At 41.1% G+C, this 124,843-nt stretch overlaps 3 protein-coding genes, 1 long non-coding RNA gene and 3 pseudogenes across 9 annotated transcripts; 3 read left to right on the top strand and 4 right to left on the bottom strand.

Moving 5' to 3' along the window:
- Positions 1-3,408: 3,408 nt before the first annotated feature.
- Positions 3,409-3,665, bottom strand: LOC109434551 (small ribosomal subunit protein eS27; annotated as a pseudogene).
- Positions 3,666-19,424: 15,759 nt separating this feature from the next.
- On the bottom strand, positions 19,425-20,500 carry LOC109434523 (uncharacterized; annotated as a pseudogene).
- Positions 20,501-60,427: 39,927 nt separating this feature from the next.
- Positions 60,428-65,141, bottom strand: LOC141567613 (uncharacterized). The gene is made up of 2 exons (XR_012490414.1): positions 63,113-65,141; positions 60,428-60,890 (listed from the first exon to the last, which is right to left on the bottom strand). It is a non-coding gene; the product is annotated as an uncharacterized LOC141567613 (long non-coding RNA).
- Positions 65,142-70,334: 5,193 nt separating this feature from the next.
- VN1R1 (vomeronasal 1 receptor 1) lies at positions 70,335-71,258 on the bottom strand. Its single transcript, XM_019711635.2, is given in 1 exon segment — positions 70,335-71,258. A coding segment is annotated over 1 exon segment (924 nt).
- Positions 71,259-80,469: 9,211 nt separating this feature from the next.
- Positions 80,470-94,016, top strand: LOC141567661 (vomeronasal type-1 receptor 1-like; annotated as a pseudogene).
- LOC109439696 (uncharacterized) lies at positions 93,918-102,131 on the top strand. Of its 6 annotated transcripts, none has more exons than XM_019719968.2 (3): positions 93,918-94,188; positions 95,454-95,613; positions 100,081-102,131. In XM_019719968.2, the coding sequence occupies exons 1-3, from the start codon at positions 94,156-94,158 to the stop codon at positions 101,574-101,576; spliced, it is 1,689 nt and encodes a 562-aa protein (XP_019575527.2). In that variant the 5' UTR covers positions 93,918-94,155; the 3' UTR covers positions 101,577-102,131. The 6 variants fall into 6 exon arrangements, with proteins under 6 accessions (XP_019575527.2, XP_019575529.2, XP_019575528.2 ...); XM_019719970.2 differs by having other exon boundaries at positions 95,454-95,583; XM_019719969.2 differs by having other exon boundaries at positions 95,457-95,613.
- Positions 95,478-121,651, top strand: ZSCAN4 (zinc finger and SCAN domain containing 4). Its single transcript, XM_074315574.1, has 4 exons — positions 95,478-95,613; positions 118,431-118,553; positions 119,071-119,236; positions 119,328-121,651. The coding sequence occupies exons 2-4, from the start codon at positions 118,434-118,436 to the stop codon at positions 120,068-120,070; spliced, it is 1,029 nt and encodes a 342-aa protein (XP_074171675.1). The 5' UTR covers positions 95,478-95,613; positions 118,431-118,433; the 3' UTR covers positions 120,071-121,651.
- Positions 121,652-124,843: the final 3,192 nt, after the last annotated feature.

Genomic DNA, 124,843 nt, shown 5'->3' on the forward strand with positions numbered 1-124,843 from the left:
CAGACCTCCAGGAAGTCAACTTTGTGGAGTCCTGTGAGTCCTTCTAGGGAGTGAGGCATCAAACCCAAGGGTGGCCTGGAGGCCCCCACCCCTCGGGGCTGACAACACTTATACTAGTATTCATGAAAATTCCTGGACATGAGTACACTTAGAAGCCCTGTACCTCATGGTCCCAAACTGGAACAACATGGATGACCTCTAAGGAGCAAACGATTAAATAAACGGTTAGCCGGGTTGTCGTGAAAATGGAGAGAAGTGTTTGAAGATGCATATCAGAGGAAGAATGGACAGGACTGGGCAATGGATTGTCTATGACACGGGGAGACACACGATGGGGAAATGCTTCCAGAGTTTGCAGCGGGGTCACTGGGTGAACAGTAATACATGCCAGTCAGATGGGAAGTCTGGGTACAGCCAAGGTGAGGAAGATGAAGACCAAGATTTTAGGGTTGAGCCATTTTTAATACGTCATGTCTATGAGGCCGTGTATCTAATTCTGGATGGAAGTGGAATCGGGGGTTTATAAGCATAGAATTCATAATTAACGTGATATAAATGCACTAGATCACCCGGAGGTTATTTTTAAAGGAAAAAGATGGTAGCGATACTAGACTCTATAGGGCCCAGGTCAAGTAACAGGTGTACTTCACATTTTAACACCGAGGCAGAGGAGCCTCTGCTGGCCAACAGGGCCATGGAGGACCATAGGGAAAGGTAGGAATGAAAGACACTTCCGGTTGTTTGGAGCCAGAGATGCAAGCTCGTGAGGAACAAAGATAAATAGGCCACTTACCCAGAATGCTCCGAAGGAGGCACCCCAAAACGGTGCCTCTTTGGCCCATTATTTTGAATTCAAGGCACTTAAGACACAGCAGGTGCAAGGACACTGTGATCCCCTTCCTGACAACAGGAGATAAAACTCCCACGTGAAGGAGACTGTACCAGGAGGAAGGTTTTTTATCACCAGAGACGGGAGAGGGAGACAGAGTTGGGGGGTGAGTAATCCCTACCAAGAAATCTCGTTAAACTCGCCACTATCTTCCTAGTTACTTCTTCCCCATCGACTACACACAGCCAAGCCCCTTTGTCTTGTCAATCCTTCACAAATTGAAATATCTTATCAATTCTTTGCCTAAAAGGTATAAAAGCTTCCTGCTCTGGTCACTTGTTCGGGTCTCCATTCTCTTGCGAAGGCTCCCGCATACATGTAAACATTTAATAAAACTGGATGCTTGTCTCCTGTTCATCTGCCTTATGTCACTTTCTATCTTAGGCTCAGCCAGACACCCTCAGAGGGTAGAGGAGACTGTTTCCTCCCCTACAGCTTCTAGAGTGTCTCAATAAGATGGAAAATGCAAAGTGGATATTGCATGTTCACCACAAAAATCATCAGTGTCCGTGGTGAGAGAGAGCAGTTTTGGGAGCAATCTGGTGTATGACAAAAGCATAGTGAAATACAGAACGGATGTCAGGTGAAGATACTGAAAGGATGGATGTGTGTTGAAAGGACAAGTATTCACAGAAGTTCGGCTCTGATGTGGCCCAGACAAATTGGAGTCTCAAGGAGGACCAGCCATGGGATAGTACTGGATTTTAAAATATAGTTTTGTGTTTTTTTTAGAGCAGTTTTGTGTTCACAGCAAAACTGAGCTGAATTCCCATATGCCCCTGCTCTGCCATTGTTGCTCCCACACCCCAACACACATACACACACTCAGCCTCTCCTCCCCTACTACTCTGCCCCTGAGCAGTGTGTGGGTTGTAGTTAGTGAATCTACATTGTCCCATCATGATGACCCGAGGCCAGAGTTTACATTAAGGTTCACTCTTGGCCTTGCAGGTCTATGTGTTTGGACAAGTGTATCTCACTATTACAGTATCACACAGAATGGTTTCTGTGTTAAAAGTCCTGTGCTCTGCCTATTCACCACCCCATGCCCCCTGCAACCCACCGATCCAGAGTTTTTCCTTTTGGGGAATATCAGAGGTAGTTGGAACTATAAGTATGTAACCTATTCAGATTGGCTTCTTCCAGCTAATAATACACATTTAAGGTTCCCCACCAGTCTCCTCATGGCTCTGTAGCTCGCTCATTTCTTTTAAGCACCGAATAACCTTCATTGCCTGGATGTACCCGTCCATGTGTCCACTCACCTCCTGAAGGACATCTTGGTGGCCTCCAAGTTCTGGCAGTTATGAATAAAGTCGCAGTGAACATCTACGTGCAGGTTTCTATGTAGATGTAAGGTTTTGACTCATTTGGGTTAATCAATACCAAGGCGCATGATTGCTGGATTGTGTGGTAATAGTATGTTTAATTTTGAAAGATGCTGCCCATATTCATAGTTTCTACGATGGTAGCTGAGAGCTTGTCAGTATTCTGAACAATCATGCCAATGAAGGAGGTAGAATTCAGACACCGGAAAGGGAGATGTCACCGAGGCAAAACCTTATCTCCACCTTCTCAGGCTGTCCCTGAGAATTGAATAGATATGAAACATATTAACATGAGGCAATCATACAAATGTCTTTCCTGTAAGTTTTACATGACATACAGCCCTCTTAAGGAAATGAAGACCCAGAGGAGTAGCAAGACCTAAATGATTTTATGTTGGGTTTAACAAAAAGAGGCAATTGTGAAGAAGTAACTAAAGTATGTGGAGATGCTAAAGGAGGAACGTGATTTTTTCCCCCCACTTTATTTATTTATTTATTTATTTAATATATTTCTCCCCTTCTTCTTCCTCTCCCCCCACTCTGGTTCAAGCCATTGTTTCTCAGTCTAGTTGTGTAGGACACAGCTCCCTGGCCCATGATGGTGGTATTATGAGCCTTGCACTCCCCCGGCTGAGACAGTTGTCGCCAGTCATCTGTCGGTCACTCACAGCAGATCACAGCAGCTCTCACCAGCTGCCGGCCACTCACGACGGCTGCCGGCCACTTACGACAGCACACAGTAGCCCACGGCAGCACACGGCAGCCCGCAGCAGCCCATGGCAGCTCACACCAACCTCCTGCTGCTCATGCAGCCCAGCTCCAGGGATAGCCATAGTTCACAATCTCAGCTGTAGAGGGTGCAGCTCACTGGCCCATGTGGGAATCAAACCGGCCACCTCGGCGTTAGGAGCATGGTGCTCCAACCACCTTAGCCACCGGGCGGGCCCATCACTTTATTTATTTTGACATTCAATATTATTTTATATTAATTTAGGGTGTAGAGCATAGTGCTTACACATTTATATAATTTATCTCCCTGACTAGTCTAGTACCGACCTGGCACTATGCATAATTACCACCTTGTCTATATTCTCTATGCTGTACTGTAACTACAAATTCACACTTTTTTTTTTTTGTATCCAAAATGTGTTTATTGGGATGGTTCCTCACTCATCTTGACTCAGGGTCCTTTTAGTGCTGCTTCCTTCTGAAGGCGCTTCCTTCTGTAAGCCTTGCTTTTCCTCCTATAGGCTGACAGAAGACCATGGAGCAGCCAACACACAAAACTACTGTTTGTGCATGGCTAAAGACGGTGGTGATATTCTAGCGTCCTTGGCATTTCACATCCATTAAGTAGAAATTGGGGCTCTGCACCAGGTGCTTCTTCTTGTGAGTTTCCTCTTCTCCTCTTCTGGAGGGGGATGAAGGAGATCCTTAGCGAGAGGCATGTTCTTGTGGGGAGGTCATCACCGCAGGAAAGGCCCAATTTACACTTCTTAATCCCTTCACCTTTTTCACCCTGTCCCCCAAACCCCCTCCTATCTATCACCCTGATAAATCTAGTACTCAACAGACACCATACATAGCTATACAATACTATTGACTATACAATACTAGTGCTATACCCTACATCCCCATGAGTATTTTGTAACAATTTCTACTTCTTAATCCCCTCCCATTTTTCACTCACCCCCAGCCCTCTCCCACCTAGCAGCCATCAAAATGTTCTCTGTATCTATGTGTTTGTTTCTGTTTTGTTTGTTTGTTTTATTCTTTAGAGTGATAAGCGAAATCACATTGCATGTGTCTTTCTCTGTCTGACACTCTACATGCAGCACAATGCCCTCCAGGTCCATTCATGCTGCCACAGATGGCAAGAACCCTCTCCTATCCATGGCTGAGCAATATTCCATTGTATTTATGTACCACTACTTTTTATCCTTCATCCATCAATAGAAACCCGGCTGCCTCCACATCTTGGCCATTATAAACAATGCTGCAATGAACATATGGATGCATTTATCCCCTCAAAGTAGCATTTTGGGTTTCTTTGGATAAATACTCAGAAGTGGGATTTACTGGGTCCTTATTTGTCTCTTGTTATAGCCTTTGTTTTAAAGTCTGTTTTGTCTGGTATAAGTATTGCTACCTCAGAATTTTTTCTTTGTTTTCATTTTCATGAAATCTCTTTTCCCCATCCCTTTATTTTCAGCTTGTGTATGTCTTTCAATCTGAAGCGAGTCTCTTGTAGGCAGCATATGTAAAGGTCTTGTTTTCTTATTCATTCAGCCACCCTATCCTTTGATTGGAGCAGTTAATCTATTTACATTTAAAGTAATTGTTGACAGATGTGTAGTTATTGCCATTTTATTATACATATTTTTAATCTTCTTTTTCTTTTTTGTCTTAAAGCAGTCCCTCTAACATTCCTTGTAATCCTGGTTTGGTGGTGATGAACTCCTTTTGCTTTTACTTGTCTGGGAAGCTTTTTATCTTTCAATTCTAAATGACAGCTTTGCTGGGTAGAGTAATCTTGGTTCTAAGTCATTGCTTTTCATCACTTTGAATATTTCCTGCCAATCCCTTCGGGCCCGCAAAGTTTCTGTTAAAGAAATCAACCAACAGTCTTATGAACGCTCCATTGTAGGTAACTAACTGCTTTTTTCTTTCTGCTTTTAAGATACTTTGTTTGTCTTTAACCATTGTCATTTTAATTGTGATGTGTCTTGGCACTCTCTGAGATTCCTGAGCTTGAATATCCATTTCCTTCACCAGGTTAGGGAAGTTTTCCATCATTATTTCTTCAAATAGGTTTCCTTTTTTTAATTAAAGTTTACTGGGGTGACAATTGTTAGTAAAGTTACATAGATTTCAGGTGTACAATTCTGTATTACATCATCTATAAATCACATTGTGTGTTCACCATCCAGAGTCAGTTCTCCTTCCATCACCATATATTTGATTCCCTTTACCCTCGTCTACCCTTCCCCCCTTTCCCTCTGGTAACCACTGAACTGTTGTCTTTGTCTATGTGTTTTCATTTCTCATTTGTTTGTCTTGTTCTTTTGTTGTTTTTGGTTTATATACACCACATATCAGTGAAGTGGTTCTCTGCTTTTTCTGTCTGACTTATTTCACTTAGCATTATAATCTCAAGATCCATCCATGTTATCACAAATGGTCCTATTTCATCTTTTCTTACCACCGAATAGTATTCCATTGTGTATATATACAACAATATCTTTATCCATTCATCTATCTAAGGACATTTTGGTTGTTTCCATGTCTTGGCCACCATAAATAAAGCTGCAATGAACATTGGAGCACACGTGTCTTTATGGATAAATGTTTTCAGATTTTTGGGGTAGATACCCAGGAGAGGGATTACTGGGTCATATGAAATTCTATTCTTAATTTTTTGAGGAACCTCCACATGATCTTCCATAGCTGCTGCACCAGTCTGCATTTCCACCAACAGTGTATGGAGGGTTCCTTTTTCTCCACAGCCTCTTCAACACTTGTTACTATTTATCATGTTGATGATAGCCATTCTGACTGGGGTGAGGTGATATCTCATTGTGGTTTTTATTTGCATTTCTCTGATGATTAGTGATGTTGAGCATTTTTTCATATGTCTATTTGCCATTTGTATGTCCTCTTTGGAGAAATGTCTCTTCAGGTCCTCTGCCCATTTTTAAATTGGGTTGTTTTTTGTTGTTGGTATTGAGTTGCATGAGTTCCTTGTATATTTTGGATATTAGCCTCTTATCGGGGGTACATTTGCAAAAATCTTCTCCCATTCACTTGGTTGCCTCTTTATTTTGTCTATGGTTTCTTTTGCTGTGCAGAAGCTTTTAAGTTTGACATAGTCCCATTCATTTATTTTACCTTTTACTTCCCTTGCCTTTGGAGTCAAATTCATAAAATGTTCTTTGACCCCAAGGTGCATAAGTTTAGTACCTATGTTTTCTTCTATGCAGTTTATTGTGTCAGGTCTTATGCTTAATTCTTTGATCCATTTTGAATTAATTTTGGTACATGGTGACAGATAGCAGTCCAGTTTCATTCTTTTGCATGTGGCTTTCCAATTCTCCCAACACCATTTATTGAAGAGGCTGTCTTTTCTCCATTGTATGTTGTTTGCTTCTTTGTCAAAAATTATCTGTCCATATTTGTGGGGGTTTATTTCTGGGTTCTCAATTCTATTCCATTGGTCTACGTATCTGTTTTTCTGTCAGCACCCTGCTGTTTTGATTATTGTTGCCCTGTAGTACAAGCTAAAGTCAGGGAGTGTGATACCTCCAGCATTGTTCTTTTTTCTTAAGATTGCTTTGGCTATTCAGGGTTTTTTTGTGGTTCCAAACAAATCTGATGATTTTTTGTTCTATTTCTTTAAAACATGCCATTGGGATTTTGATGGGGATTGCATTAAATCCGTATATTGCTTTGGGTACTATGGCCATTTTAACTCTGTTGATTCTTCCAATCCATAAGCATGGAATGTCTTTCCATTTCTTTGTGTCTTCTTCAATTTCTTTTAAAAATGTCTTACAGTTTTCAGCATATAGGTCTTTCACATCCTTCGTTAAGTTTATTCCTACGTATTTTATTCTTTTTGCTGCAATTGCAAAAGGAATTGTCCTCTTTTTATTTCTTTTTCTGAGACTTCATTGTTAGTATACAGGAATGCAACAGACTTTTGTACGTTGATTTTGTAGCCGGCCACATTACTGTATTCGTTGATTGTTTCTAATAGCTTTTTGGTGGAGTCTTTAGGGTTTTCTATATATAGCATCATGTCATCTGCAAAGAGTGATAATTTAACTTCTTCATTCCCAATTTGGATGCCTTTTATTTCTTTCTCTTGCCTGATTGCTCTGACGAGGACTTCCAACACTATGTTGAAAAGCAGAGGTGATACAGGACAGCCCTGTCGTGCTCTTGAACATAGAGCAAAGGGCTTCAGTTTTTCACCATTAATTATGAGATTAGCTGAGGGTTTGTCATATATGGCCTTTGTATGTTAAGGTATTTTCCTTCTGTACCTATTTTATTAATTGTTTTAATCATAAATGGATGTTGTATCTTGTCAAATGCTTTTTCTGCATCAATTGATATAATCATGTGATTTTTTTCCTTTATTTTGTTTATGTGATGTATCACATTGATGGATTTGTGTATGTTGAACCATCCTTGTGCCCCTGGGATGAACTCCACTTGGTCATGATGAATAATCTTTTTAATGCATTGTTGCATTCGATTTGCTAGAATTTTGTTTAGGATTTTTGCATCTGTATTCATCAGATATTGGCCTGTAGTTCTCTTTTTTTGTGTTGTCCTTGCCAGGTTTTGGTATCAGGGTAATGTTGGTCTCATAAAATGAGTTAGGGAGTACTGTCTCTTCTTCAATTTTTTGGAAGAGTTTGAGCAGGATTGGTATTGGATCCTCTTTGAAGGTTTGGTAGAATTCACTAGTGAAGCCATCTGGTCCCAGACTTTTGCTTTTGGGAAGGTTTTGGATGACTGATTCAATTACTTTACTGGTGATCGGTCTGTTTAGATTTTCCAGTTCTTCATGGTTCAGCCTAGGCAGCCTATATGTTTCTAAGAACTTGTCCATTTCTTCTAGGTTATTGAATTTTGTGGCATATAGTCCATCATAGTATTCTTGGATGATCCTTTGTATTTTTGTATTTCTGTGGCATCCATGATAACTTCCCCTTTTTCATTTCTGATTTTGTTTATTAGTGTCTTTTCTCTTTTTTCTTAGTGCATCTAGCCAAGGGTTTGTCAACTTTGTTAATCTTTTCAAAGAACCAGCTCTTTGTCACATTAATTGTTTTCTATTGTCTTTTTGTTCTCTATTTCATTTAGTTCTGCTCTGATTTTTATTATTTCCTTTCTTCTGCTGACCTTGGGTTTCATTTGTTCTTCTTTTTCTAGTTTTTAAGGTGTAACGTGAGGTTATTTATTTGGGATTTTTCTTGTTTCTTGAGATAGGCCTGTAATGATATAAATTTCCCTCTTAAAACTGCTTTTGCTGCATCCCAAAACTTTTGGTAGGATGTATTTTCATTCTCATTTGTTTCTATGTGTCTTTTGATCTCTCCTCTTATTTCTTCTTTGACCCTGTCATTCTTTAGAAGTATGTTGTTTAATCACCACTTATTTGTGGTTTTTCCTGCTTTCTTTTTGCACTTGATATCCAATTTCAAAGTCTTGTGATCAGAGAATATGCTTGGTATGATTTCAACTTTCTTAAGTTTGCTGAGGCTAGTTTTATGTTCGATATATGGTCTATCCTGGAGAATGTTCCATGTACACCAGAAAAAAATGTATAGTCTGATGTTTTAGGATGAAGTGCTCTATAAATATCAATTATGTCCATTTCATCTAATGTGTCGTTTAGGGCTGCTGTTTATTTATTTTCTGTTTGGATGATCTATCCATAGCTGTCAATGATGTATTTAGGTCCCCTAGTATCATTATGTTTTGGTCAATTTCTCCCGTTAGTACTGTTAGTAGTTGCTTGGTATATCTTGGTGCTCCCTGATTCGGGGCATAAATATTGATGACTGTTATGTCTTCTTGTTGTATAGTCCCCTTTACCATTATGAAGTGTCCATCTTTGTCTTCTGTTACCTCTTTTATCCTGAAGTTGTTTCATCTGATATCAGTATAGGTACACCTGTTTTTCTCTGGATACCATTTGCTTGGAGTGTCAATTTCTACCCTTTCACTTGAGTCTATGTTTCTCTTGTAGCTGAGATGTGTCTTTGTTTTTTTTTTAAATTTATTGGGGTGACAATTGTTACTAAAATTACATAGATTTCAGGTGTACAATTCTGTATTACATCATCTATAAATCCCATTGTGTGTTCACCACCCAGAGTCAGTTCTCCTTCCATCACCATATATTTGATACCCCTTACCCTCATCCACTACCCCCCACTCCCCTTACCCTCTGGTAACCACTAAACTATTGTCTGTGTCTACGAGTTTTTGTTTCTCATTTGTCTTGTTCTTTTGTTGTTTTTGGTTTATATACCACATATCAGTGAAGCCATATGGTTCTCTGCTTTATCTGTCTGAGTTATTGTAGACAGCATATGGTTGGGTTCAGTTTTTTTATCTTACCTGCTACTTCGTGCCTTCCTTTTTTTAAAAAAAAAAAGATTTTATTAGGGAAGGGGAACAGGACTTTATTGGGGAACAGTGTGTGCTTCCAGGACTTTATTCCAAGTCAAGTTGTTGTCCTTTCAGTCTTAGCTGTGGAGGGCGGAGCTCAGCTCTAGGTCCAGTTGCCATTACTAGTTGCAGGGGGCGCTGCCCACCATCCCTTGCGGGAGTTGAACTGGCAACCTTGTGTTGAGAGGACGCACTCCAACCAACTGAGCCATCTGGGTGCTCAGTGGCAGCTCAGCTCAAGGTGCCGTGTTCAATCTTAGTTGCAGGGGGCGCTGCCCACCATCCCTTGCGGGACTCGAGGAATTGAACTGACAACTTTGCAGTTGAGAGCCCACTGGCCCATGAGGGAATTGAACCAGCAGGCTTCGGAGTTAGAGCATGGAGCTCTAACCACCTGAGCCACTGGGCCGGCCCTGTGCCTTCCTTTTTATTGGTGAGTTCAGTCCATTTACATTAGGGTGATTATTGATATGTGAGGATCTCCTATCTTTCTATCTTTACTTTTCTGGTAAGACTGTGTCTCCATTGTTTCTTTGCCTTTTTGTTGTTGTCTATTATTTCTCTGTGGTGGTATTCTATAATTTCTCCCTCTGTTTCTTCTTTTATTACAGTACATATTTCAGTTCTCGATTTTTATTGAATGGTTACCATTAAGTTTATGTAAAACAAAGTTTCATATATAGAGTATTCCATTTTCTTCAGCACGCTTACTTTCTCCATTACCATATTCCAGTTCAGGCCTTTACTCTCCCCATTTTTATGTTTTGGTTGCCACAAATTGTTCCTGTTGATGCTGGTTGAATAGCCTCCTTTAGTATTTTTTGTAGTGCAGATTGTGTGTTAGAAAATTCCCTCAGCTTCTCTATGTCTGGAAAGGTCTTTATTCCTCCTTTATGTCTAAAGGATACCTTTGTTGGGTGTATTGTTCTTGGCACATAATTTCTCTCTTTCAATACTTTGAATATTTGAATATTCTAGAGTTTCTGCTGAAAATTCTGATGATAATCTAATGGGCTTTCCTTTGTAGAACAATCAGGCAAGATGTAAGCCAAAAACAAGGAGAAAAAGTTAGAAGAATGTGGAGAAGATTGGTGATAGATGCCAGGGTTCCTGTGTTGTTTCACGCAGGTTGTGAAAGAATTCAAAAGGCATAGGGGGTAGAAGTCAGAAAATTTGTTTAAGAAGAGAAACACCCGCAGAGAAGTTGCCAGGGGTACAGTCTAGAGTAGAGAGCTGCAGTGGGTTTCTGTTTAGCTGGGGTTTTTTATTTTTCTATGCAGGATGTAGGGTGCTTGTCAGCTTGCAGGGGATTGCCATTACAGTTGGCTTCTTCTGGGAACCATTCTATTCCCACTGCTAGCCAGGGGGTTCAGAGCCGAGGTTAATTTTTAAGCTCATTCCTGTTAACTCACAAGCTTGTTCCTGTTAACTCTTTCTATTCCCACTGCTAGCCAGGGGACTCAGAGCCGAGGTTAATTTTTAAGCTCATTCCTGTTAACTCACAAGCTTGTTCCTGTTAACTCTTTACCTGTCTCATCATTCCCCCATCTCTGATCAGCAATGGAAAAAAATCTTTGGGGACTGGGATGAGGGTCTGTCTTCTGTCGCTACTTCAGAGCTTGGTAGGGATTACTGGTTGGTGTTGGCAGAGTGAGTGGGCCTCAGAAAATCCAGGCAGTTTCCTCTAGGGACTGGACTGAGCTGGGGGTTCCAGACTGGGAGTTGGAGCTTTGATCTAGAGGGCTGAGTATAGTTTCAGGGCCACTTGTGAAGTTGGGCTGGAAGCCATGTATGAGAACTGTCCATAATTTAATGGACTCAATTCTGGAATAGACAAATTTAACCAGAAGGTTAAAGAGGCTTGGTCCAAATAGAAGTAACTCAAGAATAATAAGGAGAGGAACCAGTAAAGGTGAGAGAAGGGACCATATCTAGGATCCCCAGGAATGAAAAGGGGATCTCAGGTGGGGTGCAAGTAGAGGAAAACAAGGACTCTTAAGAGAAAGGTAATAAAGAGCAGCTCCAGGAGTTTGGGGTTAGTTATTAGTACTTAACAGTGTTGGAAGATTGACTTGGTTTAAAGAGGAGCTTAAGATCTCCAATTGGTTCACAGAAACAGGTGCAACAGTCTTCCTTTCTGGGGGAGTCCTGTGGAGACCTAAACGAAACAGGTTTCATTGGAGGGGAGGAGACCCAGCTACTGACTCTTTGCAGCCTGACAGCAGTTGGGATGCTTGGGAGAACTGTATAAGGTCCCTACTATTTAGGAGTTAACTGGCCTGTTGGGAACCCTCTCTTTTCTAAGCTTTTAATAATTCTTGTTTCCTAGGTTTTACAGGGCGATAATAGGCAGAGGGGCTGTCCTGTAGGAGCTGCCGTTCCCTATACTTCCTGAGTGTTTGTTGAACCTCTCCTAAGTTAATAATATAGGAAGTAATAGAATTGAGGTTACAATCTAAAGTAATGGGTAGCAATTGGAGCCAGGACTTAGACGCCTACTGACAAAAATTTTTCTAGAGTCCTTTTTAAAGTCTGATTGTCTCATCTTACTTTTCCTCAAAGGTACAGGCCATTCGCAAGAAATAGGCTGAGTATGAGCCCAAATCTAGGTGCTCTGTTTATACCTACAACCAAACAGACTTCAGAGGAAATAGGTCCAGAGTGAGCAGTCAAAGTAGAGTAAGTGGCTCTTATATTAATCAGGAAATTAATAGTCTTACCTGCTATGTCAAGGGTCACCCAAAGTTTTACCCCTGTGATGATAACAGCCTCTTTCTTCTTGGGAGCCACTGGTAACCTCAGGCCCATCAGTCGATCACAGCCATTTGTGGGGAAGTATTTGTTCTCCACTCCCTTTGGAAATGATCCCTCTTCCAGTGCCCTTTTAGTTTGCATAGGGGTCACAGCTGCTTTGGAGGATTAAGACACTCCCTACTCTAGTGGTCTGGGCTTCTATATCTAAAGCAGGCTCCTTTACCTGGTGTTCCTCTTCTTGGGTTGTCAGGGTGGCCCTAAGGTAGCTCTGGCCCTGGGCTATCTATAACTGCAGCCAAAAGTCTGGTCTGTCTCTGGTCTCATTGTTCCTTCTTTCCTTGTTTTCTCTGTCATGATTGTTAAAGACATTTAAATGAATTTCCTGGCCTTCTCTAGCTTCTGAGCCTTCTTATCGGGGATGCAATAGTAATAAGTCAGAATCATTATAACACTTTGCTAGGTTAGGGAAAATATCAGGCCAAGTTTAGTGAATTTACCCTAAACTTATCCATATTTTTGGTAAAAACAGTCAAATTGTTCCTTACACTGGTTTACACCTGACATGAGAAGGACCATATTTAATGTTAATAACTTTAAAAGACATGTCTACTTAATCAAAAGTTAAAGTAGCCTTAGTATCAAATATTTTCTTAGATCACGTGATCCTGAAAAGTGCTTGGGTCAGTTTTCATTATTTAAATTTATATAAACACCTAAAATTTAATTTTAAGCCAATTAAACATTATAAACTGAATACCATTCAGAGGCGAAAACTTTATATAAAAAACACTGACAAGCACAGATATCAGAGATTATACATAGAAACAGAAATACCAACAATTGCAAAGAGGACCTAAGATCTTTTAATTGGCCCCAATAGGACTGTTTCAAAGAGGCTGGAATAAAAGGGTGGCGGTCTGGATTGAAAGACTAGCTGCTTATATTTTTTTAAAGTGCCTTCTTTATTTCTTTTCCCAGTCATCTCAGTCTCAAGCAGTAGTGGCTGTGTTTATACTTTAGGTTATCTGAAAGATCCTGAAAGTTACTGAGAGTCAGAAAAACCTTACAAGATTTTTACTTTTGCCAAGTTTCTAAACATAGAGTTGGTGTCCAATCTTTGAGTAATGTCAAACAAGCTTGCACATAAGGGACTTCGGCTAAATTTTCCTGACCTTTGACAAAACAATTTTAACTACAAAATAGTACAACAATTCAAAGACACATTGAGAGTTTACCTTTCCTCAGAATCTAGAGTGTACATGGGTCAAGCAGTGTTACAATAAAATACCATCTTTTCTTTGTCATTGGCTTATAACTATAAGTTGACCAGTTTGCCAACATATGACCCAGGGTGCTCTCAAGAGGTATAGACATGGACCCTCCCATTTTTAGCTTAAGACACAAATAGAACAGCAAAAGGGAGAAAGAAAAAGGAAGAGGGAAAGGACAGACTAGAGGTGAACAAAACAAAACAAATAAGTCACAAACTACAACCAAAACCAGATGAGTACTCACAGAACTAAATCCTCTAGAACTAGACCAACTGTTTTCTTTCCACCAGCTTAAGTGTTTATAGGTGGCCAATGTCAAATGCTGGAAGGAGAGAGCCAAGAAAAGTCCCCAAGACAAAAGAATTCTCAGCAGCTGCTGGAATGTCCCTGTAATCACCTCCCCAGGGTCAGACTGCCTCAAGCAACTGTGGCTTCGGACCGTCTACCTGTCACTTGAAAAAGTCAAAAATCAAGAGGTGAGGTTGGTGGAAAGAAAAGTAGGTTGATTCAGAATGCTGGCATTTTGGGAGGATGGCGGACTCCTGCCCAAAGGCCATCTCCCTTATAATGAGTCCCGCTGTGGGTTGTCCCTGCAGGACGTAGAACAGGACCAGCAGAGTAAGAGGGCGAGGTCACAGGAGACAGGGAAAGGGATGGGGAGAAAGAATCAAAGAGGGAGGAAAGAGGGAGTGCCTGGGGAAGGGGAAAGTCCAGAGGCTCTCTTGACCATGAGGGAACGTGGGATAAGAGAGGATCATCAAGGAGGTTGGGAGAGGTAGACTGAGGAAATTTAGCTAAGCATATGCAGCATTGTTTCCAGAGTTCTAGCTCTTGATTTAGGGCCATAAAGGCTTGGACCTAGGGAACCTTGCACTATCATTTTAGCTGCTGGCAGAAGAGGTCTAGTCGCATGATGGTGTTAAAGTTAAGAGTTCTGTTGGCTGGCTAGACCTCCTGATCATCTAGTTCATATTGCGGCCAGGCAATGTTACAGAAAAAGATTGTTTTGTTCTTTTTGAGAGAATAGAGTTTGAATTTTGTCCAATTCTTTAAAAAAAAATTTTTTTATTGGGGAATATTAGGGGACAGTGTGTCTTTCCAGGACCCATCAGCTCCAAGTCAAGTAGTTGTTTTCAATCTAGTTGTGGGGGGTGCAGCTCAGCTCCATGTCAATTCATTGCTTTCAATCTAGTTTTGGAGAGTGCAGCTCACTGGCCCATGTGGGAATTGAACCGATGACCTGGGTGTTTTGAGCACTGTTCTCTAACCAACTGAGCCAAACGGCCATCCCGAATTTTGTCCAATTCTTAAGACAGTCAAGAGGAGCATCAGGGAATAGAGAGGCCACCTCCCATGACTGCATGGAGTAGTGGTCTGTGATAGCTGGGTGGGAGATTGAGGGACCTCCCCCTGAGTCTCCAAACAGTGAGTTCCTGACTCTGGGTTTCGGGTTTAGCTGGCACCTAACAATGTACCCAAGAGAAAGAGCTAGCAAGTGAAGATATGAGGGTGTTCCCAGCACTACTAAGGTCAAAGGTTGTGGACCTGGCCCATGGAATTCCTGGCACCCCACGAACTTCTCCAGGCATATCCACTTACTGACGCCTTGGTGAGCCACTGAAGGTGCTATAGCAGCATATCCACGGAACACCAAAAAATATGAAGTGGAGGAGACAGAGAGAAAGACAGGAAAAGAGAGTCTTACACTGAGTTTGGCCGTGGGAGTCCCCCTTGGTGAATAGGGTGGGCTTTCAAGTCTTCTGGAGAGTAGCCCCAGCCAGGAAACGTCAGTTCCTGGCTAACCCACGGGGGATCCATGAGAGACTCATGGAAACAAGAGAGAGAAAGGAAATGTACTAGCATCTGTGGGTTCACCCTAGGTGAGCTGCCACTGCCAGCTGCACCACATGTTGGAGAGTAGGTCTTAGAGGGGATAGAGCCTCCAGGGAGGAACCCCGGTAGGAATAGGAGAGAGCCTCCCCATACAGATCACCAAACATGTGGTTGCTAATGGGTTGTGAAAGAATTCACGAGGCAAGAGAGGTATAAGTCAGAAAATTTAAGAAAAGAAGGAAGGCAGAGGAGTTGCCGGGGTCAGAGTCTAGAGTCGACAGCTGCCATAGGTTTCGATTTAGCTGGGGTTTTATATTTTTCCATATAGGATACAGGGTACTCGTCAGCTTGCAGGGTGTTGACATTATGGTTGGCTTTTCCTGGGAATTGTTCTGTTCACATCTATGATGGATGTAGGTGCTTGTCAGTTTGCAAGGGGTTGCCATTACAGTTTGCTTCTTCTGGGAACTATTCTGTTCCCACAGCTAGCCAGGGGATTCAGAGCCAAGAGGTTAATTTTTAAGTTCATTCCTGTTAACTCACAACCTTGTTCCTGTTAACTCTTTAGCTGTCCCATTATTCCATAGCCACACTACATCAGAAGCAAATGAACTTAAATGATTTCTGGATCCCATTTATGGCCAATTTGGTGTGTAGGTAATTTTCAATTTACTGTGCTACCATTTGGCCACTTTGGAATTTCATGTGCCACCTCCTCACCACTGAAAAAACGAAGATGGACAAACATGATCGAATCCCACAGATGGCACCTCTGAATGGGGCGGGGGCCCTCATTGGGCAAGTTATGACTCTAACATGTAAAGTCAGTGTTGTTGTCAAAATCCAAGTAAGAGTTAACACAACAAGGAGGATGTACTTAATGCCCAGTGAACTGTACCCTTATCAACAGCTAAAATGATAAATTGTATGTGATGTGTATTTTTACAATTTTTAAAAACTTAACAAAACATCCTATCCTTGACTTGGAGTAAGGGAGATCCTGGGTCTGTCAGAGAGGGTCATCAGCTGTGAGGAAAAAACAGGGTTCAGCAATTTTTGACTGCAGGATGGGTGGGAGGCAAAGGATGAAATAATTTTGGTGTGTGTGTGTGTGCTTTCAGCAGGTGAAGGGGAGGGAAAATGTTCCCTTAATTGCACTTTTGAGTTATTAGTTGATACCCCTGTATCAAAAAGACACAGCAAGAAAAGAACAATTCATTAATACCTAGAGCCCATCTCATGTGGGAGAAACTGGAAGCAGAAGTAACTAAAAAGGGCAGCTCAGGATTCCAGCTTCTATATAGCATGTTCAACAATGAACAAGAAAGTTGGAGAGAAATGGCAGGTGAAAGGAAAGCAGTTTTAGGCTTCCAAAGACGGCAAACTATGGGAAGGTGAATAAATATGTGGGAGGATAATAACGGAGTAAGGTTTTGTTTGCAGATTCCTCTGGTGTCCTCTTTAGGCAGATGTCTTCTTTCCTTCTACTTCAGAGAGGCTGCCAAACCCTTAGCAATGTGAGCAACTTGACAGTTACAGTGCCATGAGTCCAATTACTGCATTATATGAAACTATCATTAAGGCACCTGATCATAGCATTTTTCTTTCTGAACTGCCTATAAAATAATGGTCTGCTTTACAATTAGTGGCATCTTAGCTTTGGTTTAAAAAAGATAGTTTAACCAGCACACAACTCTTAAGCATACATCTATATAAATTATTACATCATTTAAATCACTGTAAATGCTAGGGGGTCAATTTTAATTGAATATGAGAAAATACAACCAGTGGACTCAACCTAATCTAAAGGCTCAAAATATTGCTTGACAATACATATTTTTGTGTTTGAAGTAAACATTCTGTAGTGTTTTACTACATGTTGAGTGTTGTGAAGAGTATTCCAAAAAGAGAAAAGTGCCTGTGAAGCCTTGGAGCTGAGAAGCTGTGTGGACATTCAGGAAAGACAGGGCTGAGACAGAATGAAGGATGCTTCCTGTCCAGACACTGACTGAAGAGATATAATAATTTGTGGAAATAACTTAGCTGCCCTACAAACCCAGTGTATGTAATTTATAATTTTTAAATTGTTACAAATGAAATCTTAGTCTTATATAAACTATAATACTGTGCTAACACTTTTCACAGGGTCGGGTAAGGGCCTTCTTTAGGGCTGCAGATTTCTTGCTGTGTCCTCACATGGAAGACGTTAGGGATCTCTCTGGAACCTCTTTTGTAAGGCACTGATCCCATTCATGAGGGCTCTATTCTCATGACAAGAATCCCCCCACAGGACCCACCTCCTAATATAATCATCTTTGTGGGTTAGGATTTCATTTTTCAAAGTCACAAAGGCAGCAAGTCATTCAGATCTCCCATGTGGTAAGACATAGTTCATTGAGCTTGCAGAAAGGGCTGAATAAGGTAGGTGAAGAAGTTGGCTCTTTTGCAACTACAATTTTTTTCCCCAGACTTCTCTGGAACAATCCTTTGGATCCACAGAGTATGTGGGTATAGGTGAGCTTTTACTTAAGTGTATAAAAAAGTTACTATAAGTCAAAACATGCAAGAGGTGGGAATACAAATGCATGATACCTGGAGTAATGGAACTAGGGACAACTTAGCTCAATGTGCCCATGTTAGTTGATGGATCCTAACACCAAGCATAGTGGGCAAGAGATGTGACAACCCTGGACAAATCCAGCCCAATGCCCATGGCAGGGTCTGTAAGAGTTCTTAGTGACAGATCCAGATTTCAGCCTCAGGAACTGTGGAGGTGCACTGTGGACACAGCAGAGAGTAAGATGGTGGAGGACAGAGGACAGGAGATGCCACCAAATGCTCGTGAGGATTTTAAGCATCAGGAATGCTCATCCATTGCTGGTGGGAATCGAAAATGGAAGACAGTTTGGCAGTTTCTTACATAACACCACATAGTTTACAAGAATTTGGCACTCAGAGAATTTTGTCATAATATACCCTCACAGGTAAGAGGCTCAACTTCTGTCCAATTGCTCTTGTGCAAATTCTACCCTCAAATGTATCATTATGTTTAAAAAGTAGATAGTACATTTCCCTGCCCTCTTAGAGAAGTTCACAGGGTGAATTTTCTTGTACTGAAATAGGTCACAACTTTGGCTAAAACCATTTGCTGCATTTGTAACATCCATTTTGGTTGTGAAATTTCTGATGCTGAATCAGAGCAGAGCATTCACTGACAGTGTTTCCATATTTGCTGCACTCATGATGTCATCCTCTGGTATGAAGTTTTTGGTGCTGAATAAGGTGGATACATTGACTAAAGAATTTCCCACATTCACTGGACTCATAAGGCTTTTATCCCGTGTGAACTCTCTGGTGTTGATTCAAGGTGGACATTTGACTGAAGAACTTCCCACATTTGCTGCACCCATATGGCTTTTCTCCAGTGTGAACCCCTGGTGTTGGATGAGGACAGAGTTTTGGCTAAAATATTTCCTGCTATCACACAGCAGCCTAGCCGACTGTCCCCCCATGTCTTTCCTTGAGGAAAGAAGAGTCTGTGAGACTGTGCCTTTCTGGGACTTTGTTCCATCCTTGTGTTTGCACCTCATGTCTCCCTGTTTGGCCCCAGAAAGATGGCTGGTCAGCCAATGACGAGTAAGATTCCCCACGGGGGGGACAACTCAAGCCAGACGCAGTCAAATGGGGACCAACAGGAGAACTCATGGGGTCGAGTTCTTCCCCCCACCTTCCCCTGGCTAAGGAGAGCTTCTGGCTATGTGACTACATTCCTTCCACAACCTGCTTGGGAAGTGAGCCAATGATATAATAACATTAGTTCTCCTTCCATTCTTAACAATAAGTTTTAGCATGAAGGATTTGTTCCTGGGGAGGCACATATCATAATTGTTAAGACATCATAGGACTTTCTGCTCTGGCTGTTAGCAGGCAAAGGTGATTGATTTGGTTCACTTTTGTGATATGATGTATGAGACTCACAGACCATGGAAAAAACAATGCTACTTCCTTGTATGATTATTAATAAAAGCCACCAGTTGGTCCAAGTAGGGGCTCTTGGTCCTTTGAGGCTGGGAGACCCTTGGCCCTCTGAGATTTAACTGCATTAAGTCTCTGTTTCTTTCTTTCTTAAAACTTAACCTAACACCACCCCCTCTCGTTCCCTCACTGCTCGTGTTGTGCTGGATGCAACAACTTCCCACATTCACTACACTCATAAGGCCTTTCATTAATGTGAACTCTCTTATGTCTAAAGAAGCTAGAATGTTGGACAAAGGACTTCCCACATTCACCACACTCATAAGGTCTTTCTCCAGTGTGAACTCTCTGGTGTTGATTTAAATTAAACATTTGACTAAAGGATTTCCCAGTCACTGCACTCATATGGCTTTTCTCCGGTGTGAGTTCTCTGGTGTTTACTGAGGTGAGCTCTTTGGCTGAAGGCTTTCCCACAATCAATGCACTCATAAAGCCTTTCTCCAGTGTGAGTTCTCTGGTGGTTATTGAGGATGGTGCGATTGCTGAAGGCTTTCCCACACTGATGGCACTCATATGGCTTTTCTCCAGTGTGAATTCTCTTGTGTTGGCTAAAAGATTTCCCACATTCACTGCACTCATAAGGCCTTTCACAAGTGTGACCTCACTTGTGTCTAAGGAACTTAGAATGTTGGGCAAGGGACTTCCCACATTCCCCCCACATATAAGGCCTTTCTTCTGTGTGAACTCTCTGGTGTTGATTTGAATTGAACATTTGACTAAAGAATTTCTCACATTCATTACTCTCATGCAACTTTCTTCCCAGTGTGAACTCTCTGGTGTTTAATAAGGTTAGCCCTTTGTCTGAAGGTTTTCACACATTCTCTGCACTCATAAAGCTGTTTTCAAGCATAGATTCCCTGGTACTGAAAAAGTTTGTATTTCAAGCTGAAGGTTTTTGCATACTTGCTGCACTTATGCCTTTGCCCAATGTGGAAGGCATCCCTGCACTCAGTTCTCCTGTGTGAATCACCCCAGGCCTGGTGATAGAGAAAGTCTGAGCTGGCCAACAATTCCCTGTCAATGTCCTGGCATGCGGAAAGCTTCTCTGACACATGGACTGTGCAGTTCTTCACAAACGAGGCCCTGTCTTCATACCTTCTGAAATATTTCTCTTTACTGTGCAGGTTCTGGCACTGGTTTGTGCTGAACTGGAATTGCTTCCCACATGCCCAGTAGGTGTGCAGTGTTTGTAGAGGATGCATAGCTTGGTAGTCAGCCAGGTGAAAAATGTCTTTCAAGGCCAGAACACTTATCTCAGAAAAGTAGGCATGTTGGGTGGACAGATCTGGCTTTGGAATCCTGACCTCTGATGCTTTTTGCACAGAAACACTCTGCTGAGAATGTGCCTCATCTGCCTCCACTCGATGCCAACATGGCTGCTGGGGATATGTGAGTGCTATGCATATGTGTGTGTCCAGACCTAGGAACATCCAGTGGCAACTGAGTAACTGGTGTGCAAAGACTAAGGACATCTTACTACACATTAAGTGGAAGCTAATTTGGAGAACACTGAAGATGGAGAGAAATAGGTGAGACAGGGAAACCAGAGAAGTAAGGGGACAGCTAGGTGTCAGAAGTCAAGAGTAGAAGCATTAAGTGGGCAGTGTTAAGTATGTGGAGAAAAGACAGAAATGAGGCATGGACACTGACCTTAGACCCAAAACAGTGGTGGGCACAGGATAGTAGGCTGGCATGGTTTGAACCCACCCCTAACGTCACACCTTCTCACTGCTCCTAATCACCATGACCAGGCACCTGTGAGCTCTGGCTGGAGATATGTCAGGTCAAGGCTCTGACCCCCGCTCAAGGTCAGTACCTTGTTTTCACTTTATTGCACTTCACAGATATTGTGTGTTGTTGTTTTTTTTTTACCAACTGAAGTTTAAGCCCCTCCACCAGCAAAAAGATTACAACTCGTTGAAAGTTCAGATGATGGTTAACAGTTTTTACCAATACACTATTTTTTAATTAAGGTAGTCTAATTTTTTTAGACATAATGCTGTTGCACTTAAGAGATTACACTACAGTGTAAACATAACTTTTGTATGTACTGGGAAACCAAAAATTTGTGACTCAATTGAGATAGTCCCTTAATATTGGTGGTCTTGAACTGAACCTGCAACATCTCCGAGGTATGCCTATAACTATGTGGGCCTCAAAGAAGAAGCCCTACGGGATGAACGAGGCAGGTGAACGGGCACTAGCCGAGTAACCCAACCCCAGCACAGGAAAGAAAACTATCACAAAAATAACCCAGGAAGAGGGTCTTGCTAGAATAGTGCAGTGGTCCCCAGAGAAAGTGATCACATCAGTGCATATAATTCTTGAGACAGGCAAATCCCCAGATGTCAGCTAGAGGAAATTTTGGGACAGAACCTGGGGCACTGACCTGTCACAGATCTGGATGGTCACCCTTGCAGGGAGTGGTGAAACTAAGTGGCATCTGTGGCAGATTACAAGATTCCTAGACCATAAACCTTCAGTGAAAATTTCAGGGAAGCAGGTCTGGGGGATGCACAAAGCCCAGGCCTGTGCCAGCAAACTGGGGACGGAATCAGTGCTCATGGTCTGGCTTTGGGAAGGATAGAGGGGCCCTTGGGAAAGGGAACAGCAGAGCCTCGCCTAGATTGGTGTGTGGGAGTGAGAAACTTTATTCAATGAGGCCATAAGTGAAGAGTTCTCCAGCATCACATCATGGTACAGGCGCCTCTGAGCATCATCAAGGAGGCCCCACTCCTTGATGTGGACACAGCCACATCTTCGAAGGTCACATGGTGCTGTAATGATGGGGACAGATGAGTTCATGAGCAGCTTCTCTCTGGACACACCACCTTACTCCTTCTACATCTTCCAACTCCTTCTTAGCTCCCCACTCAGAGGAAATACCAGGCATTGGTACCATTGCAACAGCCTCTCATGTCCCCCTAATGACTGTGTTCAGGCCTCAGCAACAACAAGGAGGTGAGCCACATAGAAAGATAGAAGTCATCTAAGTTGTGGATCTGGCCAGTATGGTCCCACCCCTCTCCCACCAGCCTACTCATCCCTCCCAGATGCAACCAAATGTTGGATTTCCCTTCAGCCTTAAACCCTGACTACAAGGACCATGGGCACATTTGTTCAGTCTCCTTCCCCATCTGCACATCGCTCTTGGGGCTACACATCCCTCACATTTCTATGACATGACCATTGTACCACCACCATCATTAACAATGCCCTGGTTCATGCCACAGGCATCTCCCAGGCCTTCTCACACGCTGTTCTGCACAGGGCACCAAGGCAGTGCTTGCCAAATATAGGCGGGATCCCTAGACCTCTGCTGGCCCCACTGCCACGGTGGTCCCAGAACTTCTTTATAGTCCTCCCCAACTGGCTCTGTCCCTTGTTTCAACCAGAGCCACTCAGACTCAAAAGTAGATCTCAGATACTCTTGGCCTTCTTCCAACACGTGCTACATGTGGTCTCATCTCATGCAGTCCCAACCTCCTTTTCTAGACCTAATCATTCAAAGCTCAGACTCACATGCTCCCACAGCAGATCTAGATAATACCCCAGCTGATCTAATTTTCCCGAGCTAATCTGTCTGGCTGACTGACACTCCTGAGGCTCCGTCAAAGGTTAGCACAAAAGCATGGTGGGCATAGAGTGGAAAAGCACCAGCACTGGCTACAGTCATCTTTATTATTACCAGTCATTATTGCTTTGCCACCATATCCATCAGATGTCCACTCCCTCCTAGAAACATTGCACACCAGCCAGATCCTCACCATTCCCCATGACCACTTTTCCTCATATCTTTTTGACACACACCACGCCCAACAAAGTGCCCAAACAAGGAATGTAGGTCTTGGTCCCCTCTCCTTTCTTGACTCCTCATATTACTGCTACCATGACCTGAAGAGTCCTTTTCCTAAATGTAACTTGGTCCACATGCACCCACAGCTTATGGGGGTCTCCAAACTGAACTCCTCTCCTGAACTCCAGATTTGTTTCCAGCTGTCCATTTGCCCCCTTCTTCTAGGGTATCCAAAACATGCCTGACTCAACATGGCCAAAAACTAATTCCTGACATTACCTCAGAAAAATTACTCTTATCGCTGCTTTTCTATCTCAGTTTGATGGCATTTTTCATATGTTCAAATGCTCATTCCTGATTCTTCCTTTTCTTTCTCTCACCTTCTAAAACAGATTATCCAGTAGACCTTAGATACAAAATAGATTGAGAAACTGACCTAGTCTAACTTCAGAACCAGTGCTGTGGTCCACCCATCATAAATAAACCTGGACTATTGCAGTTGCCTCTACCCTGGGCTCCCTGCCTCCACCCTCATCCCACCATCTGTCCTTCACTCTAGGTAAAGGAAGCCTGTGTAAACGTGAGTCAGATCATTTCCACCCTCTGCTCCAAATATTCCATGGCTTCTATTTTCTCAAATACAGGCCCAGCTCTTCAGGCAGCTATTGCAGTGCTGACTCTTGCCCCCATTTCCCACTTTCCAATAGATACAATGGAACCCTGCAGTTCCCAGAACACTCCCCACTCATTTTCATCGCCAGTTATTTATATGCGATACTTCCTATGCCCAGAAAACCTTTAATCACCTCATCCTATTGCTTGCAGAAATGGGAATACCTTGTTATAACTTCTGTCTTTGATTCAGGACCCTGGACATAAGGTAACCCCAGAACCCCAGATCCAAGAACAAAGAATTACAGGGTACACCATCTCCTAAATTCCTACATCCGTGTGCTGGGACTGTGGGGATAGGGGTTGGAGCCAGTGAGGTCCTGGGACACTCTCTACTTTTCTATGCAGAGCCATAAATACTTCTGTTACCTTGAGAACCCATGGGAAAAGGGAAGCTGTGAGATAAAGATGGTCATGGTGGAGTTTTATGAGCTGAGCTCTTCCCTCTTGGCTTTGCCCTGGAGCAGGGTGATCTCAGGCTAACACCTAACTCAGATCCTCAGATATTAGCGCTGGCTCCTGCCAGCTATGTGAGATTGGGCAAGGACTCAACTTTTCTGATATTCACTGTCCTCATCTATAAATTAGAACTGGATATTTATGGCATCCATCTTATATGGTTGCCTTAGGTTGTCAAATGCATTAATGCATTTCCAGGATTAAGAATCAGCTATACTGTAGTCAAAAGATATACAATGGTGGAATGAACTTTAAAAAAAGAAAAACATGATCCAAATATATGCTATCTACAAGATATTTTGGATCTAAGGAAATACATAGGTTGAAAGTGAAAGGATGGAAATGTATGTCCTTTGTGAATAGTAACCAAAAGAAAGCAGGACTAGCTATACTAATATCAGGCAAAATAGACTTTAAGTTAGGAGACAAAAGATGGACATTATATGTTGACAAAATGGTCAATTTACCAAGAAGTTATAACAATCATGAAGATACATTCACCAAACACCAGAACTACAAAATATATGAAGGAAACATTGACAGAACTAAGGGGGAAAATCAATAGCTTTACAAAAATAGTCGGAGACTTCAATACCCTACTTTCAATAATGGATAAAACAGAAGATAAATAAGGAAAGAGAGGACTTGAACAACACTATAGACTAAGTTGATCTAACACAAATATGAAACACTCCGCATTCACCTTTCCCCCCCCCCAAATGCACATGAAACATGCTCCAGGACACATAGGCCACATGTCAGGCCAGAAAACAAGTCTTAGTAAAAATTTTAAAGGTAGACATCATACAAAGTATCTTTTCTGATCACAATGGAATGGATCTATTATAGAAATCAACAGCAGAAAGAAACTGGAAAACTCAAAAAAGTGTGGAAATGAAATAACACACTTATAAACATCCAATGGATCAAAGAGGAAATCAAAAGGGAAATTAGAAAATATCTTGAGACCAATGAGAACAAAAACACCACATGCAAAAACGTTATAGGAGGCAGCAAATACAGTGCTAAGGATTCAGTGTAAGCTATAAATACTTACATTGAAAAGAAGATCTCAATTGTACACCGGAAATCTATGTAATTTCACTAACAATTGCCACCCTAATAAATTTGAAAAAAGAAGAAGAAGAAAGAAAAGAAGATCTCAAACCAGCAACCCAACTTTACATTTAAGAAAATACAAAAGGAAACTAAACCCAAATCCAGGGGAAGTAAGACAATAGTTTTAGAGAAGAAATTAATAAAACAGAAAAAAGTAGAGGAAATAAATGAAATCAGAAGTTGGTTCTTCAAAAAGAGCAACAAAATTGGCAAATCTTTAGCCTAAACTAAGAGAAAAAAGAGAAGATTTACATTACTAAAATCAGAAATGAAAGTGAGGACATTACTACTGGTTTTAAAGAACAATATCACAGAATGAATAGGCAATCTACCCCACAGATTGAAAGAAAATATTCGCAAAAGACACATCTGATAAAAGACTGTTATTCAATGTATATAAAGACCTCTTAAAATTTAACAATAAGAAAACAAACACCTCAATTAAAAAGTGGGCCAATGACCTTAGCAGACACCTCACCAAAGAAGATATACAGATGGTAAAAAAAAAAGCTTATTAAAAGATGCTCCACATCATAGGTCATCAGGACAATGCAAATTAAACAATGAAATACCACTACGCATCTATTAGACTGGCTGAAATCTGTAACACTGACAACACCAGATGCTGGCTAATCTTATTGCTTGCCACATCTTGAATCATTAACGCCTTAGAGTGAACACTGTGGGGTTATGTGTTTAGTCAGGGATAAGTGAGAGAAGATTTCAGAGATGGCTGTAACAGGGAGGAGGGAGAAATATTGGGCAGCCACAAACAAGTACACATGGTTGGACATACATCTTTGTTTTCCTGAAGAAACATCTGTCTGCTCTTGCTCTTTCTCCACTGTTCCCCCCACACCTCACTGCCACCATCTATCCAAACTTACTGTGTCCTAAGCTTAGAAAGCCAATTTAAAAAAGAAAATAGTGAGTGATGTCATAAAACATGGTGGCATTAGGCGAGCTTCTTGAACTCTCCCTGGAATTTACAACAAATCGAATAACTACAACTCCACAAAGGACTCCCTGTGCAGCAAACAGGTAAGACTAAGAGGCACACTACTGAATTCACCTAAAGGTGGGCAAATTGCATGAGGGTGGAAGGAGGGAAGGGAGGAGTGCGGAGACGGGGCCACACAGTCACAGGACGCAGACGTAGTTCACTGCTCCAAGCTCAAGCATTCCTCAGTTACTGCAACTGTGGGAGAGGGAAGAATTCGGACTGCAATGGCTCCACTTATGGCCCACAGGGTGGAGGGGACAGCATATAACATGGCTGAACCCAATGCTCATGGCAGAGACCTTGGAACAAAGACTGAGGGAAGAAGGCTGAAAACAGTGGTTTAAGCCCTCACTGCTGAGCAGACAACAGAAGCCTTAGGCACAGAGACTAGCTGCCCTCTCCCTACCTTCCCAGAGCTCGCTCAGTCCCCACCTTCCCAGTGCTAGATGAGGAAGAGTAGCGGTGTCAGATCAAAAGAACAGAATATTTGCAGTTCTGAGAACCATGGTGTGCAGACACAGACTCACAGCCCAATTAGTTCCGGCAAAGGGGAGGGAGCTGTGGAAGCAGGACTGGCTGTGGCGGTGGTCACCACCATTGCTCTGGGCCACCTCTCACAATCCACCCCACCCCTGTCCCCACCTATGTGGGTGGATCCCTGCAGGAGTAAACAGAGCTGCTGAAACACACGGGCTTTGAATCTGGTGCAAGAAGAGCTTTGGAACTTCAGAAGCTCTCCACATCCCCCCATGGAGGCGGCGCCATATGACCTAGGCAAACTGTTCACAGAGGAGAAGCCTACCTTCCAGAAAATGCCCCCATTGTGTGAGAAGCTGGGATAGTGCAGAGGAAACACAACATGATATTGTGAGAGAGAACAAAAGGCTGCAGTCAGAGAGAAAATAAAACATTCTACCGACACCTACTGGGAAACAAAAGAAAGACCTCTTTCTATCAACCTGTTGCAGAACCCACTCCTGAGATGTCTAAGAAGAAAAATAATAAATCATTAATTGCCATGAATAACCAAGGCAACAAGACAGATCAGAAAGAAAATGAAAAGTCTCCAGAAAAATGAACTTAAAGATTTGGAAATATGTCACTTAAATGACAGAGAATTCAAGATTGCAGTTCTTAAAAAACTCAACGAGATGCAAGAAAACACAAACAGGCAGTTTAATGAACTCAGAAAAACAATCAAAGAACAAAATTAACTTTTTACCAAAGAGACTGAAATTCTGAAGAAATAAAAACACCAAATATAATTTCTGGAGATTAAGAACTCAATAGAAGAAATCAAGAATGAAATAGCCAGCTTAGGTAGTAGAGTTGACCAGATGGAGGAAAGAATCACTGATATCGAAGATAGAACTCTGGAAATGACATGGATGGAAGAAGAAAGAGACTTGAGACTTAAAAGAAATGAAAGAACTCTACAAGAACTTTCTGACTGCATCAGAAAGAGCAATATAAGAATAATGGACATATCAGAAGAAGAAAGAGAGAAGGGAACAGAGAGTATATTCAAACAAATAGTCGATGAGAACATCCCAAACTTGTGGACAGAACTGGACCCTTGAATCCAAGAATCAAATAGAACACCTAATTACCTCAATCCCAACAGGCCTTCTCCAAGGCACATTGTATTGAAGCTGCCTAAAGTCAATGACAAAGAAAGAATCCTCAAGGCGGCCAGGGAAAAGAAGATGGTAACCTACAAAGGAAAGCCCATTAGAATACCATCAGATTTTCAGCAGAAACTCTACAAACCAGGAAGGAGTGGAACCAAATATTCAAACTATTGAAAGAGAGAAATTATGAGCCAAGAATAATATATCCAGCAAAGATGTCCGTTAGATGTGAAGGAGGAATAAAGACCTTTCCAGACATACAGAAGTTGAGGGATTTTCTAACACATGACCTGCACAACAAGAAATACTGAAGGAGACTATTCAACCAGCAACCAAAACATAAAAGGGGGGAGAGTAAAGGCCTGAACCGGAATATAGGAAAGGAGAAAGTAAGCATGCTGAAGAAAATGGGATACTCTAATATGAAACTTTCTTTAACGTAAACCTAATGGTAACCACTCAATAAAAATCCAGAAGTGAAATATATACTGTAATAAAAGAAGAAACAGAGGGAGAAATTATAGAATACCACCAAACAGAAATAAAAGACAACAACAAAAAGGCAAAGAAACAATAGAGACACAGTCTTAGCAGAAAACTAATGATAGAAAGATAGGAGATCCTCACATATCAATAATCACCCTAAATGTAAATGGACTGAACTCACCAATAAAAAGGAAGCCCTTTGCTCTATGTTCAGGAACACAACAGGGCTGCCCCTATCACCTCTGCTTTTCAACGTAGTGTTGGAAGTCCTTGCCAGAGCAAAACAGGCAAGACAAAAAAATAAGAGGCATATAAATTGGGAATGAAGAAGTTAAATTGTCACTCTTTGCAGATTACATGATGCTATATATAGAAAACCCTAAAGACTCCACCAAAAAGCTATTAGAAACAATCAACGATTACAGTAAAGATGCCAGCTATAAAATCAACATACAAAAGTCCATTGCATTCCTATATACTAACAATGAAATCTCAAAAAAAGAAGTAAAAAAAAACCAAAACAATTCCTTTTGCAATTGCAACAGAAAGAATAAAACACCTAGGAATAAACTCAACCAAGGATGTGAAAGACCTATTTGCTGAAAACTACAAGACATTTTTAAAAGAAATTGAAGAAGACACAGATAAATGGAAAGACATTCTGTGCTCATGGATTGGAAGAATCAACATAATTAAAATGGCCATATTACCCAAAGCAATATACAGATTTAATGCAATCCCCATCAAAATCCCAATGGCATTTTTTAAAGAAATAGAACAAAAAAAAAAAATCGGTAGATTTGTTTGGAACCACAAAAGACCCCAAATAGCCAAAGCAATCTTAAGAAAAAAGAACAATGCTGGAGCACTCCCTGACTTTAGCTTGTACTGCAGGGCAGCAATAATCAAAACAGCATGGTATTGGCAGAAAAACAGACACATAGATCAATGGAATAGAATTGAGAACTCAGAAATAAAACCACATAAATATGGACAGATAATTTTTGACAAAGAAGCTAAAAACATACAATGGAGCAAAGACAGCCTCTTCAATAAATGGTGCTGGGAAAATTGGAAAGCCACGTGCAAAAAAATGAAACTGGACTGCTATCTGTCACCATGTACCAAAATTAATTCAAAATGGATCAAAGACTTAAGCATAAGACCTGAAACAATAAACTGCATAAAAGAAAACATAGGTACTAAACTATGGACCTTGAGTTCAAAGAGCATTTCATGATTTGACTCCAAAGGCAAGGGAAGTAAAAACTAAAATATATGAATGGGACTATATGAAACTTAAAAGCTTCTGCACAGCAAAATAAACCATTGACAAAATAAAGAGGCAACCAACTGAATGGTAGAAGATTTTTTGCAAACAGTGCCTCCCGATAAGGTGCTAATATGAAAAATATGCAAGGAATTCATGAAACTCAACAACAACAACAACAAAAACAACCCAATTGAAAAATGGGCAGGGAACCTGAAGAGACATTTCTCCAAAGAGGACATACAAATGGCAAATAGACATAAGAAAAAATGCTCAACATCACTAATCATCAGAGAAATGCAAATAAAAACCACAATGAGATATCACCTCACCTCAGTCAGAATGGCCATCATCAACAAGACAAATAGCAACAAATGTTGAAGAGGCTGTGGAGGAAAAGGAACCCTCATACACTGTTGGTGGGAATGCAGGCTGGTGCAACCGCTATGGAAGGCGGTGTGGAAGTTCCTCAAAAAATTACGAATAAGGACCAGCCTAGTGGCTCAAGTGGTTGGAGCTCCGTGCTCCTAACTCCGAAGGCTGCTGGTTCGATTCCCACATGGGCCAGTGGGCTCTCAACCACAACATTGCTGTTCGACTCCTGCAAGGGATGGTGGGCTGTGCCCCCTGCAACTAGCAACAGCAATGGACCTGGAGCTGAGCTCCGCCCTCCACAACTAAGACTGAAAGGACAACAACTTGAAGATGAACAGCACCCTCCACAACTAAGATTGAAAGGACAATAACTTGAATTGGAAAAAAGTTGGAAGTACACACTGTTCCCCTTCCCCAATAAAATTTTTTTTTAAATTATGAATAGAATTACCGTATGACCCAGCAATCCCTCTCCTGGGTATCTACCAAAAAAATATGAAAACATTTATACATAAAGACACGTGTGCTCCCATGTTCATTGCAGCTTTATTTACGGTGGCCAAGACATTGAAACAACCAAAATTTCCTTTGGTAGATAATGGATAAACAAGTTATGGTATATATATACAATGGAATACTATTCGACGGTAAGAAAAGATGAAATAGGGCCATTTGTGACAAATGGATGGTTCTTGAGATTATAATGCTAAGCAAAATCAGTCAGACAGAAAAAGCAGAGAACCATATGATTTCACTGATATGTGGTATATAAGCCAAAAACAAGAAAAGAACAAGACAAACAAATGAGAAACAAAAACTCATAGACACAGACAATAGTTTATTGTTTACCAGAGGGAAAGAGGACCAGGGGGCTGGTAGACAAGGTAAAGGGGATCAAATATATGGTGATGGAAGGAGAACTGACTCTGGGTGGTAAACAAACAATGGGATTTATAGATAATGTAATACAGAATTGTACACCTGAAATCTATGTAATTTTACTAACAATTGCCACCCCAATAAACTTTAATTAAAAAAAATGAAGTACTGATAATGCTTACCACATGGATGAGTCTTCCTTGGGGGTCAGGAATCTCCCCTTAGAGGTTTTCATTCACGTTTCTCTGAAAACTAATATGTTTGTCTTTTCATAACAAAATATCATAAACTATGTGACTTAAATAACCGAAGCATATTTCTCCTCATTTCTGGAAATCCAAGCTGAAGGTGCCATTAAATCTGATGTCTAATGAGGGTCAAGTGAGAGGGGCCTGGTCACTGAGGTCTGCCCCTGAGAGCCTCAGTAGTAAGGTCCAGCCTGAGCAGAACCAGAAAATCCCCTCTGTCCAGACTCAAAATCTTCTGTCTGCACTGCAGTGGGTCTGTTATCTTTTCCAGCACCAACCTGGCAAATTCCAGTTGAGCCACAGCGTGTGTCACACTGGGATATCTGTGACATTGTCAGTCTTCTCTCCCAATGACTTCATTCACAGAAGGGTGTTGTCCCACTTTCTGCCCCAGAGCCATATGCCACTACAGTCCTTCCCTTTCTGCTCTGACGTCCAACTGTGCCATTTTCGGTTCACTGTATAACCAGATGCCCTAATCCAGATACACTAAGGGCACAGAAGCAATGAGTCGCCTAGCGTCACCTCGCCAGTTGGAAGACAAAAATGTCCCAAACACACTGTCTGTTGGAAATGATGTATCTCAGAGGTGTTTTAACCAAGAGGGCACAGGGAAACCATGTAGAAGGGGGCTTAGAGATTTTGGTGGAGATTAAAATATAATCCCCTTATTATAACTCAGAGATTTGGGGGTCAAGATTTGCTCATTTAATCTTCATGAATTGAGTGATGTCACAGGGTTATTGGCAAACAGAGAGGCAGTTCGCTCATACATCTTGCCATCTGCCAGGTCTGATAGGCAAGCAGGGCTCAGCAGGACTGACAAGCAGAAAACCCTAGGCTTGTGTTTTCTGCATGGTGATTTCAGAATGTTCAACTTTATAGTGCATGGGAGGTGTTCTTGCTAGTACTAAGTGTTGAGAAAGGAAGTGTCACTTTCTTTAGGTCTTGAATGAGAAGCTATCACAGTAGTTTATTCATGGGTGGACATCTTATATAAGTCAAAGCAGACTTCCCAGTGCACAGGGGAAAGCACTCACGCTACATTTTAAGGAAGATATACTGAAGAATTTGTATACATTATAGGAATGGTGGCAGCAAGGTGGGCTTTTTGTGTTTTCCTTCAGAACTTACCACAAATTCAACATCTCTAACCCATCAAAGATATCTCTCCTCAACACACAGAATAGCTGAGGGACTCGCATGAGGATTATTGAAGGTGGGCAAACTGGACAAGCAAGGGAAGTAAAAGGGAGTAGTGCAGAGTTGTGGTCTGCATCCACAGCTGCGGAGAAGCGGGCTGCCCAGGACACAGAGCAGCAATCACAAGAGCCAGGTGGTGTGCTTTTTTCCTGCTTCCCACAACTGAATTCTCCTGCCAAGCAGCATATCCAGGGTCTGAGGCAATAACCTCAGCTAAGATCTACACCTGGGCCCTTGATTGGACAAACAAGCAAACAAGCAAGTGCCATACCTGGGCACCTCCCCACACTCTCCCACAGCAATCCTACTCCTGCCCTTCCAGAGTCTCAAGCTGGTCCCAGAACTGAGGAGTAGTGTCAGATTACAGAGGAGCTGTAGTGCTCAGGACCTGGAAAAAGCAGATTGCAGCTCTGACCTAGGGAGGAGGCCAGTCCGGGAGAGGGAAGGCACTTCCCTTCCCAGACACCATCTTTTCTGGCCCGCATACAGCAGGGTGATTACAGCGGAGACACACCATTGGGTCAGCAGCAGGTGGCAGAGGCAGCTCTGCCCTTTCAGCAGCTCAGAAATCTCATGTGATCCACAGCCCCCAAGAGAAGAAGTGCTCTAAGACTCAGGAGACCTGGGCACAGGCAATAAGCCCACTTTCCAGTGGCTGGCTGTGGTGCTCTAAGTGCACGATTGTTCAGCTGAGTGAAGAAACTGCACTGACTTTATAAAAACTCCCAACAACATCCCATAGCTTCACTCACCTAGAACTGCAGTGCCAGGGTCACTCTAAACACCAGGTGGCTGGCTGTGCCACAACAAGGCACAGAGGAGTCTTTGTACAGCAGAGGACAACCTGGAGATAGTTTGGTGGTTTCAAGGCAATACTGGCACTGATTTTCCCCCCTATTACTATACATATGTGTATATATATATATATATATATATATATATATATATATACACACACACACACATATATATGTATATATATATACATATACATATACATATATATATATATATATATATATATATATATATATATATATATATATATATATACATTTTCCCATTTCTTTCTTTCTTCTTTTTCCTCTCCTCGTCTTACTTTTTCTCACTCTTTCCATTTTACTGTATTGATTATTTGGTTGTATTTTTGATATTTTTGCCAGTGTTGAGTGTTGGTTACCTATTGTTTTTACATGTGAGTGTATTCGTTTTTCTTTTCTGTTTTGTGCTGTTGTTGTTGTTGTGCTTGTTGATATGTTCTGTTCTGAAATTGCCCTACACCAGGGCCCAGCCCAAGAGGCACATGATTCAACATACTCAGAGGCCAACTCCAGACCTAACCAAAGAATTATCAGGTTTGACCTACAAGTGACACACCCAGATGGAATTCTCTACAGGCACAACAACCCATACGGGCCAAGCCTCATCTGAGTGGTCAACCCTCATGCCACAGCTCTACACACTGGGCATAGCCATTTCTGACAAATAGTCAGCCTACAAGTCAATCCCACTTACAAGCCAAAAGCAACTGAAGCTCAACTTTAACAGGAGAATACATGCAACACAAGGGTCACAATTTAAGCACACGCACAGGACAATAGGGAATTGGTACAAGTCAAATATGAAGGACACATACTACATAAGGTGACCCACAGCAAAGACTGAGAACCCAAAGGGATCTACCTAATACATCGAAGCAAATACAGTGAGTCAGCAAGAATAAGGGAACAAGAAACACATCCCAAATAAAAGAACGGAAGAAACCTATAGAATTGTAACCAAATGAAATAGAGGTAACCAGCTTATAAGAGACAGAGTTTAGAACACTGATGAAAAGAATTTTAAGGGGCTTAGTGACAGCATAAAGTAGGATGGAGAAATAATAAAGAACAGCCAGTTAGAACTAAATAATACAATAACTGAAATAAAGAACACACTTGAATGAATTACCAGCAGGTTAGATGAGGCAGAGGATCAAATCAGCAATTTAGAAGACAAGTTAGCAGAGATCACCCAAGCAGAAAAAGAAAAAGAAAAAAGAATAAAAAGCAATGCAAATATATTAAGAGACTTCTGGGATAGCATTAAGTGCAATAACATGCACATCATAAAAACACCAGAAGGTAAAGAGAGGGAGCAAGGGATTGAGAACATGTATGAAGTAATAATGACGGATAACTTCCCTAACCTGGTGAAGGAAATTGACATACAAGCCCAGGAAGTGCAGAGAGTTCTACTGAAGATGAACCCAAACAGGCCCACACCAAGACACATTCTAGTTAAAATGGCAACTATTAAAATAAGTTTAACTAAAGTTATTTTAACTATTTTGTCTAGTTAAAGACAAAGAGAGAGTCCTAAAAGCAGCAAGACAAAGACACAAGGAGTTACATACAAAGGAACTCCTATAAGACTATCAAATTACTTTTCTACAGAAACTTTGCCAGCCAGAAGGGAGTGGCAGGAGGTATTCAAAGAGATGAAAAATGGAGTGCTTCATCCAGCAAGGCTATCACTTAAAATTGAAGGAGAGATAAAGAGCTTTCCAGAAAAGAATAACTGAAAGGAATGCATTGCCACCACGCCAACAATGCAGGAAATGTTAAAAGTACTTCTGTAAACAGAAAAAAGGATGAAAACAATCTAACTAATGAGGAACAGAAATACAAACTTAAAAAATGGCAGTAACTATGTACCTATCAATAATCATTTTAAATATAAATGGGTTAAGCATTACAATGAAAAGACATAGAGTGGTTGAGTGGACAAAAAAACAAGACCCTTGCATATGCTGTGTACTAGAGACACCTCAGATGAAAAGACCTGCAGGTTGAAAGTGAAAGGCTGGAGTGAGATATTTCATGCAAGTGGAAATGAGAAAAAAGCTGAATTAGCAGCACTTATGTCTGACAAAATAGACTTTAAAATGAAGAACATATTAAAAGACAAAGATGAGCACTACATAATAATAAAGGGGTCAATCCAACAACAGGACATAACCCTAGTAAACATCTTCACACACAACACAGAGCACCTAAATATATAAAACAAATACTGACTGACATATAGATAGAGATCAACAGTAACACTATCATAATAGGAGATTTAACACACCACTGACAACAATGAACAGGTCCTCCAGATGGAAAATAAATATGGAAATGGTGACCTTGAATGACACATTGGATCAGTTGGATTTAATTGATATTTTCAGAGCATTTCACCTGAAAGCTACAGAATACACATTCTTCTCAAGCACACATGGAACGTTTTCCAAGATAGACCACATGTTAGGTTCAAAACAAGTCTCAATAAAATTAAGAAAATTGATATCATATCAAGTGTCTTCTCTGACCACAGTACTATGAAATCAGAAATCAACTATAGGAAAAGCTAAAAGACACACAAATACATAAAGGCTGAATAACATGTTACTAAATAATAAATAGGTCAAGAATAAGATCAAGTAAGAAATCAAAAGATACCTGAGACAAAGGAAAATGAAAGTACACCAACCCAAAATCTATTGGATGCAGCAAAAGCAGTCTTAAGAGGGAAATTCATAGCAATGAAAGCCTACCTAAGAAACCAAAAAAGCACAAATCAAGTTTATCCTCATACTTAAGGGATCTGGAAAATAACAGCAAAATAATCCCAAAGGTAGTACAAGGAAGGAGATAATAAAGATCACAGTGGAAAGAAATGAAATAGAGACCAAAAAAACAATACAAAAGATCAATGAATTCAAGAGCTGTTTTTTTGAGATGATAAACAAAATCAAAAAGCCTTTAGCCAAACTCATCGAGAGAGAGAGAGAGAGAGAGAGAGAAGCCAAATTAATAAAATCAGAAATGGAAGAGGAGAAGTGACAACAGACACCACAGAAAGGCAAAATTTTAAGAAATTACTGTGAGCAACTATATGCCAACAAATTAGACAATATGGAAGAAATGGACAATTTTCTAGAAGCATACAACCTTAAAAGGCTAACTAAAGAAGAAACAGAATGCCTGAATACAGTGATTACTACCAGCTAAATTGAATCAGTAATCAACAAGCTCCACACAAACAAAAGCCCTGGACCAGATGGCTTTACAGGTGAATTTTGCAAAACATTTAGAAAATAATTACCACCTATTTTCCTCAAACTATTCCAAAAAATCCAGAAGGAGGGACTCTCCCAAACACTTTTTATGAGGCCACTGTCACCCTGATCCCAAAATCAGACAAAGGCATTACAAATAATAAAATTACAGGCCAATATCGCTAATTAATATAGATGCAAAAATCCTCAACAAAATATTAGAAAACAGAATTCAGCAATGCATTAAAATGATCATACACCATGATCAAGTGGGACTCATTTCTGGTATGCAAGAATGGTACAACATCCGCAAATCAATTAATGTGACATACCACATTAACAAAATGAAAAATAAATTCATATTATCATATCAATAGATGCAGAAAAAACATTTGACAATGTCCAGCAGGAATTTCTGATAAAAACAATTAAGAGAGTGGGAATAGAGGGACAAGATGTCAACGTATTAAAGGCGATATATGATAAACCCACAAATAACATCACACTCATTGGGGAAAAACTAAAACCATTCCCCATAAAATCAGGAACAAGGCAAGGTGGCCTACTTTCTTCACTTTTATTCAACATAGTTCTGGAAGTTCTACCCACAGAAATCAGACAAGGAAAAGGAATAAAAGGCAACCAAATTGGTAAGGAGGTAGTAAAATTGTCATTATATGCAGATGACATGATACTATACATGGAGAACCCCAAATACTCCACTAAAAAATTACTAGAATTGCAAAATGAATTTAGTAAAGTAGAGGGTACAAAATTTATATTCAGAAATCAGTTGCATTTTTATATACCAATAATAAACTATTGTTTCAAAGTCTGTAACATACCTAGAAACAAATTTAATCAAAGAAGTAAAAGATCTGTACTCAGAAAATTATAAGACACTGAAGAGAGAAATTAAAGAAGATGTAAATAGATGGAAACACATACCATGTTCATGGATAGGGAGAATCAATAGAATTAAAGTGTCCATACTGCCTAATGCAATATACAGATTCAATGCAATTCCTATCAAACTACCAGGGACATTTTTCACAGAAAGAGAACATATAATCCTAAAATTTATGTGGAATCACAAAAGACCCTGCATAGCCTCGGCAATCTTGAAAAATAAAAACAAAGTGGGAGGTGTCATGATACCTCACATGAAATTATACTACAAGCCTATATTAATCAAAATAGCATGGTACTGGCATAAAAACAGACACATAGATGAATGGAACACAATACACAGCCCAGAAATAAATCCATGCCTATATGGTCATTTAACCTAAGACACTGGAAGGAAGAATTTACAATGGGGTAAAGACAGTCTATTCAAAAAAAGGTGCCGAGAAGCCTGGACAGACACATGCAAAAAAAAAAAAAAAAAAATGAAGCTGGACCACCACCTTACCCCATATATAAGAATAAATTCAAAATAGATTAAAAAATTAAACATAAGATTTGAAACCATAAAACTTCTAGAAGAAAATATAGGGAGAAAGTTTACAGACATGACTCGGAGCAATAGTTTTAGGGATATATCCACTCAGGCAAGGGAAGTAAGAGAAAAAATTAACATATGGTATTACATCAAACTAAAAAGTTTTTTCACAGCAAAGAAAACATCAAGAAAACAAAAAGGGATCCTACTGAATGGGAGACGATATTTACCAATGATATATCAGATAAGAGGTTAATATCCCAAAGTTATAAAAAACGCATTCAACTCAATACCAAAAAAACAAAAAACCCAATTGAAGATTAGGCTGAGGACATGAAAAGACAGTTTTCTAAAGAGGACATACAGATGGCAAACAGACATATGAAAAAATGCTCAACCTCACTAATAATTAGAGAAATGAAAATAAAAACCAAAATACGATACCACCTCAACCCAGTCAAACCAGTTATCATCAATAAATCAACAAACAACAAGTGCTGACGAGGATGTGGATAGAAGGGATCCCTCATGTACTACTGTTGGGATTGCAGTTTGGTGCAGCCACTATGGAGATCAGTATGGAAGTTTCTCAAAAAAACTGGAAAAGGAACTACTTTATGATCCAGCAGTTCCACTCCTAGTTGTCAATCCAGACAATTCCAAAACATTAATTTGAAAAAATTTATGCATCCCTATGTTTATTGCACAATAACCAAGACATGGAACCAATCGAAATGACTGGATTAAGAAACTGTGGTACACTTATATAATGGAATATTGCTCAGCCATAAAGAAGAACGAAATCTTACCATTTGCAACAATACGGATGTGCCTAGAGAACATTATGCTAACATTATGCTAAGTGAAATAAGTCAGATGGAGAAAGATACAATATGATCTCACTGATTTGCGGAATCTAAAGAATAGAAGAAATGAACAAACTAAATAGAAACAGTCTCAGAGATATAGAGGAAAAACTGAGGGTTGCTAGATGAAAGGGGGTTGAAGAGGAGGGGAAAGTGAGGGGATTAGAAAGCACAATCTGTAACTACAAAATTGCCAAGGGATAACTCAGAGATTAGGAAGTCAGGAATCAGGTTAGTTAATCAACATGAATTGACTGTGTTCACGGGGTTATTGGTCAACAGAGAGGCGGGTTCCTCATGTATCTGCCACTCTCCCAGTTCTGATGGGCAGACTGGGCTCAGCAGTACTGAAATGTAAAAAATCCTATGCTTGTGTTTTCTGCAGGGTGATTTCAGAGTGTTTGACATTCTACAGTGTATGTCAGGGATTTCAGCATGTACCAAGGTTTGAGAAATGAAGTGTCAGTTTCTTTAGATCTTGGCTCAGAATCTAGCAGGTTTATTGATGGGTCTACTTCTTCTACATGTCAAAGCAGACTGCCCATTGCAGAAGTGAAGGCAATCATGCCACCTCTATGGGAGATATACCAAAGAATTAACAGCCACAATGCATTCTGTGGCAACAAATTTTATTCCCACATGAAAAATATACAAACCCTCTTCCAAAAGAGTGAAAATGGGGAGTGGTTCTTGAAATCAGACAATCTGAGAATTGAAGGAACACGGACCCACATGCCCAAACTGAAAGAGGAAACAGATTGGTTTGAAGTCTACTCTAACTTCTAAAGGGTAGAGAGTGGGAGAAGAACAGGAGGCCCACGGTGCCTCGGTTCTGGGTTTGTCCAGACTTAAGTTCCTTCAGAATTCTCCAGACCTTCTCCTTTTTAAAGACAGTGCTTGAAGCTCTGTCCACTAACCAGTCGCTACGACCCACAAGGAAAAAATCATGCTTGCGCCAATGTAGAACCAGAGAAGCTTGGTGTATAGAGACCTTTTCCAATTTCTAATGTCTCCATCTCTTTCATTCAAATAAAATGAAATCTGGTAAAATTCTTTCCAAATGTTGTGGCCTCTCTATAACACTAGACAAATCCACCATGAGGTTTATTTCTGAAATACCCCATCTTCTCTTTAGCCCAAACAATGGGGTGCAGTGCTTAATGCCTTTAAAACTGAAAACCTTTCTCCTGCACTTGAACGGGTATAGGAGCCTAAGAATTAGGAATATGAGGACTTCTTATACATCAGAAAGGGTCTACTAGGAATAATTCTAATATACTTTGGAAAAATGTACATAAGGAAATATGCCATTTGTACCATGATAACGTATAATTCAGTCACATTTTGTATACCCACAGTGGTGAAATCATCAATCACCTCTTTCTACTAACCTCTATCTAATTTGAAACCATCAAATGGAAACCACATACCATGGAGCAGTTCCTTCCCATTTTCCCCTCCCTGTAGGTTCTGGCAAACACTCATCCACATTCTGTCTGTATGGATTTGCCTATTCTGGATGTGTCCTGTAAATACAGTCACACAATATGTGGCCATTTGTCGCTAGCTTCTCTCACTTACCATGGTTTCAAGACTCACCCATGTGGTGGGCAGTATCAGTACTTCATTCATTTTTGTGAGTGAATAATGTTTCATTTTAAGGATATACCATATTTGTTTATTCATTCTTCAGTTGATGAAATTTTGGTTTCCAATTTTCAGTGACCATGAATACCGCTGCTATACTTGCTTACAAGTTCTGGAACACCTGTATTCACTTCTTTCAGGTATGTCTCTAGTCACATGTAATTTCTATGATCAACTTACTGGAGAAATGCCAAAACTTTTCCACAGCAGTTATGCCATCTTACAGTCCCACCAGCTATATATGAGCATTCCACTTCTTCCACATCGAATCCTCATCAGTACTTTATATTTTCTGTTTTTGTTGATTATAGCCATGCTCATGGGTGTGACATAGCATCTCTTTCAGGTTTTCATTCACATATCCCTGACTACTATGAGTTAGTCTATTCATAACAAAATATCATAGGCTGTGTGGCTTAAATAACAGAAATGTAATTCTACATATTTCTGGAAATCCAAGATGAAGGGGCCACCAGAGTTCATTTTTAAGGAGGTTCATGTGAGAGGGAACTGGTCAATGAGGTCTGCCCCTGAGAGCTTCAGTAAAACAGCCCAGGGTGAGCAGAACAACAGAATCCCTTTTCCATTCAACTCACCATCTTGTGTGTGCAGGGAACTGTGCCTTTATCCTCCCCTGCCCAATCCAAGCTGAGCCACCGCATATGTCACAATAAGATATCTGTGACATCATCAGTCTCCTCTTCCAGTGGCTCTATCCACAGAAGGTCTTGGTCCACTTTCTGCCCCAGAGCCATATGCCACTACAGTCCTTCCCCCGCTGCTCTGACCTCCATCTGTGCCATTCTCGGTACTCTGTAGAACCACATGCCCCACTGTACAGAGACACATATGGGGCCCAGAAGCAATGAGTTTCCTAGGGTCACCTTGCCATTTTGAAGACAAGAAATATTCCAAACACACTGTCTGCTGCAGAAGCTTTATCTCAGAGATTTCATAACCAAGAAGGCGCAGGGATGAATGTGAGCACTGAAACCATGTAGAAAGGGGCTTTGAGATTTTGGTGTAGATTAAAATAAAATCAGAAAGATTTGGGTGTCAGTAATCGAGTCAGGTAACACACATGAATTGAGTGAGGTCATGGGGTCATTGGTGGACAGAGAGGCAGGTTCCTCATATATCTGGCCCTCTGCCAGGACTGATGGGCAGGCTGTGCTCATCAGAACTGACAAATAGAAAATATTAAGCTTGTGTTTTCCAAAGGGTAATTTCAGAGTTTTGGACTTTCTACAGTGTATCTCAGGAATTCCAGCCAGTACCAAGTGTTGAGAAAGGGAAGTGTCACTTTCTTTAGGTGGTGACTCAGAAGCTAACACTGTTTATTCATGGGTCGACATCTTCTACAGGTCAAAGTAGACTGCCAAGTGCAAATAGGAAGGTACTCATGCCACTCTCTCTGGGAGATATACCAAAGAATTTGGGTATACATTCTGTGTCAACAAATTATAGTCCTGTGTGCTAAATATATAGACCCTCTCCCAAAACTGTGAAAATTGGAAATGGTTCTTGAAATCAGACAATCTGTGAATTGAAAGAACACAGCCACCCATGCCCAAAATGTAACAGAGGAAACAGATAGGTTTGCTGGAAGTGACACTAAATTCTACAGTGTAGAGGGTAGATGAAGCAAAGGAAGCCCACAGCCCCTCAGGTCCAGCCTAGTCCAGACTCTAGTTTCTTCACTATTGCCCAGGCCTTCTCCAGGGTAAGGTCTATAGCTCATAGCTCTGCCCACTAATCTATCACTATGACATGCAAGGAAAGGATCATGCTTGCATCTGTGGAGGCCCAGAGAAGTTTGGGGTCTAGAGACCTCTTCCCAATTTCTAATGTCTCTGTCTCTTTCAATTCAAACTGAATGAGTCTGGTAAAATTCTTTACAAATGTTGTGGCCTTTCTATAACACTACAATGTACTCCATTAGAGAAATCCACCATCAGGTTTATTTCTGAATTGACCTCATCAACTCCTTAGGCCAAACAATGAGGTACATTGCTTAATTAATGCCTTTAAAATAGAAAATGGTTTCTATGTATTGGAAAGAATCTAGGATCTTGAGAATATTAAAGGACTTATTGTCTGTTACAGAGGGTGTCCTAGGATCAATTCTGGTCTTTTTTGGTAATATGCACATAAGCAAATATGCCATTTGTATCATGATAAAGTATAACTTAGTGACATTAGAATACCCACAGAAGTGTGCAATCATCAATCACCGCTATCTACTAACCTCTATCTGACTTGTAACCATCAAAGGGAAACCCCATACCATGGAGCAATTCCTTGTCTTAGGTTCTGGCATACACTGACCTGCATTCTGTATACGGATTTGCCTATTCTGGATGTGTCATGTAAGTGCAGTCACATGATATGTGGCCATTTGTCGCTAGATTCTCTTGCTTACCATGGTTTCAAGACTCATCCATGTGGTTGGCACTATCAGTACTTCATTCATTTTTATTAGTGAATAATATTTTATTTTAAGGATGTACCATTTTGTTTATTCATTCATAAGTTGATGGGGATTTTGGGTTCTGTATTTTGGCGATTGTGAATAGTGCTGCTATTGTTAAGTCCGGGAATCTTTTACCCCTCAGAAAGACAGAGACACACACGACAATGTAAGTCACATAGCGAGGTTTATTTTTAGCTAGCTGGGGTCCCCGTCTCTGCCCGACGCAGCGGGTTTTAACAAGGACCCCTAGCCTATAAAGCTAAGGGTTTTTATAGCAGTTTTAAGGTGTTTAGTAATCACTAAAGTCTTAGGGAGTACAGTATGGACTTTAATTTTTATATAACTAAGACATTTTGTAATTATGCTAACAGTCCCTTACACTATAAACCTTTGCTTACAAGTTTTTGAACACCTATTTCCAGTTCTTTTTGGTATATATCTCTGGTTACAAGCAATTTTTACATTGAACTTACTGGTGAAATGCCAAATCTATTCCACAGTAGCTATGCCATCTTACATTTCCACTAACGTTATATGATCATTCCCCTTTTTCCTTGTCACATCCTCATCAACACTCAATATTTTATGTGTTTGTTGATGATGGACATGCTAGTGGGTTTGTCCTAGTATCACATTCAGGTTTTCTTTCACATTTCCCTGACTACTAATGTGTTAGTCTATTCATAACAAAATGTCTTAGACTGTGTGGCTTAAATAACAGAAATGTATTTCTCCACATTTTTGGAAATCCAAGATGTAGGTGCCATCAGAAATGATTTCTAATGAGGATCATGTGAGAGGGACCTGGTCAGTGAGGTCTGCCCCTGAGGGCATCACTAAGAGAGCCCAGCCTGAGTAGAACAACAGAATCCTGTCTCCATCCAGACCCACCATCTTATGTCTGCATGTCACTGGGGCTATTATCCTCCCCAACACTTACCTGGCCAATCCCAGCCTAGCCATCTTATGTGTCACAATGTGATATCTGTGACATCATCAGTCTCCTTTCCCAGTGGCTTCATCAACAGTAGTCCCTCATGTCACTTTCTGCCCAAGAGCCATATGCCACTAACATCCTTCCCCTTTTGCTCTGACATTCATCTATGCCATTCTTGATACTCTGTAGAACTAGATTTCCCAATGTACAGAGATACATTTGGAACCCAGAAGTTATGCGTTGCCTACAGTCACCTTGCCAGTTGGAAGACAAGAAGTATCCCAAACACACTCTCTGCTGGAAATTAGAGGTTCTGTAAACAAGAGGGCACAGGGATTAATGTGACCACTGTAAACCATATAGGGTGGGCATGAAAATTTTCGTGGTGATTAAATCAAAATTTCTTTATTATAGCTCAGAAATATGGGGGTCAGGATTCGAGTCAGTTAATCCACATGAATTGAGTGAAGTCATGGGGTTATTGGAGGACAGAGAGGCAGGTCGCTCATATATCTCACAATTGCCAGGTCTGATGCACAGGTGGGCCAAGCGGGACTGACAAAGAGAAAATTCTATGCTGGTGTTTTCTGCAGGGTGATTTCAAAGTGTTGGACTTTGTATAGTGTATGTCAGGGATTCCTGGCGGTACAAAGTGTTGAGAAAGGGAAGAGTCACTTTCTTCATGTCTTGGCTAAGAATCTCACACAGTTTATCACATGGGTCAACTCTTTATACAGGTCAAAGCAGACTGCCCAGTGCAGAGGGGAAAGTACTCATGCCACCTTCTATGGGAGATATAACAAAGAATTTGCAGACATCATAGGAATTGCCACAGTGATGTGGGCTTATTGAGTTCTCCATTTAAACTTACCACAAATTGAACATCTATAACTCATCCAAGGATTCTCTGTTCATCACACAGAACAGCTAAGAGACTCACATGAGGATTAGTTGAAGGTGGGCTAACCAAGCTTGCTGTGGAAGAGGGAAAGGTATGGTGCAGAGATGCGGCTCGCATCCATGGCTGCAGGGACATGGGGGCACTACGCTACAGAACAGAAATCACAAGAGCCAGGCGATGTGCTCTTTCCCTGTGTTAGACAGCTAAAGTCTCATACAGAGAAAGCAGCATAACCAGTATTTGAGGCAGTAACCTCAGCTGAGATCCCCAGCTGGGTCCTAGGTAGGACAAGAAAGCAATCACCATACCTGAGCCCCTCCCTTCACATTCCCAAAGAAATCCTGCTCCCACTCTTCCAGTGTCTCAAGCTGGTCCCTGAACTGAGGAGTAATGTCAGATTATAGAGGAACTGCAGTGCTCTGGAAAAGCCAGTTTTAGCTGTGACCTAGGGAAGAGCCCGGGCCGGGAGATGGAAGTCACTTCCCTACCCAGCCCCCAATTTTTCTGGCATGCCTGCAGCAGAGCAATTAATGCTTTGCAGACATACCCAGGGGTGAGCATTAGGTGGCAGAGGCAGCACTGGGCTTTCAGCACCTCAGAAATCTCACATCTTCCATACCACCCAATGGAAAGAGTATCATAAGGTTCAGGAAACCTGGGCACAGGGCATAAGCCCACGTCCCAGTGGCTGGCTGTGGTGCTATAAGCACACATTTGTGCAGGGGAGTGCAAAAACTGCAGGGACATAGTAAAAACTACCAACTCATTCATCTAGAACTGCAGTGTAAGGGTCACTCTGGACACCAGGTGGCCGGCTCTGCCTCCACAAGGCACAGAGGAATTTTTGTACAGCAGACCTGGAGATAGCTTGGTGGGCTCAAACCAAGACTGGCACTGCTTTTATTTTTTCCAGAATCACACTCATTTTTAGAAGGAAAAAAAAAAAAATATATATATATATATATATATATATATATATATATATATATATATATATATATATATTTCCCCCTTCTCTCTTCTTTTTTTTCTCCCTGCCCTACTTTCCTCCATCTTTCCATTTTTCTGTATTGAGATTCTTTCTATTTTTTTGTTGTTGTTGTTTTGTTTTTGATACTTTTGCTGGTTATCGGTCATTTTTACACGTGTGTGTATTTGTTTTTTTTTCCTTGTTGTTGCACTTCTTGATTTGTTTTGTTTTGAAATTTCCCTACACCAGGACCCAGCCCAAGAGGCACAAGATTCAACACATCCAGAGGACAACTCCAGACCAAACCAGAGTATTACCTGGTTTGACCTATGAGTGACACAACAAGAGGGAATTCGCTACAAGCACAAGAACACATAGGATTCAAGTCTCATCTGAGCCGTCAACCCTCACGGAGCAGCTCATCCACTATAGGCATAGACAATTCTCACAACTAGTCAGCCCATGAGTAAACCTCACCACTTACTGACAAGGCAAAAACAATTAAAGCTCAACTTTAACAAGAGAATACAAACAACACAAGGGACACCTTTGGAGCACATGCACAGGAGACCAGGGAAGTGGTGCAAGTCCAATATAAAAAACATATAGTACATAAGATCACTCAGCAAAGACTGAGAACCCTAGCGGATCTACCAAATACATCAAAGAAAACACAGGGAGTCAGCCAGAATGGGGAACAAAGAAACATGTCCCAAATAAAAGAATAGAAGAAACCTCTAGAAATGAAACCAAATGAAATAGAGATAAAACCTATCAGAGACAGACTTTAGAACACTGATGATAAGAATGTGTAAGGAACTTAGTGAAAACATAAAGAAGGATAGAGAAATCATAAAGAACAACCAGTTAGAACTAAAGAATACAAACTGAAATAAAGAACACACTTGAAGTAATTACCAGTAGGTTAGATGAGGCAAAAGATCTAATCAGAGATTTAGAAGACAAGTTAGCAGAGACCACCCAAGTGGAACAACAAAAAGAAAAAAGAATAAAAAACAATGAAAATGATTTAAGAGACCTCTGGGTATATATCAAGTGCAACAACACGCGTATCTTAGGAATACCAGAAGGTGACGAGAGGGAGCAAGGGATCTTGAACATATTTGAAGTAACAATGACTAAAAACTTCCCTAAACTAGTGAAGGAAATTAACATACAAGTCCAGGAAGTGCAGCGAGTTCAAACCAAGATGAAATTAAACTGGCCCACTCCAAGACACATTATAGTGAAAATGGCAAAGCTTAACGACAAAGAGAGAATCCAAAAAGCAGCAAAATAAAGACAGTATGTTACATACAATGGAACTTTTAGAAGACTATCAAATGACTTTTCTGCAGAAAATTTGCAAGCAAGAAAGGAGTGGGAGGAGATATTCAAAATGATGAAAACACAAAGGCCTACAACTTAGATTGCTTTACCCAGCAAGACTATCACTTAAAATTGAAGGAGAAATGACGTCATAAAAATGACAACATGAGGTGAGCATTTTGAACTCTCCCCTGAAATTGACAACAAATTGAACAACTATAACCCAACAAAGGACTCCCTGAGCAGTAGACAGGCAAGACTAAGAGGCACACTACTGAAACCACCTAAAGGTGGGAAATTGCATGAGCAGGGGACAAGGGGAGGAAGAAGTATGAGGACCAGCCACGCGGGCGATCGACACAGACCTAGCTTTGTGCTCCGAGCCCACTGCATTCCAGAGCTATCTCAGCTGCGGGAGAGGGAAGAACTGGGTTTGCTAGGTCTCCACATAAAGCCCACAGGGCTGAGGGGACAGCACATAACATGGCAGAACCCAACGCACATGGTAGACACCTGGGAGCAAAGACTGAGGAGAGAAGGCTGAAAATGGTGGTTTAAGCCTTCACTGCAGAGCAGAGAACAGAAGCCTTAGGCACTGAGCCTAGCTGCCCCCTCCCTACACTACCATACTTCGCACTGCCCCCACCTACCCAGTGCTAAAAACGAACAGCAACAGTGTCAGATCAAAAGAACAGAATATATGCAGTTCAGAGAACTGTGGTCCACAGCCACGGACTCTCAGCCCAACTAGTTCCAAAGGGAAGGGAGCAATGGAAGCAGGACTGGCTGTGGTGGTGGTTGCTGCCAATGACAGCGGTTGGTTCTGGGCCACTTCTCACAACCAACCCGACCCCTGTCCACACCTATCTGAGTGGATCCCTACAGGAGTAATCAGAGCCGCTGAAACGTACGGGCTCTGAATCTGGTACAGGAAGACCTTTGGAACTTCAGAAGCTCTCTGCCTCCCCACACAGAGGTGACACAGTATGATCCAGGCAATCTGTTCACAGAGGAGAAGCCCACCTTCCAGACAATCCCCCCATTGTGTGAGAAGCCTGAATAGTGGAGAAAAACATAACACTACGTGAGAAAGAATAAAATGCTGCAGTTGAAGAGAAAATAAAATATTCTCCCAACACCTACTGGAAAACAAAAGAAAGATTTCGTTCTATCAACCTGTTGCAGAACCCACTCCTGCAGATGTCTAGGAAGAGAAATAATAAATCATTAATTGCCATGAATAACCAAGGCAACAAGACAGCTCAGAAAGAAAATGAAAAATCTCCAGAAAATAAACTTAAAGATATGGAAATATGTGACTTAAATGACAGAAAATTCAAGATTGGACTTCTTGAAAAACTCAACAAGATGCAAGAAAACACAGACAGGCAGTTTAATGACTCAGAAACACAATCAAAGAACAAAATGAACATTTTACCGAAGACATTGAATTACTTAAAAAGAACCAAATAAAATTCTGGAGTATAAGAACTCAAAAAAAAGAAATGAAGAAATAGACAGCTTAGGTAGTAAAGTTGACCAGATGGAGGAAAGAATCAGTGACATCGAAGATAGAAACCTAGAAATAACATGGATGGAAGAAGAAAGAGACTTGAGAAATTATGAGCAAGACTAATATATCCAGCAAAGATATCCTTTAGATATGAAAGAGGAATAAAGACCTTTCCAGACATACAGAAGCCGAGGGAATTTTCTAACACATGAGAACACTGAAGGAGGCTACTTGACCAGGATCAGTAGGGATAATTTGTGGCAACCAAAACATAAAAAGAGGGAGAGTAATGGCCTGAACCAGAATATGGGAATGGAGAAAGTAAACATGCTGAAGAAAATGGAATACTCCAAATTTTAAACTTTCTTTTACGGAAACTTCATGGTAACCACTCAAAAAAAAAAAAAAATCCTGAATTGCAATATATAACAAAATAAAAGAAGATACAGAAGGAAAAACTCATAGACTACCACCACACAGAAATAATAGACAATGGTAAAAAGGCAAAGAAACAACGGAGACACAGTCTTACCAGAAAACTAAAGATAGAATGATAGGAAATCCTCACATATCAATAACAACTCTAAATATAAATGGACTAACTCACCAATAAAAAGGCACAGAGTCGCATATTGGATCAAAAAACTAAACCCAACCTTATGTTGCCTCCAAGAGACACATCTCAGCTACAGGACAAACATAGACTCAACGTGAAGGGGTGTAAACTGACACGCCAAGCAAATGGTATTCAGAGAAAATCAGGTGTAGACATACTGATATCAGATGAAACAGACTTCAGGGTGAAAAAGGTAACAAGAGAATAAGATGGACATTTCATAATGGTAAAGGGGACTATACAACAAGAAGACATAACAGTCATCAACATTTATGCCCCCAAACAGGGAGCACCGAAATATACCACACATCTACTAACAGAACTAAAGGGAGAAATTGACCAAAACAAAATTATAGTTGGGAACCTAAATACATCATTGACAGCTATGGATAGATCATCCAAACAGAAAACAAATACAGAAATAACAGCCCTAAATGACACATTAGATGAAATGCACATAATTGACATTTATAGAGCACTTCATCCTGGAACATCAGACTATACTTTTTTTTTTCTAGTGTACATGGAACATTTTCAAGGATAGAGCATACATTGGGACACATAACTCGCCTCAGCAAATCTAAGAAGATTGAAATCATACAAAGCATATTCTGTGATCACAAGGCTTTGAAATTCGACATCAACTGCAAAAAGAAAGCAGGAAAAACCACAAATACATGGATATTAAACAACATAATCTTAAAGAACCACCGGGTCAAAGAAGAAATTAGAGGAGAGATCATAAGATATATAGAAACAACAACTTCCGGGAAAATGGTGGAGTGAGGTGAGCCTCTGTAAAGCTCCCCTGGAATTTACAAAGAATCGAACAACAAAAACTCCACAAAGGACTCCCTGCACAGCAGACAGGCAAGACGAAGAGGCCCACTACCGACTGAAATCACCTACAGGTGGGAGATTCGTGCGAGTGGAGGGAGGAGGAAAGGGAGAAGTGCGTGGAGACGGAGCCGCGCGGGCGCAGGATGCAGACCTTGCTCAGTGCACCGAGCTCGCTGCTTCCCGAAACTACTGCAGCTGCGAGTGAGGGAAGAACTCGGACTGCTAGGGCTCCGCAGGGCTCCACAGGGCTGAGGGGACAGCATATAACATGGCTGAACCCAACGCTCACGGCAGAGACCTCGGAGTAAAGACTGAGGGAAAAAGGCTGAAAACGGTGGTTTAAGCCCACACTGCCGAGCAGAGAACGGAGCCTTAGGCACTGAGACTAGCCACCCCCTCCCTCCCCTCCCAGAGCTCACCCCGCCCCCACCTGCCCGGTGCTAGAAGCAAAACAGTAGCAGTGTCAGATCAAAACAACAGAAAATTAGCTATTTTGAGAACTGTGGACCGCAGACACAAATTCACAGCCCAACTAGTTCCGGCAAAGGGGAGAGAGCTGTGGAAGCAGGAACGGCTGTGGTGGTGGTCGCCGCCATTGCTCTGGGCCACCTCTCACAACTCACCCCGCCCCTGACCCCACCTATCTGGGTAGATCACTGCAGGAGTAAACAGAACTGCTGAAACATACGGGCTCTGAATCAGGAGCTGGAAGAGCTTTGGAACTTCAAAAGCTCTCTGCATACCCACCAGGACACTGCGCCCTGTAACCTAGACGAACTATTAACAGAGGAGAAGCCCATCTCCCAGGGAATCCCCCCATTGTGTGAGAAGTTGGAATAGTGCAGAGAAAACATAGCACTACCGTGTGGGAGAAGAAAAATAAGGTGCAGTTGGAGAAATAATAAAATATTCTACCAACAAGTACTGAAAAAAGAAAGACCGCTTTCTATCAACCTGTTGCAGAAGTCACTCCTGTAGATGTCTAGGAAGAGAAATAGTAAACCAGTAATCGCCATGAATAACCAAGGCAACAAGATAGCTCAGAAAGAAAGTGAAAAGTCTCCAGAAAAGGGACTTAAAGATACAGAAATATGTGACTTAAATGACAGAGAATTCAAGATTACAGTTCTGAAAACACTCAACGAGATACAAGAAAACACAGATAGGCAGTTAAATGAACTCAGAAACTCAATCAAAGAACAGCATGAGCATTTTATGAAAGAGATTGAAATTTTAAAAAAGAACCAAATAGAATTTCTGGAGATTAAGAACTCAATAGAAGAAATTAAGAATGAAATAACCAGCTTAGGTAGTAGAGTTGACCAAATGGAGGAAAAATCAGTGACATCGAAGATAGAAACCTGGAAATGACACAGACAGAAGAAGAAAGAGACTTGAGACTTAAAAGAAATGAAAGAACTCTACAAGAACTTTCTGACTCCATCAGAAAGAGCAATATAAGAATATGGGCATACCAGAATGAGAAGAAAGAGAGAAGGGAACAGAGAATATATTCAAACAAATTGTCGATGAGAACTTCCCAAATTTGTGGACAGAACTGGACCCTCGAATCCAAGAAGCAAATAGAACACCTAGTTACCTCAATCCCAACAGGCCTTCTCCAAGGCACATTGTATTGAAGCTGTCTAAAATCAACGACAAAGAAAGAATCCTCAAGGCAGCCAGGGAAAAGAAGACGGTAACTTACAAAGGAAAGCCCATTAGATTATCATCAGATTTTTCAGCAGAAACTCTACAAGCCAGGAGCGAGTGGAACCAAATATTCAAACTATTGAAAGAGAGAAATCATGAGCCAAGAATAATATATCCAGCAAAGATATCCTTTAGATATGAAGGAGGAATAAAGACCTTTCCAGACATACAGAAGCTGAGGGAATTTTCTAATACACGACCTGCACTACAAGAAATACTAAAGGAGGCTATTCGACCACCATCAACAGGGACAATTTGTGGCAACCAAAACTCAAAAAGGGGACGAGTAAAGGCCTGAACCGGAATATGGGAATGGAGAAAGTAAGCGTGCTGAAGAAAATGGAATACTCTAAATATCAAACTTTCTTTTACATAAACTTAAGGGTAACCACTCAAAAAAAACCAGAACTGAAATATATACTGAAATAAAAGAAGAAACAGAGGAAACATCATAGAATACCACCACACAGAAATAATAGACAACAAAAAAAGGCAAAGAAACAATGGAGACACAGCCTTACCAGAAAACTAAAGATAGAATGACAGGAAATCCTCACATATCAATAATCACCCTAAATGTAAATGGACTGAACTCACCAATAAAAAGGCACAGAGTAGCAGATTGGATCAAAAAACTAAACCCAACCATATGCTGTCTCCAAGAGACGCATCTCAGCTACAAGGACAAGCATAGACTCAAAGTGAAAGGGTGGAAATTGGCACTCCAAGCAAACGGCACCCAGAGAAAATCAGGTGTAGCCATAACGATATCAGATGAAACAGACTTCAAGGTGAAAAAGATAACAAGAGACAAAGATGGACATTTCATAATGGTGAAGGGGACTGTACAACAAGAAGACATAACAGTCATCAATATTTATGCCCCCAAGCAGGGAGCACCGAAATACACCAAGCAACTACTAACAGAACTAAAGGGAGAAATTGACCAAAACACAATTATACTAGGGGACTTAAATACATCATTGACAGCTATGGATAGATCATCCAAACAGAAAATAAATAACGAAATAGTAGCCCTAAATGACACATTAGATGAAATGGACATAATTGACATTTATAGAGCACTTCATCCTAAAACATCAGACTATACATTCTTTTCTAGTGTACATGGAACATTCTCAAGGATAGACCATATATTGGGACATAAAATCAGTCTCAACAAATTTAAGAAGATTGAAATCATACCATGCATATTCTCTGATCACAAGGCTTTGAAATTGGATATCAACTGTAAAAAGAAAGCGGGAAAAACACAAATACATGGAGATTAAACAACATACTTTTAAAGAAGGACTGGGTCAAAGAAGAAATTAGAGGAGAGATCAAAAGATACATAGAAACAAATGACAATGAAAATACATCCTACCAAAATTTTTGGGATGCAGCAAAAGCAGTTTTAAGAGGAAATTTATCTCATTACAGGCCTATCTCAAGAAACAAGAAAACTCCCAAATAAATAACCTCATGTTACACCTTAAAGAACTAGAAAAAGAAGAACAAGTAAAACCCAAGGTCAGCAGAAGAAAGGAAATAACAAAAATTAGAGCAGAACTAAATGAAATAGAGAACAAAAGACAATAGAAAAAATTAATGTGACAAAGAGCTGGTTCTTTGAAAAGATTAACAAAATTGACAAACCCTTGGCTAGACTTACTAAGATAAAAGAGAAGACACTGATTAACAAAATCAGAAACGTAAAAGGGAAGTTATCACGGACACCACAGAAATACAAAGGATCATCCAAGAATACTATGAAGGACTATATGCCACCAAATTCAACAACCTAGAAGAAATGGACAAGTTCTTAGAAACATATAGCCTTCAAGGCTGAACCATGAAGAACTGGAAAATCTAAACAGACCGATCACCAATGTGAAATTGAATCAGTCATCCAAAACCTTCCCAAAAGCAAAAGTCCGGGACCAGATGGCTTCACTAGTGAATTCTACCAAACCTTCAAAGAGGATCTAATACCAATTCTGCACAAACTCTTCCAAAAATTGAAGAAGAGACAGTACTCCCTAACTCATTTTATGAGGCCAACATTACCCTGATACCAAAACCTGGTAAGGACAGCACAAAAAAGAAAACTACAGACCAATATCTCTGATGAATACCGATGCAAAAATCCTAAATAAAATTCTAGCAAATCGAATACAACAATGCATTAAAAGATTATTCATCACGACCAAGTGGGGTTCATCCCGGGGCACAAGGATGGTTCAACATCCAAATCCATCAATGTGATACATCACATAAACAAAATAAAGGACAAAAATCATATGATTATATCAATTGATGCAGAAAAAGCATTTGACAAGATACAACATCCATTTATGATTAAAACACTTAATAAAATGGGTATAGAAGGAAAATACCTTAACATAATAAAGGCCATATATGACAAGCCCTCTGCTAATCTCATAATTAATGGAGAAAAACTGAAGCCCTTTGCTCTACGTTCAGGAACACGACAGGGATGTCCCCTATCACCTCTGCTTTTCAACATAGTGTTGGAAGTCCTTGCCAGAGCAATCAGGCAAGAGAAAGAAATAAAAGGCATCCAAATTGGGAATGAAGAAGTTAAATTATCACTCTTTGCAGATGACATGATGCTATATATAGAAAACCCTAAAGACTCCACCAAAAAGCTATTAGAAACAATCAATGAATACAGTAAAGTTGCTGGCTACAAAATCAACGCACAAAAGTCCATTGCCTTCCTATATACTAACAATGAAATCTCAGAAAAAGAAATACAAAAAACAATTCCTTTTGCAATTGCAGCAAAAAATAAAATACCTAGGAATAAACTTAACCAAGGATGTGAAAGACCTATATGCTGAAAACTATAAGACTTTTTTGAAAGAAATTGAAGAAGACACAAAGAAATGGAAAGACATTCCGTGCTCATGGATTGGAAGAATCAACATAGTTAAAATGGCCATATTACCCAAAGCAATATACAGATTCAATGCAATCCCCATCAAAATCCCAATGGCATATTTTAAAGAAATAGGACAAAAAATCATCAGATTTGTTTGGAACCACAAAAGCCCCCGAATAGCCAAAGCAATCTTAAGAAAAAAGAACAATAATGGAGGTATCACACTTCCTGACTTTGGCTTGTACTACAGGGCTACAATAATCAAAACAGCATGGTATTGGCAGAAAAACAGACACATAGACCAATGGAATAGAATTGAGAACCCAGAAATAAAACCACATAAATATGGACAGATAATTTTTGACAAAGAAGCTAAAAACATACAATGGAGCAAAGACAGCCTCTTCAATAAATGGTGCTGGGAGAATTGGATAGCCACGTGCAAAGAATGAAACTGGACTGCTATTTGTCACCATGTACCAAAGTTAATTCAAAATGGATCAAAGACTTAAGCATAAGACCTGACACAATAAACTGCATAGAAGAAAACATAGGTACTAAACTTATGGACCTTGGGTTCAAAGAGCATTTTATGAACTTGACTCCAAAGGCAATGGAAGTAAAAGCTAAAATAAACGAATGGCACTATATGAAACTTAAAAGCTTCTGCACAGCAAAAGAAACCATTGACAAAATAAAGAGACCACCAACTGAATGGGAGAAGATTTTTGCAAAGAGTACCTCCGATAAGGGGCTAGTATCCAGAATATACAAGGAACTCATGCAACTCAACAACAAAAAAACAAACAACCCAATTGAAAAATGGGCAGAGGACCTGAAGAGACATTTCTCCAAAGAGGACATACAAATGGCAAATAGACATATGAAAAAATGCTCAACATCACTAATCATCAGAGAAATGCAAATCAAAACCACAATGAGATATCACCTCACCCCAGTCAGAATGGCTATCATCAACAAGACAAATAGTAACAAATGTTGGAGGCTGTGGAGAAAAAGGAACCCTCATACACTGTTGGTGGGAATGCAGACTGGTGCAGCCATTATGGAAGGCAGTGTGGAGGTTCCTCAAAGAATTACGAATAGAATTGCCATATGACCCAGCAATCCCTCTCCTGGGTATCTACCCAAAAAATCTGAAAACATTTAGAGATAAAGACACGTGTGCTCCAATGTTCATTGCAGCTTTATTTATGGTGGCCAAGACATGGAAACAACCAAAATGTCCTTCGATAGATGAATGGATAAAGAAGTTGTGGTATATATACACAATGGAATACTATTCGGCAGTAAGAAAAGATGATATAGGAACATTTGCGACAACATGGATGGATCTTGAGAGAGTAATGCTGAGTGAAACAAGTCAGACAGAAAAAGCAGAGAACCATGTGATTTCACTGATATGTGGTATATAAACCAAAAACAACAAAAGAACAAGATAAACAAATGAGAAACAGAAACTCATAGACACAGACAATAGTTTAGTGGTTGCCAGAGGGTAAAGGGGGCGGGGGGTGGGGGGTAGGAGATGAAGGTAAGGCGGACCGAATATATGGTGATGGAAGGAGAACTGACTCTGGGTGATGAACACACAATGAGATTTATAGATGATGTAATACAGAATTGTACACCTGAAATCTATGTAATTTTACTAACAATTGTCACCCCAATAAATTTAATTTAAAAAAAAAAAGATATATAGAAACAAATGAAAATGAAAATACATCCTACCAAAAGTTTTGGGATGCAGCAAAAGCAGTTTTAAGAGGGAAATTTATATCATTACAGGCCTATCTCAAGAAACAAGAAAAATCCCAAATAAATAACCTCACGTTATATTTTAAAGAACTAGAAAAATAAGAACAAATGAAACCCAAGGTCAGCAGAAGAAAGGAAATAATAAAAATCAGAGCAGAACTAAATGAAATAGAGAACAAAAAGACAATAGAAAAAATTAATGTGAAAAAGAGCTGATTCTTTGAAAAGATTAACAAACTTGACAAACCCTTGGCTAGCCTCACTAAGATAAAAACAGAGAAAACACTAATAAACAAAATCAGAAATCAAAAAGGGGAAGTTATCACGGATGCCACAGAAATACAAAGCATCATCAAAGAATACTATGAAGTACTATATGCCACCAAATTCAATAACCTAGAAGAAATGGACAAGTTCTTAGAAACATATAGCCTTCCTAGGCTGAACCATGAAGAACTGGAAAATCTAAACAGACCGATCACCTGTAATGAAATTGAATCAGTCATCTAAAACCTTTCCAAAAGCAAAAGTCTGGTACCAGATGGCTTCACTAGTGAATTCTACCAAACCTTCAAAGAGGATCCAATACCAATCCTGCTCAAACTCTTCCAAAAAATTGAAGAAGAGACAGTACTCCCTAACTCATTTTATGAGGCCAACATTACCATGATACCAAAACCTGGTAAGGACAACACAAAAAAAGAGAACTACAGACCAATATCTGATGAATACAGATGCAAGAATCCTAAACAAAATTCTAGCAATCGAATGCAACAATGCATTAAAAAGATTATTCATCATGACCAAGTGGGGTTCATCCCAGGGGCACAAGGATGGTTCAACATCCACAAATCCATCAATATGATACATCACATAAACAAAATAAAGAACAAAAAGCATATTATTATATAAATTGATGCAGGAAAAGCATTTGACAAGATACAACATCCATTTATGATTAAAACATTAAATAAAATAGGTATAGAAGGAAAATACCTTAATATAATAAAGGCCATATATGACAAGCCCTCAGCTAATCTCATAATTAACAGTGAAAAACTGAAGCCCTTTGCTCTACATTCAGGAACACGACAGGGCTGTCCCCTATCACCCCTGCTTTTCAACATAGTGTTGGAAGTCCTTGCCAGAGCAATCAGGCAAGAGAAATAAATAAAAGGAATCCAAATTGGGAATGAAGAAGTTAAATTATCACTCTTTGCAGATGACATGATGCTATATATAGAAAACCCTAAAGACTCCACCAAAAAGCTATTAGAAACAATCAATGAATACAGTAAAGTTGCCAGCTACAAAATCAATGTACAAAAGTCCATTGCCTTCCTATATACTAACAATGAAATCTCAGAAAAAGAAATACAAAAAACAATTCCTTTTGCAATTGCAGCAAAAAGAATAAAATACCTAGGAACAAACTTAACCAAGGATGTGAAGGACCTATATGCTGAAAACTATAAGACATTTTTGAAAGAAATTGAAGAAGACACAAAGAAATGGAAAGACATTCCGTGCTCATGGATTGGAAGAATCAACAGAGTTAAAGTGGCCATATTACCCAAAGCAATGTACAGATTTAATGTAATCCCCATGAAAATCCCTATGGCATTTTTAAAAGAAATAGAACAAAAAATCATAGATTTGTTTGGAACCACAAAAGACCCCGAATAGCCAAAGCAATCTTAAGAAAAAAGAACAATGTGGGAGATATCACACGCCCTGACTTTAGCTTGTACTGCAGGGCAACAATAATCAAAACAGCAGGGTATTGGCAGAAAAACAGACACATAGACTAATGGAATAGAATTGAGATCCCAGAAATAAAACCACATAAATATGGACAGATAATTTTTGACAAAGAAGCAAAAAACATACAATGGAGGAAAGACAGCCTCTTCAATAAATGGTGCTGGGAGAATTGGATAGCCATGTGCAAAAGAATGAAACTGGACTGCTATCTGTCACCATGTACCAAAATTAATTCAAAAATGGATCAAAGACTTAAGCATAAGACCTGAAACAATAAACTGCCTAGAAGAAAACATAGGTACTAAACTTATGGACCTTGGGTTCGAAGAGCATTTTATGAATTTGACTCAAAGGCAAGGGAAGTAAAAGCTGAAATAAATGAATTGGACTATACCAAACTTAAAAGCTTCTGCATAGTAAAAGAAACCATCGACAAAATAAAGAAGCAACCAACTGAATGGAAGAAGATTTTTGTAAACAGTGCCTCCAATAAGGGCCTAATATCCAAAATATATAAGGAACTCATACAATTCAACAAGAAAAAAACAAACAACCCAATTGAAAAATGGGCAGAGGACCTGAAGAGACATTTCTCCAAAGAGGACATACAAATGGCAAATAGACATATGAAAAATGCTCAACATCACTAATCATCAGAGAAATGCAAATCAAAACCACAATGAGATATCACCTCACCCCAGTCAGAATGGCTATCATCAACAAGACAAATAGTAGCAGGTGTTGGAGAGGCTGTGGAGAAAAAGGAACCCTCATACATTGTTGGTGGGAGTGCAGACTGATGCAGCTGCTATGTTAGGCAGTGTGGAGGTTCCTCAAAAAATTACGAATAGAATTACCATATGACCCAGCAATACCTCTCCTGGGTATCTACCCAAAAAATCTGAAAACATTTAGAGATAAAGACACGTGTGCTCCAATGTTCATTGCAGCTTTATTTATGGTGGCCAAGACATGGAAACAACCAAAATGTCCTTCGATAGATGAATGGATAAGGAAGTTGTGGTATATATACACAATGGAATACTATTCGGTGGTAAGAAAAGATGAAATAGGACCATTTGTGACAACATGGATGGATCTTGAGATTATAATGCTAAGCGAAATAAGTCAGACAGAAAAAGCAGAGAACCATGTGATTTCACTGATATGTGGTACATAAACCAAAAACAACCAAAGAACAAGACAAATTAGAAACAAAAACTCATAGACACACACAATAGTTTAATGGTTACCAGAGGGCAAGGGGGGAGGAGGGTGGTAGATGGGGGTAAAGGGGATCAAATATATGGTGATGGAAGGAGAACTGACTCTGGGTGGTGAACACACAATGGGATTTATAGATGATGTAATACAGAATTGTACGCCTAAAATCTATGTAACTTTACTAACAATTGTCACCCCAATAAACTTTAATTAAAAAAAAAAGAAAGATTAATTTTTCTAAGTGGTGAACTATAAGGATTGATTTTTGTAATTTTTTTGTTTTAATACAATTTCAGTTGTAAAATTGCAAGAATGGTACAAGGCACACATGTATACACTTCCCTACATTTGCTAATTGCTTACAATTTCCCCATTTATCATTCCCTCTCAACATATGTGCACATAGGTTTATGTGCATCTGAACTTTTATGAACATTAGCTTAAATCGGAAATATTTTGTCACTTTACTAAGAATTCCATGCATATTTCCAAAAAATAAGAGCATTTCCTCATATAGTATGATTATCACAATCAGAAAATTAAAAATTTATAAAACACTATTATGTAATTAATAATTTTAAAATTTCATCATCTACCCCAATACAGTTCCTTATCAGTATTTTCTGTCAATCTAGGACTAAATCCAAAATCACACATTTTATTTATTTGTCCTGTCTTTTTAGACTCCTTTATGCTGTAAATCTTCATTCTTCTTCATTATCTAGAGTCCAACCAGTTCATGTTTCTCTAATAAAACTCAATAATTCATCTTTTTCCCTGGATTTGATTTGCTATATATTTTGCTAAGGATTGTTTTATTTATGAATTAGGATTATGTTATGTATTAGTTTTTTCTTGTACTCATTAGATTTTGATATCAGAGTTATGTTACCTCATGTCGCGTCCAGCGCAACACAGGCTGTGGGGAGGTGAGAAGAGGCGGCTTTGGGTTAAGCTATAAGAAAGAAGCAGAGACTCAATGCAGTTAAATCTCAGAGGGCCAAATCAGACCGACTGACGGTATTTATTGATTACACACAAGGAAGTTACATTGTTTAAGACATGGTCTGTGAAACTCAACCACTACGTCAGAAAATGACTTCAAACTGAAATTATTTGTCCCAAAACAGCCGAAGCATATAGTCCCATGATGACTAAGGTGTGGTATGCACCTCCCTGGGGGACAAAGTCTCTCGTGGTAAAACAATTCCATGAGCTGAGCAGACAGAGATTGATCTTATCGCTCTAAAGACTTCTCTCACAATTAGGTGAGAGGGAGTAGCAAGAGTCAGCAGCAGCTTTTCTCAAGCATGGGAGAAGGGGAGGCAAGGCTCTTTCCCAGATGTTCCAAGGCAGCTCATGGGGGTCTCAATGGGGTTCCGTCTGGCTTGAGTTGTTCCCCCCGTGGGGAATCTTACTCGTCTTTGACTGCAAACCCTTCTTCTGGAGACCAAACAGAGAGACACAAGGTGTAACAAACTTAGTCCCAGAGAAGCACAGTCCCACAGACTCTTCTTTCCTTAAGGAAAGGTGCGGGGGGACAAACAACTAGGCTGTTGTGTGACCACAACCTCATAAAATGAACTAGGAAGAATTTGATCTCTATTTTCTAAAAGAATGTATTACTATGGTATTAGTCTTTAAATGTTTAGTAGAATTCGTTAGTGGAACCAATCTGGTCTTCAGTGTTTGGGTATTTGAGTAATTAATTTTTTAAATGAATTTGTTTCTTTCATACATATGAGTCTATTGAAATATTTTTCTTCCATGTGAGTTTTGTGAATTTCTTTTCAAGAAATGTGTGCATCTCACATATGTCACCATATTTGTTGGCATACAGTTATTTAATACCCCTAATTTGTATTGTCTCTTATTGCTGCTTCATTATCATGGTAATATGATTTTTCTTTTATTTACCTTGTCAGTCTTCCTAGGTGATTATCACTTTAAAAATCTATTTAAGAACAATATTTGGTTTGGTTAATGCACTTATGGTTATATCACATACCTATTAAATTTATTTTATAAATATTATTTACTCTAGAAAACTTTGAAAGCACATAATATAAGCATTTTTAAAATCAGCCCAAATCACAATAGCCAATTGAAAAAATACTGAATTCTGAATGAATAGATTTAAACCTATTGAAGTCATTTTATTAGTTATATAACATGCTTTTAAAACTCAGTTTTATATTATGAACATTTTAGCATATATTGAAAATATTATGCAAGAATAATATTTTTCTTACAGGTCATGTTTTTCTTTTCAACATGGATTTTGAATGTGAAAGTGCAACCATATTAAAGTAGACAGATGACAAAGTTACCTTGGAGTCAAATGAAACAGTTGATTGGGTTGTGTGATTTCTAAGTTCCTCTTCAGATTTATATCCTTAAATACAACCTCAGTGTTGACTTGGGTCTTGGGGTTTGTGGTTTGTTTAAAATCTCTAAACCTAAGAGCTGGAAAACTGGCAGTGAAAAGTCAAAGAACATCACAGTCCCAGAGGCCACATGTGTGGGTCAGGACCAGGGAGACTCAGGGATCTTTGAACCCATCTGTGTAAGGTCCCTAGGAAGTTGAGTAGTAGGGCATCTGTGGGAGGTAGGCAGTCCTTAGAGGCATGTGACTTTGGTGGGGCTTCCAGGGCTCAGGTTTCCCTGTACCCCTGCTCAGCTCTGGAGCCAGGTGACCTCAGATGACTGCGTTATCTCTAGGCCTCAGTCCTCAGTGCTGACTGTTACCATCTGTGTGACCCTGGGCAAGAAAACCTTCCTGTGCCTCATTATTATTACCCACCATTCAGTCTTTTCTTCCACTAAGCAGCTTTTGGGAAAGTTTTAAAACCCTAATTTAGACTGTGTCTGTCACAACCCTCCGTGGTTTCCCATCCTGAGAATTACGATACAACTTGTCAGCCTGCCAGTTCAGGCGTCACTCCTAACACTCTGTCAAATGTAAATGGAATCACACTCTGTCAAATGTAAATGGAATCACTGCGAGAGCAACTGTCTTGCATGTCTCATGCCTGAAACCTTTGGAATATTAAAATAGCGACACAGCCTTTCGACTGGGCCTAAGCAACCCTGCACTCACACAGAACTGTTTGTAAAGATAACAAGAAAGCAGATATTATGAATACTGGACTGATGATTACTAGACTGTAAATTAAAAATATTGTTCAGAATTGACATCACTGTCTTCTGTCATTTGCACCCATAGAAATGCCTTCCATTGATTGAATTGTTTCCTCCTCTCTTCATAAATACCCTTTGCCTTGGTCACCTAATGGGAACACTATTTGTGCTTCTGCCTAAAACAATGCTTCTAGAATACCTGTTCTTTTTTTTAAAATCTTAAATAAATGCTTCTTGTTGCTCACTTTGAAAGGCTTTTTATTCTTAGGTTAACAACACTATTCCCTGCAAACACAAGACAGATCCCAGGTTCCCAGATCATCCCGGCCCAGTCGTCCTTTCACATCTATACACGGCAAGCCCCTCTGCCTGTAACCCTCTCCCACATCGGATGTCACCCACGAGCGCCTCACCGTCCAGGACGCTGGGGCCTGGGCTGCAGGACATGAGCAGGCGCCCCGCACCCGGGGCTTTTGGGTTCGGATGGGGTGAGGACAGTGATGGCCCGGGGGAACCATATTCACCTGAGCCAGGACCCTCGGGGCGGGGCGGGGCGGCGGGGCAGGCAGGGCCTTCCCTGTCCCGGCCCTGGCCCGGGTCACCCTGGCGGTGTTGCTGAGCCTCAGAATGGACTGTTCAGAGGAAAAGTGTCCTCCTCTCAGCGCCTTCTCGGTACCCTCCTGCGGGTTCCGACCCAGAGCTCATCAGCCGAGATCGAATCAAAAGACCCGAAAACAATCAAAATGACCGTACGAGGAAGACGCCGGAAATACCACCACATTGAGACCCACAGGACTGGAAGTGCTGCTCTCCTGGGACCTCATGGTCTCCGCTATTTATGCCCGGCGCAGTGCCTTATGGGTAATGTAGTCCCCGCTGCTCACGGGCCGGGACTGGGGTATCAAGTACCTAAAGTACCTGAACACAGGCCCGGGTCCTGGCAGCCCGCTTTTTTCTCCTGCGCTGGGAGGGAGGGGCTTCATCCTTCCGCACCTGATTCGGGGTGTGGGCTGAGTGACCATCAGGGACGCTCGGATGCTCCCAGAGGATAAAGGAGTTATTTCAACTGCTCCCAGAGCTTCAGATCTACGTGGACTGTCACTCCAGAGTCACTCAGACACAAGGGCGTCCCTGAACCTGGAAGCGAGCAAATGTCATCTGACTGCTCCTAACGTGTCCATCGCCTGAAGCGTGCCTGAAGCGTTGGCGTCGGTCTCGGCGCTTCAGTGGCTGGGGTCAGGACAGGAGAGAACAGATTCCAGGCCGGTTCGGGTGGACCGGGTGCCACGCAGGGGTTTCGTCCGCGCGATGCCCGGAACCCAGGAGGCCGCGGCTAGGGCTGTAGAGTCCGGTCCACGTCCTGCCCTGCGGGCTCGTCTCCGTCCGGGGTCGCTCTGCATTCGGTCCCCACACGGGGACGCCAGCACCCTAGGAAGGCCTCCTTCAGGGCGGACACTCATTTATGGGTTCTGGGTGCTGGAAAGCTCTACTTCAAAATTTTCAGTCTCGGAGCTACTGTTCTCCGACCATCGGGCCACGAGCCGGTTCCACAAGGGACCCGGCTGGGAGGACCAGGGACTTGGCCTCTAGAAGACAAATGGGGATCCTACTTCTGAAATACAGCATTTGGGAGAGAAAATGAGCGGCGGGGAGCTTGGGAGGAGGAAAAGGATGGACACGAGAAAGACAAGGAACTCCCATGGGAAACTATATCTGTGAAAAGACCAGGGGGAAATTACATGTGAGATGAGGACACTGAGATCTGCAATATGACAGAAGGAAGCAGTGAACAAGAGTGGCTTGTGTTTCTTGTCAACCTTAGATTTTGCATCTCAAATATGGTTATTTTTCAGTTCTGAGAACCTTATGCAATGGCAGCCTGGAAAAGAGACGAAAAAAAAAAAAAAAGAAAACATAAAGAAAGAATGAGTTGCCCAAGTGTTAGAAATGAGCTTGTGTAAACTGGGGTAACTTATTTACTGCTTCAGTAAGCACGTGTTAAGCATGTATACAACACATTCTTTGTATATGAGATGCACAGGTGAAAGAACTGTCAAAGAAACTGCCTGCATGGAGCCAACGTTATAATCAAGAAATACAAACATTAGCCAATAACAAATAATGAATAAAATACAAAAAAATGTTGTAAAGTGATAAGTGCCTAGGGAGAAAAAAAAAAGGAGCCAGCTTAGAGGTGTGAGCAGGGAACAAGTGTAGGGCACAATGTAAACTGGGTGGTAATGGGAGAGCTCATTGACAAGTGGATATTTCAGGCAATGCTTGCAAAAAAGATGAAGGTACAAGCCATGTGGATATATTGCGTGTAATATTCAAGCACAGGAAATTGTCATATCCTAATTTTTCCTGCAACTTAGTGGTATATAAGGGGTTCCACCTCTGTTGTCCAGTGGCTAACTGTTTAATGATAAAGGGGAAAGAGAAGGAACATTTGGTTCTGACTTTCCCTAAATCACCCAAAGAATGGGTTCAATTAATATAAAAAAATTAAATACCTAATCTATGTGAATGGGCTCTCAGAAGTGCAGCTGCTTATCAGCACACAAAGGGTCTTGCACTTTTAATAAATCTTTTCAATAGTCAAGTATCTTTCAATATCTTACTTAAAAAATAATTCTAATTTTTCAAACTTTCTGTGACAGTCTTGTTTTCAGTGGTATGTTTTAAAAACATTTGATTAACATGGTCACAACAATTTTCGTATTTTCTTCTACAAGTTGCGTTGTTTGAGATTTCACTGTATCCATTTTGATTAAAATTTTGGACTTGGTAATGCATGTGATAAATAGTCACAGAAAAGATGATTCAAGTTTAGAAAATGGCTAAATTTTGGGCAAAAGCAACTGGGAACATGATGATTTTACTTATAGAGATGGAAAAGACTGAGAGGGGGCAAGGGCTGGAAAAACAGCTCAGTTTCAGATACACTAAGATGCCCACCAGTGAGTCAAATAGGCAGGTCAGGTAAAAGTTAGAAATAGGAGTCTAGTGAAGCCATATGCACTAAAACATGGAGATATGTCCAACATATATAATTTCAGGGACGAAAGATTTTAATGTTCAGTCAATATAATGTCAATAAAATATTAGGTATGGAAAGGAATAAATGAATGGGAGCTATTTTAAATACTACAGGGCCCAGTGTTAGTAATTGCACATGCTTCAAGGTTGGTATGAATTCTTCAAACTTTCTGATGATGGCATAAACCCATGCAAACGAGGATGCAGTATTGTTGGTATCATGGGATTCTTGAGGTAGCTTTTAAAATCTTTTTTTTAAAAGTATACACCTAATTTAAAGTTGTAAAGGTTTTTCTTGCAACCCAATTGACTGGAAGAGGTAGATTGGGACACCCTAGAAATCGAGGTATTGCTCACAGGAGAGGCCACTTAGGACCACGAGGAGTTTTCCATTAAAGACCCAAAAATAGAGGGAAAAAAAGGGGGAAAAGGTCATGGACAGAGAAGACAAAAAGAAAAAAAAAAGGAAGAAAAAATGAAAAAATAAAAAAAATTGACCTGCCTACATATACAGGCCAGTCCAAAAAAAAATTAAAAAGAAAATAAAGTGTGGGGCTACTGTTGGGGCCCTCCCAACGAGAGTCAGCTGCCCAGAGGCATCAGCCTTCTCCCCTCTCCCCTCTCTTCCTCTTTTCAGCCAGAGACAGAAACTAAAACTATAGCTTCCAGTGGCTAAATGTATAAAATAGAAAACAAAAAAGAAAGGAAAAAGGCTACGACTTTAGGCAACTACAAATTGAAGGATAAAAAAGGGGGAACTTTTAATTTTTCATAACCAGCAAATGCCATATTTAGAAAACATAATACTGGTCCTCAGTTGCTTTTTGATGTAGAAAAGACAACAATGTATACAAACAAACAAAAAGCCCCTAGATACAGGGGAAATATTTAAAATACAATATATATGTTATTGGTTATCCATCCGGTACCTCAACAATTTTTCTATCACACCCAATCATTGAAGACAAGATCTCAACTGGCTCCACCTTTCTCCAGGAGCACAGTTATGACAGTACATGGATGACATCCTATAGTTCTGTTTGGGTTCTTATGGCAACATATTCCTCATTTACCAATTTTTAAAAATCTCATTGATGCTGCTACTTACACATCAGCCCACCTCAAATGGGGCTCCCTCCAACAAAAATCTATCCATACGAAAATTAACAAGCACTCCTGTTAATGCATCTGAGTCTCCTTCACTGTAGAGGCTTTGACAACCTCTTCTCATGACTTCTGGAACCTCTGGACAACGTCTGAGGTTTTGGTTACTCAAGAGCTTCTCATGAAAGAAACTGTCCCTCTCAACCTCTTGCTACACACCATTAAAATAGCAATTACTGCCTACAATACTTGGTTCCCCTAAAAATAGATGCTCTCACAGACCTGAGCCTGTGACTCTCCATTCCGGCTGCCCATAATGTTTCTCTGGTCAGGGAAACAGCACCCTATAAGCTCGGCATAGCTACCAAGGCCTCCTTAAGACAGAACAGAGCTTAATCTGGGCATTCTGGCATGTTTCACTTGCAGGAGAATGTGACATCTTCTATTCTTAGTCCTTCGCCGTATGCCATGGTGCTGGAGGAGGTCACCTCTCCCTTAAAACCCCTTGGCTACCTGGAAAACCCCTTGAGATTAACTGAGTGAAGAGCAATGACAATTTGTGGACTATACAAATGGCACTGCTAACCATCATACATGATGGAACTTGATAGAATGGAACCATGTTCCATCCCTTAACCAGGATGTCCCAAATAATAAACAGGTCCTAAACAACACACTTTAGCAAACATCAGGCACTCATCAGACTGGAGGCCCTGGCCAAAAAATAGACCCATCTTCACATTTATTATAAACAGATGGGCAATTGCCTAAAAATTGTCTTCTTCAAGGTAAAGGACTCTAGGAATGTTGTCCCACAGATATCCAAAGTATAAACCAAAATCAAAATACATACAATAAGAGCACAATACAGGACACTCCTATTCCCTTTGGCCTTGTAGACATTACTAGTAATAACAAAGATACACATTTTACTTTCAGAACACACAATACTGGATCCCTGAAAAGAACATTAAACAGAACTTTCATATCCCTAAATGGTCTCCAATCGCTGGTTTAACTGAGAAAAATAACGGTCACCTCGTACAACTCTTTTCAAAATTCCAGTCCATCAAATAGACCCCTAAATGGGTCTCTATTTTGCTCCAGATCTTAACTTATCTTAATAAATTTTCAATCATGCCCCAATTGTATAAGGGATGGAAGCTAGGACAAGGGAGGTTATTATCTTGGGACCAAAAACCATACAGTGTACCCCTGGCCAAGAAGCCACTCATCTGATATGGAACCCATTTAAGCTAAAATTCCATAAAAAAATAAAAGCTGTCAAGTGCATCTTCACACCATCCTGTTGATTGTTGGTCCAATTGCTATACCACTGGATGCATGATTACAATATGGAGGCCCAAATTCCCAGGGAAGACATTGTGTCAATCAAACATACCAAATGCTGTGACCCACATGAACCCAGGTGTGTATCCACTTGGAATGGATACCCTAGTCCCACAGCACAGATGACATTACCGCAATCCAAAACGTCACTGGACACAGCTTCATCCTGGACACTAAAACCACCACAGTGACACCCAAGGTCTACGTCTCTTAAGGCATAAATTGGACACAGGTCATTTCTTTATTTTTTCCTTTACTACTAGGCATTCTATTGTGTTTCTGAGCTTGCTGGGTGATCCATGGAGCTTGCCTGTGATCCTTCTATATTCCTCATCACTCTCTACCGAAACACATACTCCTACACTCCCAAGCCCAATGTGGAATCTGATAGTGTTTACTATGATCTAGGCCATTCTAATGATAAATGGAGATTAGTGATTTCCCCAGGAGGCACATGACTCATATCAGTCAACCCATCCACCTCTTGGCAAGAGGATCCCTCCCTCCCCAGAGCCTTCTACTATCCACCTCTACATATGCCCTACTCCTTCCCCTTAGATATACACAAAATTATACTTCTATTTCAGGGACTAAAGTCATACTTTAATGTTCAGTCTGTGACATGCCAATACAATATTACAGGATGGAAAAGACCAAACAAACAGAAAGATGAGGAGTATTTAAAATATTGCAGGGCACATTATTAGTAATTGTATAAGTACCAACGATGGTATGAATTCTTCAAACTTTATAATTGCATAAACCCATGCAAAGAAGGATAGAGTATGTGGGTGTCATAGGATTCCTGAGGTGGTAACTTTTAAAATAGTCTCTTAAAATATATGCCTAAGTTAAGGTGGTGAAGATTTCTGTTGCAAGCCAATTGACCATGAGAGGTAGAATGTCTTCTGAGTTGCAACACAAGCTTCAAGAAATTTGCATTAAAAATAAATGTCAAAAGACAAGTCAATATCAATGTGTGTGGTTTTTTTAAAGATTTTATTGGCGAAGGGGAACAGGAATTTATTGGGGAACAGTGTGTACTTCCAGGACTTTTTTCCAAGTCAAGTTGTTGTCCTTTCAATCTTAGTTGTGGAAGGTGCCGTTCAGCGTCAAGTTGTCCTTTCAGTTTTAGTTTTGGAGGGCGGAGCTCAGCTCCAGGTCCAGTTGCCGTTGCTAGTTGCAGGGGGCGCAGCCCACCATCTCTTGCAGGACTCAAGGAGTTGAACCGGCAACCTTGTTGTTGAGAGCCCACTGGCCCATGTGGGAATCGAACCAGCAGCTTTCAGAGTTAGGAGCACGGAGCTCCAACCACATGAGCCACCAAGCCGGCCCTCAACATTTTACCAACATATTTTTTCAATGATTATGATCCATAGTTTGCATCTACACAGAAAAATTGAAGTATAAAATAGAGAATGACTCAAAATGTATAAGGTCATTGATACTTTCAATGAATATATTATATCCTCATATTAGTCAGATCTTGTTTTTTATCATTCAGTTTTACATCATTATTTCTGTAATAGACAGAGTGCTCATTATTCATTTTCTTTTTTAAATTCAAATTATAACAATAAAGTGCTATAGTGTTATTAGTAAAAATAAGTAAAATTTTTAATTAAATATTTTTAAATTAAAATATTTTATAAATAATTTGTCATAAGGAGTACTGCTATTTTCACTCACCTGATTGAATCCGTTCACTGTCCTTTCATTTTTCTCAAACAACAGTTCAGATTTCTTGGCTGTACTAAGCGTTTATCCAGAACACTATTTTCTGCTTTGTTCCCAACTCTCAGTACTCCCAACATTCAGGATTCATCCCCATCCCATTGGACTGCACATGTTTTCCCTACATAAGTCTTTCCAAGTGATTTTTCTCCAGTCAAAAAGATGAACTCAGAAGTACTTTGAGAATATATTTAAATAAAACTAAACAAACTAACAAAAACCGTTCCTGGAATCTTTATTAAGGCCAAAGTACTAGACTTCCCTGAGGCCATATACTGAGGAATTTCCCTTCATTACACTATTTTTAAATGTCCTGATGTTTTCCGTGGAATAGTTGGAATGAGGAATCTTTTTTCATTATATACATGATGTTCATTTTTAGCTTCATAGTAAGATGGATGCAAGCGGGGACGTTACTGCCCTTATTTATAACATATTCCTGACTGTAAGATGCCCTGGACATTAACAAATGTTGAATTGAATATCTGAATGACACAGACTCCTGGGCCTACAACCAGATTAGGAAACTGATTTGCTTGCCCTGCAGGCAAAGCAGAGCTGAGACATATGGGTGTCACTGATGATGAGCACAAAGGGGAAGAAGACTGGAAAGGATGATGCCAGAAACACAGAGATGTTCACCATCCACAGGCCTCAGTTTGTAGCTAGAATCATCCAAATTATCAAAATGACGTAGGCTGAATAAAAGGTAACAAAAGAGCTCATCAGGACCAGGATGGTGTGTGTGGCTCTGGCCTCATGGGATGGTCTGGGGGAGAGTCAGTTGCTGCAAATGTATTGGACTTGCTGCTTGTGTCTGTGCAGGACAAGGACTAGGGAGCCACTGGCTGAGACCGTGAAGCCTAAACTCAAAAAGTGAGGGAAAATATATGTGACTGCAGTTAACAAATCTAAAACACCCCCTTTCATATGTGAAGAACAGTATCCATAATTGTTGTTCACACTGAAGTTCTTCCCCTTCAAAGAACCTTGTACTACTATAGGGACACATGAATTTATCAAGAGATGCAGGATCCAGCAAAGGGAGCAGCAGAAGGCAATGCACGTTAGGGATCTAATCTTGAGGTCCATCCACCTCCAAATGCTGGGGTTCAGCTTAATGATCTGGAAGCCATTTAAGAGGCAGATGGTGTTGAAGGAAACTCCTATGGCCACACTGTGAAAATAGAAGACAAGTTTACATCCAGTATCATCTAGGAAATATCGCCATCCAAAAGCTGCCGTTGTCTGAGGGACACCTTTAGAGAAAAGAGCCAGGAAGTTGGCTGAGACCAGTTGCATGAAAATCAGGTCTGTGTGTCTCAAATTACATCCAGTGAGCAAAGCAAAATTATAAAGACAAAGGAAGTAGAGATTTCCCAGGAGGCCAATTCCTGTCTGAGTGAAGAACATAATCCCCATTTTCAAGATGACAGAATGCATCGTGTCAGTACCTACAGGGCACAGGTTTTAGTTGAAGTCAGAGGACTGAATTGTTAAACAAATAGAAGTAAATGTGTCACCATCAGCACATCCTTCAGTGTTTGAAACTTAGCCTCTCCCATATATTTTCACTTTCAGTGGGCTGTTAGAATTTTTGCTCATGTGTGCAAAGGCAATTCAATGAGGACCTGGATTTTAAACAGTCTTGGTTCACATCTCCAGGGTGAGTGGAGGGGCACAACGGCCCACCAGGGTTTTTACAGCTGTAGAGATGAGTGAGGGAGATTCCTGTGTACAGACACAGATTTTTCTCCATGATACAGTCTACATGAAAAAGGCAAGATACAGAACATGTGTAAAGGTATTTCTTAAGAATATAAATATTTAAATATAGGGGAAGTGATTGAATGGAACTAAAGGATACAGATGTAAACTAAGCTTTATAACGTAGTCTAAGTTCCATTTTTGACATGTAGAAATATAAATATATCACATAATTATTGAAAACCATCAATAAAAATCATATATCAAAATCCATAAAATACAAAGTTAAATGAAAAAAATTAACCTGAGGGTCTATCAGCATGGTATTCTATGTGCACTTGTAAGAAAAATGTCAAGTTCCTAATAAACAGAGGCATAGATGAAGGCAGAAATGCCTGAAAAGAAATAGGAAACTGTTGCACATATCCACTTTTTGCAAATTATACTGGCATTAATAATTTGAAACATATTAAAAAGACTATTAACATAATTGGTAAATAAAACTTTCAGTATAAGACAAAAGATTATATATGCATAAAATAAAATTTTAAATAAAGTCTACAATCATATATTTGGGAAGAAATAATGCATGTAATATATAATTTAAAAATACAGAAGGAGCGGAATGGAGACGCGGCCCGCATCTGCGGAGGTGGAAACGCGGCCAGCATGTGGCATCCGCAGCTGCAGAGACGCAGGGGATCCCAGGACGGAACAGAGAACACAAAAGCTAGGAGGTGGGCTCTTTCCCTGCATCCCACAGCTGATCTCTCCCGCTGAGAGGGGAAATATCCAGCATTTGAGGCAATAACCTCAGTGAGACCTCCAGTTGGGGCCCTAGGCAGGACAAATGATACAAACTCCATACCTGGGCCCCTCCCCCCCACCGCTCTTCCAATCCTACCCCCGCCCTTCCAGAGACTTAAACTGGCCCCTGAACTGAGGAGTAGTGTCGGATTACAGAGGAGCCTTAGTGCTCAGGTTCTAGGGAAGACAGCCATGCAGCTCTGACCCAGGGAAGAGGCTGGGAAGAGTGTGATTTTTGCTGGGCTAGGAGAGAAGAGACTCCTCCACCCCCAGCCACCAACTTTTCTGGCCTTTGGGAAGAGTGTGACACGGCTGGGCTGGTAGAGAGAAGACCCCTCCATCCCCAGCCTCCACCCTTTCTGGCCTGCCTAGGGCGGGGCAATTACAACTGCAGAGGCACTCCCAGGGATCAGCAGTAAGTGGCAGACGCAGCTCTGGGCTTTCAGCAGCTTAGAAACCTCCCGCCGCCCCCCCCCCCCCCACACACACACACAGAAGAAGTGCCCTAAGACTCAGGAGAACTGGACACAGGAAACTACCATCCAGACCCCTCAGCCCCACACATCTAAATCTTCAGTTCCAACGTCACTCTGGGCACCAGCTGACTGGCTCTACCTGCACAATACGCAGAGGACTCTTTGGCACAGCAGAGGACAATCTGGAGATTACTTGGTGGGCTTAAGCCAAGACTGGTGCTGCTTTTTGTTTTGTTTCGTTTTGTTTTGTCTTTATTTCTTTGATATCTTTGCCTGTGTTGAGTGGGGGTTGTCAATTGTTTTTACATGTGAAGGTATTTGATTTTTTCTTTGTTGTTGTTGTTGTTATTGTTGCTGTGCTTGGTGATTTGCTTTGTTCTGAAATTGCCCTACCAGGGCCCAGCTTAAGAGGCACAAGATTCAACACACCCAGAGGTCAACTCCAGACCAAACCAGAGTACTACCGGGTTTGACCTACAAGTGACACACCAGAGGGAATTCTCCACAGGCACAAGAGCCCATAGAGGCCAAACCACATTTAAGTGGTCAGCCCTCATGCAGCAGAACACCCTGAGGTGGGCAGAGCCAAGTCTCACAACTAGTCAGCCTAGGAGTTAACCCCACCTACTCACAAGCAAAAAGCAATTAAAGATCTTCTTTATCAGGACAATATATACAACACAAGAGTCACCTTTGGAGCACATGCAGAGGAGAAGAACGAAGTAGTGCAAGTCAAATATAAAGGACACATTATACATAAGATAACCCAGCAAGAACTAAGAACTCAAGGGGATCTACCTAATACATCGAAGCAAACACAGAGAGTCAGCCAGAATGAAAAAACAAAGAAACATATCCCAAATAAAAGAACAGAAGAAATCTCCAGAATTGGAACAAAATAAAACAGAGGTAACCAACCTATCAGAGATAGAGTTCAGAACACTGATGATAAGAATGTTTAAGGAGCTTAGAGAGGACATCAAGAAGGATGTAGAAATCATAACGAACAACCAGTTAGAACTAAAGAACACAATTACTGAAATAAAGAACTCACTTGAACGAATTAACAGCAGGTTACATGAAGCAGAGGATCGAATCAGCGCCTTAGAAGACAAGTTAGCAGAGATCACCCAAACAGAACAACAGAAAGAAAAAAGAATAAAAAACAATGAAGATGGTTTAAGAGACCTCTGGGATAACATCAAGTGCAACAACATGCTCATCATAGGAATACCAGAAGGTGAAGAGAGGAAGCAAGGGATTGAGAACATATTTGAAGTAATAATGTCAAAAACTTCCCTAACCTGATGAAGGAAACCAACATACAAGCCCAGGAAGTGCAGAGAGTTCCAACCAGGATAAACCCAAACAGGTCCACACCAAGACACATTATAGTTAAAATGGCAAAGGTTAAAGACAAAGAGAGAATCCTAAAAGCAGCAAGAGAAAGACAGAGGGTTACATACAAAGGAACACCCATAAGACTATCAAATGACTTTTCTACAGAAATATTGAAGGCCAGGAGGGAGTGGCAGGAGATACTCAAAGTGATGGAAAACAAAGGCCTACAACCTAGATTGCTTTATCCAGCAAGGCTATCATTTAAAGTTGATGGAGAGATAAAAAGCTTCCCAGAAAAGAATAAGCTAAAAGAATTTATTACCACCAAGCCAGCACTGCAAGAATTCTAAAAGGACTTCTGTAAATAGAAGAAAGATGAAAAAAATCTAACTACAAATTTAAAAATGGCAATAACTATGTACCTATCAATAATCACTTTAAATGTAAACAGATTAAATGTTCCAATCAAGAGACATAGAGTGGCTGGGTGGATAAGAAAACAAGACCCTTGTATATGCTGTATACAAGAGACTCACCTCAGATCAAAAGACACACACAGGCTGAAAGTGAAGGGTTGGAGTAAGAGATTTCATGCAAATGGAAATGAGAATAAAGCTGGAGTTGCAATACTTATATCTGACAAAATAGACTTTAAAATGAAGAACATATTAAAAGGCAAAGATGGGCACTATATAATAATAAAGGGATCAAACCAACAAGAGGACATAACCCTAGTAAACATCTATGCACCCAACATAGGAGCACCTAAATATATAAAACAGATATCAACAGTAGCACTATCATGGTAGGGGACTTCAACACACCTCTGGCAACAAGGGACAGGTCTTCCAGACAGAAAATCAATATGGAAACAACAGACTTAAATGACACATTGGACCACTTGGATTTAATCAATATTTTCAGAGCATTTCACCCCAAAGCTGCAGAATACACGTTCTTCTCAAGCGCACGTGGAACATTTTCCAAGATAGACCATATGTTAGGCAACAAAACAAGTATTGATAAATTTAAGAAAATTGAAATCATACCAATTGTCTTCTCTGACCACAGTGCTATGAAATTAGAAATGAACTACAGGAAAAAAACTGGAAGACACACCAATTCATGGAGGCTGAATAACATGTTACTAAATAATGAATGGGTCAACCAGGAGATCAAGGAAGAAATCAAAAGATACCTCGAGACAAACACAAATGAAAACACGACGACCCAAAATCTATGGGATGCTGCGAAAGCAGTCCTAAGAGGGAAATTCATAGCATTGCAGGCCTACCTAAAGAAACAAGAAACATTGCTAATCAACAGTTTAACTTCACACTTCAGGAATCTGGGAAAAAAACAGCAAAATAAGCCCAAAAGGAGTGCAAGGAAGGAGATAAAAAAGATCAGAGCAGAAATAAATGAAATAGAAACCAGAAAAACAATACAAAAGATCAATGAATCCAAGAGTAGGTTCTTAGAGAAGATAAACAAAATTGACAAACCTTTAGCCAGACTCATTAAAAAAAAGAGAGAGAGGACCCAAATTAATAAAATCCAAAATGAAAGAGGAGAAGTGACAACCGACACTGCAGAAATACAAAAAAATTTAAGAAATTACTATGAGCAACTATATGCCAACAAGTTTGACAATCTGGAAGAAATGGACAATTTTCTAGAGGTGTACAACCTTCCAAGGCTAACTCAAGAAGAAACAGAAAACCTGAGTAGACTGATTACCACCAGGGAAATGGAATCAGTAATCAACAATCTCCCAATAAACAAAAGCCGTGGACCAGATGGCTTTACAGGTGAATTTTACAGAACGTTCAAAAAAGAATTGTCACCTATTCTCCTCAAACTCTTCCAAAAAATCCAGAGGGAGGGAAGACTCCCAAACACTTTTTACGAAGCCACTATCACCCTGATCCCAAAATCAGACAAAGACACCACAAAAAAGAAAACTACAGGCCGATATCACTAATGAACATAGATGCAAAAATCCTCAACAAAATATTAGCGAACAGAATTCAGCAATACATTAAAAAGATCATACACCATGATCAAGTGGGATTCATCCCTGGTATGCAAGGGTGGTTCAACATCCGCAAATCAATTAATGTGATACACCACATTAACAAAATGAAAAATAAAAATCACATGATCATATCAATAGATGCAGAAAAAGCATTTGATAAAATCCAGCAGCCATTTATGATAAAAACCCTTAAGAAAGTGGGAATAGAGGGAACATATCTCAACATAATAAAGGCCATATATGATAAACCCACAGCTAACACCATACTCAATGGGGAAAAGCTAAAACCATTCCCCTTAAGATCAGGAACAAGGCAAGTTGCCCACTTTCTCCACTTCTATTCAACATAGTGCTGGAAGTTCTAGCCACAGCAATCAGACAAGAGAAAGAAATAAAAGGCATCCAAATCGGTAAGGAGGAAGTAAAATTGTCATTATATGCAGATGACATGATACTATATAGAGGGAACACTAAAGACTCCACCAAGAAACTATTAGAGCTGATACATGAATTTAATAAAGTAGCAGGATACAAAATTAATATTCAAGAATCAGTTGCATTTGTATATGCCAATAATAAAACATCAGAAGGAGAAATAAAAAAAAAAAATCCCATTTACAATTGCTCCAAAGACTATAAAATACCTGGGAATAAGTTTAACCAAAGAAGTAAAAGATCTGTACTCAGAAAATTTTAAGACACTGAAGAAAGAAATGAAAGAAGATACAAATAGATGGAAACACATACCATGTTCATGGATAGGAAGAATTAATATAGTTAATATAGCCCATACTGCCTAAGGCAATATACATATTCAATGCAATTCCTATCAGACTACCAACAACGTTTTTCACAGAAATAGAACATATAATCCTAAAATTTAGTAGGGCCCATAAAAGACCCCAGATAGCCTCAGCAATCTTAAGAAATGAGAACAAAGTGGGAAGTATAACAATACTTGACATCAACTTATACTACAAGGCTACAGTAATCAAAACAGCATGGTACTGGCATAAAAACAGACACATAGATCAATGGAAAAGAATAGAGAGTCCAGAAATAAATCCATGCCTATATGGCCATTTAATCTATGACAATGGAAGCAAGAATGTACGGTGGGATAAAGACAGTCTATTCAATAAATGGTGCTGGGAAACCTGGACAGACACATGCAAAAAAATGAAGCTGGACCACCTCCTTACACCATATACAAAAATAAATTCAAAATGGCTTAAAGACTTAAATGTAAGATCTGAAACCATAAAATTCCTAGAAGAAAATATAGGAAGAAACTTCACAGACATTACCCAGAGTAAGATTTTTACTGATATATCCCCTCTAGCGAGGGAAGTAAGAGAAAAAATAAACATGTGGGATTACATCAAACTAAAAAGTTTTTTCACAGCAAAGGAAACCATCAATAAAACAAAAAGGGATCCTACTGAATGGGAAAAGATATTTGCCAATGATATATCTGATAAGGGGTTAATATCACAAATTTATAAAAAACTCACTCAACTCAACTCCAAAAACACAAACAACCCAATTAAAAAATGGGCAGAGGACATGAAGAGACATTTTTCTAAAAAGGACATACAGATGGCAAACAGACATATGAAGAAATGCTCAACCTCACTAACCATCAGAGAAATGCAAATAAAAACCACAATGAGATACCACCTCACCCTAGTCAAAATGTTATCATCAATAAATCAACAAACAAGTGCTGGCGCGGATGTGGAGAAAAGGGTATGCTTGTGCACTGTTGGTGGGCTTGCAGATTGGTGCAGCCACTATGGAAAATAGTATGGAGGTATCTCAAAAATCTGAAAATGGAACTACCTTATGAGCCAGCAATTCCACTCCTGGGTATCTATCCGGAGAAATCCAAAACTCTAATTCAAAAATCTTTACACACTCCTATGTTTATTGCAGTACTATACACAATAGCCAAGACATGGAAACAACCTAAATGCCCATTGGTAGATGACTAGATTAAGAAACTGTGGTACATTTATATAATGGAGTATTACGCAGCCATAAAGAAGAAAGAAATCTTACCATTTGCAACAACATGGATGGACCTAGAGAACATTATGTTAAGTGAAATAAGTCAGAAAGAGAAAGACAAATACCATATGATCTCACTTATATGTGGAATCTAAAGAAAAGAATAAGTAAATGAACTAATCAGAAACAGTTTTGGAGACATAGAGGAAAAACTGAGGGTTGCTAGATGGGCGGGGGGGTGGGGATAAGGGGGAAGGTGAGGGGATTAGAAAATAGTTGGTAACCACAAGATGGCCACGGGGTTTTGAAAATTAAGTTGGGGAATGTAGTCAATAATGTTGTGAATGTAGTCAATAATGTTGTAAAGACTTTGTAGGGTATCCGATGGGCACTTGTCCCATTTGGGAGATCACCTCAGGGATGATGTAGATGCCTGATCACTGCACTGTACACCTGAAGCTGAACAATTATGAATGCCAACTGTAATTTTATATATATATATATATATATATATATATATATATATATATATATATATATATATATATGTATGTATATACTTACAAGAAGCAGAGTACAGCATTAGGAATAGAGACAGTGGAAATGTAATGGCTCTGTGCGATGTCAGAGGGATAGTGGATGGGGGGTGGGGGGTTCACACAGTGTGAGGGATATAAATGCTAAACATCTAAGTATTACTTTGTCTTGTGTACCTGAAACTAATTTTAAAAAATTGATATACAAACATACAAAGTGACAGATACTCCAAAGAAACAGATGCAGACACAAAAGACCAATATCTCATGGCAATTTGAATATCATCTTAATAGACATCCTACAACTTTACAAACTTCAAAATGAATTGGGATTTCCACAGTTCTTTATCACAAATTATATTAGACAATGTAGCGACTTTTCTAGACTATTTCAATTTCCCATTCTACACAGAAATCCCTCACATTACTGTTCTGATAGGTAGCACCAGAGACATTGCTTTAACATTTCTACAGACAGGAGTTTCTTCCATCTCAAAACAACCTATTCTATGTCTCCCACCCATATATGCTTCCCTTCCCCTCCTCTCTCTTCCCCTCCTTCGCTTTCCTCCACTCCTTCCTCCTTCTCTCTCTTCCTCCTTCTCTCCCTCCTCCTTCTCTCTTCCTTCTTCCCACCATCACTTATATATCTTTCTCTCCAACTAGAGGTTTTCACTTGAATGTCTTACTGACCCAATATGACAAAGATATTGCACTTTGTTGAGAGGTGAACAGAGAGAAAGAGCAGGTAAACAGGTAGATGTGGTAGGTAAAGATGAGAGAGAATTATGTGCAGGAACTTACATGAAAAGAAAACCTAATGTGGGAGAGGAGAAATAAAAAATTGGTTTCACTTGATAGTCAAGAAGCAACATTGGAGAAGGGCCATGAAGATTTGGGTAGAAAAGAAAATCTACAGTAATTCCTCCCCTATGCATCTATCTCCATGAAACAACATTCCACTGTAAGATGGTAGAAAAGCATGGCTCTTATATAAGAAAACATAGCAATGTGGACAGAATCTCTTAGAATGTTCAGATGAGTTTGCTGTGTGATCATTTTAGGTGAAGAGAGAAAGTGTTCAGCTGTGGTCCTGGATTAAGCATTGGCTTTAGTGTTATAGGGACCATGAACTTTTCTTTCCCTGTAAAAATGACTACACATGTTGCTTTAGGAGATGACAGCATAAGCCATTTGCCTAAGATTTCATCTAAAGTAATCAATTTGTTTGACATTTGGATTTACTAAAAAAAAAAAAAAAAACATATGTATTTCCTACTTAGTTTCATTGAAAGAGTCTAGATATCATAAGCATGTCCATAGTAATGACCACCTAAAGTAATTAATTGTGATGCCTAAATGCCATTTCTCATGAATGCAAAGCAAAACTTGAAGACAAAGTGACATTACTGGGGGTGGGACAGAAAATATCCACAAGTCCCTAAAGCTTGTCAAACATAATAGTTAGCCACAGGTTTCCTTAAAGAAGCGTTGGTTTTTCCCCTGACATGGGAGATGGAATGAGTCTTGCCATTCTCTAAATGAATGTTAACATTCTTCTAGTAGGGACAGAAACTTTACAGACATATTACAGAATCCACTTTGTCCAACATATTCTTTCCCCCAAACAACAAAGCAAAAACAATTGCACATACAGCAATTGTCACTCAGACACCGGACATCGGCTCAGCAGCTGGGTGCCACCTTCTCTATATTACTGCTCGTCACTTGCCTGCAGCATGAGCCTGGACAATGCAAATGTGAGAATCCCTGTGTCTAATCAGGGACACAGGAGAGATGACTTCAGAGACGGCTGTAACAGGAAGGAGAGAAAATAAGATAAAATCTTTCCTAAGACAAAAATCTGTCCTGAATATGTACACATGTGTGTGTCTGTATGTGTGTCGTAGTTTTATGTTCCGATCCCAAGAAACAGAATTCTTTTCCATATGTATCAGTGAATTTTCTAATGAAGTCCATCTCAGAACCTGATACTTACCTCAACTGCAGAGCTACTTACCTGGTTGGCATTTGCTCTTGGGGCAGTGTGTACCCAGGCATCACCTGTGCAGGTGTAGAAAGGGGCAGCTCAATCCTGAGATGAAGGTTTGGGTTTCCATGATCTCATTTGCTTGTTGGGAAGTGATTATCATTTCACCCATAATTGCAGTGACGATATGTACAAGGGGAGTGGAGCGTACCTGTCAAAAACATTTGTTAATTGTGCAAATTACCGAAAGCTATACTAGTGAATAGCAAAAATATCCAAGGAAGTGACAGAGACAGATGGGGGAGACCACAAATTTAAATCAACAATAATCCCAATAGAGGTGCAGTAGAGGACACTGAGATCTATGTGAAAGACATCAAGCATGAACTCTGCTGGGTTTTTAATCACCTTGGTGGTTTCTCTTCAAAATATGATTCTTTTTTCATTCCTGAGTCTCTGAGGGAACACAAACTGAAGGGAGGACAGTAAATGAATTGTCAAAAGGAGTACCTAGAGTGGTTCAAATAGACAGGAATATTGCAGTGACATATTTTTCAGTGTTTCAAGAAAGATTAATTTTATAGCTTATGTGGGTAACACAAAACATTAAACGCAAAACATTAAAATAATTTTTCCCTCATGGAACTTTTATTCTGGTTGAGGAAAACAGACCATAAGTGATACGTCCAAGTTATTAAGTTACACACTGCATTATTAGGAACTGATGGGTTCTATGGAAAAGAGAGAACAGGACTTAGGTGTTGTAAAACATTGGGGAAGGGATGGTTACAAAATTGAACAGGATGTTTATTGAAGGACTCACACTGATGATACTTTATTAGAAATACTCTAAGAAAAGGAGGAAAAACGGTTTTTCTTCCTTTCCAATCTATTACATGTATATTTTTTCTTGTCATTATCTATTAAGTAGTCCTTAGAGCCTCGATGCATTGTTTATTCAAACAGCTCCCTTTATATGGACATTTAGATTGATTCCATCATAAGATTCTTTTTTTTAAGATTTTATTGGGAAAGGGGAACAGGGCTTTATTGAGGAACAGTGTGTACTTCCGGGTCTTTTCCAAGTCAAGTTGTTGTCCTTTCAATCTTAGTTGTGGAGGGCGCAGCTCAGGTCCATGTCCAGTTCCTGTTGTTAGTTGCAGGGGCGCAGCCCACCAACCCTTGCTGGAGTCAAGGAGTGGAACCTACAATCTTGTGGTTGAGAGCTCATGTTCCAACCAACTGAGCCACCTGGCCACCTGGGAGCTGAGCGGCAACTCATTGACTTCATTCTAGTTGCGGAGGGCTCACTGGCCCATGTGGGAATCAAACTGGCAGCCCCATTGCCCAAAGCTCATGATCTAACCAACTGAGCCATCCATCCGTCCAATAAAATTTTAATTAATAAGCACTGCATCCATATGCACTTACTCTTCAAATCCATTTAAGAAAGAAAATGTGTTACCGAAAGAGGGGAAATGTGTGTTAACTGAGCAAGTAGACACAGCTGAGAAGGTAGCACGTCTATGTTTTTTTATCTTTCTATCATTTCTTTCCACCTCATATTAACATCAATACCTTCTAGATATGAAAGTGATGGGCATGCCGACTTGACAATGGGGATTGTCTTCCTCAGCCTGGAGCTGGGATCCTGGGAAACTCCTCCCTCCTTTGTCTTTATAACTTCTCTTTGCTCAGTGCACAGATTAAGACCCCAAGATTAGATTGTCAACCAACTGGTCTTAGCCAACAACTTGGTTCTTTTATCCAAAGGGATCCCACAGACAATGGCAACTTTTGGATTGAAATATTTCCTGGATGATGTGGGATGTGAACTTGTCTTCTATTTACACAGTGGTCAGAGGGGTTTCTCTCAGCATTACTTGACTTCTGAGTGGCTTCCAGGCCATTATGTTTTGCCCCAGAACCTCTTGGTAGATGGAGTTCAGAAATAGATCCCCCAAATGCATTGGCTTCTATAATTTCCCTTTCTGGATCCTTCAACTCTTGGTAAATGTCTATATTCCTGTGAAACTGATTGGTCCAAGAAACTTCAATAATTTAAGTATGAAAAACAATTATGGGTATTGTTCTTCTGTCATGCCAGACAGATCTATCAGCTTATTTCATGCAGCCCTGTTTTCCTTCATTGATGTTATGTGTTTGGACTTCATGATATGAACTAGTGGGTACATGGTCCTTGTTCTGCACAGGCACAAGCAGAGAGTACATCACATTTATAGCAGTAGACTCTCCCCCAGGTGTTCCCATGAGGACAGAGCCACATGCACCATCCTGATCCTGATAGGTGTATTTGTCTACTTTTACTGTCTCTCTTCCATTTTGACTGTGTTGCTCTAATTATGAATCCAAACCAATGGCTGGTGTTAATCTCTGAGTTAATGTCTTCATGTTTCCTGGCATTCAACGCCTTCGTGCTTATCAGCAGTGACACCCATGTGTCTACTCTTTTTTTATTCCTGCATCAGGAATTTTCCCCCCAATCTGGTTCAATAGGTGTAACTCTGATTTCTGCAGCTGGATCATTTATTAATTTGTTTTTAATTATTTTTATTAGATGATTAATCAGGTACAAAATACTCTGCTAGACTCTGTGATATAATGGTAAATAGAATGATTCTGCCTTTCTAGAGTTAATAGTGTAACCAGAAAATGAAAAATTTTACACAGTTGTATTGAACTTACTTAATCTAATTATGCTTCATTACTTAATGGGGATTTCTGAGTAAGTTTTGAATAAATATAATAAAAAGACACATCAAATTTGGGGAAAAGTGTTGGCTCACTATGTACTTGTTTTTCATGTGGCTGCCTGAATAAGTTATGAGTTTTTAAGACATATTTGAGCCCAGCAGTTTCAAGTAGAGAAAAAAAATCACCTGGAAAGACCACTGCATGTGAATTCACACACAGTTTTCAGTGGTCTGAAGAAATCCATCATTTTTGGAATGTAGAGAATTTGGAGACATATGGCTGCAGGGGGAGCAATAAATATATGTAATAACCGGTTCTAAAATATATTATAGGACCAGTCAAGAATTCTAACTTTTGTCCTAAGAATAGTGACAGGTCTATTATGATGAGCAACATCAGAAGCTCTCTAAATTATTTAGTAAATGTTCAATGGAAAAATGGGTAAAGAAGGTACAGTGTATATACACAATAAAATATTACTCAACCATGAGGAAGATGGAAGTCCTGCCACTTGCAACAACATGGATGAACCTGGAGGGCATTATGCTAAGCAAAGTAAGTCGTCAGAGAAAGACAAATTCTACATGATATCACTTACATATGCAATCTGAAAAAGCTGAACTCATAGAAACAGAGAGTAACGTGGTGGTTACCAGGGACTGGGCGATGGGGGAATTGGGGAGATGTTGATGAAAGGTAAAAACTTGCAGTTAGAAGATGAATGAGTTCTGAGGGTGTAATGTACAGCATGGTGATTATAGTCAACAGTACTGTATTATATATTTCAAAGTTGCTAAGAGGCAAGATCTTAAATATTCTCACCACAAAAATAAATGATAACTATGTGATATGATGGAGGTGTTAGCTAATGCTGTGGTGGTCATCATATGGTAATATATAAGTATGTCAAATCAACACATTTTGCTCCTTAAACTTACACAATGTTATATGTCAATTATATCTCAATTTTTAAAAATATTATGTATTTGATTAAAAATTTACATTTTTACATTTAACTTTAGGTTTTTTAATGGTATTAATTGGTCTGAAAAGATAAATAATTTTCATTTTGGAGGTTCAAATTCTGTTCAACATTCAAATATAAATGTTTTTGCTCAGTCATTGCTAATAAATGCAAATATTTTGAAATAACTCAAGTTGTATTTTCCATTTTCTATTATTCACCATAGAAAAAAGTAGTTTCTTTTCAACAATTTGATATTATCTACTTTCATTTAGTCTTCTTATGTTTTCTAAAAGATTTTTAATATACCAATCTAATTTTCATTATAAATCAGGTTTTTTATGCAATTTTCATTGCTTATTTATATAATGCCTTTAATTGCATTTCATTTTCTGGAAGTGAACAGTCTTTAATTTACTGCACCAAAACTATGAGCTTAAACAATTTTCCTAGTCCAGAACTCTTACATTAATGTTGGCTTGTCTATCCCAGTCACTTTCAAAATGGAGTATGCCATAGAATCACTGTAAAGTCTGTTAAATCCTGATTTCTGGGCCCCATCTCCAGAGTTTCTGATTAAGTTAGAGTCCAGAGTTTCTGATTAAGTTAGAGTTAGAATGCCTAAATTTGTATTGCTAACAATTTCCAAGGGATGCTGAGTCTCCTGGTCTGGGAACTACAATTGTGAAATACTGAATCTATCCCAATTTATCAGAGCTCACAAAATTTATGAACATTTTGTGCCCATGTTTATGCTGTATTTTGAGAAGTTTCTCTTCATTCTATTAACTTGATTGGTCCAAGATTTTAAACCAGGAAATTGTTTTATATGTGTATGTTTCATATCTAACTGATTTTAAAACCTCACAATTAACCAACAAAAGTCATGAACAGATAATTCCAAATTGTAGTCATTTGGTCGTTTTTTTTTAACCCAATACCTACCAATTAGTCATACTTAACCTGAGTAAATTCAGATTTTAATGGAAAACATGTAGGACTATGTAGGCCGTTATTGTTTCATTCTGAAAACTTCACAGAGCTCTATGTTGTCTTATACATGGAATTGGGGGTTTTCTATTTAGTCACTGTTCTTTAGAGTCAAATCCAAAAGAATGGGTTGTATTGTGCATGGTGCTGTACTGTGTTAGGTTTTTAAACTCTTAGAATCACTTTTAGTTTTTTCCCCCAAATATTCTAAAGAGATTTATCAGGAATACAGCAGATCAAGATACACTTAGAAACTCTGACACTATCAGCAAATGATCTGTTTAAAGTGAGAAAATCTTGATTAAACTCAGGAAGTAAAACTCAAGTTAGGTGACATATAAAGTGTTCTGCTTGATTTCCTCTTCTTACGTAATGCTTTGTTAGAGTTTCTGATGCTTGTTGTGAATGCGGTATGTGGGGACAGAGCCCCAGAGAGTAGTTTACAGGCTCTCGGCCTCACGTAAAGGGGTACTGGCTCGGGTGGTGAATGGCCGTCGGCTGTGGCTGATTGGCCGTGGGCTGTGGCCGGTTAGCCAATTGGCTGCTGGTATAACTGCTGCGACTACGGAGGACTGCCGAGGAGAGCCGAGGATTGCCGAGGAGCCGAGCCGAGCAGAGCCGAGCAGAGCCGAAGAGAGCTGAAGAGGAGAGCCGAAGAGAGCGGAAGAGGAGAGCTGAGGAGAGCGGAAGAGGAGAGCCGAGAGAGAGGAACAGAGTCGAGAGAGTGGAGGAGAGTCGTCGGTCGGTCGGTTGGCGGAAAAGCGGACGGCAGGTCACGTGTCCGGTGGGCCCAGCCTCCAGTGAGATCATAGTGGTATGACTCCCCTACCTATGGCTCCGTGGGTGTTCCTTTTCGGCCTCACCATATCCTGCGTTCTTGTGTGGGGAGCGGGAGCAGAGACCCCGCAGGCCGCCCCGCCTGAAAGATGGCGTGGCGAGAAGGCCTCCGCGCACGACAAATGGCGCAGCGAGCAGGGTCGCCCGCACGACAAATGGCGCAGTGAGCAGGGTCTCCCGCACGACAAATGGCGCAGCGAGCAGGGTATGGTACCGGCCGAAACTCACCGAAGGATGGTCGAGCAGTTTATGCGTACAAAAGTTCAGCTTCGGGAGGCCCGCGAGGAGCTAAGCCGGGAGTGGGAGGCACGATGTGCCTGGGAGACTCGAGCCTCCAGATGGCACACCTCCCTCTTGGCCATGGACGGCATTGCCTTCATTTTGGTGATCTGCTGCAGCCTTAAGCTCCGAGGGTGGTGGACATCTTACACCGAGGCCTCCACCCACTCAGACACCTGGCACGGTGAGCAAGATTCTGCCCAGGTAGGAATGGCATCTGACTCTGGGCAGGAGGATGTATGGCCCCCACACAGTATATGGTGTTCGGTGGCCACTGTTCTCAGGAGTTGGACCCCCAACGAGGGGAGGGAGGACATGGACGGCTCTCCAGCCAGTGTGGAGAGGGCCCTGCAGGCTCTGGCTGAGCGGTTGCCAGAGGAGGAGAAGGCTACAGCCGGCCGCGTGGGCTGGATGTTCCTCAAGGCCTTGAGTCTCAACACGGAAAATGGGCTTAATGAAATGGCCCGGGTGCCGAATCAGGTGTCTCGGTTGGAAGCGCTGGAAGCCCGGGTCCGCCTGTTAGAACAGGGGCCCCAAGGTGGAGACTCTGAGGCAGAGGCGGAGGAAGCAAGTGGAGGCAATGTAGCTCCCAACCCCCAAGCCCGGCCAATCTTAAAGCAAAGGGTAAAACGTGAGCAACGTTTGGGCCCTGGGGGCATTGCTGCCGGCAATCCAGCTGTGACTGAGTTCACAACCTACACCCCATACACTCCCACTGAGTTGCAGGAGCTAGGGAGGCAGTACAGACAGCACCCTGGAGAGCCAGTCTCGGCTTGGCTATTACGTTTATGGGATGAGGGAGCAGACAGCGTTCTCTGCTCCCCAGGAGAGATGGAAAAGCTAGCCTTCGTGACAGTGCATCCGTCCCTGCGACAAAGGTTACAAAACTGCCATAGATTGGCCAACAACCAGGGCAACCATTCTCTAATGGCGTGGCTCACTGCTGCGGTACGCACCATATGGGAACAGGCTGGCGAGCTGCCAGACAATGTGAGTCAATGGCAGTCATATACAGAACTTACGCAAATAATCCGTGAAATGGGTATGAGACATGCTATTTTTAACCTCAACATGCAGGGCCCAGATGACGAGCTTTTTACTGCCAGCATGAGAGATCTGGTTTTGGATACTGCACCTGCGAGTGCTTTTGGATCCTTGGTTGCTATTCTTACACCGTATGTAGGGCGGCGGATCCATGAAGTTACAACTGTCATGGCCACCCTAGGAGATGTTGAAAGCCGGAGGCGAAGGAAGTTAAGACAGGAGGTCCGCACAGTTGAGACCTGGAAGCCCAAACCAAAGGTAAAGGGGCAAGGTCACGGGCCTCAGAGAGTAACACGCACGCAGATGTGGCGTGATCTCCTGGCAGCAGGGGTAGATAGGAAGAAAATAGACCAACAACCCAATGCACTCCTGCTTGAACTTTGGAAACAGTTGTGTCCGGAACAACAATTCCGGAGAAGCATAAAGGAGGAGTCTGGGAAAGCGCAACCTGTGTCCCTCCAGGACTTCATGCAGCCGCTTGAGGCTGACCCCTTGCAGCTTGATTAGGGGTGGGGCCAAGGTATCCGGTCAGAGGGGATGAGCAGGGACCGGAGGCCCCACGTGGAACTGTCCATACATTGGTCCCCTTCGAATGTACAGAGGGTTTTGGCTCTAGTTTACACTGGCGCCGACTGCAGTCTTGTTTATGGGAACCCAGAACTGTTCCCTGGACCAGCAGTCTGCATTGATGGCTACGGGGGAAAAACTGTGACTGTGAAAGCCGTTTCCTTACCACTGGGTATAGGAAGGCTTCCTCCTCATAGCTACAAGGTTTATGTCTCCCCCGTTCCGGAATATATTCTAGGGGTGGACGTGCTACATGGCCTCAGCTTACAGACGTCGGTAGGAGAGTTCCGTCTCCGGATCCGGGCGGTGAAAGCGGTGACACGCGGGCATGCTCACCACCCTCCTCAAGTGTTGCCACAGCCCTGGCGCGTGGTTACAGTGTGACAGTACCGCCTGCCAGGAGGACAGGAGGAGATTGGTCGTACAATATTGGAATTGGAAAAGGCACATATTGTGAGGCCAACGCACAGTCCCTTTAACTCCCCAGTATGGCCTGTCAAGAAGCCAGATGGGACCTGGCGAATGACTGTGGACTATAGGGAGTTAAATAAGGTGACGCCACCCTTGCACACTGCAGTGCCTTCAATTCATGATATAATGGATCATCTGACTGTCCGCCTGGGGACATATCACTATGTAGTGGACTTGGCCAATGCTTTTTTCTCCATTGACATTGCACCCGAGTGTCAAGAGCAGTTTGCTTTTACGTGGGATGGGCGTCAGTGGACTTTTCAAGTCCTTCCGCAAGGATACTTGCACAGCCCCACTATCTGCCACGGGCTTGTGGCCCAGGATTTGGCACAGTGGGATCACCCATTCTCTGTGGCCTTGTTTCATTATGTTGATGACATTCTGTTAACCTCAGATTCTCTTTCTGACTTAGAGCAAGCAGCTCCCTCTCTTCTCTGCCACCTGAAGTCACGTGGCTGGGTGGTGAACGCGAAAAAGGTCCAAGGCCCTGGCTTATCCGTCAAGTTTTTGGGTGTCGTGTGGTCGGGTAAGACAAAGGTTATACCTGAGGCAATCATTGATAAGATACAAGCCTTTCCCCGGCCGACCAAGGTCTCTCAACTGCAGACGTATTTGGGTCTGCTAGGATATTGGCGGGCGTTTGAACTCCATTTAGCACAAATGTCAAGGCCCTTGTACAATATGATAAAAAAGGGGGCCTCATGGGATTGGACTGAGGCTATAGAGCAAGCCTTCGTTGCCACGAACCGGGCAGTGCAACAGGCACAGGCTCTGCAAGTAGTGGACCCCGGCCGCCCATTTGAACTTGATGTTCACGTAAACCAAGAGGGGTACGGATGGGGCCTCTGACAATGGCAGGAGCGTCTCCGGTTGCCAGTGGGATTTTGGTCCCAATTACGGAAAGGAGCGGAGGTCCGCTACTCTCTAATAGAGAAACAGTTGGCTGCTGTGTATGCAGCCCTAGTGGCCACAGAAGCCATCACAGGAACGGCACGCCTGTTGGTTCGAACAACCTATCCTGTCCAGGGGTGGGTCCATACGTGGACCCAGGGACCCAAAACGGGTGTGGCACAGACCACCACCCTCGCCAAGTGGGGTGCCTACTTGGAGCAACGTAGCACCCTTAGTTCAAGCCCTTTGAGCACAGAGCTACAACAGGTCCTGGGGCCTGTGGAGCTTATAGCCCAGGCTGAGCCAAGTACTCTGCCTAGAGGGGAGGACTTGGAGCCCTCGCCCTACAAAGAAGGACAGTCCCCAGTACCTGAGGATGCCTGGTTTACCGATGGTCCTAGCCGAGGGGCTGCAGCTGTTTGGACGGCTATTGGTGTGCAGCCCAAAACAGACACCATTTGGTTTGATACTGGGACGGGCCAGAATAGCCAGTGGGCTGAATTACGGGCTGTGTGGATGATAATCAGCCACGAGCCTGGGCCCCTAGTTATTTGCACTGACAGCTGGGTGGTGTTCCGGGGCCTAACACTGTGGCTGCCTACCATGGAAACAGCAAAACTGGTTGGTGGGACACCGTCCACTGTGGGGTCAAGCCATGTGGCAGGACCTCTGGGACCTAGGGCAAAGAAAGGAGGTGACCTTAATGCATGTCACAGGTCACTCCCCCTTAGTGTCCCCAGGTAATGATGAAGCAGACACCCTAGCACGGGTACGATGGTTAGAGTGGGCTCCTGCCACTGATGTGGCCCATTGGCTGCATAGGAAATTGCAGCACGCTGGAAGCCGAACCATGTGGCAGGTGAGCAGATGCTGGGGCCTGCCTTTGAAATGGCAGGAGATAGCAGATGCCTGCTATGACTGTGCCGTCTGTGCCCAGGACAGCCCCCAAAGGCGGAGGCTCCCCTGGGAGACACAGCAGATTACGCGAGGGAGAGTGCCCCTCACTCGCTGGCAAGTGGATTACATTGGACCCCTGCCTAAGGCCCGCAATGCGATATATGCATTTACAGCAGTGGACACTGCTACGGGGTTGATGTTTGCTTGGCCCTGTCCGTCTGCGGATCAGCGGCATACAGTGGTCGCCCTTACATGGCTGTGCGCCCTCTATGGGCGCCCCCAAGTCATTGAAAGTGACAGGGGTACCCATTTTACAGGGCAAGAAGTGCAGCGCTGGGCTGCCAGGATGGATGTGCAATGGTTGTTTCACACCCCGTACAATCCACAAGCAGCTGGCATGATTGAACGCTATAATGGCCTTTTGAAGCAAGGCCTCCGGGTGTCAAAACACCCTCCCACGATGCGTGACTGGGCCGCTCGTCTATGGGATGTCTTGAGAGTCCTGAATGAGAGACCACGGAAGGGAGGGCCCGCACCAGTAGAAGCTCTGCTACATCGAATGGCCGCTCCCATTCAATTACAAGTTACCACCAGGGAGACTCTGTTAAAGCCAGGATATGGCAGAAATGGGAACATTTTGCTGCCAGCACCCACGTGCTTGAAAGCAGGGGAACGGCAGCAATGGACTTGGCCCTGGCAGGTCAAAAGCCCCCACTGTCGGTGGTTGGGTCTGATAGCCCCATGGGGGGCCGGTTTGACTCATGGTTTGCAAGTGACGCCAGGGGTGGTGGCTGAGTGGCCACCCCAAGTGACTGTAGTGTACAGAGGTCCCGATAACGGGATGATTTTGCGAGGAAACTATGTGTTCTCACTATGGCCTATTATGGTGTCCCCTGTTCTGTTAAATGTTGAAACTATACAAGGGACCCCAAGTATTGCCATAAAGGTCTGGTACCACAAACCGGGAAAGGTGCCAGTGGCAGCGACCCTCCTTTCCCAGGACAAAAAGCTAGCATGTATCCTCCCAGATGGAAGGGATTTGCCATTGTTGGTTCCTAAGACTACCGTTTCTTTTCGTCCGTAGGTGTCAGTAGGCTAATACGGCACAGGGACCCTCGTGGAAGACGCTTGTTGTGTAGATTATGAGGCGAGACCCTGTAGGGGTGGAGTGTGGGGACAGAGCCCCAGAGAGTAGTTTACAGGCTCTCGGCCTCACGTAAAGGGGTACTGGCTCGGGTGGTGAATGGCCGTCGGCTGTGGCTGATTGGCTGTCGGCTGTGGCCGGTTAGCCAATTGGCCGCTGGTATAACTGCTGCGACTAGGAGGACTGCCGAGGAGAGCCGAGGATTGCCGAGGAGCCGAGCAGAGCCGAGCAGAGCCGAGCAGAGCCGAAGAGAGCTGAAGAGGAGAGCCGAAGAGAGCGGAAGAGGAGAGCTGAGGAGAGCGGAAGAGGAGAGCCGAGAGAGAGGAACAGAGTCGAGAGAGTGGAGGAGAGTCGTCGGTCGGTCGGTTGGCGGAAAAGTGGACGGCAGGTCACGCGTCCGGTGGGCCCAGCCTCCAGTGAGACCATAGTGGTATGACTCCCCTACCTATGGCTCCGTGGGTGTTCCTTTTCGGCCTCACCATATCCTGCGTTCTTGTGTGGGGAGCGGGAGCAGAGACCCCGCAGGCCGCCCCGCCTAAAAGATGGCGTGGCGAGAAGGCCTCCGCGCACGACAAATGGCGCAGCGAGCAGGGTCTCCCGCCCGACATGGTAAAAATTCTTATGATTTTTAGTTTTGAATGCATGTACTAATCTTCCCTTCTAAAATAACATTCTGGCTACATAACAAAGATCTTGGTTTAAAGGTCATCGTTTCTTCAATTATTTAAAATTCTGACTACTTTCTAGTTTTGCACCTCCTTATACTGTTGAAAAGTTTGAACTCGATTTCATTATTTTTCATTGGTAATCCATTTTTTCATGAGTTTGTATAACATTATCATTACCTTTAAAGTTTTTTCAAATTTTGTAATAATTTTATCTAGGCATGGGTCTTCCCTTTTAAACTTTTTCTTCCTCTTTTATTTGTGTTATTACAAAGATAACTTGCATACACCAGATGGTGGGAAACATGATTAAACCATGGCAATGGAAAAGGATGGTATATGAAGAGCTAAATCAATAATGAACTAAAACAAATTTTGACAGACAGACAGGGTACATGAGGGAGCATTATACAAGATGTATGCTGCTTTTGAAATCAATGGTGGAGTGTGCAATGGTTAGTACTCTGTGTTAATGTTCCCTAGAATGTTCCCATTGAGCTGCCCTCAACGTTTCCCATCTGGCAGAAAACCACAGTGTCAGTCCACTCCTGACTCACTGCTACAGATTCACTGGCTTCTCGATGCTTCTGAGAAATAAAAAAACACAATCCTGTTTTAGAAGTTTTACCCTCATTATTTCCACTTTATAAAGCCATTTCTCCCATCCCTGTTGTGTCATATTCCTGGTGATGACTTCCTTGGACCTTCCTGCTTTGCATGGACCAAAAGTTTCCATTATGAATACATATAGAACTAGTACACTATCATAATCCCCATAGTTTGTTTTATCATCTGAATAAAACCTAATGTGTTTGAGCTGTTTGCACAGAATAAAGTTTCCTTCTTCACTGCACCCCAAACTGGGGATTTCTGTTGGTGTTGAATTGGTGCCAATGACGATCAGTTGACAAAAGATACTGTACTGCCAACATGGTTTTTCTCCAGGAGGAAGACTTATCAGACTTTTTACTCTCTATTTTATAAATGTATATAGAGTAATACTCCTTAATAAACAATAGTTAATTTAATGTTTTCCACCTTAAAAACTTTATGTGTATATTAGGGAAACGTATATGCATATATAAAACAGTTTTATGTTTTGTAGATAAAACAATTTTAAGTTTTACGGATAGCACAGTGTTTCTCACTGCGCTGGGCACAATCACTGAACATACAGACGGAAGAGACTTTTTCTGTGGGGACCAGAGGCTCTGATCCCACCTTGCCCATGCTTCAGGGCTGCCCAATATCCCTCCTCTATTTTCTCCACCATGGCCCTGAATGGTGTATTTTTTGGTCCCAGATGGAACCTACTGAAGCTCACAAAAATGACGTTAACGCTTCACAGCGTGCATTTGAACAGCAATAAGATAACGTTTATTCCCTTCCAGCTACCAGTGGGTGTCAAATTGAATCGGCTTCATTGAGTCTGAAATGTCTTAACACTTCAGTGATCAGTAGCACTTAAGACTCCCCAAAAATCGGCCTGCTGGCCATTTATGAAAGAGTGAAGCCCCTTTCCCATCCTACAAGGGTAGTGAAGTTATTTCCCAGCGGTCTCTTGACCATTCTCTAGGAGATTCTGTGGTGCATTGTCCAGATCTGGGCAGCTGTGGAAACTACATTACCCAGAAAGCTACGCGTTGAGCGGCAGCAGAGTCAATCCAATGAAAGCCCAAGCAGGGGGTATTTCCATAAGGGCAAACCGTATTGGGGCGGGACTTCCTGCCTGTTCGTGGTGGTCATTTTAACGACTTTCAGGTCTGTTCACCGTGTTGGAAGCTCTGGTTCCCGCTATCCAGGTCGGGGCCGAGGTGACGGACAGGGCGTGAGAGGAGGCTTTGTTCTATTGCACAGAGACGGGTTTAGGGTCGGGGACATCGCCTCCTGGAAGGCCGGCCTCGGGAAGTCGGTGTCCCGGTCCCCGCCGGTCGCTCGGCTGTCACCACTTCACTCGGCCCAGGGCCTTCGATGGCGGCGGCCGCGCTGAGGGGCCCGGCTCAAGTGAGTGCGCGTTCCCCGGGCTCTCACCGCCCTCACCCCACCCTAACCCTAAAGCCCCGGGAGCGGGATGCCTGCTCACGTCCTGCAGCCCAGGCTTGGGCGTCCAGGACGGTGAGGCGCTCGTGGGTGACATCCGATGTGACGGGGTGTGGGAGAGGATTACAGGCAGAGGGGCCGGCTGTGTAAAGACATGAAGAGATGACTGAGCCGGTAGGATTTGGGAACCTGGTGTCCTTCTTGCTTCTGCAGGAAACAAAGTTTGGGTAGAGTCGTACAGCAGTAGCAGACTGAGGAGTTAATACCGTCCTTCTTAGGTCACTGGGAGCGGTAGAGAATTTTGAGGAAAAGAGATAACGTTTAATATAATAGGGTTCGAAAAATCCCCCAAAGTTTGTTCAGTAGAAGAATAGACTGTAGGGGTGAGGAGGACATTGAAGCAGAGGGAGGTTTAGTCCTTTTCCAAGGACAGAAATGGTGAGAGGCAGCACAGAGGGTAGACAGTTCGCCAGGGCTACCTGGCTCTGGTGCCTCCCAGTGGCACAGGGAAGGCCAGAGTCCCTGGAACCCCACCATGGTAACATCCCTCTAAGATCTGACTCTTCCCACGGGTTCCCAGGCCTGCAGAAGTGCTTTTGGAACCTACACAGATAAGTGGAGGTGTCCCAAAGCCTCACTGGTTCCAACCCACATTTTCCCTGGTTTTGTGGTGTCATCAGACTCTTTACTTGCCATTCTCCCAGGCCTTGGGTGTGGGGACCCTGGAGAATCCCCAGCCAAGCTCAGGGTCTTGAGTGTAGGCTGGGGGGTTATGTGGAGGGACCATTTAGGACCATCAGTGCAGAGAGACGTGGAAGCTTATCACAAAAACAGGTAACAGTATGTCAAACTGCTTGGAGGTGAGGCTAAGCTGGTTCAGGCAATCGAAGGTCACCTTTCTGGTGAGAACAAAAGAAGAAGGGGGCAGGAGTCAGGCTTGGAATGACTTGACTGCCTTTGAAGTTAGGCATCTGTTCTGGAGCCAGTGGGAGGTCTGGATCAGAGGATGGAGGTTATCTTACCTAGGTCTTAATAGTCTCCCTATGGCTACAGAGCAGAAAAAAAGTAAACACAGTGATTAATGGGAGTATGAGGAGAGAGAAGACACCAGTGGCACCAGGATCTGGTATCTCCTCTGATTTGGGAATCTTGGGAGGAGGATGGACATGGGGTAGATGTGTGGGTCTTCAGGGTAAGGCATTTCATGGTTTCATCTGTCTCTATCCTAGCAGGGATGTGTGACCTTTGAGGACGTGGCCCTGTATTTCTCCTGGGAGGAATGGGATCTCCTTGACGAGGCTCAGAGGTGCCTATACCACGATGTGATGCTGGAGAACTTTGTACTTATATCTTCGCTGAGTAAGACTCACATCCACCCCTGTGCCCTGGGTGAGGCTCTGCCTTTCTCTTCGCCAGGGGCAGCTTTGTCTTTCTCATATTTGAACCATGATACTGCTTCTTTCCCCAGTTTCTTGGGTGTGTGCAGTGCTAGGCTGCAGTCCTAAGGCTAGGCTGAGCACATGCCTACTTCTCTTCCTTTACCACCCCAACACTTGCTTCCTCCCCAGAGCCTCTCGGAAGGATTTGGGGATCAATAATTTTGAGGTCAACCTAATGGATCCCACCTGTCTCGCCTTCTCCCTTGCAGTGTGACTGTCTAGATCTATGGCACCCTAGTATTGCTCCCTTCCTGGACCTGACATTTATTCATGCCTCACTATGCCAGGAATTGTAGTCATTTACATGGTTACTACTTTCACTGACTGTTCTTGTGAGACCCTCCTGCAGAGTTCTTTTTCTTTTTTACTTGTGGTAAAATACACATTACAACAACAACAAAAAATACCATTTCTAAGTGGCATTTGATACAGTCTCATTGTTATGCAACCATCACATTCATGCGTCCACAGAACATTTTCATCTTGCAAACTAAAACTCTACCCATTAAACAGTACCTCTCTCCCTTCACTGGCAACCACCATTCTACTTTCTATATCTATGAATTTGACTACTCACGTATCTCACATGCATAGAATCATATAGTAATTGTCCTTTTGTGTCTGGCTTATTTTACTTAGCATAATATCTTCAAGGTTCATCTGTGTTGTAGCATGTGTCAGAATTTCCTTCCTTTTTAAGATTGAATAATGCTCCATTGTATGTAGGTACCACATTTTGTTTATCCATTCATCCATTGATGGACACTTTGCTCTTGTGAATAATGCTACTATGAACATAGGTGTACAAATATCTTTAGTGTCCCTGCTTCAATTCTGGGGGGTATATACCCAGAACTGGAATTGCTGTATCATATGATAAATCTATTTTTAATTCTTTGAGGAATTGCCATACTGTTTCCATATCCATAGTTCCATGCACCATTTTATATTTCCACCAGCAGTGCACAAAGGTTCTAATTTCTCCATCCTTGCGAACACTTGGTTTCTGTTTTTTGATAGTAGCCATCCCAGTGGATAAGTTGTAGCTCAATGGTTTTAATTTACATTTCCCTAAGAATTAGTGATGTTGAGCATTTTTTCATGTGCTTATTGGCCATTTGTATATAATAGACATGTCTGTTCAAGTCTTTTGCCCATTTTTGAATCAAGTTGTTTGGTATTTTTGTTGTTGAGTTTTAGGAGTTCTCTGGATATTGTTCTGGATATTAATCCATTATCAGATATGTGATTTGCAAATATTTTCTCCAGTTCTGTGGGTTGCTGTTTTACTATTTTCATAATGTTCTTTGATGCACAAAAGTTTTTCAGTTATATGAAGTCTAGTTTGTCTATTGTTCTTGTGCTGTTGTGCCTGTGATGTCATATCTAAAGAATCATTACCTAATGCAATGTCAAGCTTTTCCTCTGTTTGCTTTTAAGAATTCTATAGTTGTAGCTCTTAAGTTTAGATCTTTGATCCATTTTGAGTTAATTTTTATATATGATGTTAGGTAGGAGTACATATCCGGTTTTCCCCCGCATCATGTCTTTAGATGTCTGTCCTTTCCCCATTGAATAGTCTTCGTCTCCTTTTTGCAAATCATTTGATTATATATGCAAGAGTTTATTTCTGGGTTCTTTTTCCCTCCTCCCCTCCAACCCCTCCAATTCAAGCCGTTGTTCTCAATCTAGTTGTGTAGGATGCAGCTCCCTGGCCCATGCTGGTATTAGGAGCCTTGTGTTCCCCCACCCCCACCCCACTGAGGCAGTCGGTCGCCATTCATCGGTTGGCCGCTCACAACAGCTCATGGCAGCTCATGGCAGCCCATGCCAACCTCTGGCTGCTCATGGCAGCCCAGCTCCAGGTCCGGCTGTTCTTCACAATCTTAGCTATAGAGGGCGCAATTCACTGGCCCATATGGGAATCAAACTGGTGACTTTGGCGTTAGAAGCACAGCGCTCCAACCACCTGAGCCGCCGGGCCACCCCTATTTCTGGGTTCTTTATTCTATTCCCCCAGACTCTTTCTAGTTGTTCATACATTTAAATCATTTTTGAGCTAACTCAATGGAAGAATAAGTGGATGACAACTGCTTCTTGCAGTCCAACTTCTTGAAATCATAGCAACAAAATTCTGGCACTAGAGGATTGAAATGAATTTTTTAAAACACCATTTCTGAATGGTATTTAGTATCATTGTTGTGTAACCGTAACAGTCATGCATCCACAGACATACATTCAGCTGTAATTACATCAAATAAGCTCTCTGCCCTTTTCACTCTCTCTTCTTCTTCTCTCCCACATTGCATATGTTGATTCACCTGATGGTATCCCACAGGTCCTTATGCTCTGTTCACTTTTGTTTAGTTTATTTTCTTTCTGTTCCTCAAATTTGATATCTTCAAGTTTACTGATTATTTCTTCTGCCTGCTCAAATCTGCTTTTGAATCCCAGCTCAAATCTGCTTTTGAATCTTTCTAGTGATTTTTTTCATTTAGTTATTGTACATTTCAGCTTCAAAATTTCTTTTTAATTCTTTGTTTCCCATCTCTTTATGAATATTTCTATTTTGCTCATGCAACATTTTCGTGACTTTGTCCTCATTGTCTTTTACTTTGAGAATCTTTTAGACTGTTGTTTTAAAGTCTTTGTCTAATAAGTGTACCATCTGGTCTTTCTCAAGGTCAGTCTCTCTTGATTTTTTTTTTCTTAGACTGTGCCGTATTTTTCTGTGGCTTTGTATGTTCTTTGATTTTCTTTTTGTTGAAAACTAGACATTTGTGTCTTAATGATATGGTAACTCAAGAAATCTGATCCCCCCGTCCCTAGAATTTCCTCGGTTTGGGGGGGTTGTTGTTGTTTGTTTAATGGTTGTAGGGAATCTCTGTGCTGAACAATAGTCTGACATGTAAACTTAAGGTCTTCTCAGGTTATCTCTAAGCCTATGCCTTTCCCTGTGCATGAGTAATGACTTTCTGAATTCCTCTATATATATCATTGATTTTCAACATCCTACTTGAATTTCTGCCTCCCAAAGGGGGAATGAGAGAAAAAATGAAGGAAGAGCGAATGGAGGGAATGGATGCTTGCCATTTAAATCCCCTATGAAGTCACTTAAACCAGTGAGGTAGGGGCTTTGCAACAATGGTGGTGTGGTTTGTAACAATGGCTACCCTCCTCTCTGTAGTACCTCTACCATCAGAAGCAGAAGTCAGAGTACATATATCACTGATATTTAGAGGACAGGGTCCTTGTTGCCACCCTGGCTTCTGCAAGCTTCTCCAGTTACATGTGAATGGCTGCTTGCCCCTGCGTTCATAGTTGGGGGATTGGCAAAGTTGGGGAATGGATAACTGACACCATGCTAAGAACTGAAATGGACTTAAATGAAATCAATTTTAGTGTGTTGCAAGCCTTCAGTAGGCTCTAGAGTTACAAACTAGTTATGTCAGATTGATTCTACCAGTGTAGTTATTGTCTAAGTAGGGAAACAGAATCCCAAAGCTCTGCCATCTTCCCTCTAGCTGTACCCAAAGGCACTTTTTATAGTATTTACATATCTTTCCTTTGATCTGTTATGCACTGAGCTGTTCTGGGCCAGTACAGGCCACTGATCTCTCCCGTTTTTCCCTTAGGATTTGGATCATCTACGTCCTGTGTAGTTGCTCATTTGGGTCTAGGGGAGGAGTCCTTCTGCTTCACAGGATGGACTTGGCCCCTGTCATAACAATAGGGGCTTAAAAGGTGAATGGCAATTGGAGGATGTGACATCAAGGCTTTGTTCACATCATACCAGGAACCGACCCTGTTTGACTTATGTTTTGGTGCTATTACCAGTGGCCACACTTTACTTCTACCTTTCCTTCCCCATTCTTGACATTGTGCCAACTTGTCATTTCTACTAGTCTTTTTAATTCTTACTCCAGCCCAGGGCTAATCCCGACCCTCTGGACTGCTTATCTCACTCATTCCTCACATTTTCCCCTCTATAATGCTTTCCAGCATTGGTGTGTCCTGAAGTGTACATATGTATTTTAATAATCTTTGAAAACCAGTTACTATGTTCTGATCAGATTTTCATGGGCCTGGACATACACTTCTGCATAGCATCACATGTCACCAGTAGATACAATCCTGCTAAAAGCCATTGACAGAAGAATGACTTGTAGAACATGCCTTTCACCACTGGGCCACACCCTTTCATTATGTCCTGTGCCTGATGAGGCCTGCCCAATTCTGTGACCTAAGGGACCCAGTAGTACAAGCAGTGGCTTCCTCAGTCTGACCCCAACTCTTTTTTCCTAAAAACAGTCCGTCCCATGGACTGGTTCTTTAATTTGTCAGATGTACATTTATGGTGGTTTCACCTACTCCCAAAAAGTCAACATATATTTCATCGTCACTTCTTTGTTTTCAGGTTGTTGGAGTGAAATAGAAGGTGAGGAAACACTTTCTGAACAGAGCATTTCTGTAGAACAAGCATCACAGATCAGGACTCTTAAGGCAGGTTTGTCTCCCCAGAAGGCACAGCCCTTTGAGATGTGTGGACCAATCTTGAGAGACATTTCATGCTTGGCTGATCACCAGGGAACATACCTTAGGCAGAAAATGTACACATGTGAGAAACGATTCTATTTCATGGCCAACCTTCAACACTACCAGGGGCAGCACATTAGAGAGATTCCCTTCAGAAGTTCTGTGGACAGGGCCTTGCTTACAAAGAGCTGCATAGTCTATGTGTCAGGGAAGCCCTTTGCCTGTGGGGAGATTGGGAAGAACTTTTTAGCCAGCCTGGGATTTCTCCATCAACAGGTCACTCATACTGGGGAGAAACCAAACAACAGATCACTCATACTGGGGAGAAACCAGACTGAGGCTATCTTTCACAGTGAAAAAAGTCATCACAACTGGGGAGAGTTCAAGAAAGCCTTCAGCTCCACAGATGTACATGCTCAGAACCAGAGAGTCGTCACTCAAGAAGGGCTTTATGAATGTAGCAAATGTGGAAAAGCCTGCACCCGAAGATGTAACCTCATTCAGCACCAGAAAGTTCACACTGGAGAAAGGCCTTTTGAATGCAGTGAATGTGGAAAATTCTTTACCTACTACTCCAGTTTCATTATACATCGGAGAATTCACACTGGAGAAAGGCCTTATGAGTGCAATGAATGTGGGAAATCCTTTAGCCAAAGCTACAGCCTCAATAGCCATAGGAAAGTTCACACTGGAGAAAAGCCCTATGAGTGCAGAGAATGTGGAAAGTCTTTTAGCCAAAGGTCCAATCTCATTCAACATCAGAGAGTTCACACTGGAGAAAGGCCTTATGAGTGCAGTGATTGTGGGAAGTCCTTTAGCCAAAACTTTAGCCTGATTTACCACCGGAGAGTTCACACTGGAGAAAGGCCTCATCAGTGCAGTGAATGTGGAAAATCCTTTAGCCGAAGCTCCAGCCTTATTCATCACAAAAGACTACACACTGGAGAAAGGCCTTATGAGTGCAGTAAATGTGGGAAATCTTTTAAGCAAAGCTCTAGCTTCAGTTCACATCGGAAAGTCCACACAGGAGAAAGGCCTTATGAGTGTGGGGAATGTGGAAAATCCTTTAGCCATAGCTCCAACCTCAAGAACCACTGGAGAGTTCACACTGGAGAAAGGCCTATTGAGTGCAGTGAATGTGGGAAATCCTTTAGCTGCAAATCTAACCTTGTTAAACACCTGCGAGTTCACACTGGAGAAAAGCCCTATGAGTGTGGGGAATGTGGGAAATCCTTTAGCCAAAGCTCAAGCCTCATTCAACACCGAAGAGTTCACACTGGAAAAAGGGCTTATGAGTGCAGTAAATGCGGCAAATCCTTTAGCTGCAAATCTGACCTCATTCAACACCAGAGACTTCACAATGGAGAAAGATTGTAAATGTACGAGGGGTGTGCAGTTTCCTTTTAGTATAATTACACTGAAGGAAAGAACTTGTGAGGGAGTCATTTACCTGAATTAAAACCCATACATCTGAAAATCCACTGTGGGGAGATTCTCCTTAAGTTCCAGATATGTGGGAATCTAAGGATCTGTGTTACACTTGTAACCTGCCCAGGGCCCTTATCAGTTTCTATGGCACCTCTCTCACCTGGCAGGTCCACACAATGTATCAGTCACCACCCTAACCAGCTCAGGGAAGGTGACCTCTGGCCCCTCATTTGCTGGAGGAAATCCTGAGTAGTCTTAGGCCTTCTGGGGTCGTCATTCCTTTATTTTTTACAAGTTAGGGTGTGGACCTGACTGAGTTTTGGCCCAGTGTACCCAATCTGAGTTCTGCTGATGACTTGTCAAGAGGGCTACATTTTTAAGGACATGTTAGATTCATGTGACATATTTGGGATATTCTCAGCCCTCAAGTCACCAACCTGAGAACTGCCTGCCATGTATTGCTTTGGATTTTGCAAGAATAAAGGCATTAATGTTTAAGCCACATTTCATCTTGGGTTCTGTTCACTGTATGAGATGATCTGAAAACAATTTGGCTCTGCCAGCATTAAGGAGTGAACAGTGTTTGTGGGAATCCAATGCTCTGTGTGCCTCAGATGATAGGGTAGTGGAAGAATATACCTCTCTTTCCAGTTTTGGCCTTATATACATGGTTATCCAAGGTTTCCTAGGAAAGACTGCAGGGTTTTGTAGTCCTTATTTGTGGACTAGGTGTCAGGATTTTTTGGTGGGCTCAGGGAACACCCCAAGGAGTCAGGGAGTTGTGACAACCTCAAGTGCTTCTGGGAACAATGTCAATTGTTTTTCTTGTCACAGTGTTTATCACAAAATGCTCAGCAATGTTGAGGGGAATTTGTACCCCAGGTCCTGCAAAGGAGCCATTTGTCCTGATACCCAGGATTCACTAGGCTAGTTTCACTGTAAAGTACAGAGCCCTGGGCAACCATATTTGGTATTTAACACTGGAGTAGAGGAGACTACAGAAAAATAAATGGATACCACTGCTAAAATTGCACAAAAAATGTTCCAGTCACTGTGACTCTGAAGGATCAGTATGCACACAAATTCTCAGGACCTCAAGGCATGTATGTCTTTTGTAGCCAAGGTCATTTTCAGAGAAAATACGCTATTGGTTGTGTGGATTCCCATAGCCTTTCTTGGATGTTCACGAAAAGGCCATTGCTACACAGGCAGAGAGACAAGCATAGATTGAAATGAGATCTCTTAGTCCAGCGGTGTGGCTCTGTGACCTAGCCAGCACTCCTATTGACTCAGGCAGAGACAGATTTCATTGCTTATCAATATTTGTTATCCCTGAATCAAGGCTACTCCTCTAAGGTCATCAGGAAAGAGTCAATATAGGCTTGCCAAACCTGGTTTTCTAAAAAGAGTGGGAGATTTAGATTTTTCTTTTGAACCATTTTGTAAAGCTTTATTCAGATATAGTTGACATGCAATATCCTGCAACTATTTGAAGTGTACAATTAGTTAAATCTTGACATGCATACAAACTCATGAAACCTGATCATAATCAGAATGATGTCCATCACCCTTTATTTACTTCATGTCATCTTATAATCTGTCCTTCCCCTCCCCAGGTCTTTAGGCAATCGTTGATTTACATTTCAAATAGATTAGTTTATATGTCCTAGAATTTTATATGATTTGATTCATAAAATGTCTTATTTTTTCCGGTTTCATTCATGGTTCTTCCATGATGCTTATGTGAGTAGTTATTCTTTTATTTGCCGAGTAATATCTTTTCTATGGATAAACCATTTGTTTATCCATTCATCTGTTTATGGTCATTTGGGTTACTTCCAGTTTGGGCTACTGCAAGTAAAGCTACTACAGCATTTGTGTATAATACTTTATACAAGGTCTGACAAGTTTGTGAACTTGTTGCAACAATGTTGCTAACCTTTTTTGATATCAGTGGGATTATTCATTATGAATTTGTACCAACTGGACAAACAGTTAACCAAGTTTACTATTTGGAAATGCTGAAAAGGCTGTGTGAAAAAGTTAGATGACCTGAACCTTTCGCCAACAATTCATGGCTTTTGCATCACAACAATGTACCAGCTCACACAGCACTGTCTGTGAGGGAGTTTTTAGCCAGTAAACAAATAACTGTATTGGAACACTCTCCCTATTTACCTGATCTGGCCCGCAATGATATTTCTTTACCCGAAGGTAAAAGAAATACTGAAAGGAAGACATTTTGATGATATTCAGGACATCAAGGGTAATACAATGAGAGCTCTGATGGCCATTGGAGAAAGTTCCAAAATTGCTTTGAAGGGTGGACTAGGCACTAGCATTAGTGCATAGCTTCCCACGGGGAGTATTTTGAAGGTGACCATAGTGATATTCAGCAATAAGGTATGTAGCACTTGTTCTAGGATGTGTTCGCGAACTTAATTGTCAGACCTCGTATGTACTTGTATGTATTTATGTTTTACTTCTCTTGTGTTAATAACTTGAAGTATAATGCCTGAGTCATAGGACAACTGAATGTTTATTTTGGAAACTGCTAAACTGATCTGAAATGGTTGTTCGCTTTTGGTACCCACCAGTAGTGTGTGAGAGTTCCAATTCTTCCACATCCTTGCCAATACTTGGTGTGGTCAGTTGTTTGAATTTATCCTTTTAATAAGCAAGCAGTAGTTTTAATAGTGTTTCCATGATGTTAAGCAATTTTTTCATGTGTTTATTTACCATTTTTGTATCTTCTTTGGTAAAATGTACATTCATATCTTTTGCCTATTTTCTTTTTTTTATGAATTGTGGCTGTTTCCCTTTTCATTAACAAACAGCTCATTTTTGTTCCTCAGTTTGTTTGTGCTATGCACAATGTAATGAACATATATATACATCATGCACTTTAAGTTTAATTTGTATTATTCACATATTCTCTTATCATGTTCTTAAGTCTAGACTTTCAGTAATATAATTAATACTGGTTTGTAGTGTTTTCTAGTTTCCCTGGTGTAAATACTCCCACCATGGCCAATTTCAAATTGCTGACATGATATCACTGAACATGGAGACACACCATTTTATTTCCACCATACTAATCTAGTTGCTATAAATAACTTCTAGAACATAGATGATAATAAAATGCTAAAATGAATAGGAAGTGACACTTTTCCACAGATTCTCATGCCATTGCCAATTCTAGTATTTTGGAGCTGGCAGTGCCAACAATTTCTCATTCAAGACTTCCCCCTTTGGGGTGAAGAACTTTATCCCAGAGACTAATCAAGATCATCTATGTCTTTGCCTACACCAAAGTTTGGACTGCTGAGGCTCAATTTAATTCCCAAGCGGATAGAAAAATTTTAAAAGCTCAGGTGAAAACTTCGTCAGATGACCCTCCAGATCCCATTCCTCTATCTTTGGCCCAGTGGACCCACTAAACGTCAGTCATAGAGGAACCTATGCCATTGAAGCTTGGGTTGATCACAAAGGGCTTCCTCACTTTTCTGTCATGGCTCACATGGTGACAGGTCAATGCACTCTGTGAGAACACCTGTCACTGGCCATACAAATGGAATCTCACTCCTGTATTTGCTAGCAAGTCAACTTTTTCGAGCTATGTCCCCTTTTGCCAGTGCTACTTGTTATTCCTTGACAGTGGTGGATACCTACCCAGACGTATTTGTCCACCCCTCTAGACATGCTGAAGCTTCAATATAAGGCCTCATAAAAACACTCCTCATTCCCTTTGGAGTTCTAGACATTGTCTACATGGAACAAATCTCTCACTTTAGAATAAGACATTCAATAAATGTTTCACTTTCCCTATCAGTCCCAGGCTGCTGGGCTTAACAAACTGCCACAATAGCTTACTTAAACCTTACAGAAATTATATAATAACATAATCTTATAAATCGGTCTCTTACCTACCATTGGACCTCATTATACTAAATTCCTGGCCTTTGGGGCCCTCTACTCCATGTCAAAATGCACTGAAAAACAATTAACCTTTCCTTGCCCTCTGCAGTGACACTTCACATTTCAGGGTTGACAAAGATCATATTGATGGAAGCATTCCTCCTTGTTCCTCCTCTTTCATCTACGCTTTTTTTTTCTTACACCATGACTGGGATTGTAGCCAGACCAAGGCTTGAATTACTGAGAATTATGATCCTCTCACGATCAAATGCCCCTTTGGCTATCTGCCAGAATTATCTGATAATGTTTATTTGTCTGGCCTAAACCACAAATATTCCTGGCTATAGAGGATACTTAATAATTTCTAATGCACATAATAATCCTACTTAGGAAGTAGAGATCATGGCTCTGGGAGCCACAGCCACAACAGTGTGAATAGCAGAGGCCAATAGATTAAAACTGAACTCATTAAAACATCTTCCACTAAGGAGTGCAGGTTGCCCCCACCAGCCACATAGACCTGAAACATCTCCCGCTCCACACTATGCCCATGTGTTCAGGGGGCCCTTGGTGCCTCAAGTTGTAGCACTCACACAGAACAAATGCTATTGCTTGGCCTTCTGGCTTTTTGTAGCCTGGCTATACCTATTTTGGGTGGGTAGATAATAGCCTAGACCTGGGACACCGCAGGACCCCACCTGGCAATGCAACAGCTGCTTGGCTGTATTTTGACACACTGACACCATACTTAAATGGCCTCTTAAACACCACTGCCACAGCTAACCACTACTTGGCACCATAATTTTGTTCCCATCTCGCTGGCAAAATTTTGTACAGTTGAATATGTCATAAGGTTCCCTTTCAACTGCTCTTGTTGTAGCCCATTCAGCTGATCTAAAAGAAACTTTGACCATCACATTATCCACACTCTATCGATCAATTTGAAGAGCCACATTTCCAAACCTAAACCTCAATTGTTCTCCTGGCCTTTCCTTTAAAATACCAACTCCAAGTGTTCAGGAATGTCACTGTAATGTCCTGACCAAAATCCTTCCTGGCAACATGTTAATTCTTGGTTGCTCATACCAAACACTGAGTCCAAGAGTTTAGCTCCTTAGGGTGATTGGTTTTATTTCTCTAAATACCCCTCACTTTTGCAGGTATATATCCCTCTACCTTAAACTTCTCTTAATTTGACTTGTAATATCTGCATTTGGGGACTAAATATAACCTCTGCCAAAAAGTTTGGTGTTTTCATTGTGATGGTTACAAGAATCTACACATGGGATAAAATTGCACACACACACGTACATGTAGAATGGTGAACTCTGAAAAAAGTCTGAGGATTGAACCAATGTCAAATTCCTGGTTTTGATATTAAGGTTACATAAGATGTTACCCTAGGGAAAACTAAGTGAAAGTTACTTTGTACTATATTTGCAATTTTTTGTGAATCTATATTTATTTCAAAATAAGACATTAAAAAAAGATAATGTGTTTGTCTTACTAAATTCCCACAGCTTCCCAGTGCAGTTAGAATAAATCCAAGTTTCTCATCATAACCTACAAAACCATGTGCATCAGCTCCTACCCCCTCATCCCTCCAACCACCTCTCCAGCCCCACTGGCCTTCATTTGATTCCATCAACAAGCCGAGTTCTCACTAGCCTTGGTGTCTTGCTACATGTTTCCTCACCTTTGCACCAGGATGGGGTCTTCAGTGGACTGCATTATATATCTCTTATTTACTGTCTGCTTCCCTTTCTGTGCTGTACAATTTAATGTCCATGTTTCCATTTCTCCAGACATGAATCTGAGGCCTGTGGAGAATGGGCATGACCAAAGTCAGCCAGTTGGTAATGGGCCCAGATGAGTTAGAACTCCAAAGTGTCCCCCGATTTCAAGCTCTTAGCTACCAGCCCACACTGCCCCCTTCACATGTGAAATGGGAGGAGATAAGAAAAAGCCAAGAGATCCAGTTCTAAGCTTCATCTTTTGCTTTATTATGAAGACAATAAAATCTTGAGGTTCACTTCAAAAAATATATAAAATAAAATGTATTTGGAAATGCAAAAGACCTATAATAGTCCAAACAGTTTCTTTAAAATAAAACAAATTTGGACTTTAAAGATCTGATTTAAAACTTACTATAAAGCTAAAGTAATGAGAGAGTGTGGCATTGATGAAAGGATAGACAATAGAGCCACATGCTTATCATTAATTTATTTTCAACAAAGTTGCCAAAATAACTCAAAGGTGAAAGAATATTTTCAACACATTTTCTGAAAAATGTATCTTCATGCATAAAAAAGTACCTCAACCCTTCCCTCAAAACATTCACAAATTTGTTCAAAAAAGATCATGGACCTTAATATAAAAGATAAAAATATATATCATCTTAGAGATAACATAGGAGGAATGCTCTTTTTCCTTGCTTTAAGCCAAGATTTCTTACATAGGAAAAAACAAACAAACCATGAAAGAAAAATATGATAAACTAGAGTTTACTAAAATTCATTGCAGTTCAAAGATACTGTTAAGAAAATGAAAACTCTGATTATAGCCTAAAAAAAATATTTACAAAATCTATAGCTGATAAATAGTGGATAACCAGAATATATAATAAGATAAACACTATTAAACAACACTATTAAAAATGGACAAAGTATTTGAACACATATTTCACAAAAGATGATATATGAATGGTAAATAAGTACATGAAAATTAGCTCAGCATTATTGATATTTAAAGGCAAAGAAATTAAAACCACAATGAGATACCACTACACACTCATTTCAATGGGAAGTATTAAAAGTAAAAATACCTCGTTGGTGAAAATATGAAAAAAAGCTGGACCTTTCATACATTGCTGGTGGGAACGCAAAATAGTAAAAATAAATTTGGAAAATGCTGGCACTTAATAAAGTTAATCATCCACTCATCATTTGACAAGATCTTATTCGTAATTATAATCACAAGAGAAATAGGGACTTATATCCCCAGAAATACTTGTAAATACACATTCCCAGCAACTTTATTCTTCAAAGCCAAATACTAGGTAATAAAAACAAATATTCATCCATCCATGAATGGGTAAGAAATTATTGAACTTATAAATGGAATACTCTTAATATAAAGGAATAAACTAATACAAGAAAAAATATGAGTCTTAAAAAATTATAGTCAGTATGGATGTATGCATCATCTAGGATGAACAACTGCCTTAGATCAAAAGCCTCCTACTGAGATTGGATGGTAACATCTAACAAGAAGACAATATAAAGCCTGGGGTATGACCCTGGGTGCCTGGTTCTGATGGGCCAGTTGAGGTGAAGGAAACAGATTTGCTCCTCTCCTCTGTGTTAAATTGCTAAATATTGAGGACCCTTGGGAAATGGGAGAGAGCTCTGCAGTTCACACCGGGGTCTCCTCCACCAAAGTATCATCCTCCTTTGCCCTCCTGTCCTGTCCCAGACCCTACCCCACCCACCTTGCTTTAAACCAGCTGCACCATTTCTTGGTTAGAACCCTTGCCTTCTTACTTTCTGGCCTTTCTTTGCCGCTCCTACCAACCTCTATACATCTGACCTCCAGTGACATCCTCATGGTGCTTCCAACTGTGGTCACCTGTCCCCTGAGTCACCCATATGTGTCTTCCTGCCTCATTCCTGAACTTCTGCCACATGCTTCAGAGTCCAGCAACTTTAGGACCAAGTGTCCATGCCTAGCTTACGCCACTGAATCCCCCGCTCATGTGTCTCCTGCTGAGTCGTCACGTATTTTCCCCCTCTTTTGGAGACTGCTTGTATCCAGATCTTGGTACCTCTACTTCGATTTTGTTTGCGTATTTCACAACTATTATTTTATAGTAATGAGTGATATGACAATTAACTTATAGAACTGATCCTAGAAAAAGTGCTACATACCTCATTGCTGAATATCACTATGGTCATCTTCGAAGTACTCCCCTTGGGAAGCGATGCACCAATGCCAGTGCCTAGTCCACCTTTCAAAGCAATTTTAGAACTCTTTTTCTGGAATAACCATCAGAGCTGTCATTGTATTACGCTTGCTGTCCTGAATGTCATCAAAATGTCTTCCTTCCAATATTTACTTTATCTTTGGGTAAAGAAAGAGGTCACTGGGGGCCAGACCAGGTGAGTAGGGAGGATGTTCCAATAAAGGTATTTGTTTACTGGCTAAAAACTCCCTCACAGACAGTGCCGTGTGAGCTGGTACATTGTTGTGATGCAAAAGCCATGAATTGTTGGTGAAAAGTTCAGGTCAACTAACTTTTTCATGCAACCTTTTCAGCATTTCCAAATAGTAAACTTGGTTAACTGTCCAGTTGGTACAAATTATGAATTTGTATAATTCCTCTGATATCAAAAAAGGTTAGCAACATTGTTGCAACAAGTTCGCAAACTTAATTGTCAGAACTTATATGTGTTAGCCACTGTTTTGGAGGCATAAGGCAAGAAAAATCCCTTCCCATTGGTGTATCACAACCTTTGCACTTTTATGTTTTCTATTTCATTCCTATGAGCTCTGGCTGAATTACTCTGGAAATGTTAAGGAGCTTCTAGCAAAGGACAGATGTGGTCACCCTTGGTTCTAAAAGGTCCCTATGACAGCTGCTTTGAGAATAGACTGAAGACTGGTGGGAGGAGGGGAGGCCAGTCTCTTGCTGACCTCAATAATCCAGGGGAAAGAGAGGGGGTAATGGGCTGAGGGTCCTGGCTGTGCAGGGGTGAAAAGTGGTTTGATTCTGGATATAACTTGAAGGTAAAGACAGACAATGTTTAGACTGCTGCCCAAGTCCCTTCCCTTAAAATAAGCAAAAAAACTCTTCTGCTTTGTCAGTTCTCCCTTTTCTTCTACCGGGCAGTCACACCCACCACAAGTCAGGAAACAGAAGTGCTGAGTTTGCCCCTAGTGAGTTCAGCCTTCCACCTTTCTTCTGTGTCGCGTCCAGCACAACACGGACAGTGAGAGAACGAGAAGGGGCAGCGAAGGGTTAAGGAAGAAACTGAAGTCAAGAGATTTATGCACTAGGGGCCAAGGGTCTCGCAGCCTCAAAGGACTGAGAGCCCTGAATCAGGCCACTCTATGGCCTTTATTGATATTCACACAGGGAAATAACATTGTTTTCTCAGCAGTCTGTGAATTTCATACATTATACTAGGAAACTGATTCAAACCAATTACCCTTGCCTGCAAGCAGCGGAACCATAAGTCACAGGATGTATGTACCTCCCCCAGGGACAAAACCTTTATGCTGAAACTTACTGATACGAATAGATGGAGAACTGATGTTATCACATCATTGAATCTCTTCCCAAGCAGGTTGTGGGAAGGAATATAGCCACAGAGGCAGAAGCTCTCCTTAGCTGGGGAAAGGTGGGGGTCTATGCCCACCTCTATCAACCCCGTGAGTTCTCCTGATGGCCCCTATGTGACTGTGCCTGGCTTAGGTTGTTCCTTCTTTGAGGAATTTTACCCGTCATTGATTAACCAGCCATCCTTTGGGGCCAAACAGGGAGACATAGGTGTAAGCACAAAGGTGATGCAAAGTCCCTGAAAGGATCAGTCTCACAGACTCTCCTTTCTTTAGGGGCAGGTACGAGGGGACAGACAGGTAGGCTGCTGTGTGACAACACTTCCGCCTCACCAGATTTTCAAACCAGGAGGCTGTCACCATTATAACTCCATCTTCACCCTCAGTCCTTACAAGTCTGTCAAACATCATGTGTTTCTCAACATAAATAAACACTGATCTCTCCCTTCCCACTGAAACAATCTTAGTCTCATCCCCTGTGGTCTCTTTGCTGGACTAGGAACCCCTCGTCTGTGTTCCTGGGGCCCCTCTGACTCACCAGCCTGGGATTGGCACAGGAGGCGAGAACATGAGCCTCGTTCTCTGCTACACTTGCAATCACAAGTCTCAGAAAATTAGAAAGGGTTAGCAAATTGGTGTATGACTCACTTGACCAGAATTTATATGAGACTGATGCTAATCTCTGCGTTCCCAATTAGTGTGAATGTTGGTACATCTCACTGCAGAAATGGGAGTGTGTTTGATGATGGCCTCTTGCCCCAGGCCCAGGGGGTTATATACTAGGTATTAGAGCTGGAGTTGGAGCAGGATGAAAATGACATCAGGGATTCATCAACAGGCAGATTTTATCCAATCACATCTTTAATTGCATCACTGACCTCAGGCCCTATAAAAGAGAGCAGCTTTGGGAAGGCACATCAGATGAACCCAGTGCAGAGGCAGTCAAGTCACACAGCAGCTCAGCCTTGGGTCCAGGATTACCCAGATTGAAGTTGAGTCTTCTCAAGGAGGTGAGTTTCTTGAATGAGTGTATGAGTATGTAGGCTTAGCTATGGGGATAAATTTCCTTGGTACAAAGATAAAGGGGTCTCTCAGGCATGGGGTGGTCTATTGTACAACTGCTCTAGCTGTGCAAGATCTGGCCTAATTCGAGGAGACATTGCTCTGGAAGGTCTGTTTGCATGGGTTTGTTGTTTTGTTAAATGTATGTTTCTAGTAACTCATTTTCATGGCATCTTCTGAAAGTGTTGGTCCATGGCTGATATGAGGGTGGGAGTTGAAACTTAAAGCATGACTGTCGGTTATTTAGCAGACTTACACTGAGTGCTTGCCACATGCCAATGAATGCTCCATGCGCTTCGTATATGTTAACTCTTTTAGCTGCCATAGCAACTCTGAGAGCTGATGTCATTGGAGGTCAGAGTCCCCATGACACAGAAGGGGACCTGAAGGATAATGCTCCAGGGGTCACCGTTTGTAAATACCAGACTCCAGATTAAAGAATCTGACAGTCTGGGGTATTTTGTTTGTTTGTTTTTTATTGAGATATAATTGATATATAACGCCGTATTTCCCCTAAAATAAGACCTAACTGGACAATCAGCTCTAATGCGCCTTTTGGAGCAAAAATTAATATAAGACCTGGTCTTATTTTGCTATAAGCTATTTTTATAAGAACAGGTCTTATATTAATTTTTGCTCCAAAAGATGCATTACAGCTGATTGTCTGGATAGGTCTTATTTTCGGAGAAATGGGGCCTTATATTATGTATGAGGTGTGATAAAAAAAATACAGTGAATGTTTAAATTTAAAAAAAAATTATTACTGCAAAAGACACATTGCCATTAATCCCCCTCAAAATACTCACCCTTGCTTCCAACACACTTATCATTTCATCATTCTTGCCACTTTCTGAAGCAGTTTTGGAAGTCCTGTTTTGTGAGTGTCTTTAGTTGCCCTGTCATGTCTGCCTCGATGTCCTGAGTCATTTTGTCTTTAGGGAAGAGCCATAAGTCAAACAGTGCCAGATCCAGTGAATACAATGAATGAGAACACACCGTATAAAAAAAAAATTGGCCGTATACTAGAAGCAATGTATGACACAGAGTGTTGTCATCATGGAGGGTGATTTATGGCACACTTTAAAACACACCTCTCAACCGTAGCTCACACCAGACTGACTGCACTAAACGAGTTAAAACTTATCACACTGTTAATAAGGTTCGTCATGCCACTTCCCATAGTTAAGCTCCCTGCCTTTCTGTTGGATGGCACTTGGCAACAGCATTCACCATATATTTTGATCACACCTTGTAATTTCAGGTGTGCCACATAACAATTTGATACTTGTATATATTACAAAATGGTCACCACTATAACTGTTAACATGCATTACCACACATAGTTACAATTTTGTTTTCTTGTGTTGAGAACTTTTAATATGGCAGTATGGTTTTGAATTCCAAGGCCTTAGCCATAATAATTCTGCACAGCTGTGTGCATGTCTGCAAGTGTGACCATGTGGTCTGTGTGTACCTTGGGTAGTCTAGAAGGAGAACTTGTGGGGAGACTTATAAGAAGGAGAGGATATGGACTGAGAGAGAGAGAAAGAGAGAGAGAGAGAGAGAAAGCAGTGTCCCTGGATATAGAGAATGAGCCACAATATCTAAGATGGGGCTGGAGGGGTGAGAAGTGGCCCAGGAAAGGCCTCATGGGACCAGGAAGGACTTTTCTCTAGGGCAAGAGGGAGTCATGAAAGCAGAGTATGACCTGAGCAGATTTTATAAAGGTTGACTGGAAGCTTTATGATAAATGGATTAGGTAAAGACAAAAATGTGTTCAATTTTCTCCTATGGGTTTTTTCCCATTAACTGATGAGATCAGGGGGGCTAATCTGATGAGACAGCCAGTTGATGTTAGCACAGAGCATGAAATGACATCAACTAACAAACTAGCCTAATTGTCAATCCCACCCAATACCGACATTTTCCAATTCTGTGGTATGAAACTTGATTTTTAAAACAGTACTACTCTTTGAAATGTTAACTATATACAAAATGGAAAAAGGACCAAAAATAGAGCAATGATGTATAAAAAGGATTAAATCTTTTATCCATTCAACATCCCAAATGATGTACCTACTGTTGTCCAGGTAACCTAATTTGCAGTCATAAATCAATATGGAGCAATGCAAACTCAATTTTATCTTTGCTGGATCCTACACGCCAGTGGAAAAGGACAGGGGTGGGGGGTGGGGGGTGGGAGATGAGGGTAAGGGGGATCGAATATATGGTGATGGAAGGAGAACTGACTCTGGGTGATGAACACACAATGGGATTTATAGATGATGTAATACAGAATTGTACACCTGAAATCTATGTAATTTTACTAACAATTGTCACCCCAATAAATTTAATAAAATTAAATTTAAAAAAAAGAAACAGAGTAACATAAAGCTGTAACTTTGACAAAAGCAGTGAAGGACAAATGTTTTTCACAAGGAAGGGGTAATTGTTGATGGGAAAAAAAGGAAAACAATGAAGAGAAAGTTTCCTATGGAATGTGTCACTGGACGGACACAGTGGGGGTAGTGCAGATGTCTGTGTGTGATGTAGGCATTTCCAACACAGGATGAAATCATTTGTGTGGATTCCAGCCTGTCTTCTATTTCATTCACTTTATTCTTAAACGTTTTCTAATATTTTGTTTTCCTATAATTGACAGAACATAATTGTACAAGATCACTGCCTCCATTCAAATACATCCTATCCAATTGCAAGTTAAGACCCCATTTACTACCTAAAATTGAGTATTTTTTAAATAAAGAAACACAACAGAAACAAACTCATAGATACAGAGAACAAATTGATAATCACCAGATAGGAGGGGTTTGGGGGTAAATGGAAAAGGTGAAGGGGTTAAGAAATATAAATTGTTAGTTATAAAAAAACAGTTACAGGGATGTAAAGTATGGCATCGAGAATATAGGCAATAATGGTGTCAGATGAGTACTTGACTTACGGGGTGATCACTTCATAAGTTATATAAATGTCTAATTACTATGTGGTACACCTGAAACTAATATAATATTGAGTGTCAACTGCAATTAAAATTTTTTTAAATAAAATAAAATTGAACATTTTTATTGAAGTGTAACACACATAAAGAAAAATAAAGTAAAAGTATATAGCTTGGTAAATTTTTACAAAGAAAAACTCCTGTGTAGCTACATCCGAGATAAGTATTAGAATATTACCAGCGAAAATGAAGTACAGCACCCCAGGAAAACTGGGATGGGGTCCTCCTATGAAGCCCTCCATATATGTACCTATCGCAGTATCTACTATTATCTCCAAAGTAGCCAACATCCTAAATAACACTGCTAACATCTGTATGCTTTTGAAATAACATAAACAGGACTAAACAAAATAACATAAATAGGACTAAACAAAATGTATTATATTTGGTGTCTGGATTATTTCAACATTTGGATGTGTGGTTAATCCATGTTGTTGCATGAAGCAGTTTATTAACTTTTTATTGCCACCAAGTATGCCTCTACATGAATTAATTGTAATCTATTCCATTTAATGTTGGGCATTTAGATGGTTTACAGTGTAGAAATATTGTGAGTTGTGATGATATAAACATTCTTGTTTATGTCTTTGATGCACATGAGTACATTTTTCTGTTGTGTATATGCCAGGGAATAAAACTGAGGAGTCTCAGGGAATGCATAAATATAGATTGAATACAGTCAAAACATTTCCAAAGTGAGTGCCCCCCAGCAATGACTGAGATGTCCAGGTGCTCCAAACTATACTGACACTCAGCCTATTTGATTTTAGTTACTCTGGCAGGTATTTTGTAGCATGATACTGTAGTTTTATTTTGCATTTCTGAAATCATTAATGGGGTTAAACCTCTTTCCACTTGTTTGCCAATCCACTTTTGAGAAGTACTTTTGATGATTTCTCTATCAAGCAGTCTTGTATTTAATTGATTTGAGGAGGCTCTTTATAAACTCGCTCCGTGATTTGTGTACTTATTGAAAAATCTCTTCTCTACTGTGCTTCATCTTTTTAATAAATGAATGACTACTTCATGAACAGAATTTTTTGTATTAAAGTAGGCCAGTATGGTAATCTCTTCCTTTATGTTGAGTTTTTTCTGTGTCATATTAAAGCTATCTTTTCCTATTGCAAGTTCTTAAATGTTCTCTTCCATGTTGTCTTCTGGAAGCTTTATATTTCAGAGGTTTTTTTTAAAATCCAGCTAGAATTAATTTTTGTGAATGGTGTAAGGCAGATATCAAGATTAACTTTCCCCTTTATGGATAGTCAGTTGACCTAGCGCCATTTATTGAAAAAGAAAAAACTTCCCCCTTTGAACATGAACTTCAGTGTTATTTTTTTCTAGAAAGCAGGTGACTATATAGATGTTGATCTGTATCGGGACAATATTCTGTTATGTTTTCTGCCTATCCTTGTGTCATGATCACAATCTTAAAGAATGTAGTCTCCTAATCCATTTTGTTTTCTAATTATGTACATCCTGAAGAATTATTATTGTTCAGATTTGTCTTGGCTATTCTTAGTCCTTTTATGTCTATATAATTTTAGAATCAGCTTGTCATTGTTCTCTCTCTCTCTCTCTCTCTCTCTCTCTCTCTCTCTCTCTCTTGCTGGATTTTCTTTTCTTTTTTTAAGTTTTATTGGGGAATATTGGGGGACTGTGTTTCTCCAGGGCCCATCAGCTCCAAGTTGTCCTTCAGTCTAGTTGTGGAGGGCACAGCTCAGCTCCAAGTCCAGTTGCCGTTTTCAATCTTTAATTGCAGGGGGTGCAGCCCACCATCCCATGCGGGAATTGAACCAGCAACCTTATTGTTGAGAGCTCGTGCTCCAATCAACTGAGCCATCTGGTCACCCCTCTGGAAGCTCAGCAGCAGCTTGTTGTCTTCAATCTAGTCGCGGAGGGCACAGCCCACTGGCCCATGTGGGAGTTGAACTGGCAACCCAGTTGTTCAGAGCTTGCACTCTAACCAACTGAGCCATCTGGCCGCCCCACACTTGCTGGATTTTCATTGAAATAGCATTGAATTTATAGTGCAATTTGGGGAGAATTAAGATTTTCCATAATACTGAGTCTTCTAACCCATGAATATGGCTATCATTTTTATATGTACTTATTAATGTTGCATATTTGGGCAGAGGGTTTGTTTTTTTTTTGGTTTTTGTTTTTTGTTTTCATAGATATTTGATGTTTATTGGTAATATAAGTGGTAAAGTTTTTTTGTTTGTTTTCATTTTCAGCTGCTTCTGTTATTGTGCAATCTAACTGATTCTATTATTTTGGCCTTTCATCATGTATTTTGCACAGAATTCACCTAGTCTAATATTTGAAGAGGATTTGGGATTTCTTTGCAGACAAAATCAGGACATAATGATATTTCATATCTATATCTATATCAACATATCTATATCTATTTATATCTATATCTATCTATATATGTATACACACATATATAGGTATATATGTAATTTTTTTTTTTACTGGTTAGGGAGCAGTCCAATGTTACATAGAGTTGACTGTGACCATCCATCTCTCAATTTTGAGATGAAAAATTTAAGGATAATTTTGCTGCATTTTGTATACTTTATTACATAAAAAAAGTTCTCTTTAGTCCTAGTTTCCTTAGAATCTTTTTCTGTAATGAGCACTGACTTATTGAGCATTTAAAATGTACTAGGGAGATGATTATAGTGTGTTTTTCTATATTCTATTAATGTGGAGCTTACATCGATTTTTAAATTTTAAACCAACTTTTCATCTAGAAAGTGAACCCCACTTGTTTGTGATATATTATTTTTCTTAAATGTGACTGGATTTGATTTGCAAATAATTTGCTTTTAATTTTTACACCTATATTTGGGAGAGATATTTGTCTGTAGTATTCCTTTCTTTAACATATTTGTAAGGCCTTAACTAAAAGGGGAATGTTCCTACTTTTTTTTGTGCTCTAAGAAAGTTTACGTAAAATTAGAATTCTTTCTTTCTTAAATGTCTAGTAGAATTCATTCACGAATTCATCTGGACCTGAACTTTTTTTGTTGTTGTTTTTAAACATGTCAATGCTGTAATTAATTATATATCACTTCTATATTTAGCTTGCACTCTTTAAGCATCCACCAGTTGTTGAAACAGATCCCCCAAACAACTCAGCAGAAATTGAATTGCTGAAGTTTAATCTCTGAGAATCCATGTCAAGAATAGCTTTAGATCTCAGATTCTCATGTCAAGGTGAACCATCAAGGAATGATCCTGGATCAGAAAATCTAGAGCTTAAACCCAGCCAAGGATGTGCCATCCAGGAACGAGAGGGGATCTCTGAGTTCCTGATCACTGATCTCAGCTTACTTGTATTTCCAAACGGCAGTAACTTATGTGCAAGGCAAGAACTGCAAAGAATCTATAAGTCATTTCACTCATGGCTGCAGCCAGAAAAACACAGCAAGGATGAAATTATATCTCATTTGGTCCTGGAACAGTTTATGATCAATAGACACTGCAGTGATGCGTCCACATTGAAGGAGAAATGGGAGTCAAGTGGCAGAAACCTGGAGAAATTCATGGAAGACCTGAGTGATGATTACATGAAGCCCCTTGATTTAGTGAGTGGAGGGTTCTGATCTCTGGGGTGAGGGACATAGTACAGTCTGTTGGGGTTGCCTGGAAGTAAAAAAAGAAGAGTTACTATAGACCCAGTTATCAGTCCTCACCAAGGAGAATCTTTACCATTATAAGTAAGGAAGGGAAAAAAAAGTTTTATATGCATATACTCAGTGGGACATGTAGGCGCCAGCATATTAATTAATTTAACTAATTTAAGCTGGTGAGGTGGTAGGAGGTCTCATTACAAAATTCACAATTAAGCAGAAACCTCAAGAATGAAGAGAAATGCCTTAACATGAGCTGGTTCTTCCCTCAGAAAGACTTAATATTTGTCTTTTATCATTAGGGAAGACACACTAACAAGAAGTTACCATGAGAGATAAAGGGCAGGGCAGGACAGTAGACAGGGGAGCAACAGTACAGGGATCTTGAGAAAGCCTGAAAGGGTAGGTTTTCCACAAAGGCTTCTATCACTTAACAGATCCAGATATGACAGTGACCAGGTTTTGTTTACAGGCCCATGTCCACATGCAAGGACAGGAAGCCCTCTTTTCGGAGAATATGCCCCTAAGAGAAGTCATTGTTCACTTCAAGAAACACTTGTCAGCAAGAACCCCAATAGGAGCGAACACGGGGACACCCTCCTGGACTCCCCAAGATACTTTCCTGGAGACAGGACAAGGTAAATGAGGGGAGCCCAGTTACCAGAGGGATGTTCTATGTAGAGTCTTTCTTGGGTATAACTTCACTGAGTCACTTCTTTATTTTCACAGGAGATGAAGATGAAGAAAACGGTGACATTTCTTTGGAAATTTGTCAAGTAAATGACAGTGTTTCTAGTCAAGGCAATCAAACACCTTCTGTACTCATTATCCAGGAGGAGAGCTGTTCTAGGCCTAAAGAGGGAGGCGTTTCTTTGGAGAATCCACTCAGCTCCAGAAGAGCAAGTCTAGGCACCTCCAGGTCCCAGGAAAGGTCCCTGAAGGGACCCTCTTATCAAGGTGTCCTTATGGAGATGGGACCTGCATCTGTCTCCAAGCCAGACCAGGTCACCCCTGAGCCTGTTCCTACTCACCAGGGCAATGCGGGAAACTCCACGTGTCGGAGGCACCGAGAAAGATTCCACAGAGCTCGAAAGTCATACCAGTGTGAGAAGTGTCCCAAGATCTTTAGGTATTTCTCTCGGTTAAAAGTCCACCAGAGAAGACATAATAATGAGAGGACATTTATTTGTGCTGAGTGTGACAAAGGCTTCTTCCAGGCCTCAGACCTACATGTGCATCAGAAGACTCATGCAGGAGAGAAGCCTTTCAGGTGCAGCACGTGCACAATGTCCTTCAGCCACAGAACCAACCTCCTGGCTCATGAGAGAATCCACACGGGAGAGAAGCCCTATGTGTGTTCCCTGTGCCAGAGACGCTACCGCCAGTCATCCACCTACCACCGCCACCTGAGGATGCACCAAAAGATTGCCTTCAGAAGTGTTTCCCCCACACCAGAAGCTTCCTCGATGTAATATATATATAAATGTCTGTGAAAATGTATATTTCCATAGTACTCCTTTATGATTTAAAATTTCCTGATTACATTTTCCATTTATTGTCTCCCCCACTAAAATGAAAGTTAGGAAAGGCAGGGAATTTCTGAGTTTTGTTCACCAACTATCTCAAGGGCCTAAAAAGTGACTGACATTTCAAATGACCAATAAATATCTGCTGAATAAATGAAAAGTGTAATATCTGCTCATTTCTTAAAATCCAGGAATGTACCCGTACCCCATATGAGAAAGCAATGAGGTCCAACCCCAGGACATAAACACCAGTTAGAGGTGGTCCAGTGAGGCTTTCCCTGCGTCTCTCCAACCTCCACACCCATTATCTTTAGTGCAGCCACTGGCACTTAAAAACATGAGGAGTAGAGGCAGAAACCCAGAAGTAGCCTTAGACTGTTCAAATAATGTAATCATTTCTTTAATTCAACTGGAAATATTAATAGCTAAACTGGATATGAATATGACTGGTGACTCGAAGTTGCAGAATGTCATTTTATTAGCAGATACCATAAAAATCAAATGTTTTCATTTCTTCCAGAGATGGCAGGTATGGGGGGAGGAGGAGTTCTTTGCAGAACCAGTTGGAAAGGATAGTTTGGAGAAAAAGGATTCTGTGCAGTGCTGAGGTAAAAGCAAGCATGCTGGTTATTTAGAATCCATTTGTGAGCTGGTTTCCACTAGGAAATCAATCCCACTGAGAAACTAGAAAGTGTCATGTAGAATTTGCCCAAACCACAGAAGGGAGCATTCTGCAGGGTAAATTGTGACACTTCTCTGATTTCCTGTATGCAACCATAGAAGAGAGAACTATTAGGCTGCAGATAAGGCTCCCATGTGGAGAAACCTCTATCCATCCTCTTTCCTGAACTGTCTACAGGTGTGCTATAGTGAACATTTTTGTACATGCTTCCCATTACAAGGGAAATCTCTTGAAAGACCTCTATGAAGTAGGTTGTGAAATAATAGAAATTTTAAATTATATGTGTATGTGTGCAATACATCAAAATAAACCTAAAACTAAAATAAATAAAAAGCAATAAAATAAAAATGTGTGTGTGTGTGTGTGTGTGTGTGTGTGTCTATGCCCCAGTTCCTGGCACAGAGCTCTGAAAACCCACTAGGAACATCTTTTGTTGTAATAATTGGTCTTTGACCCTGGTTCCTGACAGAGAGTTCCTAAACCCTTTGCAATTTCTTGTGTGATGGGAGTAGCTTTTGTTTTGAAAGTGAGGCAACTCTGGGTGGGCTCCTGGATGGCTACCGGATGGGTGCTGATCATCAGAAGGACCAAGCCATGATTAGAAGTTTGGAAGTCTCAGCCCCACCCCCATCTTCTGGGAAGGGAAGAGGATCTGGAGATTGAGTTAGTAATTGATTATGTCTCCATAAGTACAGAGTTCAAAGACCTTGGTGAACATATCCACACCAGAAGGATGGTGCACCCCACTTCCATGGTGACTGGAAGTTCTTGTGCTCAAGACCTTCCCAGACCTTGCCCTAAGTACCTTTTCATCTGGCTGTTCATCTATATTTTTTATTACATCCTTTAATAAACTGGAAAATGCCTGTGTTTCCCTGAGTTATGTGAGCTGTTCTTGCAAATGACCCAATCCAATGAGGGGTGTCATGGGAACCTTAATTTGTAGCCAAGTCAGACAGAAGTTGTGGGTAATCTGGGCACCTACTATTTTTGATTAGCATCTGAAGTGCAGGGGGTAGTCTTGTGGGACAGCCCTCAACCTGAGGGCTTTTCTCTAACTACACATAGTGTCAGAATTAATAGAATTGTAGGACACCCAGCTGGACACTGAGAATTGCTTGGTATGGGAAAAAGAAACCCACACAGCTGGTGTGAGAAGAGTTCTGTGTAGTACTTGTATGAAAGTAAACGAGACACACAGGAGTGTATTTTTTCAATATATGGGGGCAATACATCGGGTTTTAACCACACAGCAGGGTAAACAACAAAGAGATTTGCATTTGAAGCAACAGTTAAGCTTTCTGGGTACCCTGACTTCTATGAGGAAGGCACCCCACACTGTGCTGACACTGGATCCTTTTAGCTTTCTAGTAAACCCCTGGCCCAGTTACACCAGGGCATCCTCTATAAAGACAGACCAATGCATGATTTTGCTTACAAGAGTTGGCAGAAAACAGGAAGGCCAACACTGATTTTGGTATTGTTGGGTCAACTCACTCCTATCAGTCTACTGAGGGAAATATTTCCTCACTCCTAGGCCTTGATCTTGTATCTTAACCAGTTATCTTATTCACTCCCTCTGGGTGTGTTGGAGTACAGAATCAAATGGCATCCAGTTGATCCAATTGTATATGGTCTGACAACTAAGTTCATGAACTTATTGCAGCAATGTTGCTAATCTTTTTTGATATCAGAGGGATTATTCATTATGAATTTGTACCACTGGACATACAGTTAACCAAGTTTACTATTTGGAAATGCTGAAAAGGCTGTGTGATAGTTAGACAACCTGAACTTTTCGCCAACAATTCATGGCTCTTGCATCATGACAATGCACCAGCTCACACAACACTGTCTGTGAAGGAGTTTTTAGCCAGTAAATAAATAACTATTGGAACACCCTCCCTACTCACCTAATCTGGCCGCCAATGGCTTCTTTCTTTACCTGAAGATAAAGGAAATATTGAAAAGAACACATTTTGATGACATTCAGGGGTAATACGATGACAGCTCTGATGGCTATTCCAGAAAAAGAGTTCCAAAATTGCTTTGAAGGGTGAACTAGGCACTGGCATCAGTGCATAGTTTCCTAAGGGGAGTGTTTTGAAGGTGACTATAGTGATATTCAGCAATGAGGTATGTAGCATTTTTTCTAGGATGAGTTCACTAACTTAATTATCAGAACCCATACCCCAGAAGATTACAGTACCTAAGACTAAAGATAGCTAAAAGTGCACATGCATTCAAGATTGTCATACAATTTATGTTGGAATGCCATGGCAGGATACACAAACACAGCATAAAGAAATGGTAGCCAAAGTGCAAATGGTCCAACAGCCAGCTGTGCCTTCCCAGGCACTGTAGGTTGTAATGAATCCAATTATAAAACCAAAAACAATCAAGAAACATGCTCCTCCATTGAACACAGTGTCACCCTGCTCTCTAAGCCAATTGTCTCAATTATACCCATGGGTTTTAACTTATAGAAGTTGAAGCAGGGCCTGGTTGGGACCCCCATAGTAGAGGCCTCTCAATATCCCTGGTCTCACTTTTCCTTGACCTACCTATAGTTTAACAATATATCATCCCCCCTGCAACTTGAGCTTGAAACGTCCCCTGTCCCAGTTCCCTGTTTTAGAAAATTACCCTGAAACTTATGATTAATACCCTTAGGTTTGGGAGGTGACATCATAGAAATGGTGGCATGAGGCATGCTTCTTGAAATCTCCCCTGGAAGTTACAACAAATTGAACAGCTATAACTCAAGAAAGGATTCTCTGCTCATCAACAGCTAAGAGACATGCACATCAAATTACCTGAAGGTGAGCAAATTGGGTAAGCGGAGGGGTGGAAGGAAGAGGAAAGGGGGAAGTGCGGAGACATGGCCCGTGGACTTTGGGGCCCCAGCACGCAGACTGGAGATTGCAGCAGCCTTAGGAGAAGGAAGAAGCCAGGCTGCGGACTCTCTCCCTGTGGCCCACAGTCCTGCCTGAGGGGTCAGCAAATAAGACAGCTGTGACAAACGTTCGGGGTAAAGAACTCGGGTGACAACTGTGGCTTAAGCCCTCACTGCTGGGCAAAAAACAGAAAACAAAGACACAGAGCCTGGCCACCTCCCCCCACCCTCCCAGAGATCACCCTACCCCCACCCTTCTTGTGTTAGAAGCGAGTTCCAGAAGAAGCAGCAGCACTATCAGATTAAAGAACAGAATAGCTATAGCCCTTGAGAACTAGAAAGACAAGTTCTGCAGCCACTGATCCACACTCCAGCTATAGGGAAAGAGCTGTGGGGTTCTGGGCTGATGGGAGCCAGAAACGCACCAGCCTGCCTGTCACAGCCCACCCAGCCCCCACATTTCTGGGCGGATCCCAGCGGGACAGCAGAGCTACTGAGACACACACAGTTCCTCATCGGGTTGCAGGGGCAGCATTGGGTTTTCAGAAGCTAAGAACTCTATCATCCTCCACATCCTCCCATGGAAGAGGTGCCCAAAGACCCAGGTGACCTGCTCACAGGGGAAAAGCCCACCTTCTGTAGGCTGGCTGTGGTGTTCTTAGCAAGTTTGTATGGGCCAGAGCAGAAACTGCAATGACTTTTTAGAAATCACCAACCACGCCCCATAGCCCCACCTACTTAGAGCTGCATTGCCGGGGCACTCTGGGCACCTGGTGGCCAGCCCAGCCTCCACAAGGCACAGAGATTTTTTTACAGCAGCAGGCAACCCAAAATGGCCTGAGGAAATAGCTGGAGGATGTTAAGCCAAGGTCTGTGCTGGTGTTTTGTTTTGTTTTGTTGTGTTTTTCTCTTTTTTCTTTTTCCCTTTTCTCTGTTTATCTCTTATTATTTTTTTCTTTTCTTCTTCTTTTTTGTTCTGTGTTTTGTTTTTTTGCTTGTTTTGAGTGTTTGTTTTTTTATGTGTATGTATTTGTTTTTGTTCTTGTTGTTGGTTTGTTTTGTTTTGCAAAGTGGTCATGGGCCTAGCACTGGTCCAGGAGCTGAGACTACACTGAATTTAAAGAAAGCACTGACCATACCC

The sequence above is a fragment of the Rhinolophus sinicus genome, linkage group LG11 (genome assembly GCF_036562045.2).
Source record: "Rhinolophus sinicus isolate RSC01 linkage group LG11, ASM3656204v1, whole genome shotgun sequence".
Lineage (NCBI taxonomy): Eukaryota > Metazoa > Chordata > Mammalia > Chiroptera > Rhinolophidae > Rhinolophus > Rhinolophus sinicus.

Excerpts from the sequence above, each read along its gene's own strand:
- LOC109439696 (XM_019719968.2), top strand. The coding sequence starts at position 94,156 with ATGGCGGCGGCCGCGCTGAGGGGCCCGGCTCAA. Across the intron at positions 94,189-95,453 it reads CGCTGAGGGGCCCGGCTCAA|CAGGGATGTGTGACCTTTGA; the intron begins GTGAGTGCGCGT and ends TCTCTATCCTAG. Across the intron at positions 95,614-100,080 it reads CATCCACCCCTGTGCCCTGG|GTTGTTGGAGTGAAATAGAA; the intron begins GTGAGGCTCTGC and ends CTTTGTTTTCAG.
- ZSCAN4 (XM_074315574.1), top strand. The coding sequence starts at position 118,434 with ATGATCAATAGACACTGCAGTGATGCGTCCACATTGAAGGAGAAATGG. Across the intron at positions 118,554-119,070 it reads ACATGAAGCCCCTTGATTTA|GCCCATGTCCACATGCAAGG; the intron begins GTGAGTGGAGGG and ends TTTTGTTTACAG. Across the intron at positions 119,237-119,327 it reads TTTCCTGGAGACAGGACAAG|GAGATGAAGATGAAGAAAAC; the intron begins GTAAATGAGGGG and ends TTATTTTCACAG.